The 144179-nt window shown below is 42.5% G+C and overlaps 5 protein-coding genes across 12 annotated transcripts; 3 read left to right on the top strand and 2 right to left on the bottom strand.

Moving 5' to 3' along the window:
• Positions 1–82: 82 nt before the first annotated feature.
• On the top strand, positions 83–765 carry LOC129150160 (ferritin, heavy subunit-like). The gene is made up of 2 exons (XM_054720403.1): positions 83–187; positions 394–765. Exons 1-2 carry the CDS (start codon positions 83–85, stop codon positions 763–765), a joined length of 477 nt encoding a protein of 158 aa, XP_054576378.1.
• A 12162-nt stretch (positions 766–12927) lies between these two features.
• Positions 12928–50466, top strand: GPM6B (glycoprotein M6B). Of its 4 annotated transcripts, none has more exons than XM_008154913.3 (8): positions 12928–13339; positions 21647–21766; positions 35974–36160; positions 38070–38226; positions 40466–40637; positions 42881–42954; positions 44793–44858; positions 48374–50466. In XM_008154913.3, the coding sequence occupies exons 1-8, from the start codon at positions 13279–13281 to the stop codon at positions 48521–48523; spliced, it is 987 nt and encodes a 328-aa protein (XP_008153135.1). In that variant the 5' UTR covers positions 12928–13278; the 3' UTR covers positions 48524–50466. The 4 variants fall into 4 exon arrangements, with proteins under 4 accessions (XP_008153135.1, XP_008153136.1, XP_027986079.1 ...); XM_008154914.3 differs by lacking the exon at positions 48374–50466 and adding an exon at positions 46653–47983; XM_028130278.2 differs by lacking the exon at positions 21647–21766.
• An 8416-nt stretch (positions 50467–58882) lies between these two features.
• OFD1 (OFD1 centriole and centriolar satellite protein) lies at positions 58883–94075 on the bottom strand. Its single transcript, XM_054720384.1, has 23 exons — positions 93959–94075; positions 91964–92062; positions 88298–88498; positions 86153–86221; positions 86035–86065; positions 84480–84587; positions 83039–83175; positions 82307–82480; positions 80040–80146; positions 77947–78066; positions 76123–76196; positions 74548–74639; positions 73386–73575; positions 72230–72360; positions 71590–71701; positions 69508–70077; positions 67815–67941; positions 66139–66239; positions 65033–65152; positions 61110–61261; positions 60107–60262; positions 59304–59371; positions 58883–59025 (listed from the first exon to the last, which is right to left on the bottom strand). Exons 2-23 carry the CDS (start codon positions 92054–92056, stop codon positions 58983–58985), a joined length of 2976 nt encoding a protein of 991 aa, XP_054576359.1. The 5' UTR covers positions 92057–92062; positions 93959–94075; the 3' UTR covers positions 58883–58982.
• Positions 94076–94140: 65 nt separating this feature from the next.
• TRAPPC2 (trafficking protein particle complex subunit 2) lies at positions 94141–106934 on the top strand. Its single transcript, XM_054720385.1, has 5 exons — positions 94141–94298; positions 101041–101152; positions 103857–104005; positions 104358–104439; positions 105873–106934. Exons 2-5 carry the CDS (start codon positions 101060–101062, stop codon positions 105969–105971), a joined length of 423 nt encoding a protein of 140 aa, XP_054576360.1. The 5' UTR covers positions 94141–94298; positions 101041–101059; the 3' UTR covers positions 105972–106934.
• A 4096-nt stretch (positions 106935–111030) lies between these two features.
• Positions 111031–136851, bottom strand: RAB9A (RAB9A, member RAS oncogene family). Of its 5 annotated transcripts, none has more exons than XM_028130274.2 (5): positions 136709–136851; positions 124695–124794; positions 116337–116431; positions 115481–115511; positions 111031–112113 (listed from the first exon to the last, which is right to left on the bottom strand). In XM_028130274.2, the coding sequence occupies exon 5, from the start codon at positions 112080–112082 to the stop codon at positions 111477–111479; it is 606 nt and encodes a 201-aa protein (XP_027986075.1). In that variant the 5' UTR covers positions 112083–112113; positions 115481–115511; positions 116337–116431; positions 124695–124794; positions 136709–136851; the 3' UTR covers positions 111031–111476. The 5 variants fall into 5 exon arrangements, with proteins under 5 accessions (XP_027986075.1, XP_027986076.1, XP_027986074.1 ...); XM_028130275.2 differs by having other exon boundaries at positions 124695–124731; XM_028130273.2 differs by lacking the exon at positions 124695–124794.
• Positions 136852–144179: the final 7328 nt, after the last annotated feature.

Raw genomic sequence — 144179 nt, 5'->3', positions numbered from 1 at the left:
CTAGCACGTTGCCAACCTTACATTATCTTAGTCCAAAAAATATGGGGAGCACTGTTTATGCCTGGTGTTTTCTAAAGCTGAGATGGCAGCCAAGCACCTCCTCTCTGAAGAGTGTAGCATTGCTCTTAATCACATGCATTCTTATGAGCTGCACATCAGTGATGCTTATTTATCTACTAGAGGCCTGGTGCATGAAATTTGTGCATGGGTAGGGTCCCTAGGCCTGGCCAGTGATCAGGGCCGATTGGGGCCTTCCAGCTGTCGGCCAGGGCCTTCCTTTGTTCTGTGCCACCCCCTGGTGGTCAGTGCACGTCATAGTGAGCAATCGAACTCCCAGTCTCCTGGTAGAACTCCTGAGGGGACAATTTGCATATTAGGCTTTTATATAGAGAGATGGCCTGTTATTACATTGAAGGCCCAGGAGAACCTCTTTTTGCCACATTCTTTGAAAACCAAGCTGAGGTGAAGAGGGAACTTGGAAAGCAATTCCTAAAATATCTAAGAGGATGTGAAAGTAAAATCTGCCTTCCAGTGATTAAGAGGCCTGAGATAGATAACTGGGGAACTGGCAGACGAGCTCTAGAGTCTGCCCTGGAATTGGAGAACCACTTAAGTAAGCTCCTGCTAGACCTGGAGACCATAGCTTCTGCCAACAATGAATATGATGTCTTATGCTTCATGGGAAAGTACCTGGAGGAACAGAAGAGTACAAACTACCTGCCATGCCAGCTAAGATATCATAAGGAATTAGAAAATCAGGCCTAGGAGGAGGAAGACCGATAGAAAAAGCCTGGTGAAGTGTTAGATAAATAGACCTAACATCTAAATGTAACAAAGCAAGTCTTCCCATTATAGTAGGTCCAAAAATCAGCTACTTGAGAATCTTAATCTTCTCCATATGACAGAAGACTGCTCTTCTTCACTGGTATGTGTACAAATAAATCTTTTTTACATTATAAAAGAAAAAATATGGGAAGGGTTTTATTAAGAGGCTTGCAAGGTCAGTGTAGATGAAATTCACCTGGATTAGTGATTCTATCTTAAATTATATATATATATATATATATATATATATATATATATATATATATTCATTTTGGCAATACAGTATGCCATTGATGTAAATTTATGAATACTATACAATTTAGAAGAAACTGAAATTACCTGACCCATCTAAAGTTATGAGTCTTGTGAGTGAGTACTTGTCTGCTGGCCAGACCTCAGCATAGACTTTTCAGAAGTGGTGGGTGTCAGACAGCTCAGAAGAAAGCAAAGATAACAGGGTCTGGGAAACTAGACTCCAACTTGAGCTCTAGTGATGACAAAGATTCTGATTGGTTGAATGAACAATGTTGAAGATGCAAGAGAAGAGTTTTAATAAAATTGATTCATAAAATGTCTTTGGGTACAAAGCTATTTTTTCTAATTTACTGTCATTTAAGTATGATAAGTTCACAAATTAAATATTTAAATAGAAAAAATCTAGTTTGGTGTTACTTGTTCCTCAAGAACCTAGGTTGGGTTCTAGATATCACTTTCCTGTTAGTGGTAGTCATGGGTGATCTGTTGAAAATTCTCTTCTAGAAATTTAGAACAGGTGTTGTTTTTTTTTAATATATTTTTATTGATTTCAGAGAGGAAAAGAGAGGGAGAGAGATAGAAACATCACTGATCAGCTGCCTCCTGCATACTCCCAACTGGGGATCGATCCTGCAACCTGAGTATGTGCACTTGACTGGAATTAAACCCAGGAAACCTTCAGTCTGCAGGTTGACACTCTATCTACTGAGCCAAACAGGCTAGGGCCAGAACAGGTTTGGTCTCAGTTCTCAGCATCTCTCCACCTTCACAGTGATTATCTGTAGCAGGTGTGCAGTCACCCCAAAAGTTCTCTCAGGATCCTGATATCCATTATTTGGGTCTAGAGACAAACTTACATCCAGCAAATGTGTCAACTTTCCCATTTAGTCGTGACAAACACAAATTAAGTCACAGATATGGTTGTGTATACCTACAGGCGGTTGGCTTCATTCCCGTGTCCATTGATGAGGACAGAAGTTGTCCCTCAGGTTTTACCTTTTCCTTTGAGATGCTCTGAATCTGTAGATTCCCCAATATGAAGATATCATATGCAAATTAGGGATGTAAAATATTATTGGTATATTTCAGTGAGACTGCCAAGATTTATTCTTCATTGGTTTGCCTTTTCTATGTACTAAGATATTCTGTGTCTGACTTGGCAGGGATGGTTATTTCAAGTTGTCCTAATGGTTTCAATTTTCAAAGCCCACTGACTGTTTTAGTGGAGTAAAGGATCTAAATGACTTCATCCCACTTCTCCTAATTTCCATCCCAGTAAATAAACAGAAGAGGAAATTGAATAAAATATTCCATTTGAGTAAATGTGAATGTATTTAAATGTATGTGGATTTTTTTGTCCTTTTTTAGTGTAAATTCTTATCATCAGTATATTAAATGAAATAGCTCACATTTTTGTGCAATTCATATTTTATACCAACCCTGGCTCACCCAGCAGGTGACCCAACGAGGCACTGGTTTTCTATAGACTTTCATCTGAGGGCTTTTGAATTATGTATCTACAAATCCTGGGGGTTTTCCTGAGCTAACAAGAGCAGGTGTTCTAATGTCAGAAAGTAAATTTCAAATACTCTGTCAAGCTATGTATTGGAAACTCTCAGATATTCTGTCAAGCTAAATGTTGGATAATCATACTCTTCTGTAAATCGATGGTTTTCAGACTTTCGTGTGTTTATCAAGATCATTTGGTGTGAGATTGCTTGTCTGGGATAGCAGTGTCCTTCATCTGAGTAGGTAGTTTTAGGAAGGTAACATCTAGAGTAGAGGAAAAAGAAGGCAACAGCCATGTGCTCACCTGAATTACCTCAATCTACCCTGGCAGTTTGAGGACTGACAAATATCATAGTCCTTCTATCCTAGCCTATCAATAGCCTATTTTTATCATAAAAGGTACATAAATATATTGTTAGAGTTGTACTAAAAATTATACTCCCCAATCCATGAGGAGATCTTAACCAATCCTAAAGCTCTCTTTCTGCCAGATTTCTGTGTGAAACTCAATTTTTGTATATTCTATTGAATAACACTGTTTTATCCATTTAATTTCTAAAATTTATTTCAAAGTGGGTAACGGAGTCTAAATTTTATTATAAAATATTTAGTAATGGTTTTACTGGTTTCCATTTTCTTTGTGCTCTTAGCAATATGAAAATAAGTTTAGTGTAACTGCTTTGAGAGCTTAAAGGACACAGATTAGTAGGATCAAAGCTGAGAAAAAGTCAACTGCACCACATAGTTCCAAAGAAAAAGGTGCTGGCATCTTGCTCTAAAGAATGCCAGGAGCACAGTGGCATCCATCCCAGGGTATTCATACGTCAGTTAGAGCAGATAAAATATATCATTTGAGGAGGAACAAGATGGCAGCATAGGAAAACACCAGCTACTGCCCCCCATAACCACATCAAAATTACAACTAAAATACAGAACAACCATCAGTGTAGATGGCTGCCATTTGGAGATGCTTGCCTTTATAACTGAGTGACTGAGGAGTGGTTAGAATGCGAAGAAGAAAATGGGTACAGTTACCCAAGGAGGTCTTCTAAAGGAGGCAGGCTTTGGGCTGTGCCTTTCAAGAAGGAAAGGGGAGCTGGGGAGGCAGTGTGAGTTCGAGTTTTGGCAGATGAGATAAGGGAAATCCCCTGCACCCCTGGTTCACCCAGCTGTGAGGTTGAGCCACCAACTCTTCCTGACTAAGAGAATACTCTAGCCACTGGGGATTCTTGATGCTCCAAATACATGACTGAGATCCTAGTAGCTGTCTTTTCAATAGCTAACAGGTTTGGAAAACCTGCCTTTGTTCATATTGGCTGATGTGTGCTTAGTGGACAAGTTCATTGGAAGCCCTCACTGATGATGTGCCACTCATAATGAGGGATCTGCTCTCCACACAAGGATGTGATAATCAGGAAGCACATTGTCAGTAGATTGGCTATCTAGCTCCTGAAGCGTGTCTTGTATACACAGAAAGAACAAACGTTCCTTTTTAAATCAAAACCAGTTACAAAAGAAAAACCATCATCTGGACCTTGTTTGTTTTGGCTTTAAGTGTGGGACCATCTAGGGGACCACTTCCCCCCCAAGGTGAGAAGACACAGTGTAAGGAAGGTATTGTTTGTCTTTCTCACTCCACCTCTAGTCTCTAATCCCCTGGGTTTTTGCTCAGCTCTCTGATCCCCTGAAGACTCAGGTCCCCAAGCAATCTAGACTCAAGGCAAGCTGCCTCCCTTACTAAGACCAAGAGCATCATGTCTTCTGTTATGTCACCCAGAAAGTGGGGCTGATAATACCTCCCTCTTAGGGCTGTAATGTGGACTAAATGAGGTAACAGATGTACCCTCTCAACATCAGACAGGTTGCCCCTTTAAGCTCCCTATCACCACCACCTCTTCTAAGATGAACTTCTTAAATCTTGGATCAACTTCTTTTCATTTCCTCTTTCTGCGTTCCCACTTCAGAGGAAGAAGTGTTCCATCCTCCTACCCACAGCTGGCCCTCCACCTCCCCTGTGATCTCTATTTGTCATCAATTCACCTTCACTTATATTTCCTCTATTTCTCTTTCAACTGCTGCTTTCTTTTCAGCATAAAACATTTTAGGACTCTCTTCCTTACTGGGTCCCCCTTTCCCCAATCTGCCTGAATCATTCTCTTACCTCCCCCCCACTGTCAAGTTTCTTTGAAAAGTTCGCTGCCCCTGCTTCCTCTTCTCCACTTCCCAGTCTTTCAGTAGCTACTCTATGAACTGGGTTCCATTCTAATCTTTCTACTGACACTGGTAAGGAAATCGGAATATTCCATTCCAGTGGCCTTTGCCAAGTCCTCGCTTTCTGGCTGCCTTGACTTTGGACCACCTTGTCCTTCTCAAAATTCCTTCCTCCCCTCTGCCAAGGCCCTGTCCTAGATCTCTTCCAATATCTTCTGCATTCTTTGAGAATAATTCTTTCACTAAAGACCCATTGGGTGGCACCAGCACAGCTTTCTCCTCTGTATCAGCTCCCTTGGCACCTCACCCACTCCCATGATTATAATTGGCTCCTCTCTGCTGCTAACACTCAAGTCTTCATTTCCAAACTCTGCCTAGGCTGAGTAGCTGCACAGACATGGCCCACATGGCCTCCAAACTTGATCATCTTTCTCACTAACTCTCCTCACCCGTTGTGAGTTGAATTGTGTCTCCCAGAAAAATATGTTGAAGCCCTAACATCTGGTACCTATGAATGTGCCTTTAATTGTAAATAGTCTTTGTAGATATAAACAAGTTTAGATGAGGCCATACTTAATTAAGGTGGCCCTAGTCTAGTATGACTAGTGTCCTCAGAAGAAGAGTCATGGACGCACAAGGAGAATGATATCTGATGACAGAAGCAGAGGTTGGAATGATGTATCTACAAACCAAGGATTGCAATAACCACAAGAAGCTGAAAGAGGAAAGGAAGGATGCTCCCCTAGAGCCCTCACAGACGGTATGGCCCTGCTGAAACTTTAATTTGGGGCTTCTATCCTCCAGAACTCTGAAAGAATAATTGATGTTTAAAGCCACCCAGTTTGTAGTACTTTGTTATGGGAGCCCTAGGAACTAACACATTGTCTCATCTTCCCAAGTATTTCCTATGGCATTCACCATCCTTATAGGGATCCAAGGTGACATCTTAGAATAAACTCCCATGTGGGAATAAACTCTGAAGCTCCTCTCCCTCACCTTGATGCCCAGTTTTTCATTTCTGCCTCAACTGGGTGTAGTGGCTCCACATCTTTCCCAGTTGAGTATGGTTACCTTGACTCTGGCATCTTTGGTCTCCTATCCATCCATCAAACTGCTCTCTATAATTTTTATAAAATAGCTCTGCTTATGTCTGCATATTGGAATTACCTGGGGAGGTTTTAAAAGTTTTTGTAACCACCACACACCTCTGACTCTCAGATCCAAATCTCTGGGGATAGGGCCCAGGCATCAGTATTTTCAGTTTCCCAAATGATTCCAGTGTGCAACCAGGCTTGAGAACCATTGGCCAATAGAATATTACAATAGCCAGAGGAAAGTTAGGGAAAAAATATAGATTTAAGACAGTAGTTCTCAACTGGAAGTGATATCACCCTCCAGGAGGCATTTGGCAATGTCTGGAGACATTTTTGGTTGGCAGAACTAGGGTGGAGTTACTGGCATCCAGTGAGTAGAGACCAGGGATGCTGCTAAACATCCTACAGTGCCCAGGACAGCCCCCATACCTAAGAATTATCCAGCCCCAAATGTAAGTAGTTCTGAGGTTGAACATCACTAGTTTAAGAGATGGGAGAGAAGCAGCAATGCTGCCCTTGACTTTGGGACTGACAGATGAGGTCCACACCAGTGAGGAAAATGCACACTCTGCCTCATGCCACAGTTCTGCCTGGGCTGTGTGTCCATTTGGCAGCCTGGTATGTTGAGACTTTTCATGCCACACCTGTTTTCATCATATGAAGCCTTAGCGTGCTCCTGCCTAAAGTATCCTTTTGCTCTTTTAAAATTGAGGTTTAGAGGCATTTTTGCCAGAAGAAAAAGGCCAGTAACCCCTCAAGCAGCTTTTGCCAAATCAACAATCACTATTTTGGTGCTTCATGCAGATTCTAATGAGGACACTGCCTGTTGTTAAGTGAATGGCTGATTAGATTGGGAAGAGATTGGCTAACAGGGGTTTCTGTGTGCTCATCATTACAGTTATTGGCCAGTTTCATGACAGTGGCCTGAGAACCACCTCTACCATTAAAGAGAAACACTAACCCTAGCTGGTTTGGCTCAGTAGATAGAGTGTCAGCCTGTGGACTGAAGGGTCCCGGGTTTAATTCCAGTCAAGGGCACATGCCCAGGTTGCAGGCTTGATCCCCCCAGTAGGTGGCATGCAGGAGGCAACTGATCAATGATTCTCTCTCGTCATTGATGTTTCTCTCTCTCCCTCTCCCTTCCTCTCTGAAATCAATAAAAATATATTTTTTAAAAAAAGAAACACTAATGATGATGGCTTATACTTACAGAGCTTTGCAATTTCTAAGAGTTTTCATATACATCATCCAATTTGGTTTGTCATTTTAGCTTTTAGCTTTATGTGATGTCATTTCCTGGAAAGGAAAGCATAACAAATATAAAGGCATTATTGAGGAAATACATCAGGAAAGAGAATAAAGCATTAAAAACCCAAATTGGATGTAAAATTAGAAATTTCAGCCCTGGCCAGGTAGCTCAGTTGGTAGAGCATCATCCCAAAACACCAAGTTTATAGATTTGATCCCCAGTCGGGGTATGTACAAGAATCAACCAATGAATGCAAAAATAAGTGGAACAACAAGTTGATGTTTCCCTCTCTCTCTCTCTCTCTCTCTCTCTCTCTCTCTCTCTCTCTCTCTCTATCTCTCTTTCTCCCTCCCTCCTTCGTCCTCCTCCTCATCATCAATTAAAAAAAGAAATTTCATATTGGTAATGGGAAACAAAGCTTTGCCAAATTGATAAAACTTCAGAAAAATCTAATTATGGAAAGGACCCAATTCTAGACAATCACATTCTAAATTTCTGCCTCTATGCTATATCTCTAGTTTCTGTATTTCTTAATTTATGCAACATTTTTAATATAGCATGGGTCTTAATATTTTGAATATTATTGTTATTTTCAGATATTTGCTGCTAGAAGACATCTTTGATTTCGAATTATGTGAGAATGTAGTCACTTAATAATTTCTTTTAAAACACAATTTATTTAAAATTCGTTCATTCAAGCTGGTGAGGGATTTTCACACTAGAATTGAAACTGAACGCAATGGATCCGAGGCCGCCTGTCACTACGTGAGCCAAATTAAGCAGAGACAAGGTTGAATCACATATGAGCATTTATTCTCATAATGCTGGTAGTATGGGGAGAGCAGTTGGTCACCCTGGAAATTCTGCTCTGACCCTGCTCACCAATGGGCTGATTATGTACACACGAGGGAGAAGATAGCTACGTGCAGCTGTGAGCTGCAAGTGTAACATGGAAAGGGGAGGGAGGGTCTGCAGTCCGGCTTTCAGGAGCTCAAAGTCCGATAACAAGGTGGCTAATCTTCTATGATGTTACAAACAGCTTCCTGGTTCCGGAGAATGGTCAGCCTTCCTGAGAAAACTCCCGAAGGGGGTCAGGGTCTGGACACAGCAACGAAATCAAAGCGTGTTCTTTTCTCGGTCTGTTCTCAAAATATATTTATTTTCTGAGTAATGGACCCATCGAGGCATCTTACTAGTATCTTTTTACAGCCTTGTTTCATCTTCCAGTTTCCCAGGGTCTGTAAGGAAACTTCTCATCTATAGCTAGTAAGGTGAATGATTATTAGACAACTGTGGCTCTATTCTTACTTACTACATGCCCTTCCCCACTATCAGAATGTGAAGTGAGATTGTCTTTGCTTTTGGGGTTGTTACTCTGTGTATTGATTTCCTTTGAGAGGCAAAGAGGAAGGGTTATGCTAGGCATGTGAATTATGCAAAGACATTCGAATGCCTTTATGCCCCAGAAACACTGTGGAAGGGATAGGTCTCAGGGAAACCCACTGGTTCTGAGTTGCCTGTCTTTGTTGGAGGTGGTCACCATGATGTGTTCCACAAATGCAAGCTTAGCTCCTTACTCAGGAGAGAGATGAAGGAGCTTAAGGAATCTGGAGGGCATGCTGGCTCATTGGAAAGGAGGGAATGTCCATCAGCAGGAGGAAAGAAAAAATCCAGAAAGAAAGCAGTCAATGCCAAGAATGATAAATGATGTGAATGGAAAGATGAATGAGGCTCTGTCCTCTGGAACTGTAGGACCACTAGGAGGCTCTGCCCCTGGGTATTGAGTAGGAGGCTGGACTTTGAGGGAAAATGTCCTGTAAAATGTGAACATTTCAGAGGAATTAGTTTGAAGGAATATGGAAACATCCCTTCTTGATCATTAATGACTCCCCACTGAGGAATCATTTGGAAGCCAAAAGAAGCCTAAAATTCTAGAAATTTGGAAGGAGTAGACATTTGACAAACTATATTGATAGCTATGAGACTATGATAAGGAAATGTAAGTAGATGATTGTGCAATTCAATGACTTCCTAGTTGACTGAAAAATCATAATCATATAATGTAGAATAGTGACTTCATTTTCAACATGCATTCAGTGCTTAATGAATCATGGTTGGATGGATGAATGAATGAACGAACTAGTCAACCAACCAGGATGATGTCCATAGTGCATACACAGGATTCTCTGACCTTGGTCTTATTGTGTTTAACAGTTCCATAAATTATTTAGATCACAGGCATATAAGATACATAAAGCAAATTTACAATACTTAGAGATTGTGATGATGTGATTTATATTAAGAATCTTCATCACATTTCTGGCACAGAGCTACTAAAACCCTTGTAATTTCCTGTGATGGAGAGCACAAGGTGTCTTTTGTTATGTTGACAATACTTTTTTCTTTTTGTATGGTTTTTCAGTTTTTCCTGGAACATTTTTTTCCCTTTCCTACATATCCCTTCTTTACTCTACCCTACTCTTACCCACCCTGTTCTTCCTTGCCCTTCCATGCCTTTTCCTATTCTTCCCGTTCCTACTGTTCTTTACCTTTTCCTACTTCGGTTTCTACCTAACTGCAACAGCTAATTCCACTCTGAGAAGGTTTTCCCAACTTCACTCTCTCATCTTCTTTGTTGTGATACCACAGTGCTTGTACCAGGTAGGACCACCCTGGTTTAGGAGGGTCTCTTTAGTCTGTGTGTTACATGAAGACAAGCTCTGTCTCTTGTGCATGTCTGTGATTATTGTAGATATTAGTACTTGAAAGGTTATTCTGTGCACCTTTACTAAATTATTGGCTGGTATTCTACAGAAGACGTGCAAATATACACTGAGTGGCCAGATTATTATGATCTCTGAACGCATAATAATCTGGCCACTCAGTGTATATATATTAGAGGCCCGGTGCATGAAGTTGTGCATGGGTGGGGTCCGGCCAGCCTGGCCAGGGGGAGGGGACATGGGCAGTTGGCTGGCCTGCCTGCTGGTCGAACTCCTGGTTGAGGGGACAATTTGCATATTAGCCTTTTATTATATAGGATATACACTGAGTGGCCAGATGATTTATGCATTCAGAGATCATAATAACCTGGCCACTCAGTGTATAAGTTGAACCGTATGAAACTACTATTCTTAGTATTAGCAGTTTTGTATGGTTCAGTGTAATGCATCTATTTTATGTTAATATTTGTTATTCCTATTTTGGATTTTAGAAGTATTCTTCAGTCAGATTGCCTTAATGTATGGGGCTCAATAAGTTATTTTCAGTTCTGTGAGACATTTCCCATCCTACTCATTCTATGTATCCATTTACTCTGGTCCCAAGTGGGTGCATACCTAAGGAATGTTATAAATATCTACTCTTATTTATTGCTAATAACAATGTCGCTATTATTATTTTTCTGATTCAGATGATTTACTTTAAATATCCGGGAGGTTTTTGAGGCTGTGTATAAAGTTACAATGGTAACTTTTAGAATTGTCATACATTATTGGCCTAATGAAAAGAAAATTATGAAGTTGTGAATAAGGTAAAACTGATACATTTAAAGGTGCTTGGTACATTAAATGATACAAAAATGACACATGGAGTTTTTCAGGGTGAAAGTAGATAAAGGTATCAACTGGGTAATTTGTAAACATTTTGTCCCTGAGTTTGATTTCCATAACTGTGCTACAGAACTAGAGTTGCCCTTAAATTTGGAATGTTTTCCATAATCTGTCTTCCCGCTTTTACCATTTTAAAACAATATTCTTAAGTCATAGCCAAAGAATTATTCTATTCTGCAGTTCTATAATTGAATGATTTTGCTAGATACTTTAAAGATAAAAACCAATAATGTAGCTAATCACAATTGTCCCCTTTTGTGCTGAATTGCATTTTGTTTTGGTTTTAATTCTTGCTTGAACTGCTGAGGGAGAATAAGCCTGTCACGGAGCAACAATTACCATCTCCCTGTCTGAATGCACCTACGTAGTCTTTGCAAAAATGTTTAAGACCATCCTGTTTGGACACATCATCCTCATCAGGTTTTCCCATGGAGGTAGTTCATCACAAATGAATCTGGTTTATTTGTTTGTTTGTTTTTATTTGTCTCTTCTCATTTTTTCATCTTAAAAATTTTTATTGAATTTATTGGGGTGGCATTGGCTAGCATAATTACATAGGTTTCAGGTGTACAATTTTATAATACATCATCTGTGTGTTTTATTGTGCGTTCACCCCTATGTTCAATGTAGCATTGTTTACAATAGCCAAAATTTGGAAGCAGCCCAGGTGGCCATCAGTAGAGCACTGGATAAGAAAGCTGTGGTACATTTACACAATGAATGTTCTTTTGAAAGTCTGAAATTTTAGACTGCCATGCTTGTCAATCCCCTCACCATGAGACATTGTATGGGAAATAGCTGCTTGTGGGTGTGGTCTTCTAAAACAATGGTTAAAGTGAAAAATGAGTTGTAAAATAAAAAGAAAATGTTGGAACAGGCTACACTGGTTTTCAAAATCTTTTGGGGTTTAACGGGTCCTTAGGTATTGAATGCAGAAGGCTTTGGGGATTATCCAGATCTAATGTATTAAAAGATCGGGTTGTTAAAGGATTTTGATTCAGGATCTTATACATTTTTTAAGTGTTGGTCAAGAAACCCTTACAATTTAGGAGAGATATTTTTGGAGAGAGTGGTCTCTAATTTGTCTTTATGTTTATTTTTAAGATGGGTGCTCACCCCAACCAACTACCAGCCTCTGTTCTTGGTCAGAGAACCCTTTGTCATGTGGTTATCAGCATTCATCCCTGTATTTGACTTGAGTTTCTATAAACTTTTTTTGATAGGGAACATTAAATTAAGTGGGTCAACTAAATGCTTAAAACACTGCAAAAATCAGTGATGCCTGGAAACGTGGCTCAACCATGATAATAAGGCTTATATGCTCGGATGGGAATGGGAGAATGCTGGTGCACTGGTACATGGGTATGCAAGGAGGCATGTGAAAGCAGCAATCAAAATCATGATTGGTACAATAGCTTTTATGCTGAACATTTAGAATGCTCTTGAAACTACCCTTTTCACTTTGAGCCAGGGGTTGTAATGAAGAAAGCTCCATATAGAAATAACCACATGCAATAAGAGAAACGCTCTCTTCTGATTTTCATTCCAAGAAGCCACCAAAATGTCAGCTAGATATACTCACAGCATATTATGATTATTTTAAAATAAGGACAGGTATCTCTATGTTAATTGAGCCTGAGCTACAGTTTTTGTTGCCATCATATATGTTAGCTACAGACCAGGAAATAGTTTGTAATTCTAAATTGCCACACTGCTATTATTATGCCCATGATGTTTGGGTTATCTTCCCTCTTATGTACTTTTCATATATGCATATATATGGGTGAGCGGGGAAAAGTGCTTTTGGTGGCTATATATATCTACGTGAAGATTGTGTGAAAGACAAATTTGAAAGAAATCAAATAAAATAGAGACCCTGGGCAAGACCTTTGACTATATTCTGCCAGGGTCAGGGGTAAATGAAATAAAACCAATTGCGATGCCCCATATAGGGGTCCCACAGAAAAGAAGGAATTTGCTTCTGGAAGACGTGCACCCCCCTGAGAGAACATACTTCATGGCCAGCCAGCTGAGTCACGTGGTAGGAGGGGGTTCTTTTCTTCTCCACATGCCCTCCTCTGATGTCAGGAATCACGAATCTCTTCTCTCCTGGGAGAATTAATTAGCATTCATTGGGCGCAGCTGGCAAGGAGAAAGAAGGGCTCCGGGCGGGTAGGAGAGCAGGGAGGAAGGGGCCCTGTGGGGAGCGGGTCCTCCCCCTCCTCGGAGCCGCATTGAGATTGGAGGCACAATCGGACACAGACTAGCTGTTTTATAACTGGGATCCTCGGTGACGTATGGCTGCCGGCTCCTTGGCAGCTGTCTTTATGGACCAGTAGGCAGAGGGAAACTGACGCTGAGGAGACTTCTGCATCTTGGAAGGGACTGTAATCCACTGTAGCGAAGAACAGAGCCGCTCAATCACGCGAGTGTAAATAAGAGACGGAGGGGAGTCCAGAGAAAAGGAAGAGGAGGGGAAAGTGTGTGTTGGGGGAGCGGGGGCAAAGCATTTTTGGTGGATGGTATGAAGCCAGCCATGGAAACTGCAGCGGAGGAAACTACCGAACAAAGCCAAGAGAGAAAAGGTACCCAGCGTTGACAATAGCCTGTTTAGAGCTTCTCACTGGGGGTGCTTCAAAACGGGTAGCCCGGTTTGTGTCTCTTGGAAAATAGCTCAGAAGCAATCCCTACCGCACGGTCTTGCTTTCGGGTGTTTTGTTTTTCTTTTCCGGATGTTAAATGAATAGAGCAGCCTTTTCTGCAATCCATTCGCCCGTTCCCGATCTCCCCCAGCGAACGTGGTGTTTCATAGAAGGGAGGCAGCCGCTGGGCACCTTGAGCTGGATTGGGGGAAACTCTCTTTTTTAATTAACGGAATGTCCTAACTTAGGTTCTGTGTTCTGCATGTTACGGCCCAGGGACATGGGATGCATTGTTTGCTGCTCATGCCGAAGAGGAGCTGGAGGGGCATGCATCTTCAATGCATTTTGGTTCCACTCGTGCTGTAACGATTTGGACATTCTCTCATTTTCTTATTGAATAATGATCGCTGTTTCTATGTATGGGGCCCTGGCTCTGACATGTAGTAGCCGTTTAAGTTGAAGCTGGAGAGAGGGGATGTCAGCTCTGTTGCCTAGTGCTGATGGAAGGGGCAGGGGGTGGGGGGGGGTCTGTTATTTGTGACTTGGAGATTTTGGGGAGGAAATTGATAATGGTCCTGTTCCTGAAAGGGAATCTTAGATCTTATCACAATTTGACATATGGAATGGTGGGGTTTCCTGGGGGGAGGGCGGGGGGCGAGAGAAGAGAAGTGTTTTGTGGTACGAAAGTGGCAGAAAATAGAAGCTAAAATTAATCTTTCCCTAAATAATGACTGATTGCAAGTTTGGGAGAGCCATAGAATCAGCTCAGCTGCTTCGTCCAAGCATCTCCCTGCGCGGTGATTTGTCTCCCTCCCCCAAAGTTCTGGCCCGGACCGGATTCTGTAGCCGCAGTGGCTCCAGCATGGAAAGCCACCGTGCAAAGGAAGGTTCTTTCTCACGGCCCTGCCGGCCGCTGACAGTCACTGAGCAGTAGTAATGCTCCGGGATGGAGGCTTTACTATGACTCTGTAGGTCGAACTGTGAAATTGCTGATAGTCAACCATTTTACATGACAAGAACGGCAGGTCCATGTCTTTGGCTTAACAGCACGCCACGGTTGAGGCTGCGTGTTCTTACATGGGATTTCTTCTGTGCGCAATACTTGGATGACATTGCATCCTCCATAGAGCAATTTCATGTTTTAAATTAATTCTTTTCAACGTGTGATAAAATATACATACATAAAAATGACATTTGAGCCATTTTAAGTGTATAATTCAGTGGCATTAAGTATAATTCAGTGGCAATAGCACTTCAATTTTAAAATTGGTAGTTTACTTCAACACTTGCATTAAACCTACCCCCCCCCCCCCAAAAAAAAAAAAACAACAGCCAGAAGTCCCCAACAACCCTGCCCTTTCTTGTTTGTACAGATTTTATATGTACATGAATGAGCAGATAGCAATAAGAGAATTTATGAAGCTGAGGAACTGAGATGACAGTTGAAAGATTCATATCCAGGATGTTCAGAGATGAAATTTGGGGATGTAATAAGTAATATAGCATTGTTGTGAGGAAGCCTATCCCAGTTGATAGCAGGTTTTTCCTAAAACAGATGACTCTGTTTAGCACACACTTCTTATTAATAGGGTGTCCGCCAGATAAAACCATTTCGGTCTCCGCAAAAACATACCTTTCGTTTTTCTCTCCAAAAGCAGGCAAGGAGCATAGAAGCAATATGAAATCCTCACCGCACAACTGTGTATCTCATCACCACTTAGGCTTGTGGACCACTATTATTTTATGTCAATTAAATATTATTTAATACCAAATCCACAGGCTGCCACTACATGCATTGACTATCTGTGTAGGAAATCTCAACTAGCTATGCTTTTAGAGATAAAATGAGAAGCCAAAGAGAATTCCTGGAGGAACTTTAAAATTTACCAAAATTGATAAACGCTAGCTATTTGTTAAGGAATTAAAAAATGCCATGTTAACACAAGCTCGGATCACATATATAGACATGCTGCAGTAAGAATATGGGCCAGGGAGTGTATTTTCACTGCAGCCACCGGAGTTGCGATTGCTCACTACGTGACCCACCTACCATACTAGCAAATGTTGGTCTGGAGGGTGGCTTCTCTCCTAATCTTAATTTAGACAAGTTCATAACTGCACAAGTCAAAACTCACACAGGTATCATCTTTGTAGTGTCCCCCGTTTGCTCGCCATTGTCATTCCAGGCACAAAACGATCATCACACGCGTGTGCATGTTTGTCACACCAGCATTTCTTCAGATTTCATTTTCAACTTCTCAAATAAATGTTTGCTGCATTGAAATTAACATTGAAAAACTTGACATGGTTCGAGAATGTATTAGATAATTCTTGAGCTGGTGGAGCTGTTCTTTAAAAAACACACAAAACTTTCAACGAGGGATTTAATTTACCAAATTTAATCCTGTGTATTTTCTCACTTCCCACAGGTTTTTATGCACATATATGTTGTCCCTCTGTTCCTTCCTCTTTTTTTAATAGCACTAGAGGCGATATCTGCCTCTTAATTTGGGGTCTTATTGCCCAGTGGCTATTACCCAGTAGCTTCTGAATTAATGGCTTTGGGTAATTATTATGATGTTTATTAAGAATATAAATTAAATTTAGCTTTATAAATAGACCTCTGTTTTTCTAGTTGGTGTCACTTCCTGGGAGTTTTGGCAGGACAAAGAGAGCTATTCCTTTAAACTACATCAAAATGAAGTTGTTCCTATTTTAAACAAAAATAAACCAAGTCTTTTAAAAAGAGAAAGCAAATGTGTTTTGGGAGCAGTCTCATAGCTTCTGTCAGAGAACACTACCGAACCATCAAAATTCACAATAAGTATTTAGTAGTTACTCAGGAATTCTTTAAGGAAAGCAAGCAGGTTTTCTCAGATGTAAGACATGCCAAATTATTACAAATGGCAGTTTTCAAATCGGAAGCATCAAATTAAATCAAATGTGAGCATTGAGTAAGCAGATTCACTGAAATGGAATAAGTGAAGGAAATGAATGAGAATCAAAGGAAATAGATTATGAGACTTAATAATAAAAAATGGAGAGTTAGGTTTCTATTTATTTCTGTGGAGCATTACTTGATGGCAATTCATTTGTGGAAACCAATGCATCTGGAATGGCTGGGAGTACTGAATCACAGGGTAGAAAAACAATTGAATCAATTGCTCTATTGCGTGAAAAAAAAATCTTAAGTATCTGTGATGAAAATTATTTTTATTACATGTAGGAAATTGTGAGCTCCTAAAGCAATTATAGTCAGGCTAGTTAAGCTCCTATGAATCATTGTTGAAATAAATTCCAGAATTCCAGGCTTCAAATTAAGTTCCTAACCACATAAGAAAGAAAATGTAGTAAATTGGAAATAATGTATAATTTAAAATAAATTACAGGACATAGTCACAATAAGAAATGAATTGAAATTATTGACTTGATTAAAAACTTAACACATCTATTTAAATCTTTTAATCAAATAGATAAAAAATTAAATTCTGTTTCTTTCCTTTTTATTTTTTTATTTTTTTTTTATTTTGCAAAATGTGTACACTTTTGGACCCTATCTTCTTTTTTGTTTAGGAAGAAAATCCCTCCTCTAGAATATATGACCTGCATGTTTAAAACCCATTGTGACACACTGAACATGTTACACTATTTCTGGTATTCTATGAATTATTTCATTTTAAGATTTTTATTGATGTTCTCTAACTTGATTTTATGAATATTGTATAGAGAATGTTTTAGATGCAATTTTTCCTTATAAGAATCTTCCAAGGAGGACATTTGAAGAGAGGGTGTCTGGGGGATAGGCTGTAGAGAAAAGCGTGGCCGGCCAGATGGTGCTGGACATATGTGGTAGGTATGATACAGCTTGCTTTCATCTTGTTTTTTTAGAAAACTTAAGTGTGGAGATCTCAATGAGCCATTTGGTACATCTCCCACTTTTATATTATTGTTGCCATTATCATACTTTTCAAGGCTTGGTCTTGCTATTTCACTAGACAAAGAATTCTGACCCAATTCTGCAAATTTAGATTTGCCTACCTTGAAACTGAGTGGAAATCTTGAATTCAAACTGTAACCCTAAAAATTATATTTCTCTGTTATTTGGAAGTAGATGTCAATTTAGAGTAAATAATCTTAACAACATGACTTACTAGCCTTCATGGGTCCAAGAGCATGTGAAATAGCCAGTTATCCTCATGACATAAATTTCCCTTCTCTGGGACTGGTAATGAATTGGATTATTCTAAAGACACTCTCTTGCTTTTCTCTCCTTGGCACCAAATGTACATCCACATGAAATGGTTGGCCAGGAACAGTTTGGCTATGGGAGAGAGGAAGAAGATGACACTCACTGGCTTCGAAGAGAGGGAGGCTACGGTCCCAGTTCACAAATGTACCTGGTTGTTCCTTCACTCATTTGATTATTTATTCATTTAATAATGTTCTACTTTGAACCATTATCCTTCCTCTGACCTCTTAGCTCATGTCATAGGAGTAGAAGGACCCTAACTCATTTTAGGGACCAATATGTGTAGTTTAATCTTGGGTTTGACCATAATTTTGCTGATCGGTGGCAGAGTAAAAAGCAGACAACAATGCCAGATATAATTTTGATCCTTAGCCATCCCAGTGGTATATCTCTTCAGAGAATATGTAACAAAAGAAAATAATTTCCTATTTTGTAGGCTGATTTGATTAATTGCATTAACTTTTTTATATATTCCAGCCTTACTAGCTATATTCAAATCAAGGATCAGCACACCTCATCTATAAAGGACCAGAGAGTCAATATTTTAGGCTTTGTGAGCCCCAAAGTCTCTGTTGTAACTACTCAAGTCTACCATTGTAGCCATAGATAGTATCTAAACAAATGGGTGTGGCCATGTTCCAATAAGACTTTATTTACAAAAGCAGGTGGTCATTGTTCATGACCGCAGCTATATTCTGTAGTGTGATTATGGCTTTCCTTTCATATTTTAAATAATAGCTAAAAATGAAGTATGATAGATATAGCTTTCAAAGACCTTGCTCAGTGAATGTAGTCTTTTTAGGAAGCTCAGTCTTTGTCACTCAGTTGCTTGCTGTGGTAATTTCCTAGATGCTAGAAAGTTTAGCAGTCTGCAGCAGTTATTCAGCCTTGTCACTAAGTCACATTAAGTAAATTTTAAAAAGTATACAAGGCATCATTTTGTTATACTTCCCTCAATTTCCCATTGTTTGTTTCGTACCACCTTTGGTGATGACCAAGTACAGTAGTGTCTATGGCCATCAATCACCACCACTCACCTAAGCCCCAACCATAAATAGTATCTCAGATGTCACAGCCTTTTGTGCTTCTTCAAGAATATAGATCCGTCTCCTCCCCATCTCTCTCTTCTACTCTCTTAGGGGAACATTTGCAGTCTTCTCTCTATAAGGCAGGATCCTGGGTGTACATATTTTCTCATTTCTTGCCAGTTGCCCAGAATTAACATATTAATATACCATTCAAGCTGGGGCTTTTCCTTTACAATCATGTGACTCCCTTCTGAGTGTTGGAACCCTATCCTTTTAAGCAAAATGTATGTGGGGTTCTTTGAAATTTTATAAATAATTTTATATTTAATGTCTTTAAGTTTGGCTCAAACACATGAAATAGACATGATTTTCTTTTCTTTCATATCTTAAGATTCACTATCATAAAAAGGCCTTCCCAGAGATAATGGAAAACCTCCATCCACTTTCCGCTCACACCCCCATATCTGCTGGAGTAGTAGTATTTTTATGCTAAATTAAGCATCTCAGGCATGGCTGCCATGTTGTTCCCAGAAAACACATTAGTGTAGGGCAGTCCATGTTGTTCATTGTCATTTCCTGGCAGACTGTGCCTGATTGCCCAAATGTCTGGAGACTTCCCCACCCTGTGAGGAGAGGAGGACAGAGAATAGATGTATCCCATGCAGAGAGTCCCTGAATTGCATGGTCTGGCCTGGGTGAGGTCACTTCTTGGTCCACAGGGTCTCAGGTAGCTCCTTTACATTCAACCAAATATTTATTCAGCACACTTTTGGGGGCACCTACTGTGTATTTGGACGTAGAGAGAGAAATGTTTTTAAAGGAGGATGAAATTTCTCAGATCAAATGTGTTAGAGCTACATGGAATCCTCTTGCTTGAGGTCAATATGGACAGCTTACAGCCACTTTACCAAGAGGAAATCAGGGCATAGCATGAGGCAACTGGACCTTCTTCTGGTTTCTTCCACCAGCCCCACTGAATCACTTTTTAAAAATATATTTTATTGATTTTTTCACAGAGAGGAAGGGAGAGGGATAGAGTTAGAAACATCAATGAGAGAGAAACATCGATCAGCTGCCTCCTGCACACCCCCTACTGGGGATGTGCCTGCAACCAAGGCACATGCCTTTGACCGGAATCGAACCTGGGACCTTTCAGTCCACAGGCCGACGCTCTATCCACTGAGCCAAACCAGCTAGGGCCCCACTGAATCATTTTGCTTTCAGAAAATATAGCACAACCCATGTCTAAGAGAGAATCTTGTGAATAGTAAAGCAAAAATCTAAATCCAGGAAGGCTGAGAGTTAAGAAGATTTAAGAACCCTGACATAACATCAGAAGCTTGAGACCTGAAACATTTCTTTAGGAGGCACAGAAACATAGCTCACCTGCAGAGGGACTTGAGAAAAACTCTTGTTAAGCTAACCACTGCTTCAGCAAAAGAGTAGAAAATGGAGTAAAAATGCCCAGGTTGATACCTGGGCTCCTCCACCCTTGCTGTGCGGTTGTGGGCAAGTGACTTGCCTTCTCATTACCCTTGGTTTCTTCATTTGTAAAGATAGAAGAATAACAGTACCTGTTTCATTGGGTGCTTGTGACAGATGAGGTACTGGCTGCAATATGCTTTGCATGGTGACCAGCGCACCATAAGCACCCCATAACTTACACAGCTGGCACCATCGTAAACAACAAAAACAGCCATACACTTTCAATGTGCAGTTCTGGTTGTCCTAGCATCTTTCTTTTCAATGTCTTTAAAAGTCTTTAGAAGACATTTTGCTTTATCTTGAAGCAAAAAAAAAAAAAAAAAAGGCTTTCTCTAAAACATCACCTAGAAAAGTATGTGTCCACTCGCAATCGGAAATCCCTGAGAGTTTTCAGAGATCATAGGGAGTGGAGTTGGGATTTTATAAAGTCTTTGTGAGGTTTGAAGGGCACCTGATCAGGGCATTTGCTGTGTTGCCTCGCAATGTAGTTGTTTCCTTGGTTCTTAGGTGCCAAATGGGGCATTATAGCCTGATCTTCTGATGGAATAATTATCTGTGTCAATGCTAGAATTATTTTTTTTTATCCTGGAATATTTGTGGCACTCCAGAGGACATAACCCCTTATTGGGTTTTATGGGATTCTCAAACATAAACTGGCATACTGACCTTATGTTTTCTTAGGGATTTCAAGATTGTAATTTAACTAATAGTTACCAGCAGCCTACTCTGTGTCAGGCAAATTAGTAAATGTTTTTCTCTCCAATCCTAAGAAGTAGGAATTATAGTTATATTACCAAATAGGGACCTGAGTCTCCAGGAGACCAATTGTAACCGTGTGTGTGAGTAAACAGTAATCCACACTCAGCAGCCCTTGGTCTATAAAACACTGGGAGATCATTGAATCAGGGTTTAATCCAGAACATTCTAGGCTCTGAAGTACTGAGTTTAAGATGAGGTGACAGAGAATGTTGCAGATGTCAGTAGGAGGACTGGAGTTTTATCCAAGATTCAGCAGAGCATGGGGTTCTTTGCCAGATTTTCAAGGCTGGGACTGGGTACCATTATGGAAAGTGAGCCTGTAGTCACCTCTGCTTGTGCAGCTGCAATAATTATGATAGTCTGTAGGCCTGGAAGAGAAATAAACAGAGAGAAAAATATTATTGTGAGAAGCCAGATTTTTGCTATAAATAGTGTCTGCTCAAAATGAGTATTCTAAGGTGTACGGTGGGGGAAATGGATTAAATAAGGAAAGAAAAGACAATTTTGATGATTTTTGTAAACTTAAATTTAAAAACAGAGGAGCCGATTCCAACATTCACAATTTATCATGCTGAGTTGATAAGATGGTATTGAAAGATTGCATTCCAATCGCATATTTTTAAACTCCTCCTTTCCTTGAACTATATGGTAAAAGAATTACTAAAAATGCTGATATAGAATCTTTGCTGGAGATAGAGACACTGACTCTTTGCCACCTGAAATTGGCAGTGAACAGCAGAGCTGAAATGGAAATTGGCAGGTACCACTGGATGTACCCAGGCTCAAAGAACCACCAGTACCGTCCCGTGCCAACCCTGGGGGACAGGGCTAGCCCCTTGAGCAGTCCAGGTAAATACAGCCTTGGGGTGAATTCTAATAGCAAGTCAACTGTTATCGTTAATATTATTTGTAATGGTTCTTTCAAATTGGTGATATTTTATGTTTTGCTTGATGCATTCATTTGTTCACAGGGGCATGGGTGGAATTGACCCTTTAAAATTTTTGATCATCTTTCTTTTTCTCTTCTTCTCTCCATTCCACTCCATCTTTCGCCTCTTTCTTCTCCCTCCTCCCCCTTTCCTCACACTCACCTCTTCTTCTCAAAGTGAGTAGTATACAATGAGCTACACCTTAGGGCTAACCACAAAATTTCCAATGTCTGAACTGATAATTGGGGGCGGGGGGGGTGTCACCCATGTCCACCTTAGGACCAAAAACTAGGCCAGGACACTCAAGGAGCCTTGACTCCAAGAGTACTGTGAGTATCCACAAATTTATTCCTGGCCCCACTGTTGTGTACCACTTTGATTTAACGTTAGCCATTGCCTTTGAGATGGGAAAGTCAAAGCTCATGGAATGGTGATGGGATAACTGTACCAGATCCCATCAGGTAGGTCCAGTTTCTGGTTTCCTTGCTCATGAGGAACACTGGTCCCTCAGAACCGCTAGGCACCAGGCCTGGATGAAATGTGAAATGTGTAGGGGATTGAAAAGGGGGAGAATGCTGAGTAATATGAACATCCACCCACCACATTCCCAAAGTCTGCTCGCATCTTAATACTCAGCTCAGTTAGCTAAAATTCAGTGATTTCAAGTTACTTAAAATGTGACTAGAAAGGGATGGTGGTGGGTCAACTAAACACAATAGGTTTGAAGCTTTGCTATAATTTTGCATAAACCCACAAAATCAGGAATACCTCAGAAATACCTGAGATACTATGTAACACACCTATTGAATTACAAAGTCACAACACCTGCAATTATTTTAATAAAACTTTTTATTTTTATTTTAAAACCTAAATTGTAGCTTCAGGTTAATTAACATGAAATCTGACTTGGGATTTACTAGTAGCTCTACATTTGGGATTATGGATTCCTTCATTTGACATGGGGCTGTTAGATGCCAGCTCTGTGTATACCTGAGCAGTGCTGGTTAGAAAAGGTGAGCAAGAAGGGATATCACACATTTGTTCTCATAGATCCTTTAAAGAATGGAGTGTTCTGGGATCTTCATTTTTTAAAAAATTACCATTAGACATGATATGTCCATGCAATTAAAGAATACTCTTCAGCAATTAAAAGGAATGAATTACTGACAAATACTGCAACATGGATGAATCTCAAAAATCATTTTGCTGAGTAAAAGAAGTCAGTCTCAAGAAACAAAATATTGTGTGATTCCATTTATATGACATTTCTAGAATTGACAAATCCATAGAGACAAAGTGTTTGCCACAGGCTGAGGGAAGAGTGATGGGGAGTGACTACTAAGGGTTGGTGTACAAGGGATACTTTTTAGAGTGATGGAAATGCTTTAAAATTAGATTGTGGTGATGGTTAAATAACTGTAAATTTACTCAAAACCATTGAATTGTACATTTAAAACCGGTGAATTTTATATGTAAGCTATATTTCATTAAAGCTGTTTTAACCACCACTCCCCCAAAGCACCATTAAATGTGCACAGTTCAATAGCATAGAGTGAGAGAGAAGGGTATTAGTTAACATAACAAGAAGGTTTCTAAGTTATCAGAAGGTTCTTCATTTTAAGAATGTGTTGGAAGACACCAGGCTAGTTGGAAATCAAGAAAAAGAAAAATAAAAAATATCTTCCTTGGATTGTGTGGTAAAGAGTAAACATCAATATCTTATTAGAGGAAAGCCCTCTAGCAATTGCTCTTGACAAGTTTTGTCCACTGGTTGAACAGTTTCCTGTAAGAACATTGGAAAAATACATGCTTTCAATCCTACAACCAAACACCAGAACACGGACATTCTAAGCAGCAGTGGCCACTGAGGAGAAAAACACAAGGCTCCGATTTCTTTTCTGAAACCTTTGGGGCCAGACTTAATCCAGAATTCAGAAGGGTTTGGGTTTTTGAAAAGTAACACGGCACATACACCTCATGCGGCATGACATCACCAGCGAGGTCTGGGTGCTCCCACTAATCGAACACATTAATCTTTGTAAAGAGCCTACGTCGCATACAGGAAGCCGTAAACAGCCTCTGGTCCAGTCACATTGGGTTTTGCCTTCAAATAAGTTTAGATCAGAATAGGTTTTGTTGCCAGATGAACTATACCAATAAAGAAATAAATAATCCTTGGTTTTAGAGATTTTAGACTTCTGGAATGGTATGCTGAGAAACTGTAGAACTCAGTATCGGGTTGGTGGTGATATTTCATGTGAGAATTACATGAGCAAGCAGGTTCTTGTCTGCAGGGGAGAAATAAAATCACTGAATTTGATTTATAGAATCATCTTCTGAGATCCTGAAATGATCTCTACCCACATGTAGTTTTAACTTTGTCTGTGCAGTGACTGAAATCAGGATCATTTGTGTCTGAAGCCAGCCTCAGAGGCCTTGCATGTAGGAGAGAGAGTATAAAGAATACAGTGCAGCCCTAGCCGGTTTGGCTCAGTGGATAGAGCGTTGGCCTGCAGACCAAAGGGTCCCAAGTTTGATTCCAGTCCAGGGCATGTACCTTGGTTGCAGGCTCCTCCCCGACCTGTGCCCTGGATGGGGCTGGTACAGGAGGCAACCAATCAATGTGTCTCTCTCACATCATGTTTCTCTCTGTCTTTCCCTCTCTCTTCCACTCTCCCTTAAAATCAATGGGAAAATATCCTCGGGTGAGGAGGATTAACAACAACAACAAGAATTAAAAAAGAATACAGTGCAGGCTCCGGAGTGAGGGGACTGAATCCAGCCATGTCTTTGCCTTCCCAGTTGCTTGGAGATTTTGTTGGCTTCTAAATCAATGCAGTTGCCATTCTGTACTTAGATTCCAAACCAGATGGTCTGAGAGAAAAAATAGAGAGAATTCCATATGGCTCTTGTGTCTTTTTTGTTTTTTTTCAGAGTTCTGTTTCTTTCTAGTGGGGGAGGGGAAGAAGAGGTTTTGATACAAGCTGACCAGAAGATCTTTGCCAAAGGAAAATGCCTCTCCCACCTGTGCAGTTATTATAGTCAAGACCACCTACCCCCAACCCCCCAACTTCCTTATTCCCCATTGGAAAAGTCCAGTAGCTCCGGTTTCCTTTGCCTTGATCTTTTCATGTGTGTGTGTTGTTTTTTTTGGTGTAACTTCCCAGTAGAATTATATTTTTAGGATTTGGATAGTTAATCCTTCACCATCTGTTGCTTTTTTCTTATTTTTTTATTTTTTTAACTTCTTTACCCAGGTAATACATCTTCTCTAGGCCTATGGGGAATCAAAGGTTGGATGGCCACATAGGCAATGCTGTGCGATGCTGCCTTAGGGGCCCAGGCCTGAGATGGCCATCTGAGATGGTAGCATTGGTAAAATAAAAAATAAAAATAAAAAGGAATAGTTAATGCACACCTGTGGGGAATACTTCAAGCTACTGTAGATTGTGTTACACAGGCTTCAGAGTATAGCATCAGAGAATTTAGATCCTCTGTTCCAAGTGTGGTCTTTGGACCAGCAGAATTTGCATCACCTGGAATCTTATTACAAAGGCAGACTCTCAGGCCCTGCCCCAATCCTGCAGAATCAGAATCTGCATTTTAACAGGATTTCCAGATGGTTCCTATCAACATTACAGTTTGAGACGCACTAATTTAGATGAAGGTCCAGAGCAAGAAGAGAGAAGACAGAAAGGAACTGAAGTGAATTTACCCTCGAGATCTAGACCTCTCTTTAGCGTTGGAAAAGACAGAATTGCTTAAGGTATTCATTCTGCTTTCCCTCTCTGCTTGTGGAGAGGCATGCATAAGAATCGCCGTCATTAATGCACTGAGTCCTGGTTAGTTTGAAAGATAGTGACCTTTGATTCTCTTGTCTACTTGTCTGAAAGCATGCCTCCTCTTATTCCAGTGGTCGGCAAACTGCGGCTCGTGAGCCACATGAGGCTCTTTGGCCCCTTGAGTGTTCTAACGCCACTTCTTCAAAATAGACTCGCCCAGGCCAAAAACTGACTTCTGCGCATGGGCCACGAAGTTTCAATCGCACTGTATGTGCACGCCCACACGTGGTATTTTGTTGAAGAGCCCCACTCAAGGGGCCAAAGAGCCACATGTGGCTCGCGAGCCGCGGTTTGCCGACCACTGTCTTATTCCTTTGTTTAAAATCTTGGTGAAGGAGAGTGGGGAAGAGCAGTGAAAGTGGGAATGGTTTGTTTCCTTGTGACAAAGAGAGGGTGAGGAGAAAGTAGTGCATGGGAGCTTGGGAGAAATTCTTAAATGTCCCTCATCATGTTCTTTAATATAATCCTATGATGTGCCTTTAATGGATGTAATGGAGCTGTTTTCATCTATTGCTCAATTCAGTGTACTTTATCAAGTTTTATTTTCTGTGATATGTAAAAGGTGATTTCTATTTTATTAACTTTAATATTGGGGGTCATTTCGTTAAGTGATTTTTCAAAATATGGGCTTCTAATGCTCTGAATCAGAATACCCAAGGATGCTGGTTAAACATTCAGATTCCCAGGCCCCACCCACCATCTTTGAGGTGGGCCCCAGGAATTGCTTTTTAAAAAGTTCCCCGGGCGATTCAGATGCACACTAAAGTCTGACCACCACATAGAGGATCATAACCTTGGTTCAGTTCAAAATACTTTTCTGAAGAACAGAAACTTGAAATTCACAGGCAACTTGTATACATAGTTACTATCAAGATATCCAAAGCCAAATCACCACATCCTTAGCAGATGGTGCTGTTGGTTTTTTTTAAATAGATTTTTATTTATTTCAGAGAGGAAGAGAGAGAGAGAGAAAAAACATCAATGATGAGAGAGAATCATTGATCAGCTGCCTCCTGCACGCCCCCTACTGGGGATTAAGCCCGAAACCCAGGCATGTGCCCTGATTGACAATTGAACCATGACCTCCTAGTTCATAGGTGGATGCTCAACCACTGAGCCATGCCAGCTGGGGTTGGTGCTATTGGATCTGAAGGAAACTCCTCTTGATGTTTTTATATGATCATTGCATCTTTGTGTGTCTAAAAAGAATGCAAAACTATTGTATTGTAGAGCTGTAGGCAAACACCAGTGTCTTAGTAATCCATTGTCATTTAACAAATTAATCTTAAACTTGGTGACTAGTCACAACAACATATATTATCTCAGTTTCTGTAGGTGGGAATCTGGGCTCAGATTATATGTCTCTGGGTCTCATCTGAAAGCCCAACCAGGGACTCATCCACTTCCCAGCTCACTCCTGCGGTCGTTGGCAGGGCTCATTTCCTCACAGTCTGTTGTACTGAGGTCTCAGTTCCTCATTAGCTCCTGGCCCAAGACCTCCCTTGATACTTTGCCATGTGAGCTTTCCCACAGCTCCCTCATGACATGGCAACTGGCTTCATCAGAGAGATCAGGTGAGTGGGTAAGAGAGTATGCCAACAAGAAAGAGAATGCTAGAATCAAATCACTAGGTCCAGCCCACACTCGAGGAATGACATCAAGGTGTGAATCTCAGGAAGCGGGATCATTGGGGATGTCTCAGAAGGGTGCCTGGAAATGCATCCTTTGTGCCATAGAGCACTGTCTTCTCTCCTCAGTGACAGTAGCCCCTTCTCTTACCTGTCACTGAGTGGGGTGCTGCAGAATCCATATCCACGTCACCCCATCCCACCCAGGTTAATGTGGATCCTACCTTCTGCAGCCAATCCTTAGTTTCCAAAAGGGATTCACAGCTTTTTAAAATTACTAGTGTCTTTTGTAAAAGCCAAACTTAAAAAGTAGCTTTTTTTCTAACTTTTTTGAAGTATGATTGACACTGCATATATTTAAAATGGCCTAGTTGATAAGTTTTGACATATGTATGTGCCCAAGCAAGATGGTGACGTATTCATGAATCCCAGAGTTTCCCTGATTCCCTCTGTAAGCCCTCCTCTCACCTACCCTCCCCAAGCAACCACTGATTTGCTTTCAGTCTCTCTGGATTAGTTTATGTTTTCTGGAATGACCCTTATGAAGACTTGTTCACATAAATTCTCTCACTGCTTCTTGCCAAACCATTCCCATAAAATGTTGTGCGACGTTGAGTGCTTAGTAGCTCCGAGCTTTGTCTGATTTTCATCCTTCCTGCCTCCATTGAACACGCCCTGTATGCTTTGGAAAAAAAAAAACTCAGAAAGACCCATTCTGCTACCACCTACAGTGGTAGAGTTTCGTTTGCACCCACTCTAATCCAGCCTACACCCCAGTCCCAGATTAACCTCTTAAAAGCATACCTTGGATCATGTCAACTCTCCTGCTCACAAACCTTCTCTCTCTCCTCACTGCTGGCAAAATGAAGCCTGCAAGGGCGCAAGCTGGCTTGGAGGCCCCTGCCACAGGAGAGCCCCACCTGCCTTTCTGGTTCCTACCATGACACTCCCCTGGCATCCTTTATAAACTTGGCCATACCCTGAACTCCCCCCCCCCCATGCATCCGTCACTAGGTCGGCCCTGCTCTCCTTCACATATACTTTTCCATCTGTCCTAACCATGGGATCTTTCTGTTCTTCAAGGCCTGTCCACACTGCTGCCACCATACACCCTTTCCTTAGCTCTCATACTAGACCCAGGAAATCTGTCCCTACCTCACTCCCCATGTCCCTGAGTCATCTCTCTCTTTATTCTGCTTTAATGATTCCTTTTGTGTTTCTGTCCCTCATCCCACTCCAGTGTCGATGCTGGGCGAGCAAAACAGTGCCTGGCATATAGCACCACTTCGACACTCATTGAATTCAGTGGAATCCAGAAAAACATAGATGCTGTCTCCCAGCTGGTCAAGGAGGTTGAGTGCTACCAAAGCTTCATGATGCAGACAGTTCTTATATTTCTTGAATACTCTACAGATCTTTCTTAAAATCTGTGATACCTGAACTTAGAGCTAGCTTCTCCTCCTCACCATTGGTTTCCCTGATTCTTTGCTCCCCCACTTCACTAGGCTAAGACACACACAGTGTTTAGGAAAGCCAAAGCCAGTTTCCACAAAGGCAAAGGAAGAGGCCAGGAAGTGTCTGTTTCTTGAATTTGTTCATTCTCACCATGTGAATATACCTTTACTTTAATGTAATTGCTTATCATCTACTGCTCATGACATATTGCAAATGTTAGAAGTAAATCTATTTTAAGATTTTAATTAATAGCTTTTAGGACAAGCTTTTTAAAAGGATCTGCTGAAAAGCAATTCCCTTTATATTATTAAAAAACAGGTCCCTTTACACACTTAAAAGTAATTGAAGACCCCAAAAACTTTTGCTCATGTGGGTAATATCTATAAATATTTTCTGTATTAGAAATTATAAATGAAAAATTAACTGTGAAATAATGAACTTATAATAATAAACCAATAATAAATCCATTACATGTTAAATAATATTTAGGAAAGGTAACTATTTTCTAAAACTAAATAAAACTTCAGTGAGAAGAATAGTAAGTACTGTTTTACATTTTTGCAAATCTCCACTTTTTATACTGTGTTCTGTTAAAATCTGTTGCACTACCTTAGCTCTGTTTTCAAGAATGATTTCATATCACACATTGGTCATTTGAAAAACATTGGTTCTCTGAGCTGTGTAGATCTTTCGTTATATCAAAAAAGTCACATTTGTTAATATTACCACCAGTTTTATCAAGAAGCCTTGTAAGTATTGGGAATCTGGTACTTTCCCTATGGCAGATGCAAATTCTCCAAAATTGAATGGCTCTGTAATACTTGTTCTCCAACCTGGGTGCTCATTAAAAATCACATGGGAAGCTTTGTTTTTAAAATCACAAAACATCTCATTGCTGAGTCCCACCCCCTGAAATTCTGATTTATTTGGTCTGGGGTGAAGTGTGGGCATCAGGTCTTTCAAATGGTCTCCAGATAATTGTACTATGTAGCAAAACTTGAAAGCCTCTGCTCTATGATATTTTTTTAAGCCAGTAAAGTTTATTAGGCTCTTTTTAAAAATTTTTGTCATTATTATTTTTTTATCCTCACCTGAAGACATTCATTGATTTTTTTATGGCGGAAAGAAAGGAGGGAGTGGGGAGAGAAACAATGATGTGAGTGAAAAACATCAATCAGTTGCCTCCCACACGAGTCCCAATTGGGATCAAACCCGCAACCTTTTGGTGCATGAGAGGATGTGCCAGCCAACTGAGCCACCCTAGCCAGGACTTAAGCTCTTCCTTAAAAAAATTGTAGGTGTCTCAGACCAAGATTGTGCACTATAACCCTAGAGCGGGGTTTCTCACCTGTGGCACTACTAACATTTTGCATCATTCTTTGTTGGGGGAAAGGGATTGTCCTATGCACTGTAGGATGTTTAGCAGCTTCCCTGGCCTCTACCCACTAGATGCCAGCAGTGCCCTCATAGTTGTGATGACCGAAAATGTCTTCTTACACACTGCCCAATGTCCTGGGGAGCCAAAATCGTCCCCAGTTGAAAACCACGGATCTAAACTCATAGATTTTTGTTCATGCCGTCTCAGGGATTTCCCCAACTCAGCACTAGTTGAGTGACATTTGGGATCAGATACTTGGGGAGCTGTCCTGTGCATTGTAAGTTTGGCAGCATCCCAGGCCTTTAGTCACTGGAACCCCTCTCCCCCAATTGTGGGGACCCAAAATATCTCCAGACATTATAGAATGTCCCCTGGGGGCACGGTCACGCCCTGTTGAGAACCACTGCTGACATTCACTTTTGCTTCTATTAAGTAGGATTCTCACCGCTTCCATTTTCCTGATGCTGTTTGTTTGAAAGTTGCAAACCTTGGCTACTGCTACTTTTCTTTTTAATGTCGTGGCTCATTAGGAATCAGTAAAGTAGCAAGGAAGGCCGTGCTTAGAGCATGGTGTGTGTGTGAGTGTGACATTCATTCCCTGGGGAAGAATGTGAGCCCTGTTCCCGCTGGCCCTCCTTCTGAGCCAGCACTAAATCTGCAGCCAGGATTGCAGGCAACTCGGGGCAAATCACTGGGCTGTCATGAACCCACAGCCATGGCAACGGCCATCCGCAAGCCCGAGGACAAAACGTGTTTTATTCTGTTGTTCTGCACAAAAGGTTCTAGAGATACTGGAGACAAACTGGCCACTGAGAGTTAGAGGCATTGATGTGGATTTCTTTCTCCCTACTATGTGGTTTATATTTAAACTCTTAGGCTAACGCACACTGGACTTTTTGTGTAAATCAAAACCGAAAATTCAAAATTCTCTTTAGCCACCAAAACCAGCTAAGTGAAGCCTTACAGCATTATTAACCTAAGAGATTCTGGGGCTTTGGTGAGAGGCATTGAGAATTAGTAGCAAAATGTGCTTGAAGGCCTGGTATTAATTTTTATTTGAGTAGATATAATATTTTTACTTGAGTAGATCATAGTCATGAAAAAAATGCTTTCCTTGCCTTTTCTGGTTCACGTTAACCAATGTTGTCCTTGCTGGTTTGAAGCTTGGGAAAACTTGAGTGTGGATTTATGGAGTATCCAAGAAAAGCATTGACCTTCCTTAGCTAGCATGAACTTGAACAGTGTGGTGCTCTGCTGATGCTTGGCACCACCTCCACATTTCAAAACACCAGTCTTGCCTGTGACTTCTCACAGTGGGGACAGCCTGAATCACAGATCCAGTTCCTTTGTCTGTGTGGGCACTCTCAGCCCCATGGCAGGATAGGGTGAGGGAATAAATCTGTTTTCTCAGACCTCATCTATGGTGTGGCTCTAAAGCATCTTTGTCAGAAATTCTGAGGTTAAGAGGACTTACTTGGCTCAGAAAAAGCACTCTAGTTGCACTCTTTTCAAGACAGCTGAACAACTTGAAACATTTTGTTTTCTTCATTGAAGCCCTTGGAACTTGTTTGATTTGCTAGAGTTTTGGCCAAGTTTAGTGGGCCACCTCTTAAGGGGAAAACACCAAACATGGTTGAACACAACACAGTCACTTCAAACGTGCTCAGGACACCACTCCTGAGACTGGGAAAATGGGACTGTTGACTATAAATGGGCTTCTCAAACTTTCTTGTGCACACAAGTCTCCCGAGGCAGAGGCTTGTTAAAATGAAGGTTCTGATCCAGCTGGTCTGGAGTGAGGCCTGAGATTCTCCATTTCTCCCAAGCTCCCTGCTGAAGCTGATACTGCTGGTCCAAGGACCACACTTTGAAAAAACAAAGGGTCTACTAGTAAAGCACTTTCAACTGATAAATGGTCCACTCATATGTTTTGTTGATGTCTGAAAGTTTTCTTTGCTGTCCAGTAGAAGCTGATGGCATCCATCCTTAGTTCTTCTGAGCTATAGACCTACGTATCCAATTGCCTACGAGAAATCCTCCCTTAAGATGACTTCCAGTCACCTCAAACTCAACACGACTAAAAGGAAACTCAACATCTTTGTCCTCAAAGCCTAGCCCTCTTCTGGCCAACCTAGCTAGGAGTACAATACAGTATCCATCCGGTTATACATGCCAGACATTTAGGAGTCATCTTTGGTGCTCACCAACCCATTCCCAACCCCATGGTCAAATCCACACCAAGTTGTGCCCATTTGACATCTTAATAATCTCTCAGACCCATTAATTTCCTCCACTGCCACCACATTTGCCCTGGTCCAAGCTCCTGTCATCTTTTGTGTGAACCTTTATACTGGGTTCCAACTCATCTCCACTTCCACTTTGTTCCCATCACATCAGCCTCAGTGATCTTTTGCAACCCCAGTCTGTTCCCTGTGGTTACAAGTGCTCAATGGCTTCAAATGATTCTGAGGATAAGTCCAGAATCCTTAAGGTGCCTAAGACCCTAAGTGATCTATCAGAAATAGATCCCTCCTATCTTCTTTACCCCACCCTCTGTGTACTCTGTGTTCTGGCTTCTTTTATGCCCAGGAAAGCGCCCTGTTCTTTTCCACCATAGAGTTTTTGTTTCTTCTGTTCCTGAAACAACCTCCCTAACCCATTCTGCTCTCCTGTTGCCTAAGTAGCAAAAATTCATCCTTCATATTTAAACTCTGGAAGCCATCCATGGCCATCCCTCTGAAACCTAAGTGAGTCCCCACAGTTTGCTCTCCTAGGACTTCTGAGTTTAAAACCATATGGTTAATGTCCATTTCCCCGTAGACTATAAACTCCATTAGAGTGTAGACCACACTATCTTAGTTTACCATTGAGTCCCCAGTGCCCAGCAAAATGCTTGGGACATTGAAGACACTTGGTGAGCATTGAATGGTCACTAATTGAATGAAATGGAACAAGTGAATAGACAGCTGCTCCCTCCTTTTTAATGCTGTCATCTGCACCCATATCTGTTACTCTGCTTAACTGACAGCTTCAATTAAACAAGACCTTTGAGACACTGCAATAACCAAAGTGATGATAACAGCAAGGTTATGGGAAGAGTTTCTCTTGAGTGAGGGCTGAGCTGTGTCTTCAGATGAACCTGCTATGCATCCAGCTGTATTATTTCCTATAAATTCTTCCCATGTTGCATTCCACAAGCTTCTACTCACATTGGCCAGCAAGATCCGTAAGAGTTTTATCTGTGAATGTGGAATGACAACCAATATGGTGACTTCTGTTCTATAGGAGCAAGAGCAAATAAAACCATCTGCAGAGAGACTGATTCATTTATGTGATCCTCCAAATCCTTGAGTCCCTGATTTTCCCCGCTGTTATAAAACCAGACCCACAGCATGGGGTATATGGAGTCCTTGAGAGATTTAAATTGGAGGGAAACTTTAACCTTGATGTAGTGTTGAATTTGGGACTGAACAGCATCGTTCTTCTAACCCCGATTGTCTTTCTGAGTCAGGGAACAGCTGTGATATTTCCTTTGAAAGAAGCAGAATGCTATAACCCTCTAGATGAAAGACCTTTGAAGTGGCAGCTGGATTGCGAAGGATGAGTTATATTGTTAAAGAGCAAGTGTGCTATGCCATAACACCTAACCTAACTCCAAATGATGAGAAAGGATATGGTTTATTTAAATATATAGTATACATATATAAAACAAAAATATTCAGGAATGAATAAGCCTTTTATCAGATTATATGTCAATGCCACCATGTCAACTGTATTCTGCATACGAGGTCTTTCTGTAGAAAGCCTTTCCTAATCCCTCTCCAGTATGAATTATATTCTTTCCTGTCCTTCTCTCTCCTCTTTCCCACCCACCATCCACTGGCTTTCCAGCAGTCTGTATCTTATCATGCTGTACTATAATAACATTATATGTCTGCCTTCAGCATTATTAGACTGATCTCCTTGAAGGCAAAAAAAAGACATCTGATTTCATAGTTGTTTCCCCAGTGCCAAGCACAGTGCTTAGCACCCAGTAGGTCTTCAAAAAATAATGAATTAATGGAACCCAAAGTAAAACTCAGTTAGAACCCAGGTCATGTTATAGAAAATCAAATATGTGACAGATGAAACTCTATCTTCCAAAGCAGTGTTCTGCAATGATAGAATGTTCTCTATCTGCTCTGTCCAATAGGGCAGCTACTAGCATGTGTGGCTACTGAGCATGTGAAATGTGGCTCGTGGAACTGAATTTATTATTTTATTTTAAATAGCCACATGAGCTAGTGGCTACCATGTTGGACAGCACAGCCTCCAGGACACACATCTCTATGCAATATGGACCAGATATCACATTGTTAGCCAGGGAAGCAGGCATGCATGTTGTTACTTATACTGTATAATAGAGATGAGGAGTAGGGAGATTGTGAATGATACAACACACACAGGTCTATTGTTTTATGTACTAGAACACATCGAGGCTGGAGAAATCTGATAATGTGGTGGGGTTAAGCAAATGCTAGTTTAAAATGGGATGCTCATCAAAATGGAAAAGCCTGTCTCCAGTGTTTTATGCTGGGTATTCCCTTCCTGTCTACTGTAAAGACCACTTGGGGAAAAGAAATGTAGCTGGCTTCATGTGCTGCCTTGGAGTAATGAACTGCTCTTGACTGCTGTTAGACCTCATAATGCACTCAGAGTTCGATTTCCCTGACAAGCCATTTACTTAAGGGTCTGGATAATATAAACAGGGACAGGAGGTCAGGGAGGTAGTGACATTATCCTGAGGCCAGCACTGCTCTACCGAAACATAAATGTCTCCAAACTAAAAATGGCAACTGGCTTTGCCCCTTGGGGAGGTCTCCATGGCCATCTCAAGTAAAGGTTTATTTTAAAAACGAATAGAAGACTTATTCTTCTCAAGATGAAGAGTGAATTGTAGCTCTCTCTCCTTCATTTCACTTCATGGTTGCTCATTTTGTCTTTTTTTTTTTCTTCTGTTCCTTTTCCTTCTTGAAGTACTTAAATGTCATCCACCAGTTCTGGGTTCTTATTCTGAACATGTGTGTCGAGGAAGGGGACAGATGGAAGCCGGGGAGGAGGAGGACTATGAATAAACTGCTTGTGCTGCGGGGCTGGGGGACATGTTTATTACAAAGTTAAGGTAATTTCTGATATTGACATGAATGAAACTTGAGGGGATCCACTCAAGTGTGCCTTGGTGACTCTGTACTTCTAGGGACCAAAATACCCATCACCTTTCCAAAATGATCACGTTCATTTTTATTTTTTAATGCAGCAACAGTATGATTACTGTATTTGATTTTTCTGGTTCCCAGGACATAAGGGCTCGGCAAAGCCATTGGCTGCTACAGAAATAGAGGAGGTACTTGGAACCCCAGAAGGTTGAGGTTGAGGGGAACTTGATGGTGGCTTTTCTTTGTAGAACTGTGGCTTCCCTGCTGTCCTCTCTTTTGACTGTTAGGGGAGTGATTGCTCCACATCATCACTTAAGCAGGTCCCCCCACCAACCCGAGTCAGTCGAGAAACTTAGAATTGTGACTTACTACATAATTATTTATCAGTAGCTGCTCTGCCACTCACCCTGAGCAAATTAAGCTACATTCCCTCTTGGAGCCCTAGGGTCTTCACCCACAGAATATGAGATCATGACAACTACCCCACTGGCCCTTGGGATGTTGCACTGTTAACCATAGAGTCTGAGAAGGAAGATGGAAAAGTAGAACCTTCTTTGCTAATGTGTGGTGTTCATGAAGACCAGAGCATCTTGCCCATAACAGATGCATTTTCTCTCCTTTGGGTCCAGGTTGCTTCGAATGCTGCATCAAGTGTCTGGGAGGAGTCCCCTACGCCTCTCTGGTGGCCACCATCCTCTGCTTCTCCGGGGTGGCTTTGTTCTGTGGCTGTGGACATGTGGCTCTTGCAGGCACTGTGGCGATTCTTGAGCAACACTTCTCCACCAACACCAGGGACCATGCTGTGCTGAGTGAGGTGTAAGTACCTGCTTCCCTTTAAAAATGTGTTTAAAGCTCAACTACCCCATGATGTTTTCAGAAAGACTACGGTGTGCTCTCCTGGCAGAAAGCTGATGCTTTTCATGAAAGCTCACTGTATGCAGATAGAAAAAAAGTCCATGAGAGAAAGAAAAAAGAACGAGCAAAGAGGCAGTGGGTGTTTGGGATCTCACCTGGGAATGGCAAGCTGCACACATAGGACATTCCGCACACTGTAGCCTTGGACATGGGGACTATGGCTGGGTGATGCTGTGGATCATCACGCCAGTTATCATGGTTCCCTAGTAAAAGGCGCCCTCCAGTGGTCTCACAGGAAACGACCATCCCTGGAATAATAGGAACCCTGTTGAGGACTACCCTCTAATTCTACAGGAGCAGGACTTTGGACATTAATTCTTCAGGCAGAACAAATCCCAGAACACCTTCCAATGCAGAAAAGGGAAAGTTTGGGTGGGGGGTGAGCCCAAAATCTCTGCCTCCCCATTCTGAAACCATTTTCAGTGGAGTTTCAACAACTGCCTCACAGATTCTCCTAACTGTGCAAGCCCCAAGCAGTGCATTCATGTACTTCATATACTTTCCCTGTTGCCTCCAGTATTTTCTTTTTCCTTCCTTGACTTCCAAAGTCTCACAGTATTTAGGTGTCTTGTGATTATAAAAACTTCTCCACCAGACTGAAAAAGGCACGAATGGATTTTTATGGTTCAATAATGAAGTCATGTTGGGAGAGTCCTTAGGGCAGTGGTCAGCAAACTCATTAGTTAACAGAGCCAAATATCAACAGTACAACGATTGAAATTTCTTTTGAGAGCCAAATTTTTTAAACTTAAACTTCTTCTAACTCCACTTCTTCAAAATAGACTCGCCCAGGCCGTGGTATTTTGTGGAAGAGCCACACTCAAAGGGCCAAAGAGCCGCATGTGGCTCGCAAGGCGAGCCGCGGTTTGCTGACCACGACCTTAGGGAATGTTATTTTTTATCTATTCATGAATGACATCCAAAGTAATGATCAGGGGTAGGGGAGGTTATAAGGAGGATCAAACAGGACAAGGGACTTAATGAATACAACTGTGTGCAAAGAAGACCAAGAATATTTACTGCAACCGACCCTGGGAAAGGTGTGCTGCTTTAATTAGCTAGTGCACTTGATGAGTGGCTCTCAAATTTCCAGGAATCCTTAAAAATTCCCCATGGCCATGATTTGCCCCAGACCAATTAAGTCATAATCTCTGGGGAGAGTACCCAGGTACCAGTATTTCCTAAAGCTCCCCCAGTAGTTCCAAAGGGCAGCCAAAGGTTGAGGAACAGTCATCTGGGTCCCTGTCAGCTTTCACAGGACAAAATTAGTTGTAAATTAACTTTTTGTATCTTAAACCTCTTGACACATTATCACTTATGTAGTGAGAATCTCAATGCAAAAAAAAAAAATCTGCCCAAGTTATTTCTTAAGGAAGCCCTGAGTGCTTACTTAGGGGCCTTATCAGAATAACATTAACCAGTAGGCCTGGTTGGGAGGCATTTGATGTGGCAGAAAGAACATGTTCAATGCCTTTCTTTACCTATTTGCAAAGTGAGGATTCTAACCCCCACGGCACAGGACTTGGGTATTACAAGTTACACCTGGGCCTCTGCCCTTGACCGAAGGAAAAGTCTCCCTTATCTGGGAAGGCTGTACACCTCAACAGTGGTCCCATCTTGGAAAAAAGGCCCAGGATGCAGTGGGGTGGGGAGGGATGCCTGTCGGGAATGCCCATAAGCCCACTGCAACCATGAGACTGGCAGGAGATGCCACAGGAACACCATCCTCATGGCCTCCCTCCAGAGGTTGAAAACGCTGTTTCCCAGGCAGTGGATTTAAATCCTCAGGCTTTCCTCTTCCTTTCTGTAGAATCCAACTGATGCAGTATGTCATCTATGGAATTGCATCCTTTTTCTTCTTGTATGGGATCATCCTGTTGGCAGAGGGCTTTTACACCACGAGTGCAGTGAAAGAACTTCACGGGGAATTTAAAACCACCGCCTGTGGCCGATGCATCAGTGGAATGGTGAGTGTGAATCTCAGATTGTCTGATGCACAGCCAGAGCCACACCTCTCTGTACTGTGTAGCTGAGAAAAGCTATGAGCTGAGGGTGCAGGGAGAGTCCATGACACACATACAGGCACACCTCGGAAATACAGTAGGCTCGCTTCCAGACCACCGCAATGAAGCGCGTCATAATCTTTCTGCTGCTGGAGGGTCTTTGCTTTCAGTTTGTAAAACACACATCTCTGAAGTGCAATAAAACTGAGGTATGCGTGTAGTGTTCTTAATTTAGAGTTCAGAATTTGAAAATACCTTCAACATATTATTGAGAATAAATTAAAACATTTGGGGGTAGTATTACATCAAACATTTCCCTTATCAAGGTGTAGGTAATGAGGGTATTGAAGATTTTTCAAATATAAAGTTCCCACAATGAAAGGAGAGGACTTGCACATTGTCTCAATGCTCTCTTCATGTCTTGAATGTGGATTGTGATCCTGAAGCCTTATACGTACTAGCCACTCAACCCCCTTAGAGTTTCCCTCTGGGATGCAGCTCTTTATAACCTAGTCTTTTTGAAAATATATATTTTTATTGATTTCAGAGAGGGAAAGGTAGAAACATCAGTGATGAATCACTTATCAGCTGCCTCCTGTACACCTCCCACTGGGGATCGAGCCTACAACCGGGGCAGAAGCCCTGACCAGGAATAGAACCCTGACCCCCGGGTTCATGGGTCGACGCTCAACCACTGAGCCACACCAGCCCTATAACCCACTCTTTTAATGAGCTCTTTCTAAGCTCTGTTCTCCTCTAGATCAGAGGTCAACAAACCATGTCTGCCCAGGGCCAGAATGCAATCATTTCAGGCTCTGTGTGCAACTCACAATCTGTCATTAAGGACAGAACTTTGAATGCTAGAGGCCACCAGAACAGGAATGTCCCCACAGGCCCTCTCCACTGGGCACCGGTTATCCTGAGGGCCTTGACCGCTGTGGGAAAGCGAGGCTCACCAAGCAAAGAATCACCAGCCCTTTTCAAGTCTTTGTGGTGTATTAGAAAGAAAGTTTTCTTCTTCGGGGCAAGAAAAGAAAGCCTAGTCTGGAGTGGCCCACCCGTAAGCACTGGAGAGGGAGCCTGTGAAACTGCTGAACTCTGCTGCTTTGAATACTTTTAGAAATGCAAATGCTTCCCAAAGTGTAAATGTCCTTGAGATAAAATGCCTTGTTCCTGCAGTTTCCTGGGATGACCGACAGGAGGTGACCTGTCTGAGCCGACCCCAGGCCAACCTGGCACGACCCAGGTATTTCCTGCAGTGTGGAAAGTTAGATGGAAACTTCACCTCTTCAGCAGCAGCCTGAAAAACTAAAAAGCCAAATTAGGATTCCGAACCTTCACCCACACACTCCGTGGGTGCACATTCTGAAAATATAAATACCCAATGTGTTTGAAACAGCCTTTCAAAGTTCTCTGAAAATTGGTAGTCAAGGCAGGTTAGGAAGAAACTACATCAATGTGATTATATTCTGCGTGGCAATGTGGGGGTGAACACGGTAATTTTGTCCTAAGCCAGGGCTTTGCTTGCAGAGGCGCCGTGAATCTTAAAGATGAAAACAACTCAGGGGAAATGAGAATTTGATCAGATTCACTGTGCATTCAACTTGTGTTCAAGGCTATTTTAAACTTTTAATACAGGTTCAAGATCTAATGCTTTTAGTAATTTCACAGGATCATGAAACTAGTGAGGTTCCTTTTGAGAAAGGACGTCTTATATGACTATTATTCCATCCATCATGTAAAAGTCATTAATTTGGGGTAAATTGATATGAAGTTATAATTCAAGTGGCCTGTGAAACCACCCAGACACTGTCCCGTGGTGAGTACAGAACTGATGTTTCGAAAGAATGCCACATGGGAGGCCCTGTCACTATTTAGCTCTGTGATCTTGGACAAGGGAGATAATCTCTGGTCCTTGTGAGTTAAAAGGACTTTTAGCTAACTGGGCTTCGGTAGTAAACACTTTCCATACTCTATCTCCGGAGAGCGTGACCGCCCTGCCCCAGCAGCCAGCCCTTGGTTCTCCCTGCCCTTGTCACTTTGCCTTGTTGCTACTGTGGCCAGACGGTGCTCTGAATTGAATGCATCCCACAGGTTGGGTATCAAGTCAGAAATGATTGATACAGGTTCGGTATCAATCATTCCTCCCAGGGGATGCGCCTTGGCAGGTTCAGTGACGATTCTTTGTCCTTTTTCGGCTTAGTTTGTCTTCCTCACCTATGTGCTGGGAGTGGCCTGGCTTGGTGTGTTTGGTTTCTCTGCGGTGCCCGTGTTTATGTTCTACAACATATGGTCAACTTGTGAAGTCATCAAGTCACCTCAGACCAACGGGACAGCCAGTGTGGAGCAGATCTGCGTGGATATCCGACAATACGGTACTTCCTTTTAATCCCCCGTTAATGTTTATGATCTTGTGCATAAGTCTGCACCTTTTAATTATTACATGGGCATCTTTTTAATCATCATGATCTCTTTCATATCTTTTCTTTGGAATGGTGTATATACTCTTTCCCTCATTATGCCCCGTTTTCTGAATAGAAAAATCATTAGTGTCTTAGTTGATAAAGGGTGCCATTTAAAATTTTGTTATGTTTTCAAGAAAGTAGCAAAGATTTTTTAATGATAAGCTACTTCATAATGCAATTGAATAAAAAAAAGACGATGTCCACTATGAAAAGTTGACATATTTTTTTTCAATTTTTTATCATCTTACTTTCCATCCAAAACATTGCATGCCCTGTATAATCCAACTAATCTGTATGTCCAACTCTTCAAAGCAGGTCTTTTTAAAATGACCAATTGCTTAAACTTCATCTATACTGAAAAACACAACATAAAATCCAAATGTATTTTAAAGCCATGAGAACATATTCTGTAACAGCCGGCAAGTTCAAACATGTTTTCAAATGAATGGGATTATCCCAATAAGAAGCTACGGTTGGTTCATTTTGACACACCACAGAAGGGGCCATTGCTGTGCCTGTCAATTAATTTGAGACTTGATTTCCCTGCTGAGTGAGAAGGCAACATCCCCTATGTATGGAGTTTAATTAGTGTTTCTAGCCAGGATGGCAGAAATCCTGTTCTTGGCAGAAACAACCAGGGGAAAACAGCTTTTCATTAGCACCGAAGAGGAAGTAACTGTTCTTTCAAGAGCTTTGAGAGAGAGAGATGACTAGCATTTCATTTTTGTTGCTTGTTTTTCCCGTGTGACTTATCCTCAGCCTCTTACCTTACGATATAATAGGAAATTTGTCTTAAATTGCCCATCAGCCTAATAATCTCTTCTCATAAAGACCAAGGCTCAACCACACTGTTCTTTTTGATGGATTGAAAACAGAGCTTTAAAAAAAAAAAGAGCCTAAAGTTGATTTTTAAAGTATTTGTAAATGAATGTCTTAATGTATATCATTTCCTTATTCTTAAATATTTTCACTACACATTTTTGGTCATTGGTAATCATCTCTTTGGTCTATATTTGAAATCACTGGTTCCACTGACAATTTAGGGACTTGTCATTTCCCATTCTTCTGAAGCATGAAGACTTATTCTTGGCCCACAGCAAGGATGGAGGAAATAAGGATTGTTTTAAAATCCTCCTTCCTTACCTCCTGGGGAAGTGTAAATTGAGCTGAGTTCAATATTTAAGCATGCACCTGCTCATTACTGGCAAAAAAGAGCAGCATCCCCCAATGCACAATGTCGCCGCAGGGAGGAGTTCGGGTTAGTGAGAAAGACCACGGACTGTGCTAGCCACACTCTCTGTGATAAAGGTCAGTGTTTTCAATCCCAAAGTATTTCCAAAACATTTGTAAAACACAATAAAAATGGCCCAGCCGGTATGGTTCAGTGCTTGAGAATCAACCTATGAAACCAGGAAGTCACTGTTCCATTTCAGGTCAGGGCACATGCCTGGGGTTGCAGACTCTATCCCCACTAGGGGGTGTGCAGGAGGCAGCCAATCAATGATTCTCTCTTATCATTTATGTTTCTCTCTCTCTCTTCCTTCCTCTCTCTGAAATAAAAACATTTTTTAAAAAACATAATAAAATGAATATAAAAGCAAAGACATACAAGATACAAGTCCGAATTATTTAACAAAAACAAATTACTCTGGCAAACTGCCATGAATCTTTCTGAGCACAGACTCTCAATTTCAGAACGTATCTCATGGCAAACCACTAAAAAAGAGCCTGAGTAACAAGGTCAAAGACCAAGGAAACATGAGGAAATGGACTTGACCTCAGCATGATGAAATGCTTTATGGGGCGGGGGGGTCCTGCTGGAGCTGCTCAACTATAATTCATAGATACATAGGACGGAAAACTTCACTTTGAAAATAAATTTTTACAGATATCAGCTCAAGTAAACAAAGCATAATTTGTAGAAAAATAGTATCAGGTTAAGTCTCTTAGACTAGTTGACTTTACTCATGTACAATTGGGACTTAATAATTATTCCAAAAGCCTGTTTTGCAGAGGGTAGGTGTGTTTATTATTGATGAAGAATATGACCTACAACGGTACTGTGATTGGCTTCCAAAGTGGTAAGGACGGGAGAGCAGGAAGCATTGTAGTTTGCGCCAACACCTAACTCTCTATTGGGACTCACTTCACAGGTATCATTCCTTGGAATGCTTTCCCAGGAAAAATATGCGGCTCCGCCCTAGAGAACATCTGCAACACCAATGAGGTAAACCATTCTCCTGTCAGAGGCTCACAGATGATCACAGCAAAACAGAGTCCATTCTCCTGGGGAGCAAAAGCAGGAGGGATGGCTCAAATGCTGTCAAGGAAAGACCTTTTTGCAGACTTTTAAAGAGTGAACTGTATGTAATCAGTACTCAACCACTTTTGACCTAAAAGATGGCTCTTTCACTCGGTCCACCCTTTCAGTGAGGATCTTAGCAATCAGAAAGCTTTCTCTTTCTGTAACAATTTGGAAGTGACCCCAATCTTGCAAATCTGAAAATATAGACTCTTCTCTTTCACCTTCAGATAGTTTTTCAAATTAGAACATTTGTCACAGAACAAGTGTAAATTAATTTTCAGGGGAAAGTTTCCCTGCATTTGTATGTTAAGTCAAAAGTTTAGAAATCAAGTCACAGTTAAGTCATTTACATTTCCAGAGTGATTGCTGTTAATTCTAGGGCACCCTTAATTGGCACTAAATCCTAACACTCTTCGCTTTAAAACCTCTGCCCCTAGAATATTCTTCAGGCATTGGTTTTAAAACTCTTAAATGCACCAGTAGAAGCTTGCATGTATAAGAGAACCCTAATGTGCTTTTAGAAATCCATCAGTTACCAAAATAATGAGCCCCTGCCGACCTGGCTGGTCGGTGTGCATATCCAGTGTGGAATGGCTCAAGGCAGGGGCTCCCAACCTTGGCTGCATGTTGCAGTCATTGAGCAGCATTATAATATACTGATGGCTGAGCCCCAGCCTCCAGATACTCAGCTTTAATTGGTCTAGGGATGTGGTCGGCAAACTGCGACTCTCGAGCCACATGCGGCTCTTTGGCCCCTTGAGTGTGGCTCTTCCACAAAATACCACGGCCTGGGCGAGTCTATGTTGAAGAAGTGGTGTTAGAAGAAGTTGAAGTTTAAAAAATTTGGCTCTCAAAAGAAATTTCAATTGTTGTACTGTTGATATTTGGCTCTGTGGACTAATGAGTTTGCCGACCACTGGTCTTGGGCAGTGGTTCTCAACCTTTCTAATGCCTCGATCCTTTAATACAGTTCCTCATGTTGTGGTGACCCCCAACCATAAAATTATTTTTGTTGCTACTTCATAACTGTCATTTTGCTACTGTTATGAATCGTAATGTAAATATCTGTGTTTTCCGATGGTCTTAGGCTCTACAGCAGCGGTTCTCAACCTGTGGGTCAACCTGCCTCCCGCACATCCATCCATCCATCCTCCCTCCCTCCCTCCCTCCCTCCCTCCCTCCCTCCCTCCCTCCCTCCCTCCCTCCCTCCCTCCCTGCCATCTATCTATCCTTCCTTCTTTCCTTCCATCCTTCTTTTCTTTCTTTCTTTCTGGAAGGAAGGAAAGAAGGAAGGGTAGATAGATGGCAAGGAAGGAAGGAAGGAAGGAAGGAAGGAAGGAAGGAAGGAAGGAAGGAAGGAAGGAAGGAAGGAAGGAAGGGCAGGAGGCAGGTTGACCCACAGGTTGAGAACCGCTAGCAGGGTCGCTTAAGACCATCGGAAAACACAGATATTTACATTATGATTCATAACAGTAGCAAAATGACAGTTATGAAGTAGCAACGAAAATAATTTTATGGTTGTGGGTCACCACAACATGAGGAACTGTATTAAAGGGTCGCGGCATTAGAAAGGTTGAGAACCTCTGGTCTAGGGCATCAGAAAGTTTAAAAACCTGCCAGGTGGTTCCAACTGGGCTGGACGCGAGTGCACACTTATACCCAGCCTTGTGAAAACAGAAAGATGATGCAGCATGTTGGAACGGGAGTAGGCCACTTAATTAAACACAAAATGCTCATGTTGCTGCCCTCTTCTTTCCTAGTTCTACATGTCCTATCACCTGTTCATTGTGGCCTGTGCCGGAGCTGGTGCCACCGTCATTGCCCTGGTGAGTAAGGGCCTGAGGACTGGCCTGGTCTAGCTCCCCCTCCCAGCAGTCTCTGTAACGACAGGTTTCCCTTCCAGGAAACACTGCTAGGACTCAAGGTGGGTTAAACTTCACCTGTGTAAACCTACCGCATGTCTAGATCACAGGGTGTACTAATTGGCTGTCCTGGCACCAATTGTAGGTAATGTAAATTGTATTCTGTGGGAAGAAGAGAGGGTACCAATACCTGGAATACCTGTTAACTAGGACGGGAACATTGCAATGTGGTTTATTCAGCCCTTACTTTCATGACTTCAAGCATGGATAAATGGTCACATGAGGAAATGTGCATCTATACATACACACTTGCACCATTGATCTTGTTGTGCACAGAAGGTATGCTTAATAAAGTATTCTCAACACAGAATTAACAAACACAGAGCCATTGCTCCTTGGGGAAATACAGGATTAGGTTTCTGCGAGCCTCTGGTCACAACAGTTTTTGTCAGACCAATCGAATACAGAAGCCTGATTTGTATGATCCTGTTCAAAGACATGATTTATTTTTTAATATATTTTATTGATTTTTTTTTTTTTACAGAGAGGAAGGGTGAGGGATAGAGTTGGAAACATCGATGAGAGAGAAACATTGCTCAGCTGCCTCCTACACACCCCCAACTGGGGATGTGCCCACAGCCAAGGTACATGCCCTTGACTGGAATTGAACCTGGGATCCTTCAGTCCGCAGGCCGACGCTCTATCCACTGAGCCAAACCCGTTAGGGCAAAGACATGATTTATTAACATTGAACTCCTGGCCAACAGCACTATGCCTCATACCCAAATGAAACTCATTCAGTACATACATCTTCAGAAGGCACCTCACAACCTTCTTGCACTTAAAAACACTATACAGCACCTGGAACAGGGAACATTTAAAGAGTGAAATCATAAGAATGCAAAGAACATGGCACTAAACAGATTGCAAAAAGGACACTTGTGCTCAGACAGAGCTGGAACAAGAAGGCAGTGTTACCTCGGTTGATCTCCACTGGGAGACGAGACTTTTTCACCACTCTACACATGTCCACGAATACTGTGGAGGTGTTATGAGTGCTGATGTGGGGGTTACAAAGACATTTTAGTATGTAGGCAAATTCGAAAATATGGCATCTGTGAATAATGAGGATTAACTGTATAAACACAAACAGGTGTGTGTGTGTATGTATGTATGTATGTATGTGTACACTGATATGTACTTTGGGAGGGGTTGGTTTGTGATTTCAAGAAATCTAAGATTGGTGAAGCAAGGGGGACATCTCATCAGCTCAGAAATGAGTCATTCCCAAGTTTTCCATCCCTGAAGTCATCCCTTCCCATGACAGCCCATGAAAAGAAAGTGCCTGTTAACTCACAGTGTGACCCATTTTCTGGGCTGCTGCCAGCTCTCTCGGCTTAACAACAGGCAGGAAAGGACCAAGTGCTCCTGAGTAGACCGTTTTGGAAAGATGACGGGAAACAGAGCAGTTAGCTTCATCGAATGCTATTGACCCAGAACTGTATCTTGTCATTCTTTAAACATGCCCTAGTCTTTTTAATAAACATACCGAGGGCCAAGCTGAAGACTGATGTGGTGTAAGTGCAATGAGAAAAGGTTTGTGTGCGCTAGATGTGAGAATCGCCTGTGGTGATTATAAATGGGGAAAAGAAACACCGTAGGCTGAGTTGGCACCCCTCCCCACCCAAGTTTAGAAGTGTCGTGGCACTGGCCCTCACTGCCTATATCTTACTGTCCTGTTTTGTTCTCTTCCACCAGCTGATCTACATGATGGCTACTACATATAACTATGCGGTTTTGAAGTTTAAGAGTCGGGAAGATTGCTGCACTAAATTCTAAGTTGCATGAGGCCCATAAGGAGCGTTAGAGAGCTGTACGATGTAGCAGGAACATCACTGACACCCAGACTAAAGCAGAATCTAGGCTTCTGCAGTTTCGCACCAGTAATTTGTAAATAGCTTTAGTCGACCCATTCTACATGGGAGGTTAATAAGATGACTTACCGTACGTGAATTACAAAATTATGAGATCTGGCTATTTCCACATTTTGAAAAGGATTCAGTTATTTACTGACATTGCTCAGCACCCATTAAAAATTAATTTTCTTGAACTAAAACTTTAAACAATATCGCTAAGTGAAGTATTAAAACTCTGAAATACCTGCATTTTCCGTTATTTTTACTGGCTTGGTAACCAAGTTCAATGGCGAAAATGAACACAGGGCCGAAGATGAAATGGAAGAAAACTGGCTTAGTCTGGATTTTGTTTTGTCAGACGCCTTCTGAAAAATATTTTATAAATATATTTTAAATTTAAAAATGTTTATGGTTCACTATCAAATAAGTCCCCTCAAATAAGTCAGGTGAAAATTTGAAGTAAAATAAAGGCCACCCATTTGTTTTCTCTGAAAAAAAGGATTTATGTGAGTTTTTTGTTTTTTAACATAACACAATCCTTTTCAGAGCCCACAAAATTGATAACCTTAAGTTGTTGTTTGGTAAGTAGTAACTGATTCCTCAAAGCCAGTTCTCAAACTGCACGTGAGATTTTTTTTTTTTAATTTTAGAGAGAGGAAGGGAGGAAGAAATAGAAACATCAATGATGAGAGAGAATCATCTATTGGCTGCCTCCTGCATACCCCCTGTACTGGGGATCAAGCACACAAGCAGGGAATGTGACCTCCTGGTTCATGGGTCGGTGCTTAACCACTGAGCCACACCAGCCGGGCACACGTAAGATTTTAATGGGAAGAGAAATTGTTCCTGGATCTGAAGGTCTCAAGTATGTTGAGAAGGAAATATAAGGAACTTGAGATGTAGATTTTGCAGGAAAGATGAGGAAAATAAATGGGAAAAAAAGTGTTGACCACATCAACTATCAAGAATGCCAATATGGATTTTTACATTTTTGAAATGAAATAATGGCAGTTATAAAATGGAAAATGTAGTTTTACTACTAAAAATTTGTTAACAGCGACTGCATGCTTTGCTTATAGTTCTTAAGTTTGGTTTTGACATTCACTTAATTTTTCTATGTTAAATATGTAGCTTTTTATTACTTACTAAAAATAAACATTGTTCAGACTTTTAGGCCTTTTGGGTAATTGATTTTTGTCCGATAGCAAAGATCTTTGCACCGCACTTACTTAAAAATAACCACATTTCTGAACTTCTGTATCGGTTTTTAAAATTACTCTCAAAATGGTAAAAGCACCCTCTATGTGTTTTATTTTTGCCTTTTCTTAATAACTTTGACTATTTTTTTCAAGTGCATTATGTCTGGATACTAACTTTTCTTCTGCCTTTTAATATTGACTCTGCTAGAACATGCTCTCAGTATCTGATGCCTCTGATTGCAGAATGAGTATTAATATGGAATAACCCTCTCCCTTTCTTACAGTAAAGTCCGTCTAATCTACCTAGCAGCTTGCTTTGCCTCTGACATGCTCACTAGCCATCATGCTCACCCTTCTTTTCCAGATCCACTTCCTCATGATACTGTCTTCTAACTGGGCTTACTTAAAGGATGCCAGCAAAATGCAGGCTTACCAGGATATCAAAGCAAAGGAAGAACAGGAACTGCAAGATATCCAGTCCCGCTCAAAAGAACAACTCAATTCTTATACATAAACGTTTGCCAGAGTGCTTCCGTCGACACATTGACAGCTGTGACAAATCATCAGACAGCTGCTCCGCAGTACAGATGTGTTTCCCACCAAACAAACTCACGTAGAACTACAAACACTTCACTGTCTATCTCAAGCTGCTGGGATGTATTTCTAGGAAAACCCTCCAGTAGGTAAACCTTTTCCTTTAGAACAGATACAGGAGGTTTCATGTTAGCCATTTTAAAAGGCAACACTTTTGACAAAATGATTGTTCATCTTTTTGAAATTTGTGGCATGTTCACATTTATTGCTAGAGCAATCCTACCAAGATAGGAATTGAGAATATGGCATACACCTTGATAGGAGCCCATGATGTGCCAGCACCGAGGGATGGGACCATAAATTCATGTATGTCATCTGTCCCTAAATAGATGTACCTAATAGGGAATAAAATGGAACTGGTGTGAAGTTCCATTTCTGACAGCCAACATTTATTAAACAGTGGCTTCATCAAAGATAATATGATTCTTACAATTGATTAGGACACCTTAACTTTATGATCCAATCAGAAATCTTTTTTCAATAATGCTGAAATGTGCTACTATAATTCTGCTATAACTACCATTAAAGAAGCTGAATTCTGACTCCTTGACAAGCTTTCCAGAATCAATTTTATAAAAGACTTCATTTTAATAAAATGACCCATTTGTCATCATTCTTCTTGGGAAATAAATGTCATCTCAGCCTTAATGAGTATTTGCTGTAAATTTCTAAGAACTTGCATCACAACGGAGATCCAAAATCCTTCATAGAATTTTTTTCCACAAATGTTTTTCTTAATTAAGAAGTGTTACCTTATTAAAATGACCACCATTCTAAACCATTTCTATGTGGTCTGAAAAGTGAGTTTACAGTTTCATACCAACTATCTAAAACCTAATTACAAATAGACCACAGACCTCCTACTTTTATAGACTTGAATACGTAAGTAATTTAAATTAGGGTAGGTATTTCACTTTTTCTTATCTAAATCTTAGTTTCCTGGAATAATCAAAGTTCCATGTTCAGCAAAAAAAAACAACTGCTTGAGTTTAAGCCATTTTCAGAAGAAACTTGCCTTCTAAATCATTGTGTACCAGAACATTAAGTGACTATAGGTATTGGATATTAGTGATGGTAAACTTTGTGTTGTTCTTTATTAAATGATACATATAACTGTTGGGTGCATCCGTGCTTTTTAAAGGGGACTGCATAATATAGGGTTAACTATGTATATTCATGTTAAGAATTAACTTGTGGTTTGGCTATTTTCCTGGATTTTAAAACATATACATGTGCAGAACTGTATTGCAATGAAAGGAAGCATAACTTTATCAATATGCTATTAAAATTGAACATCAAGTATATTTCATTTGGATTCTTTCAGTTGTGGTTGTTAATGCCTAAACATGCCTATTCGGACCTTGACTATTTTTTTTAGTGGGAGCAGCTCTCCCCGTGTAGAACGGCTGTTCCGGACTAGCTTGGTGACGTGCTTTCTGTTGCATGGCAGACTTCGATATTTCCTCCGGCGGTGCAGGTGCCATTAGAGTCCAGTGTTCTGTAGAAGCGGTGTCTAAAGCCTAATTTGACTTTTCTAATTCTGGTGGCTACTACCAAGAATGTTTGAAAGTTTTGTTTAAGTGGTCTAATATTTTTTATGTAAAGAGCATTAAATTTTGCTATGTATAAATTTTTGTAACCTAACAGTGAATCAATATTTTCTATCAGTGCCAAGGGCTTCCTGTAGTTCTATTCCAGTGTTATAATAAATATTTGTAGATAATAGTCAATACTTGTGTATGCTTATTTTAAAGATCTATTTAGGTGGAAATAGTTGTGGATGTACTAAGAGAAATGAAATAAAATTATAGCTTCATTCAGTTGCCTTTTGACATATATAAATATTCTCTTTGTCCGTCTTCAGTATGGTGTCATTTTTAAATAGTATGCATGATCAAGATTTTACATTCATATGAAATCCAGCTTATAAGAGAGTGCTATGTTTCATTTCTGACAAATCTTTTAAGGGGGAACAATTTGAGAAAATGACCTCACCCACTAGGGTGTATTTACATAGAGTACCATTAACACTTTACAGTTCGTTGTGAAAAATATAGACATTTTCTGACTAGCTTCAATAAATGAAAGCAATATACCTATGGGATGAACACAAAACTTAACTTAGAGGCAAGTATAAGAACAACCTGCATAAGGGTCCATATGTCATTGGCTAGTTTACAAACCTGGGGTATAGAAGTCTACTGAAAGAAGATTTATTGGGGAATATTTAAAAATATCTAGTGTTTTTTCTTTCCTTGTTAATCCTCACCCGAGGATATTTTTTCCTTTGGTTTTTACAGAGAGTGGAAGGGAGGGAGAAGGAGAAACATTGATGTGAAACAGATACATTGGTTGCCTCCCACACACGCCCGGATTGGGGCCAGGGATCGAGCATGCAACCCAGGTATGTGCCCTTGACCATGAATGGAACCCCTGAACCTTCAGTCCGAGGGCAATGCTCTAACCACAGAGAATCACCAGCCAGGGCTAGAGCTAACAGTATTTTATAAAGCAGCAGAGCTAAAACTGTTACTTAAGATTTCATTTTATGATGTTTCAAATGACTTCTGTCAGCATGATTATACATTTGGATTTCCTCCCTCTGACTTTTCTTAATACGAATCAGCTTTTTGCCTCCAGATAACTACCCTTCATTCACAATCAGTAGGAGACCAAATCAGGAGCCCAATTAGTTTGCTGTTTGTCACACTATACTTCATATCTTGTTAATGTAGCATTTGTGTAATTATTTCATAAGTTACATGAATCACCTGAATAAATGTGTAAATCATGGCTAGATAAGATCACTTGCAGTCTCTATTATCAACAGTAATCCTGCCACAAATGTGAAAACCTTTAGCGGATGGAGCTGAGATGTTTCCATTTCTCTAGCTATACCTTGTGAAATAACTTTTAAGAGGTGAAAAGAAAGTCAAAATTTTAGGGGAGGGGCCCACTCATTTAAAAACCCAATAAGTGCCTGGCCGGTGGGCTCAATGGTTAGTGTGTTGGCCTGTGCACCAGAGGGTCGCAGGTTTGATTTCCGGTCAAGGGTATGTACCTGGGTTGCAGGTTCAATCCCCAGCCCTGGTCAGGGTGTGTTCAGGAGGCAACTAATCCATGTTGTCTCTCTCACATCAATGTTTTTTTCTTTCTCCCCCTTCACCCCTCCCTTCCACTCTCTTCTAAAAAAAAAAAGCAATGGAAAAAATATCTTTGGGTGTGGATTAACAAAAAAAAAATCATGAAAAAGAAAAATCAGCAAGCAAAAATACTTTGTCTACTAAAAAATGAGGACCAAAATTCCATAATAAAAATTTGGAAAAAAAACTTTTAGAACTTAATGCTATGCTAGCCACAATATTAGAAAATTTAAGAGACAATCCACTTGGCTATTTATATCTTTTCCTAAACAATGGCACCTTTCTCTAGCTAGTGGAAGGCTAATTTGTTCCCAGATGTTTGTAAAAAATTATAGATGTTACTTAAGGTAACTTTTCAAAATAAATATTTAGGATAAATAAAACTACAGAAAGTTTTGAGGAAATAAAAATGCAAATAAAAGTCAGGTTTGACAAAGAACATTCTTTTTCTAAACTGCCCCACTAATCTTCCTCACTGTTTTGATATTTAAACTACTGTGCCCTGACTGATAAGGCTGTTGATTGGAGCATCATCCCATACACCAAAAGATCTCAGGTTCGATCCCCTGGTAAGGACTCATGCAGGAGGCAATTGACTGGTTTCACTCTCACATGGATGTTAAATATGTAATACACACACACACACACACACACACACACACACACACACTAGGGGCCCGATGCACAAAATTCATGCACTGGGGGGGGGGGGGGGTCCCTCAGCCCAACCTGCCCCCTCTCACATACTGGGAGCCCTCAGGGGATGTCTTACTGACGGCTTAGGCCCAATCCCCACGGGAAGCGTACCTAAGCCACAGTCTGGCCTCCCTTTGTGGGAGGCAACCGGGCTGGTCAGGGGAAGGCACCAGCCCCATCACCCTGCTGCTGCAACCACTGCCAGTCACCACAGCCACAAGGTGTTTTCATCAACACGGACTCCAGTCCCTTCACCAAGAAAAAATGACAACTTTCTTTAGGCATTTTCAAGATGTGTCTTTCATAGGATATTCCTTCCTTCCCTCCCTCTCCTCCCTCTCCTCCCTCCCCTCCCTCCCTCCTTCCTTCAATCCTCGCCTAAGGATATGTTTCCATTGACTTTTAGAGAATGTGGAAGAGAAAGGGAAAGACAGAGAGAAACATCCAAGTGAGAGGAACACTTTGATTGGTTGCCTCTTGCATCTGGGCCCTGGCCAGGGAAGAGCCTGCAACTTGGTACATGCCCTTGATCAAAATCAACCCAGACCCTGCTGTGGGCAGGCTGAGGATCTATCCACTGAGTCAAACCAGCTAGGGCAGGATATGACATTTCTTAGCCCTCTAGCAGTGGACCTTCGTTTTTTTCTCCAGAAGTGTGGTGAAAAAACCCTAGATCACCTTTTTGGATTCTTATTACCCAAGTTACTAAGAATATTACCAGTGGCATACAGGAAGCTTAGCCAATGTGCAGTCAGAAAAGGTGTTTCCTCTATAGTTCACACCAATCACAGGCTGTGCCCTGCCCAGGCCTAAAGCCTCTGTCCAAAGCTTTAGGCCTGGGCAGGCCCCTCCAGCTCCCTGTGATCGCAGACACCGCCCATTGGGCAGGGGACCCCAGCTCCCTGCAATCCACCACAGGAGCAGACCCCCTCACACAGGAGCTCCCCACTGGTGCCCAAGGCCAGAAAAGCCTCCAGCGGAGGCTTTCCCGGCCTTGGGCTTGGCCCCACCCCAGCCTCCCTGCGATGGATCGAAGGAGCCGACCCCCAGTTGCCTGTGATCCATCGCAGGCTCCCCGCTGGTGCCCAAGGGGGTCCGCTCCTGTGATCCGTCGCAGGGAGGATAGGGTGTGGTCAAGCCCAAGGCCGGAAAAGCCTCCTGCGGATGTTTTCCTGGTGGGCGTGGCTTGTGGGCGTAGCAAAGGTATGGTCAGTTTGCATATTACTCTTTTATTAGGTAGGATATATATGTAAACATTATTGTACCCACCTGGGGAAGATTTAAACAGAGACTCAGGGGGTCCTGAGGAGGCAGAAGCAGGTGAGGCAGCAGGGGCAGCTGCAGGGGGTCTTGCATCTCAAAATCTGTATTCTTAGGCATTCTAGGTAATGTGCCATCTGAAATGCTACATGAGAAATGACTTACTTTTCTTTAAATAAAACCTGCCTTGAGATAGAGTATTAAAAATGCTTAGAATTTAAGTTGACTGGAAAAAAAATGAAGCTATCAAACCCCAAGCTAGAAAGCCAAGTATACGATGAGTTATTTAAATAAGAGCTTTGAAAATAAAAGACAGGGAGAAAACTGGATAGTGACATAAAGTATTAAGAAGTTGCCTGGGGGTTTTGGTCCAATATGGTGAAAACAGCATTCCTGAACTACTCTCTCCCATGGATACACCGAATGTACCCACTATACACATACGTTTTTCTCAAAGAAATCCAAAAAAAAGCTGAGCTCTTATACATGCAGCGAACAAGAAAATAGGCCCGTCGAAACAGGAAGGACAGTGTGAGACATGGTCTCACCATAAACCCCATCCCCAGCACACCACCATACAATCAGGACGGGACCCCTGACCCCGTGGTTCTCCTGAAGAGCAAAGGATTTGCACCCCATATCTAGTGCCCCAATTTTTAAGACCCACCTGAAATGGGTTCCCAAACACCTCACTCTTAAGGCCAACTGGGCTTATGGCCATAAACACCACAAGAATATAACATACAAAGAAAACAGTTCTAAACCAGCTCTAGACTCACCAAGTCGTGCTTTCCTGGAAACGGGTCTATTTGAATATATTAAAAGTTGCTGCCTGAGAGTCCGGCTTCTTTCTAATTTAGTACACGTCTAGGGGCCAAGTGCTATCCTCCCTAGAGACTACAGAAGCCAAGGATGCCTCCCCACCAGCTCCAAATCACCAGATCTTCCAGAAAGAAGCTTATATACACATCTCTGCCCAGTGTTAGCAGCTGCCACTCAAGGGACAGGTCCCCAGACTGCCTGCCTCTGAGAGCCAGGAGGGATTACATTCACAAGTCCCACAAGACTGTAGCAAACAAAGAAGCAGTTCCTACCAGGCGTAAAACCACACACCCATAGCTATACAACCAGGCCAAATGCAGAGGGAGTAGGCAAAAATATGCATCTCCTGCCAAAACCGGTTTGGCTCAATGGATAGAGCGTCGGTCTGCGGACTGAAGGGTCCCAGGTTCGATTCCGGTCAAGGGCATGTACATTGGCTGCGGGCACATCCCTGGTAGGGGGTGTGCAGGAGGCAGCTGGTCGATGATTCTCTCTCATCGAATGTTTCTAGCTCTCTATCCCTCTCCCTTCCTCTCTGTAAAAAATCAATAAAATATATTTTTAAAAAAAATATGCATCTCCCAGTTTGTTCCAGTTCTACAGAAGTCCAACCTTTTGTGCAGGTGATACATTCCAAGAACCTCAGTGGATGCCTGAAACCACAGATAGTACCAAACGTTATATGTTTTTTCTATACATACATACTGAGGATAAAGCTTAATTTACAAATTAGGCACAATAGATTAACAATCCTATCTAATAAAGAGGGAATATGCTAATTGACCATCACTCCATCACAAAGATGGCTGCACCCACAGCTGAGGCCAAGTTCCCATAAGGAGCCTTAACAAGCAATCAGCAGGTACCTGAGGCTACCCCCGCCCCCGTGCGGCCCGACAGGGGACTTCAGGCCGCATCCCCCACCCGACAGGGCTTGACAGGGGACCTCAGTCCGCACCCCTGGCCCCAGTGCCAGGCCAGGGGACCTGAGGCTGCACCCCCCACCCAGCGGGGCTTGACAGGGGACTTCAAGGTGCACTTCCCGTCCTGGTGCTGGGCTAGGGGAACTCCGGCTGCTCCCCCTGCCCCAGCACCAGGCCTGGGGACCTCAGGCCGTGCCCCCCACCAGGTGGGGCTTGACAGGGGACTTCAGGCCAGGCCGCACCCCCACCCAGTGGGGTTTGACGGGGGACCTCAAGGTGCACCCCCAGTGCTGGGTCAGGGAAACTCAGGCCATGCCCCTGTCCAGCAGGGCTTGACGGGGAACCTGAGGCTGCACCCCCTTCCCGGTGCTAGGCCGGGGGATCTGAGGCTGTGCCCCCCCGCCTGGCGGGGCTTGATGGAGGACCTCAAGGCATGCCCCCCACCCTGGTCTGGGCTGGGGGACCTCAGGCCATGCCCCTGTCCTGGCATCGGGCCAGGGGACCTGAGGCTATGCCCCCTGCCAGGCAGGGCTTGACAAGAGTGGGACTGGCCGGGTCTGGATCTAGCCCAATGGGGGAGGGGGGCCGGCCAGGTCTGGGTCTCACGTGATTTTGAGGTGCATGTGGGTGGGCAGGGACTTGACTCTGGGTCCCATGGTATGCCCCAGACTCTGACAGGAGGAAGGTTTTCATATACATTTTTACTAATTTTCTTTCATCTCTGACACTTCTATTAAACGGGCAAATAGCAATATTAAATTATTTCCTCTAATTAATCCCCTTTTAATGTGCACAAATTTTGTATACCAGGTCACTAGTGATTAATAATAAAGTAGAACAATTATAACAGTACTAGAGGCCTGGTGCACGAAATTCACGCAGGGGGGGGGGTGTCTCTCAGCCCAGCCTGCACCCTCTCCAATCAGGGACTCCTCGGGGGATGTCGGACATTCCTCTCACAATCCAGGACTGCTGGCTCCCAACTGCTCGCCTTCCTGCCTTCCTAATTGCCCCTAACCACTTCTGCATGCCAGCCTTATCACCCCCTAACTGCTCCCCTGCCAGCCTGTTTGCCCCTAACTCTCCTCCACTGCAGGCCTGGTCACCCCTAACTGCCCTCCCCTGAAGGCCTAGTCCCCCCCAACTGCTCTCCACTGCAGGCCTGGGTCCCCCGCAACTGTCCTTCCCTGCAGGCCTGGTCACCCCCAACTTCCCTCCTCTGGTGGCCTGGTCACCCCTAACTGCCCTCCCCTGCAGGCTTGATCGCCTGGTCCCTCTCAACTGCCCTCCCTTGCAGGCCTGGTGCCATCTTGTGTCCACATGGGGGCAGGATCTTTGACCACATGGGGGCAGCCATCTTGTGTTGGAGTGATGGTCAATCTGCATATTACTCTTTTATTAGATAGGATACTGTAATAAAAGTTAATAAACACACACATAAGTAAAATAAGGGTGACTTAAACACATGCACAGTGCTACCTCGGCAGTTGATTTAATAACTGAGATGGCTACTAAGTGACTGATGGGCAGGTAGCACACACAGCAAGGTGATGCTGGACAAAGAGAGGATTCACATCCCAGGCAGGATGGTATGAGATTTCAACACGCTACTCAGAATCACATGTAATTTAAAACTTACAATTTCTAGAATTTCCCATCTAATATTTTTAGACCATGAGCAACAATCTGCCAAAAGGGAAACACTGGATAAAGGGAACTACTGTACACTTTCCCAGTCACCAGAGTCTGGCTTCCAATCAGACCGTATATAGGTGCTGTGATCGTCCCGATTGGAGCACTGACAGTCTAGACACAACCTCAACTACTGGGCAGCACCAAGAACAAAGGCATGGTCAATCACAAAGGTTTGAAAGGCAACCACTTTATTATAGAACTTAAGGGCCAGACAAGTATCACTGGCACAAACAATTCCGCCCAGCTCGTATTTGTAAAGGAAAATGTTCGGCTCTAGGATTTTCCTGGAAGAATTAACCAGACAAATCCTTTCTGTATTAGGAGCTGGGTGGTCATCAGTTAGCCCTGAAAGCCTCATGTCCTAGGAAATGCCCTGCCAGGACTTACCAGCAGATCCTGAGAGAAATGATTATTTTGACACGTTTTTGTGAAAGAGAGGGCTAAGGGACTATGTGGCTAAAGGAACCAGACAGCCTCGTTTGCCTGTCTCCTTAGGCTTTTATTGTAGCAATAGTTTAAATTAAAATTAATATTAACTTTTAGATGTTACTAGTAGGGTATTTTTGAGAAAACATATGTATTTGTAGTTGTCTTTAAAACAAGGATGTTTTGAAATCTAAATATAAAGATTTCAGTAAAACACCCGGGGGGCTTAGACTTGTTTGGGAAGTCAAGGCAGGGTCTGATGCCTTTGGCAAGAATCCCCTAGAGGCCTCCAACCTTTCAGAGAATCCTCCTTACAGAATTTTTAACCAGGTCCTGTTCTTCCCCACAATGCCCTAGTCCAGGCAAACTGGGATGGTTTTTCATCCCCAGAGCACTCCTGAATGCGCTTTTGGTGACCGTAATGGCAGTGTCATTAAAGAACTTTCCCAAGGTGCTCCCACAGCAAGTTGCTGGACTGAGAGCTGCTGGAGTACAAAGATGAAGAAACAGGGGCAGCAGCAAACGGGTCTCCTCTTACCTGTGTGGAAGTTATGCTGGTGCTGCGTTTGAGTGCACTTACCGTGATTTGGGTGAAGTGAAGTTTCTCAAGGTTGTCCTGGAGAGGAGCATCTAGTGGCTGAGCCATCTCAGGTCCTGGGATGTCTTCCATGGGAGCAGTTCCAGCACAGGCCAGGATAGAGGCAGTGCTGGTCTCAACACCTGGGTCCTGGCTGAGTTACAAGACCTTGGTCAAAGTCTCTAACCTCAGTGCCCCACGTTCCCTAATCTGTAAAATGTGGACTCGTGGTATCTACACTTCATATGGCTGATATGAGCATTGAGTGAGTTAATACAGGTACAGGTTTAAAGTGTACCTGGCACACAGTAAGTGCCAGTAAATGATATCTTCTCTTCTTACCATCTCAGGGTTTGGGTTCATTCTCAAGATAAAGATGTCAGAAGCAAAGCCCAGTGTACAATACGATTTCTGGAGCTAGAATGGAAAACCTGTGTCTTTATTTTCAGGTACAAATCAGAAGGATAGTGCTGGGGAAGAGGGCCTCCAGTTTGACAGGCAGTAGCCCAACTCTGGAGAGCAGGAAACACAGAAGAAACTTCCAAAATGCAGGATTAGAATCTGACCAATAAGTTTTCAAAGAAATAAAATCTAACACAAAAACATGGAAAAACCCTAGCAGCTCATTCTAGTTTAATGAAAGGCCTAAGAATTAGAAATTTTGAAAAGGAATTTCCTGACTAGATTATTTTTGGTTTATACACTAGAGTACCACATGAAATAAAAAAGAAACCATGTTGGATTATGGAAACAATTTTTATTGAGAATTCTGTTTATTACAGAGAACATAGGCCTTTTATTGTGTTACATGAGAAAGAAGGTGGGCAACACATGTGTTTACCAAAAGTCATCTGGTTCTTCATGAGACAGGCCTGTGAAACTAAATTAGGGAAAGACAAAAATTTGTTAAATTGTCAGTTCATTCGGGGACCTTTCTAATGTTCCTATTCCTTCCCCGTGGGGTTTCTGCCCTCACTTAGTTTGTATCAGTAGCAATCTCACAACTTCAAAATGTAACAGATTTGTTTTGAAATTAGTAATCTGATTAGTCCAATAATTTATTAGAGGCAGACTACATCTGAATGGTGGTGCCCTTGGCTGACAAAGCCAGAATCTGATAATGGTTTGGGTAAGAACACAATGGTAAGGAAAGCATACCTTTCATCTTTGTCACTAGAGGGCAGCGTGTCCACTTGCGAGCCTTCGCCAACACTCTTGATTGAGCTCTGATCAAGAGAGGGAAGAATAATTTTGAAATTAAGTATGTATTAATGTATTAAGCACTTCTGATATCTCTGTGAGAACTTTTTGAAATATAATTTAAGGGTCCAAAAAGGTGACTTTTAGACATGAAATTCAGCAAGCTCAAACTATCTCATGTGCATTCTCAATAGCCATAGTATTCCAGACTTATCTTAGTACCAATGCATTCGTTATTCACTGATAGCAGTTTAATTAATTTCATTCTTGTTCTGAAAATGAGATATCTCAACCTTTACAAAGCTGGACAAATCAAGACCTGTTCAGTCTTTTACCCAAGCAAAAGTGATAAAATTTTGTCAAGAATATAATACACTTAAGAGACTTGAGGCTACATTTGAACTTTGGATTTTCTCTCCCTTTACCTTTTTGTCTCCAATAGCCAGTTAACTGCCACACGTCCAAAATGGAAATCATCCCCACATACCACGACATTTTGAATTTAAAAAATCAATTTGCAATGAATACTATAAAAATAAATATATTACAATTTGGGTGTTCTTGAATATTTCAAGCTGAAAATTCTCACAAAAAATTATTTTAAAGTTGGTCAGGGCTATCACTTAGGGCTTGGGGTGTCCTTACAGACGCTTATGGGCGTACCATGGGATAGAGAAGGCAGACTCCTATCCCAGTTTTCTAACAAACCACAGAAGCCCTTGCGCCCCCACCTACAGACCTCCGGTTTACAGCATCAGTACCTTATCCACCTTCTTCGAGTCTTGGTCCTCTTGGATAATTTTCATGTATTTCTCCAAAGCGTTTTCACCACAAGCAGATTTGTCTTTCATTTCTTCTTCAACACTCTCTTCTACTTCTTTCTCCATTTCAGTCTTCAAAGACTCTTCAATTATCCGCTGTCAAATTTTGGCCAGCAAAATAGGAAATACACATATACATTTTAAAAACACTTAATATATAACTCTGATCTTTTTTACGTAAAATGTGCATTGAAGTCATTGAAAATTTTTCATTGAAGTCATTGCTACCATCAAAAGGGGACAGGAAGTCATGTAATGAAGGATGGGATTACTTTGTCTAAAGGGTCTTGTGCTCTAGACCAGTGGTCGGCAAACTCATTAGTCAACAGAGCCAAATATCAACAGTACAATGATTGAAATTTCTTTGGAGAGCCAACTTTTTTAAACTTAAACTTCTTCTAACGCCAATTCTTTAAAATAGACTCGCCCAGGCTGTGGTAGAGTGTGGAAGAGCCACACTCAAGGGGCCAAAGAGCCGCAGTTTGCCGACCAAATGAACCAGGAGTTCAAGGAACATGATAAGAAGATTAATCTATGTAAGGTCCAGCAGGTATGGGAAGTGGCTGAGTAGGGACCAGAATCCAGACATAGAAGGGCAAAGACAATCAGGAGGGAGTAGGGCAGGGCAGCCTGAGGAAGCCACCTCCCGAGTTTCCTCTGGTCCCAGCCAGCTGACCTGGAAACCCCACTTACACAGGAAAGATCTACAGCAAAGCAGAGTCCACCCCCTTTCCAGGTGTGTTTTCAGGACCAGTTGAGAATGCATGCCCACAGGCTTGCAAAGCTCCCCTTCTCAGTGCGCATAAGCACAGGAGAGGATCAGGATGCCTGTAGCAGGCTTTTTGAAAGTTACCTACCGCTATGTCTTTAGGGGACACTAAGGACTCACACTAACGGTGTACCATGCAGAAACTAACATGGAGAACTTAGCTTTAGTTATTACCCTTTCTTGATCCAGTTTTTCTAGTTCTTTTCGTTCCTTTTCCAAAGCTTTCTGTTCACTCTGCCTTTTTTCTTCTCTCTGCTTTTCTTCTTTCAGCAGGTTCCAAATTCTTTCTTCTTCACTCTCTTCTCCTACTTCTTTCTCATCTGCGCCTAAAGGGACAGAAAATAAAGGGCAAGTAGCTTCCAGCATCAGTTTTTCCAACAAATGCAGGAATGGCATGCAGGTGCCCTGCTCGATTCTGTTGACTGTGTTGGCCTGCTGATCCAACTTCATGGTCTGGCAGCCCCCAGTCCCACTCCTGGCATGGCACCCGCCTTTTGCTTTACTGAGATGAACACAAGTCACCCTTATCACGAACAACTTCAACTGTCCTCCCCTCCATATCACATTTCTTTATCCTCCTCACCTCTTCTCCTTCCTCCGCCCTCCCCACGCCCTGCATTTCTACCTCCACAATGGGTTGTAATCTCTGTAACGCTCCTTAGGATTCTGAATTAACCAATAGTCCCTGATTTATAACTCTTCCCGACTCCCACAAGGGCACTCAAGCCTCTCCCACCCAGTACAAAACCAGCACCCTACCTCTTCGCCCCCCTAATCAGCTCGCCATCATTCCCCACTTCCCCTGGGCTGATCCTTTCCTAGGGTTTCAGCTATCGGCTCTGCCCTGATCATTCCTACGGCTATTTCTCTAGTCCTGATCTCTCCCCCCAGCCTCACAACATTTCTGACGAATTCCCCGCCATCAACACACGAAAATCCCATGACATCAGCTTCATACCTGAAGTTACCATTCCTGTTCTTTTAATCATGCCTTTCTACACTACATTCACTCAGCCACCAGGGCTTACAGGCTCTAACTCCCCACCTTGCTGCAATTAAGAGTCCCTCTCACCATTTACCTAGACAGCTGCGGCTAAAATAACCTAGTCAGTGTGCTCTCCGACATCAGTCTCTGCCTTCAAAAAACCCACCTTCATCAGCGCCCGTCATTTCCTGAAGAGAAGACCTAGATTTCTGTTCCTATATCTGCTCCAGTGGAGCCCAGACCCACTGTACTCTAGGCACTGACAATCTGCCTTTTTCTTTCTGGACTGACTTGCTATAGCACCCTACTTCTTCACTGGGAACAATGCACCTTAAGCAGCGGACTCACTGCTGGCTGAACCCTTGCTCTGTGCTTTGCTTTCACTCTCTCCCTAACCTGACACTCCCTTCCTCCCACCTCTCCCATAAAACTCTATCCCTGAGGAAGCCCACACTTAAGTGCCTCCTCCTCAGTGAGGTCCTCCTTATTCCTAGTGACAGTTACCTCTCCACCATCACATTCACACAGTATTTTGTACCTGCCTTGTCACAACCATGTGTGTTTGTCCTACATCTATTGTTCTGGGCTTTAATTATTTGTCTATTCCCTGTAGCTCAAAGCACAAGTCCCCACGTGTCACAGGTTTAACTCAATGTCAACCCCACAGAGCATTATGCTTGCCTTTCTCTTCTGGCTAAACTTTCCCCCCAGCAATGCTAAGAGACAAAAACTCACAGGTTCACCAGAGAACATAGGCCTTTTATGTTCTCTGGTGAACAAAAATTCAAAGGTTTTTGCTCTGCCCTGTTCCAAGTCCCTGGCAGGAACTTATTTCATTTTACTAACAGGACAGAAGGAACAGTCTTTTCAGTCTCATACTCCTGGTCATGAAATTCAAATATCAGGGGAATCAGCTGATCATTTCCACAGACAGAAATGCAATCTCCTCCTTGCTGTTGGAAGAATGGTTACTCCTGAATGGCATCACTTTATCACATGGAACAGCAACCTCAAAATAGGAATGCTGTTTGGTTGCTGACTTTAAAAGATAAAGAAAAAAAAGGACTACAACTTTGTTGTGGAGTATACAGTCATGCACTGCATAACAAAATTTCGGTCAACAATGGACCACATATATGATGGTGGTTCCATAAGATTACAATGGAGCAGAAAAATCGCTCTTGCCTAGTGGTGCAGCCATCACCCCATGGTAACTTAACGCAACATATTACTCATGTGTCTGTGGAGATGCTGACACAAACTAATCAACTGTGCTACCAGTCGTATAAAAGTACAGCACATACAACTACGTCTAGAAGCTAATACTTGATAATGATAATAAATGGCCATGTCAATGGTTTATGTATTTACTACACTATACATTTTATCATTATTTTATAGTGGTCTCTTTCTGATAAAAAAAAAAGTTTGCTATAAAACGGCATCCCATGTTGTACAGACAGCATTCTCATATAGCTCATGTTTATTACCATGTCACCTGATGGCATCATTTTCTCTTGTGCTTGATTTAATCTTGCATTTTGTACAGAGTGTGCTATACAGGCTTGTAGCCAAGGGACAATAGGCTAGACCAGTGGTCGGCAAACTCATTAGTCAACAGAGCCGCAGTTTGCCGACCACTGGGCTAGACCACACAGCCTGGGTATACAGGAGGCTGTACCACCTAGGTTTACATACGCGCACTCTGATTTTGGCACTACGATGAACCCCTGAAGGACACATTTCTGATTATTTCCCTGCTGTTGAGTGGCACATGATTGTACTTTGTAGATACAGAAATCTCTTTGGATGTTAGAGCAAAGAAAAGCAGCATTTCCACTGGGCACCTCAAAGATAGCAAGTTTCAGCCTTTTCCATTACCCTTCGTACCCAGATGAAGAGGGGAAATGATGACATAAGAGAATTTTTCAATCATCAATGTAAACACACTAAGAATAATTTTAAAAGCTATTATTATAATTTACATTACATCTCAGAGGCAGAACACCTATCAACTCAGTTGTTTCCCTTCTTGTATTACATTATTTTTATTCCCTATTCACCCAGGTCTCTGCCAAATGCCTACCACATCCACTCTTGGGTGGCCACTGCCCCTACTGGGTACCCATTGTACATCCTCAGTGATGGCTGACTGTCCAACTTCCCCACTAGAAGTTCCATGAAGCAAGGGCTTGGGTTGGCCCACTGCAGTATGCGTAGTGCCCAGCACACAGGAGGTTCTTGATCAAGTCTCGCTGAATGAGTGCTTTCCAGAACGATTTACTCTGGAATCAGCAACAACAACCTTTTCAGAGTCTCTTGCTTCTTTCAGCAATTCCTCATATCCCTGAGTATGCTGACTTAAACCAAGAAACTACTTACAAGAGGCTTTGCACACACAGGTCCTGCCCAAACACTGGGAGGACAAGAGCTGGTTTTACTTAAGAACTTCCTCTCAAGTTTAAGGCTTAAACCATTTGGTTCAAGGAGAAAAGGACCTGGCTGGAATGAACTCTAGTCTCCCCCTACCGCTTTCCTCCCTGTGCATCCACACTGGTGAGGGAAGTGGGTAAGCTGGAAAAGCTAAGAGGAAAGAGAAAGTGGGCCAGACAAGTCTGATGACCAGTTTTTCTCCAGTGTCATCAGTTCTTCTGAAAACTAAAATATAAAGATTTTTCTGCCCTAATTTTTAAAGAAATGAAGGAAGGAAACAAATATTAACATACCGATCACACTGAAGATGTATATGGGTATTAACCACCATTTCATTGTTACACTATAATTTCTCAAGATGGAATGGTTTTTGCAAAAGTGTCTTAAGCAGAAAGGTAACTGCTCTGTCAGACTTTGGACAAGGAAAACATATTAAAAGCCATTGGCCCGGGAAGAATAAATGAGAAACCTTTCTTTCACAGTTTTCTCCTCTTTACATGTTCAGTTTGGGAGCTACTTCAGAAATGTCATTAACATTGCTAACACCCCAACCCTAAAACTTTGAATAACTTAAGCTTACAATAAGTACACTCCCACAATACATGAAATAACTTACAGGGCACAGACTGGCATTCAGTACTCATCATACTACCTGTAGTCACCACCAAGGAAAACTTACTTGGATACTGAGAGGAGAGAGATCTGTCAGGAAGAGCGGCTGCAGCCGCGCCCAAGGGAGACATGTCGCCAGCTGGGTGAAGGCCATTCACTTCAAACTGCATTGGCATGTCCGCAGCATCTACAAAAGGTATAAAGGAATGTCCCATGAGTCCTTAACAATAGCAAGAGAAAGCAGTGCAGCATGGGGGTAACTTATTGCGGAACGCTCAAGTCTCAATCAAAGCGACCAGGCCAGAACTTTCCCTACAGAATTAATCTTAAGACGTTTCAGCATAACCACCTGCCAACGTAATCGCTTCTCAAAGTGTTCTTACACTTAATTAGATTTTTTTCAAAACTAGATTCATAACCCAACAGGAAAGTGACAGAAGAATTCACCTGGCTTGCTGACAATTACTTGAACTCCATTTAAATAGCAAGGCATTAACACAATTGCTAAAGTTAGCTGCAAAGAATTTGCAAGTTTTACTAAGGCCTTTCATTGTTCAAAATATACTTTCAAACTTGGTGATGAAGCTCAATGGCGAAATGATAGGTTACATACAAATATAAAGATTTCCCAAGCTGGAGAAAACGTCAGAGCTGACTGACTCTACATCTCAATTTTGTACTTAAGCAGTAGGCTCCTAGAGAACACTTTAAGGCAGGGGCAGAGCCAGGACTCCAGTTTCCAGACAAGGAAGCTAATATATTTTCACCTCCATTCTTTCACTAAGAATGAGTTTTCTACATCTGAGGCAGTCGACAGAATCTATATAACTTAAAGGAAATAACTTGGCATCTTTATATTCCATAAAAAGGAATAAAAGAAATTTTAAAATCACTTATTTTAAATCTGAGGTAATCCCAAACTTGACAAATTAAGTGAAGGGTTCACTTGTGGGCTTAGCTCCAACTTTGATATTACTGGTTATCCTGAAATTTTTGAAAAATGGAACTCAAATGTACCCCTGAAAATCTTTGTGATATAAAAACGAAGCAATATATCTTTAGGTTTTTATCACAAAATACAAATGTAATTTGTAACTACTTTGATTTTTATAACAATGGCTATGTTTCACCAAGACTTAGCTTTCTACATTTTAAACTTATATTTGAACTTACATTCAAAAGATGATTCAAGTTCCTCATTATCCTTAAAAGATAGTTCATCCACCTTTGAAGATTCATTTCTGTCTTGAACTTCAGTTTGTCTTTGATAAAGACTAGGTTGGAAAAATAAAACTCATAATGAGTGTGAAGCTATAATAGGGTAAAACCAAGAGCACAGGACTATGAAAAGTCTTTGTGACTCAAGAAAAGGCTCTAGAGAATGAACTGTGCTCAGTGAGAATGAGAGCTGCCCTGCACTGGGCGCACTCCATGCACCAGGCATCATTCCAAGTAATCAAGACATTAGCTCAGGCACTCCGCAGAACCACCTTACACTGTGAGGCAGGCACTATTGTTAACGAGGAATAATGCTGCACTCTCAATGCTGTTTATTTCTCCAAGAACCACAAAACATTTTTTGAAAAGAACAAATTCTATACAGAATCAGCATGAGTCAGCTGAATATGCAATACTGCAAGCCTCATGTGCATCCAAGTGCCCTAACTCCCACATGGGTGTGTCCTGTCTCTCCTCTTGGATTTACGAGAGAGCAATATAAATAGATATACATTACATGCATTAGGACCATGATGGGTACATGCGCCAGTTTTCAACTCTGTACACTGAGACTGAATCGATAGCAGACAGATGTCCAGCCTGGAGACCAGAACTAAGGAGCCAGAGTCTCCCTCCATAAGGATCATGCACAGACAGGAGTCCCACATATGACTCAACACCCCCAGCCTAGTTTCTACATACATCTATTCCATTCTGCTTCAACAATCAGACCCTACAACCCACTACCAATTCAGAATTTATCTCAATAGACAAATTAGAATTTTGTTTTTTTGGACTTAAAAAATGTTTTTATTGATTTCAGAGAGTAAGGGAGAGGGAGAGGACAGAAACATCAATGATGAGAATCATTGATCAGCGCTTCCTGCACGCCCCCTACTGCGGATCGAGCCGGCAACCCAGGCATGTGCTCTGACTAGGAATAGAACCGTGACCTCCTGGTTCATGGGTTAATGCTCAAGCCACATCAGCCAGGCCCAAAATATTTTTTTAATGACTTTTTAATGATGTGTGAAACTATTTCAAGTTTAAAAATAAACTGAATTTATTTGCTTTTGCAGATTTTGTATGTTGCTTATTTATCTCTATACACACAGTCTATTCATGGAACTATGAAGATGCTTATTGCTACCATAGTGCATAGTGCACACATCAGGTTTAGCAAATAAAGAAAAATTACTTATTTACTAAAAGGAATTTTCCCCAGGTAATTCAGATGATTCTCAAAGATCACACATCATCTTGCAATCTAACTGCAAATTCTACACTCCATGTGGTCCTGAGCATCACTTTAAAACACACCACACAAGCCCTAGCTGGTTTTGCTCAGTGGATAGAGTGTTGGCCTGCTGACTGAAGGGTCCCGGGTTTGGTTCTGGTCAAGGGCACATGCCCAGGTTACAGGCTCGATCCCCATTAGAGGGCATGCAGGAGGCAGCTGATCAATGATTCTCTCTCATCATTGATGTTTCTATCTCTCTCTCTCCTCCCTTCCTCTCTGAAATCAATAAAAATACAGTATTTTTAAAATAAATAAAAACACCACACAGGTCTGGGCTGAGCCCCATGCAGCTAACCAGACTTGGCTGGGCCAATCATAACATGGGACTTACTCAGCTTTCTGCTCCAGAGGGCTGGAGAGCGAATGGAAGGAATGGCTGTGCCTAGACTCAGTTGATGAAGGCTGGAGCATTCTTTCTGAACAAGAACTGGGAAAAGCAACTTGGGACTGGCACAGACCTAAGGGGCAGAAGATATCAGGGAAAGAATAAATTACATGGAGGAAAAAGCAATGTGGTTTCTAAGTTCTATTAGTTTGAAATGAAATTCTGTTATTCTTGCAAACAGTTGAGTATGATGTATAAATGATCCACAGCATTAATAATTCAAGCACCTAAATGAAAATGCAGTGATTACAATCCTATCCTATCCTATCTAATAAATCTAATAAGAGTAATATGCAAATTGACCACACCTCCGCTACACCAAGACACGCCCTCCAGCCATGCCCACCAGCCAATCAGGAGCAAATATGCAAATAAACCCAACTAAGATGGCTGCAGCCACAAAGAGCAGGAAGGAGGCTTGGGTTTCCCCAGCAGTGGAGGAAGCCAAGCTTTCTGCCTGCCCTTGCCAGCCCAGGCCTCCTACAAAGTTTCAATTATAGATGATAAATAAATCCCAACAGAAATGGCTGCCATCACTGAGTGAGCAGAAGGCTTGGCTCCACTCCAGGCTACAAAGTTTCAATTGTAGAAGGTAAGTAAATCCCAGATACCAGGGCCTCCGCTTGGGTTGCTGGGGGGGGGGGGGGGGGCGTGGCTGGCCTGCAAACCACCACAGGCCCCTCGCCCAGGTTGCCCCACACTCCAAGGGAACCCCCATCCTGATCCGGGACACCCTTCAGGGCAAACCAGCTGGCCCCCACCCATGCACCAGGCCTCTATCCTATCTAATAAAAGAGTATTATGCAGATTGACCATCACTCCAACACACAAGATGGCTGCCCCCATGTGGTCAAAGATCTTGCCCCCATGTGGACACAAGATGGCCACCACAAGATGGCCAGCAGGAGAGGGCAGTTGGGAGGGACCAGGCCGGCAGATGAGGGAAGTTGGGGGCGACCGGGCCTGCAGGCAAGGGCAGTTGGGAGGGACCCAGGCCTGCAGGGGAGAGCAGTTAGGGGTGACCAGGCCTGCAGGGGAGGGCAGTTAGGGGTGACCAGGCCTGCAGGGGAGGGCAGTTAGGGGCAAACACGCTGGCTGGGGAGCAGTTAGGCATCAATCAGGCTGGCAGGGGAGTGGTTAGGGGGTGATCAGGCTGGCAGGCAGAAGCAGTTAGGGGCAATCAGGAAGGTAGGCAGGTGAGCAGTCCTGGATTGTGAGGACTGTGAGAGGGATGTCCCAGATTGGAGAGGGTGCAGGCTGGGCTGAGGGACATCCCCCCTCCCATGAACGAATTTCGTGCACCAGGCCTCTAGTAAACTATATAAAGCTAATCAGTAGTAGGGGAAAAGCCATTGTCATTCTCTGAACACACCTGCATGCCAAGCAAAATGCTGGAACTTGCCACTCTATCCCATTGCTTCCCACACCAATGTTGCGCCATAGGCAAGAAGCCACTGGTAAGTAGGCAACCACGGGTGCAGTAAGGACACAGCTAGAGATTTCTAAGGTCCAGGGCTTTCCCAGGCCCAACTAAGCATGAGCTTTCTGCTCCTTCCTGCTGTCTAGGGCTACCATTTACTCAGATAAAAGGTCCACTGAGGACCATCCAGGTCCTGCAACCCTTTCTGCAAAAGCTTACCTTCCAGATACATTTCACCATCAAGGCTTCGTTTAGCAAGAGGAGTGGAGGAAAGGCGTCTGTTGGAGCCTCTGCAGAGCCATGAGACTGCATTGCCCAGCGCTTGTGCCATGTTGCCTGCAGGCACCTTGGGCACAGCTGCTTCCTCGGCAAAAATACATCTTTCTGAGGAACCTGAAATGACGTTCTCGAGAGTTTCTTGCAAGTGTGCAGGTGGCAGACTCCTGGATGGTACTGGGCTTCTAGCAGCAGAGGACTGACCACTACCAACTCTACCACGGTAATTTAGGAAAGCTTTTTCTAAGCTTTCAGCCTCACGCTCTAGCTCTTTCATTCTTGCCTTGGTGCTTGCTACAAACTCAATGTCAGAATCTGGGGAGCTGCCATCCGTGCTTGCATTTGTATAACTTAAGACCCTTGATGCAATTGTGTCTGCTTTCAGCTTTTCCTGTTTGAGAAGATTTTTCAAGATATTCCTGTTTCTTTCATCCTTAGGAGGCCCCATGAATCCGCTGACAGGACGAGGAAACAGAGATGTCTTTGGATTGCGGTACACTTCATTCTCTAGGGCTGCAGGTTACACAGAGATAATGTGACCAATGAGCACAGATAATTCAAACATATTTAATTATTTTTTTGAAAAATGAAAGGAGGTAGTATTAAGAACATGCACACTAAACAATTTCTGAAGCCATGGTAATACTAATTATTAGCATTTATTAGGAGCTTTTTTATGTACCAGCTTCAGCTTCATAGACCTTCTTTCTTAATACATAATTATTATTTCATGATCCATAATACACAATCTTAATATCCAAAAAGCTCTGAGAACTGAAAACTTATTCATAATTTATCTGGTTGCAAAGCCTAAGCGGACCTGAACTCACTTGGTTGATAAACTTGACCTGAACTGATGAAAACCATTCATAATCTTTATTTATTCTACCCAGCATGGACAGTCACACATTTGACTGTAAGCATGGTTTACTACAGGAACTCCCAGGGCTGTGGCAAAACCACTGTAAGGCCCAAGTTTCAGATAAGGGTGTGAGGACCTGCAGCCACAAGTCTAACAACTCTCCTCCTCCCACATTACAGGTGGGGGGCTGAGGCTGGGTCACACAGGTAGTGAGGTGTACAGATGCTGGGACTCCCTAAGCAAAGCCAGTACATGCACAGCCAGTCTTGTGGCCGCTACTCTCAACCAATGCTTCCAGAGTAATGCATGTGTTTGAAAATGTTCCATCCTCAAACTATTTTTCATCCTTCGAGATCACTGTGAGTTCAGCTGTGGGCAGTTTGGCAAATTGAGAGAAAATAAGGAACAGGAAGGAGTAGAAATGAGTAGAGATAAAAACAAAACTAGTGCGGGAGAAGAGAATAAGAACTGAGGAGGAAAAAGTGCAAACAGGAACTGAGGAAGGCTCAGGACCAGGAAGTGTGGAAACTAGTTCAACTGCTAAACACAGAGAAACTTCCTTTGAGCTTCAAAGCAGCAAAAGAGGTATCTCAGCTTCAGTTATGAAGTAGGAAGGGGCAGACAGCATGCATCCTCACAGAAAACATACAATAGTAACATGATAGCAGTAACCCTTCCAAGTGTCTGTGTCCCAGTTAAATGTGCCCAAGGTCAATCAACTAACCTCAAAATCGGGGTGTAAAAACAATATAATGTTTATGTATGTCAATGTGACAAAAGCCACCCGCTTCTCCCATATGCTTACGCATCTCTCAAGAAACATGTGAAACCACTAGAGTCAGATTCATCTTATTATCAGGGTAACAAATATAAAAGAAAAGCCTAGGTCCACGATAAATTTGAGGTACATCATCATCACACCTTTCTTGTTTGGGATATGAGGCTCTCCCAAGGCACAGGGCATCTAATAAAACCAAGTCACATTAGCTGATGACCGGTTGGTATTCCTGAAATGGACAGGGAGTTTTACTTCTAAGATAGCATATTTTTATGGCTTTTCCCCTACTGAGAATTACTAAAATTTCAGTAATAATCATATTTCCACATACATCAGAAGTTTTACACATACATGTACACATTTATAGGTTAAAAATGTCTCTAACCTGTCTGAGTTTGTTTCAGTTGCAATTTTAAGTCAGCCACTTGCATATTTAAACTCTTTACAGAGGCATCATACTCTAATATCTGGGCCTTCAGCTTTGCAGAATGCTCAATCTGAAAAGATTTAGAGAACGGAAAGAAATCAATGTAAAAAATTCCAGTTCACTTCAAAAGGAGTAAGTCTTTTATCCGGCTTATTCTCTTTTCTGTTTTGCCCATTCTGAGCAGCTTTATGCCTGTATCCCACAGGGCCCTAGAAAACAACAACAGAGCACACAAGTTTCCCGCCTCCATTTTCACTCATCTCAAAGAACAGCTCTACAGGGCATGAGGCAGACACCAGAGTGTCAACAGTTCTAAGTCACAGAGCAAGAACCAAGAGACACACCAGTGGGCACCACTGGGACTTGGACAATTTTGTATTTATATGAATTTGCTTTCCTCGGGATTTTATTACTGTTATGAATATTGTCATATCATCACTCGAGCATTTTCTCAGATGAAAAGGATACCTTAGCATAGTGGGGGAGTAATTTTTGATGTTAAAACCAATCTGATTTACAATGGCCTGCCATATGCCAAGTTTACATGTGTGCACAGTGGACTGGCCTAACACCTGGCCAACCAAAGAACAGTACTCACTTCACTTTGCAGCTGTCTGTGCATAACTTCCTTGTGGTTTTCAAACTCCTTATGCCCTAACAGGATAGTAGCTTCTGCTTTCTTTAACTGTTTCTGCAAATTTACCAGCTCAGGAGATGGCTGAGCTATGCCTAAGAAGGTAAAAAAGCCTAGTGATTATCAACAGCAAGTTTTCTCATTTCACTTAGCAAAAGCAGCTAAGGAGATTTTAAATTGTTTCTTTTTTTTTTTTTTTGCACACATGTAGTTAGCAGTATATTAATTCTTTGGAATGGACTAAGAGCAATCCTGACTCTCAAATTTCAGAATTTAATACATGCAAATAAATGCAAACTTCACTACTCTTCCTACTCCCATTTCAAATTAAAAAAATTCTTTCAAACCCTCAAGTTAACTTGAAAGCCCACCTTTTTCCTCTATCACGCACAGAAGGCATAGGAGGAGCCCTCCATCAGAACCTGTTGATGACTACCCCTGGGTCCAATCTGATCTGTGCATCTATCAGCAGCACTTGGGGTCCAGGCTGACAGCAGACGGAGTTCCCCCATTTCAGTCACTGAAGAACCCTCTGATAAAGGGGAACTCATGTAGGGTAGCCACAAAAGACGGTGTGGTTCCCTGGGCTAGCAATGGGGCCATGCTGTTAACACTCCTTGGGCCTAACAGGTCAGGGAGGGAAGAATTCCCAGAAGTGAAGAAAATGAGCTGGCATAGGCACAGGCACTGGTGAGAGGCCATCCTGCAAGCAATGGGATCTTGCCTGGCTGAGAGGCACAGGGCCAGCCCACAGCCAATGTACACAGATGTCGGGCGGGGGGGGGGGGGGAGAATGGCAAGGAGGGGTAACAACCACCTCACCTCATTCTCATCCCTCTTTCCCAGCAGTGAGGGTGACCCCACTGGCCAAACCTGAACAGCAGAGGGCGAAGGGAAGTTGGTACAATCCAGAGAGGCAGATTTGTACAGTTTAAAAAGATTTCTTCTTAGTGACACTACTAATACAACAGCAAGCAAAAAGGCAGTAACTTCAAATCGAGAGTCTTAAGTGCATAAAATTTTTCTGATTGAAGCCTCCCTTTACAGGTAGTACAAAGCAGTTTTGTAATACTAAGCTAATATGAATTATAAAGACATGCAAATCAGGAAAAAGACATACAGTTTAAGAGATGCACTTTTTCATTTCTGCTCTCTTCTAGTTGTTGCATAAGTAATTTATTTTGAGCCTGACACTCTAGTTTCTCTTCTTTTAGACGTGAATAGTCACTCATCTCTTTCATCTTTTCATTCAGCAGGTGGTTTTGCTTGGTTATTGCCAAGGACTGGGACTTGAGAGACTCGAGCTCAAGCTGGAATTTAAAAAAACTTGCATTTTTCAATGAACAGTGACTGCAGTACTGCTTACTCAAAAGCTGGCAGGCTGCTTTAAGCTGGGCATCACAATACAATTAAGGTCATTGGACAGAAGTCTTATTCCCTGCAGTAAGAAGAGCCTGACTTCGGGGGAAGTTCATCCAACCTTATACTTATGCAGAATCCTGGCCTACAAAGCAAGTGCTTCTGATTAAGTTTATGACCTGTTTTCCAGATGCAACTAAGGTCCCAATAGCAATCAGACTGTAGCAATGTTTTTAAATATGAAAAAGTGAACTATCACAAACATGCTGTGGGTGCTTTCCTTTTCTTTGTACGTCTCATGTTTGTATACAAACGCCTACAAAGTTCTCAAATAAATAAGTCATTACAGCTATAAAAATACATTTTATATGCAGGATATATTCAGGTTACGTCAAGTTCTAGCTCTTTCCTTCAGATAGCACATGTGATGAATGGAAGGAAAATAAAGTGGCATGTGAAAAACACATTTCATTCTGTTTTAACCTGTAAGATCCCGATGTAATGACAGGAATGTTCACCTTCTGGTGATGGGAAGGGAAGAGGCTGAGGCAGAAACTAAAATGCACTGGCCACCTGCTATGGGTTAGGCACGTAAGTCAGCTCACCAAGGAACCTCAAGCACCAAGGAATGTGGGCAGCACCCCAATGTTTAAGGAACTTGTCTGAGCACACAAGCAGGAAGGGAGAGACACAGGATTTAATCAGAACTCCAGGTCCCCAAGGATGTACTTCCCATGCTTCCCTAGGAGACTAAGACTGAAAGGAAGAACTACTGCATTAATTTAAGTTGGGCCATCACCTTCTTAGTCATATAATAGTCCAAATTCATTAAGACAGTAACAAGCTATATTATGTATGACTGACACTAAAATTCCATATACTGCCTAACATCAATTTCAAAAAACAATAGGCTTAGCAATTACCTCAAGTTCTTTCACACGAGTTGCACAATGATAGAGTTCTTCCTTTTTTGAATTAAGAGCCAATAGCTGCTCTTGCAAAAGTATAGCTTTTTCTGAAAGAGAGAGCCAACCAATTAAACAACATGTTTTTCTAGTGGATACAGAACTCATTTTAAGAATTTGTGGCCAATGTCAGAACTAATGACCATTATTTCATCATCTAAAATAGCAGGTGTCTGAGTCCAAAATCAGTAGGGCAAGTGAGAAATAAGCCCTTTTACCCAACAGGTGATGGGAAGTTAGTCCTAACGGTCACTATGTGGTGAGCTTCCTATTACACACACCAACCAGAGTTACACCAGGTGCTTAGAGCCTTCATGCCCAAAGATCTGAATTTCCTTAAACACAAAGATTTGTCTTACGATTTTATAGTCACTATTTTGTCATTTTCACTTCATCTAATACAAGTCTATACAGATATTATCATCAAAAAATAATGATCTGACTACATAATGGTACTAATTGCTAAAGAAGTATTAGTCTCCACAAGTTAGTCACAGAGGAGCAGCCACACGCTGGGTGTCCTTGCAGGTCTCCATCAAGTACCCAGCCCTGGTTTACTCCAAGTCCTTTGAAATTTCCACTGAAGTTCAACTTCTTGTCACAGGCAAGTTCCTAGAAATATACTGAAAGGTAAAATACCTAGAGATTGAAAAATTATTCCACTTTCCTTCATAGTCCTGGGCTAATTATATAACAGTTCAGGGGGTTAGAGTCAAGTGGAAATATCATGAGGCATAAAAATATAAGTTAAAGAAAAAATTAAAATAGAGCTGTCATATGATCCAGCAATTCCCCTTCTTGGCATATAGCCCCAAAAACACTAATTTGAAATGATATATGTATACACCCCTGTGTTTACTGCATCATTACTACTAACAGCCAAGATATGGAAGCAACCTAACGACCACTGATAGATGAATGGATAAAGAATATGTGGTTTATATACACAATGGAGTGTTACTCAGCCACAGAAAATAATGTAATCTTGCCATTTGCAACAAAATAGATGGACCTAGAGGGTATTATGGTAAGTGAAATAAGTCACAGAGAAAAACAAATACCTTATGATTTAACTTATATGTGGAATCTAAAAAAAATTAACAAAACAAAAACAGACCCATAAATATAATTAACAAGCTGATGATTGCCAAAAGGGAGGGAGGGAGGGAGATGGGAGAAAAAAAAATCCTGAAAACCCTACTCTCTCTCAGGTTGTCATTTTTGATATACTACTTTTCTTATTTAAAAAAATATATTTTATATTTTGTCCTGGACTGTGTTGCTCAGTTGGTTGGCAGTGGATCGATGTTTCTAACCCCCTCCCTTCCTCTCTAAAATCAATAAAAACATATTTTAAAAAATAAAAAATGTATATAAAGTTGGGTAAAATCCTGCCAGTAAATAACTGATCTTTGTGAATAAACAAAAGGTTAAACAGGAAGGTTTGCAAAAACATAGTGAAAGACAATGATTATTTTTTAAATTTTGTAAAATTGAAAGGGCAAAAAATGTGTAATTTTGTAGTAACATCACCTTTATTCTTTCTGTCTTCTTCAACCAGTTTGTTAGTTTTGGCAATGTAGTCGTCCTTTAGCTCAAGTTGATACCTGAGAATCAGAATGACTAAAATGAGTTTCTTGTCACTTTCGTGGACAGATTCCTATCAATGTGTGAGCTTCTGTGGCACCCGGGTGCCTAAGGGCATGAACATGGCCATATAGAACTTCAAGGTCTCTCAGTACTAAGGCCAGAGATCTAAATTCTGAATATACAAGGTCCAGTCAGAGCCTGCTGCAATCCTGTAAACTTATGGGTCCCGAAAACTCATGTTATTGTGAGGTTACTGAGAACAATTATTCCAGTGGTCTGGATTGACACAAAAAAGTAAATGAAGTTAAATTTACACTGATACAACTGACTCTATATCCCAAAAGATAAGAGATCAGTCACATCCAATCCATCTGCCTTGCCCCGCCTCCCACCAGAAGAACTTTTGCCTCAGGAGCTGGGCACAGTGTTCTGAGCCAACTACCACCACCTTCAGGTCTGGGTTAGCAATACTAAAAGGCACACTTTCAAGCAGTTTTACTTATCTCCACCAACTGCTCCTAGCAGACTTTTTGGTTCAGAGATGGAGGGGGGCGAGGCAGGGGAAGCACTCCTGTGCTGAGTATCCTGTGAACTCCAACTCTTGTTAAAGTCATAGAGGATACCCAAAGCAGACAAATAACACCAAACAGCTCATGATCTATGTGGCAGTGTAAGTTAATATACACACTTACTCATTTAATCCTAAAAGTTTAACAACTACAGATATGTCAGTGTTTGCTACTATACTCGAGGAGCTCACATAAAAGTATGGAGCGATAACATCCATCATTTCAAACTCAATATATGGAAAGGTACTATATTTTTATCAGAATTCTTTTAAAGAATAAGCCTCAAGATGGTGAAGGCCTTGGGGGGAGGGGCAGTAGCGGGCTAGAAGGGATCAATAGGGGAAAAAAGGGACATATGCAATACTTTCAACAATAAAGATTACAAAAAGAATAAGCTCAAGAAATATTTGCAAGTACTATGTAATGGAATATTAATGACAAATTATGGGCAAGGCAGTAAAAAGGGGCCGATGATTAAGAAATACCAGAGCAGCTCAGTTGAGATATCTCTTCAACAAGAATTTACTCAACGAATATTAAGTGAACAAACACTTATTATGTGCTAGATACTATACTGAGCACTGGTGAGAAAAGTTACCATATGGGCTTAACATCTTTGCATTAAGATATTAGTCACTGTAATATAATAAAACTCAGACGATAGGAAAGCCATAGTAACCAGTTATCTGTATTTTCCTTTCCCTGTATCATTTTTTTCTTCTTCATATAGTTAATTTCAGTTTGTTTCTTTTGATTCTGGCTTTGCAGAATCTTGAAGGAAAAAAGGTACATGTCCCCTGACAAACACTATAACCACTAGGTAGAATATATAAATTGTTAGATACCGCCATCTTAGTGGCAGTATGAGTGGGGTATGGAAAAAGAGATCTAAAGGTGATTATAATTCCACTTTTATAGCTCATCAGCAGTGTGAGCTGAGAAAGTCACAAGGTACCGTAAAAATAAAAGTAAATTACAGGCCCTCAATACATGTTAGAGAAGCTACGAGTAAGAAAGAGCAGAGATGCTATTCTCTGTACTGTAACTCTGTAAAACTATCTTAAATACTCATGGGAAAGGCTTGACTATCAATGAAAACATGAACTTTCACCAGAAAATGTTAGTCTTATCTACTTCACTAGTGTTGCCATCAACTTAATTCAAACATATTACTTATTTAAGAATGCCAAACAATTACTTTAGAATTTCATTCTTGAGCTTCTGGTCAAAGGTCTCTTCCATACTCTTTATATTCAGTTCCCGTCTCTTAAGTGCATCAGCCACACTTTTATGTTTTTCTTGTTGTAGCTTCTGGGCCCTGAAATTAGCGAAAACATAAAAATCAGATAAAAAGCTGTAATATCTGAAATAAAGACTTTAAGAGAAAAAATATGTGATTTTTAGCTCCATGGACTAAAACTGTTATGTGACTGTCACCTCTGGGAAATAAATGGAAATAGCCGGAGTCCTCCATCTATTTTATGAACTGACCGAGTTACGTCAGATCTGAAATAGCAGATGGAGCAGCATGGTGGCACCAGGCTGCAAGGAGTGGGAAAGTGTCCAGACCAAAGTGCTTTTTCACAAAAGACAACCCACATTTAAAAAAGTTACAGATGATAAATGGCTGTAATCAATCCAGAGGTGAAAGAATAATGCTATTACATTAAAGCTACATACCAAACTTTAGTGTACTTTAGTACTTGTTCTTCTGTAAGATTGTTTCTGTGAGATTTAACGGATTAGCCCATAGATATTAAAGACAGATTTGTTTTTGGAATTTAATAATCTAGTGATTGAATATTGAAAAAAAGAGTGCCAAACGAGAGAGAGAAGGTAGATGGATCAATGAGAACTTCCAAATACTGAAGAATGGAATGATCTTCAAGTGAGACCTTAAATCAACCACAAACCAAACCCAGATCCAGGGAATCAGGTTCATAGGTACTTAGGATCAAGCCATGGGAAATGCTAGGGAAAGCTGACCATTCCAAGAAATAAAAGCTCTTTGTGTTAGCTCCCTCTGCTGGCTAATCTGTAAAGCAATGGAGCAGTAAACATTTACTGGCTTATACAGCATCCTTTGAAGCGAGGAAGGGTTAGGGCAGTGGTCAGCAAACTCATTCGTCAACAGAGCCAAATATCAACAGTACAATGAAATTTCTTTTGAGAGCCAAATCTTTAAACTTAAACTTCTTCTAACGCCACTTCTTCAACATAGACTCGCCCAGGCCGTGGTATTTTGTGGAAGAGCCACACTCAAGGGGCCAAAGAGCCGCATGTGGCTCGAGAGCAGCAGTTTGCTGACCACGGGGCTAGGGGAAGTGAAGATAAAGTGATGATATAATCATGAGCCATCTCCATCCAAATTTTGTCACCTTTTCTTTGCTCTCATGATCAATTTATCACTTCACTATTGCATAAAACAGAGTAAGTTAGGCAGAGAGGAAAAATCAAATGAATTGAGCCTATATAAATGAGAGAACATCCCCTAGCTGGTCTGGCTCAGTGGATAGAGCGTCGGCCTGCAGACTGAATGGTCCTAGGTTCGATTCCGGTCAGGGACACAGGCCTGGGTTGCAGGCTCGATCCCCAGTGTAGGGCGTGCAGGAGGCAACCAATCAATGATTCTCTCTCATCATTGATGTTTCTATCTCTCTCTCCCTCTCCCTTCCTCTCTGAAATCAATAAAAATAATTAAATGAGAGAACATTAATGAAGAATAGGGACAAATCCTTTAATGAAATAAGAGTATCTGTGAGTATCAACTAATAGCAGAACCTAATGGGAAAGAAAGCTTATTGCATAAATGAGACTGATGAGCTTGCCATTAATGTCAGGTAAGATGTGAATTAAACATTGGTGAGCACTTTAAAAAAGTACACACACATCAGTTTTGCCCAGTACAAGTCAAGTCAGAGCCACCGCATTTCCTCTGACAGCAAAGCAGTTTGTAATTCAGTTACTTCATGCATATGCAACCGTTAGGTCTGAATGACTGAATGTAAGTGTGCAACATGATTTCTTAAGAGTTGTTAGCTTCTTCCAAGTACTGGTCTGGTTTTACTGTAGCCTGATGATGGTGTCTCACTCTGCTATTCATCCCAATGTCTAATATTTCAAAAGCAAAATCCTAGTCTTTGTTTCTCTCAACTTGTGCCTTTTAAAACCAGGTGATGGCACCTTTACAACCAAGAACTCTACTTGGCAATTAGCATTAGAATAATCATATGTATTTAGTTCTTCTTAAACTCACAGACTCTGAATATTAAAAATGAAAACATTACTTACAAATCAAAAGCTTCAACTCTTTGTGTCAGCTCTGCTTCTCTGCCTCTTACCAAATCAATATCTTTTAGTAGAAGCTGCCTTTGAGCATAAATTTCTTTTGTCTCCATCTGTACAGGAAAGCATTAATTTTTAGCAAGCAAGCTAAAGAAAATAAAACAGATTTGGACTAATGGACTGCTTCTTACATTCCAGAGAACAAAGTACAGACATTTAGAGGAACAATTTCACTTTCAAGAGGTTCCACCTCAAGGTATGCATTTTGCTTGTTCTAGTTACACAAGAACTTACTACTCCCCCCATTACTGTTAAGCTACATTACCCTATATTCCTAACATCCCTGTGTAATTATTCTACTTAACATCTGTTACTTAAAATTTTGATCAATTCAATTAAAAAAAGAAATGAAACATACATTCAACAATAAAACTTAACAAAGCAGAATCCCTATGGTTCAGCAATTGTTGCCTGAAAGTTTCAATTCATAGGGTGTTCTGCCTCAGTCAGCATGAGCAAGCTGGTATGAAGCCCCGAAAAACAGGCCACACTTCCATTTGCGTGTTCACCGAGCAAAGATTTACTGAATATCATGTCAGAAAGCACACTGGGAGCTGGATATGAAAAGATGAATATAGTCCCCATCTTTTAAAAAATTCACGATTAGCCAAAACCGGTTTGGCTCAGTGGACAGTGTCGGCCTGCGAACTGAAAAAATTCACGATTTACTAAGGGAGAAACCATCATACTACAATGTGATGATTTCACAACCAGAGTCCAGTCTCCATGGCAGGAATGACACCTAAATGAGTCCATCAATGGGAATCAAGGAAGGTGTACCAGGAGGCAACATTTAAGCTGGAGTTTGAAGGACAGGACAGTTTTACCAGGGAGAGAAGGGGACAGACTTTCGGGTGGCAGAGTAAAGGCAAGGTGCCTTTTTGAGGATGACAACCTTCTCCAGAGCCTTCAGGGAATCTGTGACTAAATGGAGACAGCGGCTGTCAACTAACTGGTTGATCTAATCTAGTCAGTCAACTACCTTGAAGATGAAAGTGTTAGTCTGAACATAACCCATCATCTCGAAAACCAGTGCTTCCATTTATTTTTATAGCTAAAATGAGTGCAATTCCCAGAAATGCTACACAAAATCAGAGGAGATGCAATCACCATTAATAACTGGGTCTTACTGAGAAGCTCCAAGGAAGGCTGACACTGGGAGGAAGCCTTTTACTCGACCATCTCCTGGTATCAGTAATTCTGGCTGCACATAGGAAACCATGACCCCAATCCCTTGGTTTGACACCCCTTGGGAAAGGAACTGTTTTCCCTAAAGCAGTGGATCCAATCCCTGCTGCTGACACACACTTCCCGCCACTCCTCAATCTCTCCACATCCTGTCCAGTCACTTTCCTGGGTGCCAAGATCAAATGGCCACATGGATGATGCTTACAGCCCCAGGCCCCTCTAACTCCAGGAACCTTCGCCTTTGCTTGGATGGAAGCATAGTGCATATGGTTTCCAACTTCACCTAGAAGCTCAATTGCAACTCTGTTCTCTTGGTCCACCCCTTATTCTCCCATCTGCCAGTATCCCCAGACCTACTCTCTGATGTCTATGAGATGGCCATGTAACTCTCCCTTCTCCCCTGGGTTAGTAGCCATCCACCCTCTGCTCTGGTTCTATTCACCATCATGCTGAACCCCAATGTCTTCAATTAAACAGTCTCAAATCAAATTCAGCTCTATAAAGCCCCACTCCCCAACCACCACCATCTTTCTGCTCTCACTGAGCTTCCAAATCCTCCCAAGAGCTACAAAAGAACAATGACCTACAATTACCTGGTTAGTTCTACTTCAATTCCAGGTTGCCCACTTCAGCAGGAACCCCCAAACAGCTCAAGCAGTCCCATCTGCTTCAGAGAGCTGCTCTGCTCCTTCCCCTCCCCCACTCCAGTAGCCATTCCACACCTCTGATCCTCTCCTCAAGGTCACTACCTAATCCTCACATCTGCCGCTAATTTACTGTGAGTGTCTCACACTTCTGACACGAACATTCACTTCCACTTTTCCTTCCAGCAGTCTCGGAAAAAGAAGTCTACATATCCTTTTCAAGGCTGATTCTTCCACGTGCACTCTTGACCACAGTCCTTACTGGTCCTCTAGGGCCTGGGCTATCAATTGTTCCATCAAATGTCCCATCTCACTCCTGGACCTTGAGCCAATCTAACAGCTGCAGAAAGAGCCACCCATTGAACAATTTTAAAATATTACCTCCTGGTGTTTCTGAATTCTCTCCAGGGATATCTTTTCCCGATTAAGGAGGGCTTCGGATTTTGCTTGACAAGTTCTCTCAACCTCACTCCAGAACTTGGCTATTTCCTTTTCAGACTTTCTTTTCTCTTCCATTTTAATTTTTATTATTTCAGTATTTTTGAAATGCTTCAACTGCCAATTGATCACAAATAATTGTAAGTACCAGTAACAGTACTATAAAAATAGTAACAAATTCTCCATGGTTAGGTTTAACATTCACACTCTAAATATATTTAGTTTAATTCACCTTTACTTCCATCTCATTCACTGTACCTATCAGGATTCATTCAAAAGGCAAAAAGAGCCGAAACCGGTTTGGCTCAGTGGATAGAGCGTCGGCCTGCGGACTGGGGGGTCCCGGGTTCGATTCCGGTCAAGGGCATGTACATTGGTTGCGGGCACATCCCCGGTAGTGGGTGTGCAGGAGGCAGCTGGTCGATGTTTCTCTCTCATCGATGTTTCTAGCTTTCTATCCCTCTCCCTTCCTCTCTGTAATAAATCAACAAAATATATATATAAAAAAAGAAAACAAAAGGCAAAAAGAAATGGCATCAAGTGGAAAGAAAACTATCATGCACAACAGTATAGTATCACATTCATTAATAAAGATTCTAGATATTTTCCTACATACCTAAGATTAAGAAAACAAACAAAAATATCATTTTGTTAATAGCAACAAAATAAACTTACCTTTTCATGCATTTCTGCCTGAAGCTGTTGTTCTATTTCTCTCTTATATTCATTTAACTTCTTTTCTAAAGAGTCTAATTTTGGATGCTGAGGGTAAGCACCTGCAAACTGATCGTCAATATGCTGAAGCTTCTCAGCTATTAAAAAAACACAGGCAGTTAGAATAGAGGAATGAGGTCAGGTGAGCAAGAGGTCTGTTCAAAAGCAGAGTACAGGGATGAGAGCAGGGAGGTCTGCAGTTTACTTTGAAATAATTCAAAAAATTAAGATAGATTACTGAATGGACAGAAAGTGATCAAGCAAGTATAACACAAATTTAATGGTGAACTGTAAAACTTTTAACTTTTTGAATGTTTGAAAATTTTCATCATACAATGTCAGTGAAGAAGAAAGCAAAGTTTAAGTCAGAAAACACTGGCATCTCTTTCCAGTCTCTAAGTGCCAAAGCAGAGTTCTTTTATTGGTCTTTGGTGAAAAGTAGAGTCACATGTTCAAAACACTGACCTTAAAATGAATCAAAGATCATGAATTTCAAGTCTTCCATTTTACAGACGACACAGGTGCCCACACAGTGTAGGTGACTCCCAGAGGGCTAAGCAACTATACAATGGCATAACTGGGATGAAAGCCAGGTCTGCTGATTCTCTTATTCCAGTGCTCTCTCCAGCATACCCACAGCACTCACACCAAATGTGGATCGGAATCAAACGTTAACTAGAGTGCAAACCCACACCAAGAGTGCAATCTCAACCATGTGAATACCAGTGCCCACCAAAAAGTATGCACAGGAAAAAAAAAAGGCTGGCAGAAGCAGATTAAGATATTTGATCTTATTGTCTAACAAGTTATTGCTCCTTATGAGTGAGGAGGAGCCAGGATTAATCACAGCATTTTAGCCAGCTGTTTCTCTTCTGAGCATACAACTAAAGACATGATGGTACTGTATGTAGAAAGGCTGTACCATGGAAAAGGATCTGGATCATGGACCAGAAAACTTGGACTCCAGTTTCAGTTCTGACCCAAACTGGGTGTTTCCAAGTTGCTTTTCCTTTGTCTGGCGACCTTGGTTTCCTCAACTATAAAATGAAGTGATGGGCCACTGACTTCTCTAGTTCTCCGCAATATAAACAGTCTAGCTCTTCTCACATTAGTGGCTAGAAGATAAAGTTAGATAAAACAGGGAAAAGCCTCCCAGTTGAATGTTCAACCCAACAAACAAGAATGTGGGCCTCTGCATCCCCCTGGTGATCATGGAGGGAGGGGCAGCACTGAAGGAAGAACTGGTCCCTTCCAGCAATGACACAAGAGGAAATGAGCATCCCCCCTGCAGTTTACATCCCTCCCAGTCTAGGAACACAGACAACATGGAAAAGGAGGTCATTTCCTTCATTCAAAAAAATTAAACAGAAAACCTGAAATTATAAAAGAAGCCTGCAATTACCAAGAGAGTCTTTGCTAGGCAACATCGGACTTGTCTGAGTATCCATGTCACAAGTCTCTTTAGCCTGAAGATATTGTGCCATTTCTTTTAGAAACTCCAAGAGAAAACCTAAAAAAACACAATGTACGTAAGTTTGGTCTTACAACTTTCATTCAACCATTGCTCAGTCATGGTTTACAAATTTTGGGTTTATCACATTATCCTGTTTTACATTATGTATTTTTAAAGAATAGTTTGAGGGAAGTCCTTCCCAAGCATGACACAAAAATCTAGAAGTGATAAAGAGAAATATTTAACAACATAAAAATTAAGAACTTATATGTGGCATGAAATACAGTCAAAAGACAAATGATAGCTGGAAAAAATAGTTACTATATTTTGGAGACAAAGCACTAATTTTCATATATAAAAGAGATCTTACAAATCAGTAAGAAAATTCTTAAAAGAGCATGGACAAAGTTCAGAGGGAAAATTTTTAATGTCAAATAAATAAAATCATAAACAAATGCAAGTTAATACTACAACAGAGAGATCCTATTTTCCCAATTAGACTGCTAAGATAAACTCTGATCATATGTGAAATGCTGACAAGAGTCGGGAGACTGGCAGGCTCAATCACTCAGGAGGGAAATTTGTCAATATCTGTGTATTCAAAATGAACATGCCCTTTAACCTAGTCTTTCCACCTCTAGGAATTCACACAGCTACACTTCCACAAAGGGTGAACTGTACACAAAGGGTATACACACTGCACACTGCTTCTAATGGAAAAACCCAAATAAGAAAACAACGAAACCTCCATCAGCAGGTGGTTAATTAACAACGTTTTTTAAAAATAGTCTAAATATGGCTATAGAAAGATATGTTGGTGGCCAAAGAAAGCAAATCAGAAAACAGTTATCTATAATATGACCTCATTTGTGAGTGTGTGTTTTCGTAAGACACACAGGTCCCCGTCAGGGGATAGACAACAGTTAGGTGCAAAATATCTTCCTACATGTTTTCTGATGGCCTTACCTTCTTAATTGGAAGTCACCAAGTTTTAAAATCACTTCATTTTAACAGTGGCTATTTTACAGTTAGCCCAAAGTTCTATATAAACTTTGCCACTAGGATTCCTGACATGTCTGCTATTCATAGTTTTTGAGTTTTAGAAATTTTACTAGGATGCTAGATGAAGCTGGGAAGCTCAACTGATGTTTCCTTTCAGCCAGACTAAGCTTTGAACAAAGGAAATTCATCCTAAAATGCTACTGGAAGTTTGAAAACCCAGTTGAAGTACAAACACTACCTCTATAATTATTCAAAGTGTATCTTATTTGAGTATCTAGGAGCTATTTAAAAAGTTGAAGTTTAGAGGAAATGATCTACATTTGTCAAAACAATAGATGGACTCTACTGTTTATTAAAAAGGTCAGTTATTGTCAGCAAAAAAATCCATAATTTAATTCAAATTTGATTCCCTATTCTTCCCTCTAAAAATTGTTTCATACTTTTATAGGAAAAGTACATGACAAAGATGGTACTATATCTCTGTAAAGATGAAAGCTCCTACCTTTTTTGTTTTCTTTATCAAATCCTGAGACCTATTAAAAGAAAACATTTCACTTTTATTCAACTATTCAGATATAATTAACAAACCAAAGCAGGTTATAAAAACTAAATAATCCTACCAGTGATTTGTAGAGACTGGATTCAGGCTTGATTTTAATGAGTTGTAATAGATCCTGCATAGTAAATACCTGAAGGAAAAAATATTAATTAAATAGACATTTTTACATTAATGTTTAAATGATGAATTAAGATGTTTCTGAATATGACTAGAAATCATCTTCAGATTAAATAAAAAAGATAACTGCTAATATAAAATTGAAGCTGTTTCTTATACTACTAAATAAATTACAATAACATATTGAGATATGGATAAAATACTTTTTCTTGATCATATAATTAATTTCCAAATATTTCACAATGAAGATATGCCTAACAAATGACAGAAATGATTAGTGCCTTACAGATGATAAACACTCAAACATTTGATGAACCAATGAAGAGAGTCATGAGTGAATTCCAGGGTCTTTCAACTGCAATGAATTTTTTAAAAAATTATTGCTTCAAAATGTAAATAAATCAAATTTTTACTGTCTTTACAACTATGAATGGCTAAAGTATACTGCAAATAGTTTTAAACAAACATTCTGGGTAGCTATTCTTAATATACACTGAGTGGCCAGATTATTATGATCTCTGAACACATAATAATCAAGCCACTCAGTGAGAGAGTGAGAGAGTGAGTGAGTGAGTGAGAGAGAGAGAGAGAGAGAGAGAGAGAGATTGAGATTATATATATAAAATGAGAGGCCCGGTGCATGAATTCGTGTGCATGGGTGGGGTCCAGCCAACCTGGCCAGGGGGAGGGGACATGGGCAGTTGGCAGACCTGCCTGCTGGTCGAACTCCTGGTCGAGGGGACAATTTGCATATTAGTCTTTTATTATATAGGATATACACTGAGTGGCCAGATTATTATGCGTTCAGAGATCATAATCTGGCCACTCAGTGTATATTCCCAATACAGTATCACTTACTACATCTATGCTGAGAACATTGACATGACTTATTTTCTATTGGTTTTCCTTTAAAGAAAATATTCTGCATGGCATTTTATAGTAGTAAAAACCTTCAAGCATGTGAGGTAGATTAATTACTGCTCTAATCACTATATAATCGACTAATGCTCATGCAAAAATAAAATTGTGAAATGTAATGACAAACTTAGAGACTGATGGACCGAAAAAGAATTCCTAATGTTGATAAGTAAAATTTGGTTGCTTAATGAATAAATACAGCATATGTAAATTTTAAGTTTTTCAAATATTAGAACTGTTCATGATTTCTTAAAACTTCTGAATATAAAACTTTTGGTCAATTACAGATAAGATAAAGATAAAACACAGGGACAACACAGAGAGCACCCTAATGTCAACTATGGATTTCAGGTGATAATGATGCCACAATGTAGGCTCATTGTAAAAATGTTGATAATGAGGGATGCTGTGCATGTATGGGTGGAGAGGGCATAAGGGAACTCTCTCTTTCTGCTCAATTTTGCAGTGAACCTAAACTGCTCTAAAAAGTTAAGTCTACTTAAAAATTATACGGAAAATTTGCTATATCTGCCTTTAAAATACTAATAAAGTATGACTAGTATGTTCAATGGTAATGGTGGAGGAATAGTTAAAATAATTAGAAAAGTGATAAAACGTGTTTTAATATTTGAGAACACTACAGATTTTTAAAAAGTTCATCTATTCCACTTCTGTTATATAATCATAAAGAGAAATATCTAGAAACAGAGACTGTGGCATCATGAAGAACACATTTTAGAGATCTAGATTTACTGCCTTATGTTGCCACCTCAAAATCCTGTGACCTTGAACAAATCACTCACCTCTCCAGACTCTGGTTCCTCATCATCTGGGACATAGGTACACCTGCAGCGTGACTAGCCCAGTGCCAAGCTCACAACAGTCAACATAAATGGCAGTTATGAGTCTGAGTCAACTACATGGGACATAAGATCAATTCTAACTCCGAAACATTTCGTGATTCTATACATCACAATTTAACAAAAGATTAATGAAGATTCCAAGGAACTGATATATCAAACTGAGTACTCCTTTGGTGCATTATATAAAAGATGACTGAGAAATGGACCAAGCCAGCCAAGGAGCACTAGGCTACTGTGCAGCACTTTATTATCATCTGGGGTGGAGAGGCTGTTAATAGAAAATTCGGAAACAGTGAGGAAAACTTTACCTTTTCTTCTGCCAAGCCACTTTCTGGGAAGAAAACTGAAAGTGAATACTCATAGCCACATCTTTGTAAATGATCTGCCACTAGGGAATTAGAAGCGCCTATTAAAAGGGCGCTCCCTTCCACTGAAATGGATGAGGGCCGCATTTCTCCGCTCAATACAGGGTGCATCAATTCTTGAATGAGCTGCTTTCTCAGTTGTGTCTAGTCCAACGACAAAAAAAGAGAAGAGAGACAAGAGGGAAAATACTTTTAGCAGGACTGTTGCACTGGAGATACACAGATTTGCCACATGATTTAGAAACCTTTTATTTCCACAGTGGTTCTAGATCCATGGACAGAAGTTAGAACTTCTTTGTTGCACACTTTGTCTTGCCCTGTAAGACAAGCAGGCCATGGGTTCTGGCCAAAGAAGTCTGCTTTCATCAGTGAAAGCTTTCCAAGTGAACTGGTGGTCAGAACACATGTAGACTCTTTCTTCCCTATAAGCCCATTTCAGCAGCCTTTGGTCAAGACAGCAATCATCAGAGAAAATTCTGCTACTTCCTCAACAGAATTCTGTGGATTGTTGGAGGTTATGAAAACAATATTGGGTGAAACCAGTTTATTGAGCATATTGATAAAAATAAAATTCCCCAAAAGGAAGTAACATATGCAAGAGAGAAATCAGTAAACCTAAAGACGGCTTATTAACATGCAGTTTCATATATAGTATTTACATCTCAACACATTTTATAAATAAGGAAATGTAGGTTCAAGGTGGGTTAATTTTTTAAAGGTTATAACTAGTGTTATTATTCCTTTGGATTTTAAGAAAATCTCTAAATTAACTTAACTACTGGATATTTTTCTAATCTATTGTGCATATAAGCTGGAAACATAATTGGGCTGAGCTTAAGAGTATGCTGCCTATATCCATGGGGTACAAAACTAAGTAATAGCTAATGTATTCATATTAATAGAATACAAGCAAGAAACTAATGGAGTTGCTATACCTCTATCTTCTATCCTTCAGCTAGAGAGAAGTATATAACTACCAGTATAGAACAAGACTCATACATCAAAAATCCTATAGTACAAAAGACATTTACCTTGAGCAGAATATGCATGCTCTGCCTCATCTAATGTCATTCAGTAACAGAAATAATAAAACAAGAGAAACTACAGCATTCTCCACCAGTAAAATTTAGAGATGGTTTAATGAGATTTGTAACATGCTAAAGTAGTAGTATATTTAGATGCAGCTTAATTGATAAAAGTGATTCAGGGTGTCCTACAAACAAGTACTGATACAGGATAAAATTTAAATGAGTGACATAAGCAGGTTAAGAGGAAAATAAGAGAATAAAATGAAATGACATCATAGATGAATTCTCATATTGACAAATACAAAAAGCATGCCATCTAGCACTTGCTAGAAGAAATGGCAAGACTAGCTGGGGGCTTTCCAGCAGCCAATGCAGAGATATATCCATTCATAATTAAACCTTGCAATGTCCCTAAGGTAAAAATAAATACAATTACTGTGGGGGGAGGGGAAGTGGGAGAGAAGAGACTTGGGAATCCTCAGCACATCTCTCTCAGAAATTCAGACTGAGTAGACTCAAAATATGAAAGGGCCTTGATAAACTTTACTAGATATCTGTGACTTTGTACTTAATCATAAATACAAATTATTTTCAAACATCCAAATAGAATGAGTTAGGTCACTAAAAATTTCAGTAAGTGAACTCACCCCAACCACAGTCCTTGAACTGAGAAAATAAAAATTAGCTCGGACTGAGAGAGTAAAACTTTGCCCTGCCATTCATTGATCAAGCTGGAATTCCAGAAACAGCAGCCAGCTGCAAACAGGAAACATTTCTCCCAAGGATATATGGCAGCTATGGAGTGAACAAGGTTAGCATAATCCCGATACCAAAGCCAAAGGAAAGCTAAGAAAGGATTAGTCAATTTTAACTACAGATAGGAAGCCAAACAGGACCAAATCTAATCCAGAAAAAAAAATCCATATTCAGGAATGCAATAACCATCCCACATTAGAAGGTATAGTAATGCATTATTATACACTACAACTAATTCCAGGTGGGTTCAAGTGCTAACTATAAAAACTGAACCTTTTTAAAAAACTTTAAAAAGTGAATATTCATGCTATTAGTAGAGAAAAATTTACTGAGAATCAGAAAAAAAATCAATAGATTTGACCATATGAAAATATAACATCAATATTTTAGAGCCAAATTAAAAGAATTGCCACAAAAATGACAAAAAAGATTAAGTTTCTATTAAAAGAATTCTTACACAATAAGAAAACACATCCTAAAAAAAATGAGCAAGAGTCAAACTACCAATACATGGAAAACAGAGAAATGGCTAGAAACTATGTGCAACCTCATTAACAATCAAAGGGATAAATACTAAAATGAAGGCTGCTTTTTCAATCTTAGATTAGTTTTTAAAATGTCATGATAATAATATTGGAGTGAGACAAGCATTCTCAAACTGCTGGTGTCACAGACATTAATACAATCCTTCTAGAAAAAGAAGCCAAGAGCCTTAAAAAATGCTCATGCCCTTGATTTGATTTTCCAGGATAAAGAGTCATACAAGAACATTAGTAAAGCCACTTAATTAGGCAAAAATGAGAAATGCAATTGAAGGATGTATAGACCTAGGTAAAACCTATTCAACATTTTAAGTGTAAAATATACTTCTGAAATATGTATAGTAATGAAAACACATTTGAACTACTCCTACTCCTTGCTGTTAATTTATATATAAAGTGTATTAATAAATATTTGCTGCCCAAGCTAATTATTAACCAGAGGACTGCTACATAGATTAAACATACATCCAAACATGGGCCTGGTGCCAATGAAAATGAGGATTTCAATGAACGTTTAAGGACACAGGAAAATGCTTACCATATAATATTGAAGAATACACACATACACACACCATTATGCCAATAAGTGGCTGAATCAGAGATGACTTTCCTCCTTTATGTTTTTCTGTATTTTTCACGTGAATCTGAAGTGATGTTGTGATGTGTGTTTTTAAGTTACAAAAACAATAGGAGAGGGAAAAGGAAAAACAAACTCACATTTCCCAAATATCACATTTTCAGTGTAAAATATACTTCAGGAATGTATGTAGTAATGAAAACATGTTTGAGGTAATCCTATCCATTGCTATTAATCCTTCTTCTTGCTGTTAATTCATACTAATAAGTATTTGCTGCCCAAATTAAATATTCAGACCTTTCAATGCATTTTTTAAGTTCTCATTCTCCAAACTATTCTATGGTAAGCAGCACACTTAACGTTTTCTATATGGTGTCAATGTTGTTCATTCAAACATGACTATTACAAAACCATTTATTAACTTAGGAACCTACAAACCAGCTTCATAAAACAAGTCTAACCTTACTAAAATGTGTTCATTTTATAAAGCTACTCGCTCCTATCTGAATATGAATGTCGGTCAATAAATCTATTTGAACATTCAGACCGGGCAAACGCTAAACCGCTTGAGACGACTGTTCGCACTCACCAATACCATCTGCATATCATCCTCTTTTTAAAACCAAGACCCGGGGGTTAAATGTGGGCTGCCTGTTACAGCTTACACTTGCGAAAGTTCTGGAACAGATATGCCTAAAGCGGATACCTTGAGGGCGTCCAGGATACCTCGGTCCTTGAAGGTCTGGTACAGCTTTCTGCGCAGTTCGTCTTGACTCAACACGTCATACTTGGGGGGCATGGTGAGCTGGAAGAGAAGATGCCCACGGTTACTGGGCAGGCGGAGGGGACGGGGATTTCTGAGGACAGAACCGTGGCTGACCTTGGGGAACGCACGAAAGCCAGGTGGTGGGGATGGCGCTTGAACGAAAACAATCAGGAAGCGTCGTCCCTTCACGTGCGCACCCGGTTGGCGCTTAAACCGCAACAAACAGGAAGCGTCGTCCCCTCACGTGCGCATCCGGTTGGCGCTTAAATGAAAACAACAGGAAGCTTCCTCCCCTCACGTGCGCACCCGGTTGGCGCTTAAATGAAAACAACAGGAAGCTTCCTCCCCTCACGTGCACACCCGGTTGGCGCTTTAAAAGAAACTAACAAGAAGCTTCCTCCCCTCACGTGCGCACCCGGCTGGCACTTTAAAGAAACAAACACGAAGCTTGAAGCTTCGTCCCCTCACGCGCACCAGTTGCACCGGTTGGCGCTTGAACGAAAACAGGAAGCTTCGACTCCTCACGAGCACGGGTCAGCACTTGAAGAAAAACACCAAGTTTCGTCCCCTCAAGTGCGCACCGATTGGCGCTTAAAGGAAACAAACATGAGGCCTTGTCCCCTGAGCGCACCCGGTTGGCACTAGCTGGGCGCTTGAACGAAACAAACACGAAGCTTCGTCCCCTCGCACCGGGTCGGCGCTTTGAGGAAAGCAAACACCGAGTTTTGTCCCCTCAACTGTGCACCGGTTGGCGCTTAAACGAAACAAACACGAGGCCTCGTCCCCTCACCACACCAGGTTGGCGCTAGAACGAAAACAGCGTCGTCCCTTCACGTGCGCACCCGGTTGGCGCTTTAAAGAAACAAACACGAAGCTTCGACTCCTCAGGCGCACCCGGTCAGCGCTTTAAGGAAAACAAACACCAAGTTTCGTCCCCTCATGTGCGCACTGATTGGCGCTTAAAGGAAACAAAACACAAAGCTTCGTCCCCTCAGCGCACCCGGTTGGCACGCGGTTAGCGCTTTCACGAAACAAACACGAAGCTCCGTCCCCTCACGCGCACCCGGTCGGCGCTTTAAGGAAACCAACACGAGGCCTCGTCCCCTCAGCGCACCCGGTCGGCGCTTTAACGAAAACAAACACGAAGCTCCGTCCCCTCACGCGCACCCGGTCGGCGCTTTAAGGAAAACAAACACCAAGTTTTGTCCCCTCGAGTGCGCACCGATTGGCGCTTTCACGAAACAAACCGAAGCCTCGTCCCCTCACGCGCACCGGGTCAGCGCTTTATCGAAAACAAACACGAAGCTTCGTCCCCTCACGTGCGCACCGTAGTAGGTGCTTAAAGGAAACCGAAGCCTTTTCCCCTCACGCGCACCCGATCGGCGCAAACACCAAGCCTCGACCCCTCACGCGCACCCGCTGGGCTCTTTCACGAAACAAACCGAAGCCTCGTCCCCTCAGCGCACCCGCTCAGCGCTTTAACGAAAACAAACACGAAGCTTCGTCCCAAGTGCGCACCGTAGGTGCTTAAAGGAAACCGAAGCCTTTTCCCCTCACGCGCACCCGGTGGTCAACGCAAACACCAAGCTTCGTCCCCTCACGCGCACCCAGTCGGCGCTTTAACGAAAACAAACACGAAGCCCCGTCCCCTCACGCGCACCCGGTCGGCGCTTTAACCAAAAAGATGCTTAATCTCCTCACAGGCCCACCCGGTTCTGCCCCCGGCATCGCTTCCCACCAAGCCAGTCCCTCCCTCCCGCCCCGCCCCGCCTCAGGGTAGCAAGGAGGGGAATCCCTACCTTCAGAGCCCAGCCGCGGCTCGGCGGAATCTCTCAAAGCTCTCCCGCCCACTCCGAACTAAGAACCCTGGCGGATAAACGCACTTCCTCCCCTCGGGTTGCCATGGTGGGTGGGGGACGCGAGCGCGACTCTCACCGGTGGCCCAAGAGTAGAGACATCGGGCGCGGAGGCTGGGAAACCCGCGGGCCTGGAAGCCGAGGCACCACGTGGGCCCTCCGCGCCGCTCTCAGCCGGTCCCGCCCTCTCCCGGAGACCCGCCAGGTCGAGCGACCTAACTGCGGAGCGTCAGGAGCGTTACTGCGTCTGCGCTAGCCGAGCCCGCGCGCCAACCACCGGACGCTCCGCCCACTTATCGCGAGAGCCTAGACACCGAGTCTCGCGAGGACTGCCAGGCTTCCTTACTGAAGCTTCGGAGCGCGAGTTGCCGGCGGGAGCTCAGTGGATACTTTCTTACGAAGTCTGCGTCTAGGCGCAGGTAGGGGATAAAGCGAGGATCGGGGGAGGAGGCGGGCGCTTCGGGGGACATCCGGGGCCCGCGTGGTCTGGGTGTTAACGCTGTCTCTCCATCTAGTTGCGGCCTGGGGCGCCGGACCCAACCCGGCTAGCCCCCGGCCGGCCGGCCGGTCCCATCACAGCCCAGGCAGGGCACCCGGCGAGCTCCGCCAGCTCGGGGCTTTGCTTCTTTTGCCTTTTACTGGGTCACTCAGTAACCCAGGGCTTCGTAACCGCGGCACGATTGCCATTTGGGGCCCGAAAACTCTTGGTAGGGGGTGCCGCCTTGTGCACCGCGGGGTGGTTAGCAGCATCCCTGGCCTCTCTGCCCACTAAATGCAGCTCCTCCGCACCAGTTCTGACCTTCGTGAATGTCTCAGACATTGCCAGATGTCCCCGGGGAGGCAAAAGTCACTGGTTGAAAATCAGTGAGCTGTTTTTATTTTGCATGCTGTGAGAAAGAAAGGTGGACTAAGATGTACTGTAGACTTAAGTGGAGTTTAGGGGGAAAAAAGAGTGGAAGATAGAAGCCTGCAGAGACATCTCTGTGGAAAAAATGGGACTTCATCTGGGCTTTAATGGGTATGATTTGGATGGTGGCAAAAAGAATAACTACTTGGCACTCGCGTAGACAACTGCCCTCCCCCACCACCACCCGTGACAGTGGATAATTAATCACAGCAATCTTTCCCGCTGACCACACTTAAGTCTCAGAATCTCAGCACCAGTTCCTGGCAGTCACTACCAGTGATGAGAACTGGCTCAGGAAAGGAAAACCAGTTGCCAATCCTAGTCAGCTCCCTGTTCCATTAGACAGCATATCCTCTCTACAGATGAGATTGTGCTTGTGCTTGGACACTGCTTCCCCCCCCCCCCCACCCCACCCCCCAAAAAAGTAATTTCCCTTCCTCAGTTTAAACATCCTCAGTTCCTTCAGTAGCTTTTGTCCAGAGCATCCCCTAGCCTAGATCCTCCCTCCCCCCCCCCTCCACACACACAGTTCAGTTATTGATTCATTTAAAATGCAATTCCCAGAACTGAGTACTTCCCCAGAGATGATATTATTTGTGAAGAGGACATTGTCTTCTCTTAATGCAGCTTGGTATTGCATTAGCTTTTTGTGACCACTGATTCAGACTGCTGCCTCTTACTGAGTTTGCACTAAATGAAAATGGGTCCTTGTAGATGCACTGCTCTTGAACTAGGTTTCCTCACCCTGTTGTGCAGTTCATTTTTTCACGCCCAAGTACAGGACTTTATTTTGCATCCTATTCAATTCTGCTTTGTTCATTTCACACCTAGTCCTCTTAGCTGTGGAGATACTTTTGAATCTTGACGGTTGCCCTTAGCATGTTATCTTTGAATGTGATAAGTTGGCTTCATCTCACAATTAGTGTTCAAATGTTGAGCTGGACTAGGTTAAGGCCAACCTCAAAGGTTCCCCGGAGACCCCATGCTGTGTACTGACTGGGAGCACTTTAACATTCTAGTCAGCTATGAGTTGTGTCCCTTATTCAACATATAAGGAGTGTTTTCTGGGCCCCGGTAGCTCTGGGGATAGAGCTAAAAAGAGTTGTTTTTAGGTGTATACCAAACTATTTCCCAAAATGACTTCCTGCCTCCTGATTTCCCTTCCAAAACATAACATTTAAGTTTGGCATGACTTGTTCTCAGTATAACCAGGAGTACATGAATGAATAATAACCTACTCTTTTTGTGTAGGGATCCACATTAAATAATGTATAATAAAAACTCCGAGTATGGTGTCTAACCAAAGGCAGCCATTTAATACATATTTCCACTGGTCTTTTCATTTCTTTGAAAGTACCCAATTATAGACTAGGACCGTGGTCGGCAAACTGCGGCTCTTTGGCCCTTTGAGGGTGGCTCTTCCACAAAATACCACGGCCCGGGCGAATCTATTTTGAAGAAGTGGCATTAGAAGAAGTTGAAGTTTAAAAAATTTGGCTCTCAAAAGAAATTTCAATCATTGTACTGTTGATATTCGGCTCTATTGACTAATGAGTTTGCCGACCACTGGACTAGGAGATAAGCCTTTTTGTTTTTGAAAATAGGAATATCACTTACCTATATCTGATGGTGTATGGCTCTTTCCTGTTCCTATGATTTCTCCAATGTCACTGATCACTAGATATATAATCACATTCGTTAATCCAAGATATGTAGTTTGCTGAGAACTGAATACTTGTATTTATTGAAATGCCTAGATTTTTTGATTTTTTTATTTTTTTTCCATTTTATTTTATTTCTTTTTTTTTAATTTCTTTATTGATTAAGGTGTCACATATTTGTCCTCATCCCCCCATTCCCATCCCACACCCCTCCCCACGGATGCCCCCACCCCCCTGTTGTCCTTAACCATTGGTTAGGCTCATATGCATGCACACAAGTCCTTTGGTTGATCTCTCCCCCCGCCTAGATTTTTTTTATTTTTTATATATTTTTTTTGTTTTATATTTTATTGATTTTTTACAGAGAGGAAGGGAGAGGGATAGAGAGCCAGAAACATCGATGAGAGAGAAACATCGACCAGCTGCCTCCTGCACACCTCCCACTGGGGATGTGCCCGCAACCAAGGCACATGCCCTTGACCGGAATCGAACCTGGGACCTCGCAGTCCGAAGACCGACGCTCTATCCACTGAGCCAAACCGGTTTCGGCTAGATTTTTTTTTTTAATTCCCATCTTGAGGTTCATAGCCCGCCTAACCTTATTCTTCCACATTTGCTGTTTGAAAACCATTCTTTTTGAGAAAATTGAAGTTCAGCAGATCTGCATCCTCTGTACTTTGTATGCCAGTTGCTTGAAGCAGTTGACCTTTCTCCCCTGCTTTTTCCTGATTGTAGCCTAAAAAGGCTTTGTTTTTCTTAACACAGTCCACACATTTCAGCTCCTGTGGGCTTTTGCCTTTCTGATGCTAGCCTCACAGGTTTCTGGTCCCAGGTCCCATTTCTGTGTTCATTGCTAGCTAGTGCCCTGCTTCTTACATTACGTACACGTCCTCTTTGAGTGTACGTAAGGGAAGAAGCACTCCTCTGAGCTCCTTGTAGCACCACCTTGATTTCTTGGTCTCTCTCCCAAAAGCGGCTCAGGTCACCCCAGCAACCACAGACTGCTGCTGTCCTCACCCTGGGTGCAGTCCTGCCTCCCCTACCTTCAGGCAACAAGCCCCGCCCCTTGTAATGAGGATTGCTTTCTGTAAGGATCTTCAGCAGCTTCTCACAAAGGTGCTGTTAATAGCTTGAACACAGACTCCAGCTATCAGGCCTCTGAGAACTCCCCTTCCTCCCCACCCCACAGGCCTCAGCTGGGCTAGTTAATCCCACCCTGCCCCTCACTCCAGCAGACCCGCTCCCCTATTCTTAGGGTCACTCACACTGTAAACTATAGCCCCTCCCCTGCAGCTCCCTTCTGCAAACATTGAGCACTTATTATATACTAGGCTCGGTTTCTGGGATTCAGGCTGGAAAAAAACAGTCCCTGTTCTTTTCCATGCTCTTTCCCCATATTGCCCTAAGTAGCTCCATCTTGACGCACCATTGTCCCAGACCAGTGGTCGGCAAACTGCGGCTCACGAGCCACATGCGGCTCTTTGGCCCCTTGAGTTTTGAGCAAAGGCCAGCTTAGGAGTACCCTAATGAAGTTAATAACAATGTACCTACCTTATATAGTTTTAAGTTTTAAAAATTTGGCTCTCAAAAGAAATTTCAATCGTTCGGCTCTGTTGACTAATGAGTTTGCCGACCACTGCCTCAGGCCAACCTTTCCAACAATGCTTTGCTCCCCAGGTGCCACGGTAAATGAACTCCCCTGTCCCCGCTCTCTTTACAGAATGCACTTTTACCTTTTTGCTGACGCTTCCTTGAATATTTCCTTTTTTCCCATACCTGCAAGGGAGTGGTGTTTTTTTCCAGCTCTGACATGTGTTAGTTTCCTACTGCTGCCCTAACAAATCACCACAAATTCAGTGGCTTGAAACAACACAAATGCATTACATTACAGGTCTTAGCATAGCAGTCCGACGTGGGTCTCGCTGGGCTGCAATCCAGGTATCAGGAGGCCGCGTTTCCTTCTGGAGGCTCTTGGGGAGACTGTCCCTTTGTCCTTCCCAGCTTCTGGATGCCTCCCATATGCTGTGACTGGTGACCTCTCCCTCCATCGTTAAAGCCAGGACCTGTAGTCACGTTTCCCCGACTTCCTCTCGTGCCTCCCTCCCCTTTTAAAGCCCCTTGTGCTTGCGTTGGGCCCACCTGGGCAGTCCAGGATCCTGTCCTATCTTAAAGTCAGCTGATGAGCAACCCCAGTTCCATCTGTAGCCTTAATTCCCCTTTACCTGGTAAATATTCATTCACCGGTTCCCAAAATTAGGATGTGGACATATGGGGGCGGGGGGTCAGGAGGGCTATTCTGGCTACCACTCCATGTTCAGAACTGACATGTTTTCATCCCTCTTTCTTCCCTTATTTGTTTTCTCGGTGAATAGCATCGCATCCTGATATTCTGCTTGATCACCTCGGCCAAACATTTGGACACAGCCTCAGTTCTCCCATTTAATCCATTGATTGTCAAGTTCTGTGTAGCTCCCTCCTCCACTGCCCGAGGCCTAGTCTCCCTGGCAGATGCTCGAAGGGCCCCTATTTCAGGTGATGGGAAAGTTGAGCAGGCACACACAACTTACACAAACACACCTGTTGCTTTATTTGTGTTGTTTGTGTTACATATTGGAGTTTAAGTAATACTTCATGGGTGGAGGGAAGGTGGAAGAGATACTGGAATTTAAAAAAAAAAAGGTTTGCAATCATTAGTCTAGAGCAGTGGTCGGCAAACTGCGGCTCGCGAGCCACATGCGGCTCTTTGGCCCCTTGAGTGTGGCTCGTCCACAAAATACCACGGCCTGGGCGAGTCTATTTTGAAGAAGTGGCGTTAGAAGTTGAAGTTTAAAAATTTTGGCTCTCCAAAGAAATTTCCATCATTGTACTGTTGATATTTGGCTCTGTTGACTAAGAAGTTTGACGACCACTGCTAGAGTTTGTAGACTCTAGAGCTACACTGGTCAAATACAGTAGCCATGAACCACGTGTCGCTATTTAATCAGTTAAAATTAAATAAAATTTCAAATTCAGTTCTGCAGACACGAACCACATTTCAAATGCTCCTTAGTCTCCAGTGGCTACTACATGGCACAGCGCAGGTACAGAACATTTCCATTCTCGCAGAAAGTTCCATATATCGGACAGCACAGAGTTCTAGAGAGTGTCTCCCCTTTGCCCACTACCTAGGCATAGCAAGGCCTCTATATTAAATGATTGTAGATATTCCCTTCCCGAGACTGTGGTTGTATGGTTTCTTTTCCTTCCACTTCACCCACCATTCAGTTTTTCCTTGTCATGATTGAATAGAGTTACTTCCCTTCTCCAACTGTTTGTGAGATCAAATTCTTGGCAGCCCAAGTTCTACCCAGCTGTGTAGTTCTGATACAACCTTTATGCGGTATTTCCTTCTGTTTCCTTTTTATCCTCACTTGGTACTTAGCACTATGCTTCTCTCCCAGTCATGGATTTCCATATGGGAGGGAAGTATTTAGCGGTGGTTATCTTCCTTTATACATATACTCGTAGCCCTGCGCACCAATCCGTGCTCGAGTAGCTTGCTGTCGCTTGCCTCTGGGCCGAGGGGCCCACAGCAGCTCGTAGCTCTCTGCCACGCTTAGCTCACTGCCCCGCCCTCCTGTAGCTCTCCGCCCACTGCCCCGCCCTCCTGTAGCTCTCCACAGCTGTAGGCTGGTAGCGCTCTGCCCCGCCCCACCCTCTTGTAGCTCTCCGTGGCTCGTAGCTTGGTGCCCAACCTCCTGCTGTTTGGTCATTATGCATCACGGTGTAACGACCATTTGCATATTACCTCTTTATTGTATAGGATTGTCGTCTGCTGCCGCTTAAATGTGCATTGGGGGAGGTGTCTGCCTTCTTTTCTCTCTCTGCTGCTCAAATGTTTGTGCTGAAGAAAGTAAGCCCTGCCCTTGGCAAACTCCAGCTAGGAAACCTACTCCAGCAAAAATGAATATCATTGCTGACTTGGTTAAACTTGCAAGCTGCCATCCCTCTCCCCCTCACTTTCTCTTGAGAAGTCTGGCCAATTCTATTTTGCACAGCTTTTGTATCATTCCTGATTGTCTTGGTTATCCAGTTTTACTGTTTGGGCCGCCTTCTCGTTTCCCCTAAAACAGGGACCATTTCTTTCTGTAAAGCACAGGTGATCTCTGTCACAACTGCTCAACTCTGCCATTGTAGGGCAAAAGCAGCCGTTGACTATAGTAAGACAGGTGAGGCCAGATTTGGCCTGCGGGCTGCAGTGTAACAACCCCTGCCCCAAATAATATTTTAAATCCTACTTACTTCACCATGCCAAGAGTCTCCTGTCTGCCCTTTTTTTCCAGACATGGCCTCCCAATTCCAGGGTGACATGTGCCAGCTGTAGCCCGATTTCCTTTACAAAAAGCATTGCATTTGTTAGGAAATGCATTTTGGATTTTTTTTGTCTTTTGTTGCATGTTCTGAGTCAATCAGCAGGAGTCCCTGTAAGGCTTGATGCATCCCGGGCTCTGGCACACCTCGGTTGTACTTTCCCCAGGACTGTACACTCCCAGTTAACCATTTTTGGTTGTCAGTATTGAGTACTAAAAATGGGTCTTCTTTTCATTTCATTAGGAGCCATCTATTGGAGACAATGTCTGGAAGCTTCTACTTCGTGATTGTTGGCCACCATGATAATCCAGTTTTTGAAATGGAGTTTCTGCCACCTGGAAAAGCAGAATCCAAAGTGCGTATGGAACCTTAACAGACCCCATGAGAATTGTCATGCTGTTGTAATGATAATGGTGTAATGTGCTTTTTAGAGCCGGAGATATGGATAGATGAGATAACAATTAAACGAGGCTTACTCTGGAGTCCCATGGGCTGGTAGAAGCCAGTCCGGGAAGGTCCGATGAATTGCTTCATCCTTTATCGGCACACACTTAGCGTGTACTGGGAGGATGCTCTGGGCCTCTTTTCCTGGTCTTCAGTCCACTGTGCCACCCAACTAGGAAAAGCTACTCCTTAAGCGCATAGAAACATGGCCCACCCATAGTGGGTCTGAAAGAACAGTTGTTGCTGCCTTGAAATGCCATGAAAGCCCATTCTGCCCCAAGCAAGTCCCATTTTTCATCAGGACGTACATAGTAGATCCATTCACACCTGGGAGGGTTAAAAGGGACCCTTACTTGCATGTCTTCCTGCTGCCCAAGACGATGGCGGTTTCCAGTGACCTTCTACCTTATCTACTGGCTGGTGCCCACATGCTCTCCTCCCCAGTGACACACCCAGCTCTCTTATCAAGAATGGTTGTCGAAAAACACACTGGGTTGGCGAACGTCTCCATTCCGAGTGAACAGAGCCATAGAGTCTTGAGATGAGAATAGCTGGGTCCCTTCCATCTTTCTGTGCCAGTCCACGTTCCTAATTGCCTACAAGTTGTGCTGTGTCTCCCAACCTCCAGAAATAAGCTTTAATGTTCTTTAAGACAGGAGTTGATTTTTCAAATTAATTGTAATGCATAATGCCCAGTCTAGTGTAGGATGCTTGTCAACTATTCAGATCTTGCCACTAAAATATGATAGAGATGTAAGTAATTATCCTACCAGGTGTTGTTGCTACATTATTTTCCCACATCCCTATGAGCACGCTGCTCATTAAAACTTTGGTTTCAGGCATCTCTGTAGCAGGGGTTGCTTTGTGTTATACCGCTACTCAAATCTAGTTCCTGTGCACTCGGGGGCCTGGTGGTACATAAAGCAGTGCATATAACAGTACTTTGTCGCAAGATGCTACCACTTACCTTCTGAAAGCATTTCTATAGTTTTCTCCTAATCTCTCAAGATTGATCATCCCTGTAAAGTAATGGAAAATGCTGCTCTAAGCCAGACACGAAATACATCCCTTTCTCTAAGGATTAAATTACTAGTAGCTTCGTCATGGCAACGGGAGTGAAGTAAACATGCTTTAGCTGTGCGAGCGATCCCAGGGTTACTGTCAGCCTTCCTCCAGCCCAGTCACAGGAGCAGCCTCCTCAGCAAAGGGTCTGTATCAGTTTCCCAGGGCCGCCGTTACAGAGCACCAAACCTGGGTGGCTCAGCACAATGGGAATGTTCGGTCTCGGTTCTGGAGGTCAGAAGTCCGAGCTCAAGGGTGGGGAGGGCCGTGCCCCCTCGGCAGGGAAGGTGCTGGGGAAGGATCTGTCCCGGCCTCTCTCCTAGTTCCTGGTAGTTCCTTGCCTGGTGGCAGCACAACTCCAGTCTCCACCTGGCGTTCTCCCTGGGTGTGTCTGTGTCCAGGGGTCCCCTTTTTTATAAATACGTCAGTCACATTGGAGCCCACTCTGCTCTAGCATGAACTCATGTTAACTAGTTACATCTGCAACAACCCTCTTTCCAAATAAGGCTGCATTCTAAGGTACCGGGGTTGGGGATTGCAACACAGGAATGAGTGGGGGGGGTACAATTCAACCCATAACAGAGGTGTTCTTTGAGAATGCATTTTGAAAGTAAGAATGCCACAGGCGTAAGACCATTTCAGATAGTGAACTCCCCCTCCACATTATGGTGGGACATACCACCTTCTCCAGTGAAGCTCTTTCAGCCCATGAAAAGGACGCTCCCAGCTCTGACAGGGACTCCTGCTATCACACAGGGGACCGACTGCTCACAAGGGTTAAGCATGGCCTCCTGCCACTCCCGGGGCCCCCTGCCATGTAAACTCCTTACACCTGAAAGAGTCATGCCAACATTTTAGGAGTGCCACCCCCTCGCCTGTCTTCACTGCTCACCAGGTGTCACTGCACAAGTCCCCCTCACCCCACCTTGAGGCCTGTGCCAGTGTCACCTCTCTGTAGCTCTCCCTCCCCACCACCTTAGCCCCAGCTTACCTATGCTGCTGTCCTTTATCCACAACCTCTTAGGTATTTTTTCCTGGCTTCCTCTAAAAGGATACATGCTTCTTGAAAGGAGGATCTGTTCGTTTTCCAACAGAGTAGTTTCCCCACATGCTTAAAAGGTTACAGAAACTGGTAACTTACTTCTTGCAAAATCAAAATCTTTTTAGTTTCTTGAACACATTTTATTAATATTATATTATAATTAATGTATTACAATTGGCTATTTCTATTTATTGAGTTTTAGATACCAAATTTAAAAGTAGCCCAGTTGGCATGGCTCAGTGGTTGAGCGTCAACCTATGAACCAGAAAGTCACGGTTTGATTCCCGGTCAGGGCACATGCCTGGTTGCAGCCAATCAGTGATTCTCTCTCATCATTGATGTTTCTCTCTTTCTCTCCCTTCCTCTCTGAAATCAATAAAAATATATTTTTTTAGAAAAAGAAAGAGTCCCCCCTCAAGAAGAACTATGTATAGGATTTACAGAGAGCAATGTTGGCTTTCTTGATGCTGTATGGAAATGTTAACCTGGTGCTGCTCACACTGTCATCTAGGACGACCATCGTCATCTGAACCAGTTCATAGCTCACGCTGCCCTTGACCTGGTGGATGAGAATATGTGGCTGTCAAACAACATGTACTTGAAAACTGTGGACAAGTTCAATGAGTGGTTTGTTTCAGCGTTTGTTACTGCAGGCCATATCCTTACCTTCTTAATAAAGATACCTGACTAAAGGTTGGGGTGACAAACTAGAACATGGGACACACAGACGCCAGGATAAGTGGATGGACTTGAAAGTGTCAGGTGAAAATTGCCATTTACGTAGCTGCTTTTCTTTTTTTCAGGGAAAAAATACATTTTATTTAACAGCATTTAAAACCAAGTCTTGTATATAAAACTAAGGTTTATCTGAACCCTATCAAGGGTGGTTTTACTTTATTTTTTAACTTTAAAAGATTATGTTCTCTTTAAGGTAAAAACTAACCTAACTTTTAACTGATTGCTTTACATTTTACATTTCTAAGAAAGATTACACCTTAATTATTGCACATATGAGATTTATTATGCTTCATGACGTAAGACAAGAAGATGGAATAAAGAACTTCTTTACTGATGTCTATGAACTATACATAAAGGTATGTATGTTCTATAACTCCTTGAATCTGATAAACGGGATTCAAACCCTGGCAGGGAACTGGCCTGGTAATAGTTTTCATCTAAGAGCAGCTCTCCCTCAGTCAGACCCTCCCTCGCAGCTCCCTCATCAGGCCAGTCTTCACCAGGTTAACAACTATTTAGGAAAAGAACTCATGGTTATTTTGTTGTTGTTAATCCTAACGCAAAGATATTTTTCCCATTGATTTTCTTTTTTAGAGAGAGTGGAAGGGAGGGAGAGACAGAGACACATCAATTGGTTGCCTCCCACACACGCCCCAACCGGGGCTGGGAATGGAGCCTGCAATCCAGTCACATGCCCGTGACCGGAATCGAACCCATGCTCCTTCAGTCCATAGGCTGATGCTCTAACCAATGAGAAACACCGGCCAGGGCTTGTGGTTATTTTAAAATCTACTTCATTCTCCCCCTTTTGGTGCATATGGTTGATTTTATTAGGGAACCCTAAAGAGAGGGAAGGAAGTATTCTCCATAAGAGAAATTGCTTTATAATTTCAATCTAAAATGCTTTCCATCTACTTTAGAAATAAGTTACAGTGCAATGAATACCGATCATAAGCCAGCAGGAAGTGATTCATATATTATCAAATAGTCACCCAGGGAGATTGGTGCCACCCGCATTTCCTGATACTTAATTGGAAAAAAATAAAATAATAGGACATCAGTAAACTGCAGTACTGACAACAGTATTTCTTAATAATTTAAATGTTCTGTATTTGAACAAGATTTTTGCATATTGCCACAGCTAACAATATTCCTAGTCAGCACTAGCAAGTAAGACTATCTAGTCCTTTTATAAAGGTAGACAAAGTGATTAAGGTGTAAAAATTGCTCACTCCTTTGCTCATTAGTGATTCCATTTGTCATTAATAATTTTCTCTGACATGTTATGATACATTCGTTGCATTATCTGAGAGACTGGTCACTTAGCCTTGTGTTAAAGGAGAGTATTAAAATCTGATTATTAAAAAATTACCACACAAGAATAATTTTTAGTCAGTGTGGTATAACTTTTTCTTAACTTAGAGACCCATGATATGGCACATTTTTCATTTGTATTTTATGTAAGTCTTACAGTTTAATTCATATGCTTACAATGAATGTAAGGAGGTTAGTAATTCACACACACGGTGACTCCTGAGTTAATGTTGCTTACATAGGCAACACTTATCGTTTCACCACAAGTACTGCTCAAAACTAAAACACCAAGAAATTTCCTTAAGGGGAAGTTACTATTTAACCATAGAACATTTTTATGGAAACTTAAAAACGTGATCTTCTGACTTTCGTTTTGAATGTCTTTAATGATTTCTTTTAATTTAAAACTCAAAATAATGTAGAGACCCATGCCTTTTTACTCTGACAAACTCACTAATACTTTCTTCTTTCCTAGTTTGCAATGAATCCATTTTATGAACCAAATTCTCCTATTCGATCCAGTGCATTTGACAGGAAAGTTCAGTTTCTTGGGAAGAAACACCTCTTAAGCTAAACAAAAAAATTTGGAAATAAACAGTGTCGCCACAATGGAATATACTCAGGAATGTGTACATTGTAAGTTACTTGATTAAATAGCCTGGGAAAGTTTTACTTGTTGTATCAATCTATCTAAACCTAGTAAAATTCCTTATAGTTAAAAATAGTACATTTAGTTTCTTAGAATTACCAATAGATTAATATTTGCTTCTGAACAGTTATTTATAAGGATTTCTTTATCAATATCCTTGAAATATCTTTGAAAATTTGAGAATAGGCTTTTGACTTTCCTCATTCATATAGCTTGATCTTGATGTAACAATCCAGAACCAAATGTCATTGTCAAGATTTGGTAGTCAGATTTAAAACTAAAGCATCTGCAGTGAGGAATAAAGTTGGTAGGACATACATGGGCTTACCCATACATCTAGAGATGATATAAAAATGTATACAGTGCCCAGTGCCACGTACCTGCCCCTGTCCGAGACGGGACAGTGATCCTGCTGTCATTCTGAAATCCGGGATCCATGTCTGTAAAATGGGAGACTGGGCCCAAAGGGCCAGGTTGTGTTCTTTTATTGCCTTTCCCTTAGACAGTATGCTAAAGATTTAACGAACCTGTTGATACCTGTTAGTAAAAAGCTGGAAGACGATTTTAGAGTTGTAAACACAGAAAAGCTTGTATTACATTAGCATGTGCACTCCTAGTCTTTTAAGCTGTGCATTGGAGGGGGCAGGAGGGGGCTTTTTTACTGTAAGGCGTGTGGGACCTTACTGTAAACGAGTAGATGTCAATCGAAAAGCAAGTAATATAAAGACATACTTTCCATGCTACTTGTGAGCACTTGAAGACTTTTGTTCCATTCTGAATAACTTGAGCAAGTAATTCTAAGTGTGATCTTGTATCTTTGTGTGAAGTTACTACTATGATTTTTTTTACCCTATTTATTTTATTTACTAAATAAAGATGTTTGTCCAAGATTGTGGGAATTTAATACCGAATTTTTTAAGTGCTGCTCACCCTGCCACCAATACCATTTTAGTTTTATTTCGAAAGTCTGCAAACTAATATATATATATTAACCCATTTTACAGAACCTGGATCGTCTCAAGTTAGGTGCCAGAGCTTTGGGAGCAGAAAAAGATATTCAGCTAGAAATCTAGGAGTCATTTCAGCCATGCTCATTGGAGAGACCCAAACACGTCTTATGTAGTTTGCCCTGCCCTCAATGACCATGTAGCACAGAGGGCTGCGACGCAAGCGGCCAGGAGCAGCAGCAGGGAGTTCTAGGGTAGAGATGGATGGGTCCTGGCTGGGCCACACAGCAGTGCCCTGCAAACAGCGACCCTTTTCTCTGGGCTCGTGAGGGAGAGATGGGAACAAGTAACAAGAGCCCTGCGTGAGTACCGTATTTTCCAGCATATAAGATGACTTTTTAACCCAGGAAAATCTTCTATATGCCCAGTCGTCTTATACGCCGGAAAATACATTACTGTAATTACCAAATTTCATGTATGCCTGCATCTTTGAAGGAGCTCCAAGGCAAGTCCAATGATGAGCAGAGGAGCTGGTGGGTGGGCTGCACAGGGAAAGCATGCTGGGCACGAAGGTGTGGGTAAAAGCAGGACTAGGCATGGGGATTGGACAGCTGATGGGACAGAACCGGGACTGGCGAGTTGATAAAGCATAGATCTGGTAGTAGGTGATGTTACTGAAGGTTCTGGAATACAAGAGCTGTGGAGGGACATCAGTAGCACCCTGGGCATTTGCCGGGGCTCATGCTTTCCCACAGGCTTCAGGCTCCACTGAGCACAGGTATTAAATTTGTAATCATTAGCACTTCCAAAGAGATCCAAATTAAATGCACCAATCTGATTTTGTCCTTTGTTTCCTAGAAGGCTGCACTGTTGCCCCACTGTCCACGAATGCAGAGACCACCGATCTATGCTCTGCCCGATAGACCCATGTTCTTTTTCTTCACTCACAATACCTCACTGTTGACAGGCCACAGTGGTGACTTCTCAGAACCCACAGGTCCATTTTTCTACTTAACACGGCACTGCCCCACAAGCCACTGGTATTGTGTGAGAACTGGCATCAGTGTCATAGGACAGTGAAAGCTTACACAAGATTTTATAGAAACGTAAAGCAAGGTTTTCTGTAAGACATGTTTTAACTTCAACTAGGGAATTTTTCACCAGAGTGAAGGAGGTGACAAAACTGGAAGTAGCCCATTGATGAAGTACCTTTCCATTTTCCACACAGCTTCCTGAAATTGTTCTCGTTGGCCAAAAGTACATTTGTCCATTCTCTGAGGTCAGCAGTTGGTCTTTAACACTGAACTTGGGTCTATACATTCACACTCTCTCAGATGGCCCAAACGCTGAGTGGCAAACACAGCGCTGTAACAGGCCCCTCATCCCCAAACCACAGTTCTGCTTTCTTTGGGGGCTCCAAAGCTGTTGCCATCATTTCTGCACCACCTGCTTTGATCCCCAACTCTTGTTTTTCCCATACTTTTCATCTTTGTATAGGTAAGACCAGCCCATTAAAGCATCTTTTTTTCTTCAAAAGAATCAGATTTTCAGCTACCTTTTGCTGCTGGTTCAAGAGCTTTTCCATCAGTTAGTTGTAGTTACATTGAAGGACAAAGCTATGTAGTCAGGTTTTGTTCTTAATTACATCTCAGTACCATGTTTGATATATTAGCCCTTGTTCCCCAGATTCCCTTTAAATTGTGGTGTGTAGGATTACTCTCCTGTCAGCCTGTCTACACATATGAAGACCTGTTCCTTTGATCATTTTAGCTGCTCAACACTAGACCTCTAGAATGCCAACTAATCTAATCCTTAAATATTTATCTGAAAATACAGTATTTGAAAAGATGCTTAAAAGCTTAAAAATACACTAAGGTATTAGTTAAATCTATACAAGTACCTAAATTAAACGTTTTGTAAATATCTATACACGTTATGGGCCAAACTGTTCCCCTACCCCCCAAATTCATGTTGAAGTCCTAGGCCCCATGCACACACTCAGAATGTGGCTGTATTTGGAGATGGGGCCCTCAAAGAAGTGATTTAAGTTAAAATGAGCCTGTTTGGGTGGGCCTAATCCAATCTGGTATCCTTATAAGAGGAAATTTGGATATAGATGGGAGGGGGGGTGGTAACAACACAGGGAAAGGTCATCGGCAAGCCATGGGGAGAGTCCTCAGGAGAAACTAAACCTACCCACACCCTGACCTGGGACTTCTAGCTCCAGCATTGTGAGAAAAGAAATTCCCATTGCCCAAGCCACACAATCTGCATTTTATTATGACAGCCTAGCAAACTAATATATATATAAAGGCCTAAGCGACCATTACAACCAGTCACTATGACACGCACTGACCACCAGGGGACAGACACTCAACACAGGAGCTGCCCCCTGGTGGTAAGTGTGCTCCAACAGCCAACCTGTGGCCAGCCAGGCATCCCTGATCGGCCCCCATCACTGGCTGGGCCTAGAGACCCTACCTGTGCATGAATTCATGCACTGGGCCTCTAGTACAATATACTTTCCTTATGTACTAAATATCTAGATCAGGAGTAGGGTACTCTGGCCCATGGGCCATAGCGAAACCATTTGGTCTGGCCCTACCAAGGCATTAGGGATGAGTTAATGAAATGTTTGACCAAATATAGCAAGCTAATTTTTAAGTTGATAATTGTGTATGGCCCACGAATGATGTTATACTTAAATGGCCCTTGACAGAAAAAAAGGTTCCCCATCCCTGATCTAGATGGACACCCAAAAACACATGTGGCTTCCACCAGGCACAGGAACTAGGTGGCAAAGGTAAAGATATGTCCCTTGTCCCTAGGATTTGAACCATGTGATTCCTAGAATGCTTCACTGTTGCCCCTACTTTTCATGTAAGCAGAGAAATTGACCAAGGTGAGGGAAACTAGCACTTTCATGCTCCATATCTTTCATAAGAGAAGGGTTTGAATAGTTGTTAGATATCCATACAGCAAATAAATGAGAGGGGTCTACTATAATGTAAATATGTCCAGACATATTAAGAGAAAAAGGGCAACTCACAAAACAATGGGTACACTTGATTTAAAAAACAAAAAACAAGCCCAGCTGGTGTGGCTCAGTGGTTGAGCATCAACCTATGAACCAGAAGGTCATGGTTTGATTCCTGGTCAGAGCACATGCCCGGGTTGCAAGGTCGATCCCGAGTGTGGGGTATGCAGGAGGCAGCTGATCCATGATTCTCTCTCATCATTGATGTTTCTATCTCTCTTTTCTTCTCTGAAATCAATAAAAAATTTGTTTTTTGGGTGGAGGATTTGTGTGTTTTTTCTGGGGGGAGTGATTACAAATAATAAAATCTAGAGCTTTCTCCAACCTGAGAATATGAAGAGATTTAATTTCCCCAAATTAAAAATGTGAAACATTTTCCTTACATCCAAATTGTTATGTTAGGAAATAAGACTTTCAAAAGCTTAGCTTACTGTAATGATACTCTTTTTCAGTGGTTTCCAATGAGTGGAGCCAGGGAAAGAAATATATCTATTTAATTTCTCAAAATGTACCCCTGCCCCAAGCATGTCCTTTGATAACTCACTGCTCCACAGCCAGGGTCCCGTCTTCTCTGACACAGGGTCTAGGCATTGGTTTGTCTCTGGAGGATGGAATCGGCATGAAGGTGCAGCATATGAGCTTTATCCACGAAAGATCACAATTTGTTTTATCAGTAAGTCTGGTCATTGCAGCAAGAAGAGAAATCTTCGAGAGCAAATCACTAGACAATGTTCAGTGAAGGAGAAGGCACTAAATAAATACACGACCAAATAAAGATGTCTTCTCTTACCCTCATACAAAGTATAATCCTTCACATTTCTTCTAAGAATAATGATCAAGTTGGCTTCTGGGGTTGAGGGGGTAGCGAACGTGTGGCGCACAAATGACGAGCGATTACTGGGGAGATCAAGAGATCAATTCCATTATGTAGAATGAAAATGTGAACACTTCAATAATTTTAAAGAGAATATAGAAATAAATCACTGCAGCACAGATGCACTCAATTTTAATCTTTAATAACTAACATTATTGCCGTAGGAAATTTCCCCCTGAACCAGGAATAGATGCTAATTACATAAAAATATACATATATAAAAAGTCGTTCTCCATTTTCCCAGGAAAAGAACAATTTCTAGAATATTCAAGTGTTTTGTTTTAATCACAAAGTCAAAGTCTTGGTCATCTCATTTATTAGCTCTGTAACTTACATATTTAAATTAAATGTTATTAGACAACCGTTACAACTTATAAATGTAAGATGCCATTACTGAGTAAATAAGATTCTTCTGAGTGAATGTGTCCCTTCTCCCACCCACGTATGGAGCAGCAATATGGTTAGTTTAATTTTATGAGTATATGATCTATTGCTGCAAATGCTAGTTCTCCTCTCCCCATGTTTATTCGTGTGTGTGTGTGTGTGAGTTGGTTAAACCTCTCTCATCAGGATCAACAGCAAGAGGAGCTGGGCTTGGGCTTCCGGTGCAGACTGACGGTGTCTGTCTGAATCAAGTGATCCGACCTATCCTCGGTGGCAAGCACTCTTCGAACTGCTTCCTCAAAGGCCGCTGCCACGTTGGTGGCATCTTTTGCACTTGTTTCGAAGTAAGGGTAGTCGCCGTTGTCCCTGCACCAGGCTTGGGCTTCTTCTGCAGACACCTGCCGTTCGTTTATGTCGATCTTGTTCCCCAAAATGACAAAAGGAAAGCTTTCGGGCTCTTTAACATCAGCGTAATATATGAATTCTTTCTTCCAGTTACTCAAGTTCTGGAAGCTTTGAGAATCATCGACACTGAAAGTGAGCAGGCAACAGTCAGAACCTCTGTAAAAGGGCGTCCTCAGGCTTCGGAATCTCTCCTGACCGGCCGTGTCCCAGATCTGCATGGTCACAAAGTGTCCATCTACCTCCAGCTCTTTATTTAAAAATTCCACACCTATGGTATGGAAGAGCTGGGTATCAAACTTATTAGTCACATATCTGTTCATGAGAGAACTCTTCCCAACTCCACCATCTCCAAGGAGAATTACTTTAAAAAGTGATGATTTTCCTGCCATTATTAGTCTCAAGATCTCTGACTTCAGAACCCTGTAAAATAAGAAGGTACCATTACATCCCTTCAGACCTGTACACTGCTCTACACGATTCTAGAAATATCAGCGTTTAAGGGAAATAAACGCAGAGGCCCAATTCCTTTCTGCACAGAGAATACCTAACAGGAAGAGCTGCCATTTGCAAAGCACTCACCCATGCGCCAGGCACTACCCTGCCATTACTCCCTGGGACAGCTGGCGAGGGCCCAGTCTTGCCCTTCCTTGGGTCTCAGCTGACTGAAGCTGGCACTCAAGGCCAAGTGTGACCCCAAACACCTTGCTCTCAACCATTTCTCTCTACTCTCAATAAGCCCGGCCACCATTTGTTAGAGATGTAGTAGGAGACTGAAGTAGGCAAGTCTGGGTGACAACCTCAAACAGCCCTTTGGTGACACCGTGACAAACACTGCTCACCAACGGCTTTGCTCTCCTGCCTGTGGTTTTCTCCATGACAACCTGCTTCTTCCAGTGCTATCACCACAGGAGCTGGTAACCAGGAAACCAGACACAGAAGCTGACTGATTTGGCAGGGAACAAAAATAAGCCAACCGCTGAGTAAATGAACTCTATTCTCTTCATCGGGAACACTACTTTTGAGTCTGCCAAAATTAACGTCAGCAGCAATGGAATTTTAAACATAATGTAATCTAGCACATTCTACCCACAAGACTCATTCTGCCCACAAGTAGCGCGAGCCAGTGCTGCTACTTGTGTGTTTCGAGGGGGAGTGAAGTAACCCTTAAATAAAAACAAGGCGCTCTGTGTACCCCCTTAGGGGAAGCCCTGGGGCAGGATTAAAAACCCTCCTACACCACAGGCACCAGCCAGTCAGGGTGGGATTTCAGATGCTCATTTATAGATGGCTGCCTCTAAGTGCTGTTCCTGTTTAAACTTCTAATTCTTTATTATGGAAAATTTCAAACATACACAAAATTTCTAAAGGAGAATAATATAATGATACCCAATGGACCCTAAACCTAACTTCACCAATTATCAACTTATGGCAAATCCTACTTCCTCCGTAAGTCCCCATTCTCCCTTCTCCCCAGTTATTTTGAATCACACTCTATCACTTCATCTGGAAGTATTTTATTAAGTGGCTGTTAGTATATTAAAATGTGTAAAAGAAGACAACCTTTAGAGTAGCACTAAGAACCTTCTGCAGCGGTGGAGATGTCTCCATCTGCGGCGTCCCATATGGCAGCCACTCGCCACAGGTAAGCTACTGAGCACTTGGCATATGGTTGGGGGGAGTGAGGAAATGAATTTTAAACTGTATTTATTTTGAACTAATTTGAATAACCATATTTAGAGAGCCAACAGCTATAATGGACAGCACAGCTCTAGAATAAAAATGGAAATGTAACATGAGAGGAGATATTGGGAATCCCTCAATGGGAAGATAATTAACACATGAACAATAATTGTGAAATTACTAGGATGAATTTGCAAAATCACTGCAGTAAACGTTATCTGGCTAACTCCTATTTATATGCAAATGTGACCCAGGGTAATGTAACTGAACACTTCCTATAACGTGCAAGAATTCTGTATTTCCAGCTACATACTATTCTGGTAAAAGCTGTAGCAACTTGTCCCTAACTCCAACTGGCTCTTTTAAATTACTCCTATAGTAATTACTGCTATAATTAATACAATTTAAATTGGCCAACAAAAGTCTGAGGCAATCAAGGTACAGACCTCTTGGAGACTTTTTTTATTTTTTATTGATTTCAGAGAGGGAGGGAGGGAGAGACAGAAACATCAATGATGAGAGTGAATCATGGATCAGCTGCCTCCTGCATGCCCCACATTTGGGATTGAGCCTGCAACCCGGGCATGTGCCCCAACCAGGAATTGAACTGTGACCTCCTGGTTCATAGGTCAGCATTCAACCACTGAACCACGCCAGCCGGGCCCTCTTGGAGACTTTTGACTGCCAATGGATCACTCTGCCCAACGCCCAGACTAAATGAATGTTAAAGAGGAAATTCAAACATTCTCAAGCCTTACTTCCCTGGCATATGTAAAGATGTGCTAAATCGGTTCCTTTGTTTAAATCTTTGCAGTCTTGCTTAAACAACTTCAACTTCCAGAAAAAAAAAAAGAAACAAAACCGCAAAAGCACACCAAATATTCTGATTTCGGGAAAGTATCTGTCGAATACCCCTCCTTAACATTCTTCAGCAGTTCTCCACAGATTCAAGTCTGAGTCCAACTTCTAAGGCAAGACACTTGGCCCTGCTCCCCATTCTCGGCTTCAGTCCTTTGGAAAAGCAGTCAGATGGAACTGAAATTCAATTCCACTTGCCCAGCTTGGCACACACTGTTCCTTCTGATGGTGATCCCACCCCGCTTCACCTACCACACTGCTAACCAACCGCTGGGCCCTCAGAACCACTTGGCATGGTCATCAACACTGAATACCTTCCCCAGCAGCTCCCGTCCCAAGGTTGTTCCTTTCACACGTTTAAGCTATGTGAACACAAAAGTCCCCAGTTGTGTTAGGAGGGTGGAACAGATGGGCGTAATTGTAGTCTATCATTTACCCCAGTATTTGAATAGGTCTCTAACTGCCTTACCCGACACAAAGTTTTCTTGCTCAGCACTGATTGTTAGAATCTCTACATCAAATTATAACCCAGATTATGCAACCTAACAACCTCACTCAGATGACTGGCTGTATACATGTACAAAATTAAAGTCTTAGAAGTTCCTTGGGACTTGTCATTTATAATTTTATCAGGACATGCCGACAGTTCTTTTTTCGTAATAACGTGGGATTTCCTAGTTTGTGCCATTATTCTGATGAAACAAATGTGGGGAATGCTAGACCCACACACCAGGCAATAGGGTACAATGTTTACATTACCCATCCGTAATTTTTGGGGCCTCCCAGATATACTATTTGGGAGTATGTTGGCGTTTGCTAAAGCAACTAATAACACACACATCTCTCTAATTCTAACTGTAGCGTTGTATATAAACATACATGGTGATATAGGTAATTGTATAAACCATCTCATTTCCCAATGATATCTAACAAAAAGTAGATTCAAGGAATCTATACATTAACATAACCATAATCAACTTACAGATATTAAAAATGTTTCCTTTTCTAAATAAACAGTAAAATCCTTTGAAACTTCTTTAGTTTAAGCTGAATGAATACTGTATCCTGCCATGTTATTGTCAGAACTTACCTTAAAATGTAATGTCAAGTCTTTCATAATCCACAGTTTGGAATGATTGCCCAAAGACAACAATCTTCACCAAAGTTAAAATAAAACTTTAGCCATTCAGCTAAAGTCTGTAAGGAAATCTGCATAAGAAAAGCATACTACCTAGGTCATAAATCTCACCTTAGTTGTTCAGTTCAAGCATCATCATTATCTGCAAAAAAAAACATTAGAAAGCTCAGCTTAGCAATGTACAGTTTTTTTCATAATTGTACGAGTAAACACAAGAATTAAAATGTGAAAAGAAATACTTGACTTCTAGTAGCAGCTAAATTCTTAATTGAAAAGGAAAATCACACCTGAAAGCTGCCCAGGACCTTTCTCAGCAAAAAAAAAGTCCTAGAACCGTGGTCGGCAAACGGCGGCTCGCGAGCCACATGGGGCTCTTTGGCCCCTTGAGTGTGGCTCTTCAACAAAATACCACGGCCTGGGCGAGTCTATTTTGAAGAAGTGGCGTTAGAAGAAGTTGAAGTTTAAAAAATTTGGCTCTCAAAAGAAATTTCAATCGTTGTACTGCTGATATTTGGCTCTGTTGACTAAGGAGTCTGCCGACCACTGTCCTAGAATTAAATACTACACCTTAACCATTGTAGAAGTCTTTCACCTGCTAACACTGCTTCTTTAAGTTTCACACTCGGGCAGCTATAAAACGTTGTTAAAATGAAATAAATGTAAAATATACCATTCATTTTTCAACAGTTGCCCAAATTTTGAGTAGCTTAGAATAACCATATTCCAGAGAATAACATAAAAGTAATATAAACCAGGAAAAAAGGGCCACGCGAGGAAGGAGCCCCAATGGGACACAGGAAAGGTCAGTCTAAGGCAGCAAGGAGTGCTGTGAAGCTTCTTTCTGGGCAGCCAAGGCCAAGGTGAAAACCTGGGAGGAGAACTGGTTCCTGGTGTCAAAGGCCAACGCAGACCAACTGGCAAGCTAGACACCCTGAAGCTCACCGGACAATGTGACATCAGTACCTACCTCTCAGACTCTTGGGAAAATTCACTTAGACGTGGACAACAGGGGGAAAGCGATTCACCACTGCACCAGGCTCCTCACAGGAATGCAGGAAGTTTCTGCGGAAGGAACATAAGAAGTCTTTACTGGCAGTATCACAGAAAGGCTTCTGTGACGGCCATTTCTCCAGTGCACTTTCAGTAAGTTATGGGCAGAAGAGTGAGAGAATTATACAGGCAGACAATAGGAAGCCAAAGGATCCTAGCCTTAAAGATCAAATTCAACGTGAAGGTTTCCCAGTGACGAATGCGGAGCTGTGCTAAGGTACTCTGTCTAAACCAATGGTTTCAAGCCATTCTCTGTATAAACCAATGGTTTCAAACCCCCTACCCCCCTTAAAGCGAAGGGATTTGTGTGGGACTTACATATAGTAGTCCTTAACTTATAAATTCAATCGATGAAAAAAGTGACTCTTCAAAACCTTGACATTTCAGAGTTAAGGATACAATAGTATAATACAGGCATACCTCAGAGATATTGGGGGTTCGGTTCCAGACCACAGCAATAAAGCAAATATCACAACAGATCACGCCACATGAATTTTTTTGTTTTCCCAGTGCATATAAGTTAGGTTTACACTATACTATAGTCTATTAAGTATGCAATAGCATATATCTAAAAAAAAACAAACAACAATGTACAGCCCTAGCTGGTTTGGCTCAGTGGATAGAGCATCAGCCTGAGGACTGAAGGGTCCCGGGTCCGATTCCAGTTAAGGGCACATGCCCGGGTTGCAGGCTTGATCCCCCATAGGGGGCGTGCAGGAGGCAGCCAATCAATGATTCCCTCTCATCACTGATGTTTCTATCTCTTTCCCTCTCCCTTCCTCTCTGAAGTCAATAAAAATATTTTTCTTAAAAAAATAAAAAATCAATGTATATACCTTAAGTTAAAAATACTTTATTGCTAACTATTTTCTGAGCCTTCCGTGAGTCATCATCTTTTTGCTAGTGGTTGCCACAAACCTTCAATTTGCAAAAAAAAAAACTGCAACATCTTCAAAGTGCAACAGAGTGAGGTATGACTAATAGCAACAACGCCAACTCTGTTAGCCCTTATTCTGCTTCACTGCATTCACTCCTCACAAGTCTCTATCCCTAGACTGCAATGAGGACACTGACTCAGAGAGCTTACAGACCTTGGTCAAGGTCACACAGCTAGCAAAAGGTGTAGAAATGAGGTAAGAATGTGGCAGGCTGCTCTACACCCCAGCACTTAACCCAGGAGGCTCAGCTGCCTTGCACTTAAGTCTGAGGGTTTTCCTGTTGCTGCCGTGGGTATAATGAAAAATCGCAGTTGCAATGGTAAGAGTCTTTCAACTGCTCACTTTATTTCAAGATCTGCTCAAAACCAAGTTCACTCGACAGAACTAGCAGTCGCAAACCATTGCCATGTAGTATAAAGCACATCTGAGTGTGCCGGAGTTTTATTAGTTTCAGTAGCTTAAACGTGTCTTACACGAAATGTCAAGCAAGTGTTTGCAGAGCTCGAAAGCACCGCCCCAGAAGCCTAGCATTTGGCGGAGTGGGTGGGAAAGTAGTTTTTCAACAAGCACATAGGGACTGCCTACTGTGTGCCTGATGCTGAGGATGTAAGCGACACCCAGTCTCAAGGAGCTGGAGGTTGGGGAAGATGACAAACCACACAAATCCAACTGTGGAAAGTCCTGCAAACGAGAATCTGGACTTGGTATAGAATACAACTATTTGCACTCAACCAAAAACCAAGGAACCACTCAAACAGTGCAGCGTCTGCCCTGGTGAGAGATGCGACGTGTAAACCTTCGGCTCCCTCAGGCAGACCCAGGCCCCCTGTGTGAGCATCTCAGGAGTAGCTTGGAGCTGTGTGTGATTCCAGCCATCAGGGGGCCGTCCATTTCATACACCGTGACTCTGTAACACGGCCAGCTGTTTCACCTGCCACTCGGTTAAAGAAAAAGTGGCAACTCCCAGCGCCAGAGGAAAACTGGCTGTGCCAACAGTGCCAGTGACAGACTATACACCGGTGTCCAGCGTGGGCTGTTCCAAAGCAATGTCTCAGTGATCACTTCAGCCGCACGCTGCTCTGAGAACACAGCCTCACCAAGGTCAGCTTCCACTACAGGTGGACTTGACCCAGGGCAAGTGGGTTTGACCACAAGCTAAGCTCAGCAGGAGAAAACTGAGGAGAGAGGAGGGAGCCAGGAACCAGGGAGAGGGACCAGCCCAGGCCAAGGCCCTGCCAACGCAGGCTGGCATGTACTGGGCGAGTCCAAGGTAGGCCTGAGCACCTGGAGTCCAGAGAGAGGAGAGTTCTCTGCGGATGGGACTGGGGGGAGAGGCCTGGAGCAGGCAGGGCCTTAGCTGCCAAGGAAGGATTTCTGGAAATGACCTAAATGCCTAACTGCAGACACAGAACTGTAGAAGTATATTGCCAAGCGATACACCCAAATACTAGGCACACGGTGATCACACTCTAAAAAGGCTTACAGATTTATATTAAAGTCTGCAAGAAAACATAGAATAATCAATACTGAGTTCAATCTTGAAAATAGTGATTTGGTTGCAAAGTCATACTTTTTTTAAATATCAAAAGTATATAAAAATGAATCAAAAGCTTCATTTTCACTTACAGTCTAGCTTGACTGAATGCTGCAATTAAGTGAAATGGAAATAATCTTTGAAATTTTCCTTAAATACTGCTATCCACCATACCTCAAGGACAATTGCTCCCAAAATTTTTCTATAACTCTGCTTTGAAAATAACTCAATATGACACCAAGATTACAAGCAACAAAACAAAAAGTAAACTAAACTTCATCAAAATTAAAACTTTTGTGCTTAAAAGGACACTATCAAGAAAGTGAAAAGACAACAAACAGAATGGGAGAAAATATTTGGAAACCAAATATGTGATAAGGGACTTGTACCCAGAATATATAAAGAACTCTTACAAGTCGCCAATTTAAAAAAATAGCCCAACTTAAAAATAAGTGAAAATGGTCAACATCAATAGCCAGTGGAGAAATGCAAATGAAAACTTCATACCCACTAGGACAGCTAGAGTAAAACAGACAGACCTTAACAAGTGTTGAAGAGGCTGTGGAGAAACTGTAACCCTCATACACTGCTGATGGGAATGTAAACTGGTGCAATGATAATGAATAACAGCCTAGTGGTTCCTCAAAAAGTTAAACACAGCCCTAGCCAGTTTGGCTCAGTGGATAGAGCGTTGGCCTGCAGACCAAAGGGTCCCGGGTTTGATTCCGGTCAAGGACACATACCTTAGTTGCAGGCTCCTCCCTGGCCTGGTCAGGGCTCGTGCAGGAGGCAACCAATCAATGTGTTTCTCTCACATGGATGTTTCTCTCTCTTTCCCTCTCTCTTTCCGTCTCCCTAAAAATTAATGGACAAATATCCTTGGGTGAGGATTAACAAAAACAAACAAACAAAAAAGTTAAACACAGTTACCATACGACCCAGCAATTCCTCTCTTAGGCATATACCTAAGAGAAATTAAGACATGCATCCACATAAATACTTGTACGTGTACATTTATAGCAGCATTATTCCTAACAGCCATAAAGCAGAAACAACCCAAATGTCCATCAACTGATGAATGGATAAACCCCAAATACATTATGCTCAGTGAAAGAAGCCAGACACAAAAGGCCACATATGGTATGATTCCATTGATATGAAATGTTCAGAACAGGCAAATCCATAGATAGAAAATAGATCTGTGGTTTCAGGGAATGAGGGGAGAGGTAACTGAGCAGTGACTGCTAATGGACTACAGGGTATCTTTTGTGGGAGGGTGAAGATATTCTGGAATTAGAGAGTGGTGATAGTTGCTCAACTTTGTGATTATACTAAAAACCACTGTACTGTACATATTAGAAGGATGAATTTTATGGTGAATTATATAAAGAAGATGATAGATAGATAGATAGATAGATAGATAGATAGATAGATAGAGATATACACATACAGCCTAAGGTCTTATTAGCAACTGTGGGGAGCCGGCACGGCCATGGCATAGGCAGCCCCAGGGCGCCTTATGTGCCACGCCAGCTCAGCCAGGTTCAGTGACCCTGAGTGGGGGCGGCTGAAAGGCTTAGAAAAGACAGACAAGAGAAGGAAAGCTGGGTCTCAGTGGGACACTGCTTCCTGAGAGCCGAGTCTTTATTTTGTAGCCAGATACCAGGAGGCAAAGTAAGGGCGTGGTCAAGATGTTTACAACATTCTCGTGGGTTTTGATCCTACTCAATTACATGCACCTGATCAAGCTCTGTTTCCTTGCAGCCTGTATCACTTAGGCACATGGGGCCATGTGTTCGGACCATAGGTTCAAGCTTACAACTACAGCTGTTGGCTATCACTGTGCTGGGAGGGCTCTGCCCTCCAAGCTGGGACTTGCACGTGCCCATGAGAGGACTGTGCCCTCTCGTCAGTCCAAGGCTTGAACCTGTCCAAACACTGTAGCCGCGCCCCACAAGCAACAAGACCCTAAAATTAGATTTACAGAGCCACAAACAATCTCCTTGTCCCTGCAGCAGTGTCCTTTTAAATAAACCAGTTATAAGCACAACCGATACTATTTTAGGATTACAATACCATGTGCTAGCGCCAACACACGTATACGGCACACACTAATCTCAAAGGGAAGCAGATACCTCAAAACTAAAGATAAAAAGACAGCACTGTATGTCAACACTTTCCTTTTTATACCACTACTAGAGGCCCGGTGCACGAAATTCATGCACGGAGGGGCGTTGTCCCTCAGCCCAGCCTGTACCCTCTCCAATATGGGACCCCTCAAGGGATGTCCGACTGCCCGTTTAGGCCCGATCCTTGGGCAGTCGGACATCCATCTCACAATCCAGGACTGCTGGCTCCCAACTGCTTGCCTGCCTGCCTTCCTGATTGCCCCTAACCACTTCTGCCTGCAAGCCTGATCACCCCCTAACCACTCTGCTGCCAGCCTGTTTGCCCCCAACTTCCCTCCTCTGCCAGTCTGGTTACCCCTAACTGCCCTCTCCTGCAGGGTTGATCACCTCCAACTGCCCTCCCTTGCAGGCCAGGTACCTCCCAACTGCCCTCTCCTGCTGGCCATCTTGTGTCCACATGGGGGTAGGATCTTTGACCACATGGGGGCAGCTATATTGTGTGTTGAAGTGATGATCAATCTGCATAGTACTCTTTATTAGATAGGATAGAGGCCTGGTACATGGGTGGGGGCCAGCTGGTTTGCCCTGAAGGGTGTCCCAGATCAGGGTGGGGTTCCCTTGGGGCGTGGGGCAGCCTGAGCGAGGGGCCTGTGGTGGTTTGCAGGCGGGCCACGCCCCCTGGCAACCCAAGTGGAGGCCCTGGTATCTGGAATTTATTTTCCTTCTACAACTGAAACTTTGTAGCCTGGAGCAGAGCCAAGCCTGAGGCTCCCTCCGAGGCCAGCAGCCATTTGTGTTGGGGTTATAATTGAAACTTTGTTGCCTTAAGCGGGTAGGCCCGGCCAGGGTGTGCTGAAAGCTTTGCTTCCCCTGTTGTCAGCGGCAACCCTGGCCTGCTCTCTCAAGCTCCATTCTGCCGCCATTTGTTTGAATTTGTTTACCTTCTATAATTGAAACTTTGTAGCTTGAGTGGAGGCTTAGGCCTGCAACGGCTGGCAGAAAGCTTGGCTTCCTCTGTTACCTGGGAAACCTTGCTCTCTGTGGCTGTAGCCATCTTCGTTTGGGTTAATTTGCATACTCGCTCTGATTGGATGGTGGGCGTGGCTTGTGGGTGTATCAGAGGTATGGTCAATTTGCATATTTGTCTATTATTAGATAGGATTTTCCAACTCTTCCACTGTGGACTTTTATCTTGCACTATCACTTGCTTATGGGTAGTTCATCAGTAGCACCCTTTTCTCTGGCCTTCTCCAACCCGTTGCTGGTTCCCAAAACCAGAGACCACAACAGACCAAGAGGGATTCAGACCGAGGCATGGAGAATATAAATCTCTTAACAGGAATGTTTAATTAAAGGTGGACATTTTTATTGGTCATGGATCTAACTGTCTCCAAACTAAACCCACTTATTTCTTTATTATTTTTATTATACAGGATTTTGAACATGGCATTCAAAGAGCTATCCAAACTCGCTTACAAGCCTGTCCTGATTATAACCCTACAAGTCACCATCCCCAAACCTATCACAGGTATTTACTGTCCAGCCTTTGCTCAGGCCCTTATCTTGGCCTGGGAGGCCCCTCCCTATACCTGGACGGCTATGAATATTCCAGTCATCCAAAGGCCTAGTTCAGATCCTTCATCCAAGAAACCTTCTATGCCTCCCCTGCCTAATCTTTCTCTTCCCTCTAATCCTTTCCACCTCTATCGAAGCTCTCACTCACTTAGGCTCTAAACAGTCTGTTGTGTCTGAGTCTGTCCAACTCCCTGGGAGAGACACACAACACCTAATGCCACCATTCATTTGCCCTTTTTTTTTCTGCAACATCATATACAAAACTTTACATATGGTGAGGTACCAAAGAAGTGTTAAAACTGAGACCAAAGTAATTACTTCCTCCTTTATTCTTGTTATTATTCTATCCTTATTTTTCTTTTGTTTTGTTTTATTAATCCTCACCAGAGGATATTTTTCCATTGATTTTGAGAGAGAGTGTGGAAGGGAGGAGACAGAGAGAGAAACATCAATGTGAGAGACACATCAATTGGTTGCCTCCCACACAAGCCCCAACCAGGGCCAGAGCCTGCAACCAAAGTATGCGCCTTTGACCGGAATCGAACCCAGAACCCTGCAGTCCACTGGCTGATGCTCTATCCACTGACCCAAACTGGCTAGGGCTAGTCTTCTTTTTCTATTTGTACTTTCTGTACTTACAGTTGTTTCTCCAGTCAATCAGTTCTTCCCCCATTTTACTTTTGAGGTCCATTAAAATGCATGGGAAAGGACAAAAAAAATTGATTCTTACTTGCAAGTCTAATGAGAAAACCACTTTAAAATTAGTATTACTGACTGCAAAAAGTACAAGGTTGCAACAAAACAACATTCCTCTAACAAGCAGCCAAAGGGAGAGTAGGCTGGGTCTGTACACTGCTTTTCTCAAAATTTCAGAGTTTGAAGCACATACTCTGTGACCCCTTGACCAGTTCTCATTTCCAAACACTTAAGTTGAATTTATCACTCTTGGTTTAAATTTAGAAACAATTTTTTCCCAAAAAAATACACATACCTTTTGCATTCACCCTAAATGTCCTAGTTAAAGGCATATCATTTATTTCATTTCATAGCTTGAGAAACTGAGGCTCAAAGAAACTAACCAAGGAAATAAAGGCATGGATAATCTCTAAATTATTTCCATTTTTACTGGAGCCATCTTTGTTTCCTTATAGCATCTTAATGTAGGTGTGTGGCAGCCATTCCACTCTTTTGTTTCTGGTCTTCCTGGTTGCCTTGCTGAAATGTATAAGCAAGAAGCAAGTCAACGAAGTAATTAAGTCGATCTCTACCGCAAGAGGTGGGCCAGGGAAAAGGAATTAGGCAAAAGTACCATAGGAATAGATCAACATGGAGGCACAACGTGCCAGATGAAATAAATGATCCTAGTCGATCACTGAGCATCACCTCACAGAGACAGCTAGAGAGGAAAAACACTGAAGTCAAACCACACTATCACATCCGAGCAGCTCAACCTGTCTAAAGAACTCATTTCAATAAGTCTCTTTTCTGAAGATGAGTCATCTCATTAAACTTTTAGGAAATACATACTTATAATTTTGCTTAAAACAAGGCAGGGCTGTAGGTATACTAATCATTAACAATCGTGGAGAGAGTGGCAAAGGGGAAGAGGAGAGAAGAGATTTGGTTAAGGAACTAAATCTTCTTAAACCATCCTGAAAATGTAGAGCAGCAATATCTGACAGATCTTTTTCTGCAATGATGGGAACATTCTATATCTGCGCTGTCGGATACGGTAGTTACTAACCATGCATGGCTACTGAGCACTTGAAATGTGGCTGATCCAACTGAGGAACTGAATTTTTAAATGTTTTTACTGATTTCAGAGAGGAAGGGGGAGGGAGAGAGAGAAACATCAATGATGAGAGAGAATCATCAAATGGCTGCCTACTGCATACCCCACACTGGGGATCAAGCCCAAAATCCAGGCATTTGCCCTGACCGGGAATCAAACCTTGACCTCCTGGTTCATGGGTCGATGCTCAACCACTGCCTCATAGCAGCCGGGCTTAAATTTTTAATTTTATTTCATTTCGGTTAGTTTACATTTAAATTGCTACATGAGTACTGCATTGGACAGTGTGCATAGGGAGTGCGCTTACCTGGGAGTCCATGACGGAGCTGCAGGGGGATATGCACCTAGAATCACATGTGAAATAAGGATGAGTGCAGGGATGGAAGCATGTGAGCTGGAGCTTTTCTCTGGAGAGAGTCAAAAAAGGTTTCATCAGATTCTTTATTTTCAAATATATTTTTATTGATTTCAGAAGGGAGAGGGAGAGAAACATCAATGATGAGAGTGAGTCATTGATCGGCTACCTCTTGCATGCCCCCTACTGGAGATCGAGCCCACAACCCTGGCATGTGCCCTTGACCAGAATCGAACCTGAGACCCTTCAGTCCACAGGCCAACGCTCTATCCACTGAGCCAAACCAGCTAGGGCTCATCAGATTCTTAAAAGATTCTGGACCTCAAGAAATGATCCATATGTGTCTGCATCATTCATATATTATGTGTGACCCATTTGTGTAGCTCATGACACTCTCACTTTCGTCTTTACTTGGCATCACTGTTTCCTATTCTTCTCTCCCTCACTAATGAGATGTTATTAATATTATGACCATGAACTGTGATGGTTCAGTGAACAGACTTACAGGAAACTGCTAATCCTGGAAGTGACGATAATGTTTGTTGTGCTTAATGAGTCCTTAAGAGAAACAAGCATAAATGTATCTCCCTGCATTAAGACACTTACAGGAAAAGGCACTTACAGTGCTTGACAATAAGGAAAAGAGTGGAGCAGTTTAAGGTTTCATTTGGGGAGACAGAATTAAAATGCAAAGGAACAGATACAGATCAAAAGGCAGAGATACAGTACTGGGAATTAGACTGGCTATTTCAGGAAGAATGCATTATAAAAGAAATAAATTTGAATATGCATGTTAGAACAATACATTAGAGCAGCTAAACACAAATTAAGCATGATCTGCAATAGCTTAAGGAAATGTTGGTTCTGACTCCTCTCAAATTAGATAAGAAACCAGATGTCTTTAATTTAAAGCAGAAAAGTGTCAGAGCTGGAGGACTTCCAAATCTACCAAGGCCGTGGTCGGCAAACTGCGGCTCTTTGGCCCCTTGAGTGTGGCTCTTCCACAAAATACCACGGCCTGGGCGAGTCTATTTTGAAGAAGTGGCATTAGAAGAAGTTTAAAAAATGTGGCTCTCAAAAGAAATTTCAATTGTTGTACTGTTGATATTTGGCTCTTTTGACTAATGAGTTTGCCGACCACTGTACTAAGGGAAGAGTTCATACACAAACACTGTCCACGAGGGATGAAGCCACAGCAAAGTGGAACTTCTTGGCTGTTAGAGAAATTAAGTAAGGGAAGTGGAAATTTCCCAAGCAGATATATTTCAGGAGGACAGTTTTATGTCTGGCACATAGGACTTTGCTAGATTAAAGGCCCCCAGTCTGCAGTGAAGTTGTCACCAGGTCAAAATGAGAAGGCTGGATGAGTGGTTGAGCGTTGACCTATGAACCAGGAGGTCACCATTCCATTCCCGGTTGGAGCACATGCCCAGATTGTGGGCCTGATCCCCAGTGCGGGGCGTGCAGGAGGCAGTCGATCAGTGATTCTCTCTCATCATTGATGTTTCTCTCTTTCCCTCTCCCTTACTCTCTAAAATCAATAAAAATATATATTTTTAAAAAAGAAAATGAGAAGAATGTAAGAGTGCTGCAGGTAGCTTTCCAGAAAGTTCACTTCATCCTACTTCTCCATCAACGATGCCTGCTTGTCCCCACCAAGGTAATGAAGCTGACTTTACTTACAAAAACCTTTCCACGCCTAACCTTACTGTGCAATCACTACCCATTTCACGACTGTGCCTGATCAACCCTCCACTCTGCTCACTACACATAGGCTCCCAACTTCATCCCCCGACTCCTATATATGCAGAAGTCCCCAGACGACTCCCAGTGGCCAGTCCAAAGGCTTTTCCTTAGTCTTTATCTAAACAGCCCACGGCATACGCACTCCTAAAGCAAATAAAAAGAAAAGTGCTTCTCTTAGGGCTTCAAAGTGTATGATTCTAGAAAAGACCCTGAGGCCCACCTGGTAGTGAATTCTCTCAGATGTAGCCATGTGTCTGGATGTACATGACATAAAATCTTGAAAGGGTATGCAGGCATTTTTTGTTAGATTTTTACAAAGTAAACTATGATTTTTATTGTGAATTATCATAGATGGAAAATTAAATCGAATATTTATTCTGTCCATTTCATTTTACAATAATCTTACCTTTTTTTGTACCATGTATTTCAATTTGCCTGTTTAATAAAAAAATAAAAAAAAATAAAGAAATCTATCATTTTTGGCTTGTTTTAATTTAACTTTTATCATTGAATTCAAGACCCCACCATAAAATGCATTGCCAACAACCACATCCTAAGCCCCTAAGTAAGCATTTTTTTTTAAACAAATAAGGCAATGGAAGCTCAACTGGGAAAGAATCTTGCAAAGTAGCATACCTCTAGCTGGAGACAGAAGGCCTTCCAGTCTTAGCCAGGACTCAGCCACAGCCTGGCAATGACTTTGAAAATGCTTCCTACTTAATGGTCCATAAAACTATCCTTGACAAGTTTCCACCTTCTCTGGCTTTCACCACCCCCTTCGCTTTTAGCAACCTAGACGGCTCCCTTTTCTAACAAGCTCTTAACATTGGTGTATGGCAAGGTTGAAGCCCTTACCTCTTCCCAAACCATATCTTCCTGGGACATAAAACCCAGTGATTTCTAAACTAAAGTTCACCTCCAACCTCCCACCCCTTGGGGGCCAGACAAGAATTCCAACCCCTTTTATAATATACTAGAAGCCCAATGCATGAAGAGTCGTGCCAGAATGGGCCTTCCTTTCCCTGGCTGTGGGCACCGCTTTCGCTCTGGCCAGAACTGCCTTTCCACCTTCCTACGCTGCTCAGAGGCCCAGAGCTGCCCATGGTGGGGCAGACGCCTGCATCGTCGCCATGGCGACAACGCAAGCGTCCTGCCCCCTGACCCCCCTCCCTACTGCTTGGTGGTCACGTATGCAAATTAACCACCATCTTTGTTGGATTAATTTGCATACTCACTCCTGATTGGCTGTGGGCGTCTTGGAGGTATGGCCAATTAGCATGTTTGTCTATTATTAAGTAAGAAGATTCATCTGGTACCCTGCTGGCAGTTCAAATTCAACATAACTAAAATCAAGCTCATTATTTCCCCCATTTCCAAAATCTCTGTCTTACCCCCTTCATTCACCAACACAAGAAACATGTCCACTTCTCTACCTATTGCTATTGTCGTTTGCTCAAATAACAAATGCTATGACTGGAATAATATTAGCCGCCACTGTGTACCAAATACAGTCAAACCTCAATCTCCAATGTCCCCCATCTCCAACATTTTGGTTCTCTACTCAGTTTTTCATGGAAAAAAAATGTCTGGGTTGTGGACCTGACAACTCTTTCATGCTGATACGCCAGCATGACAAAACAAAGGCCACAAGCAAAGGAGAGAATGCCCCAGTATGAGTTAGTTTACAGTTAAACCTCACCTTGTTAACATCTCAGGAAATCGAGCTGTGACTATTTTCGTGTGTGTGTGTGTGTGTGTGTGTGTGTGTGTGTGTGTGTGTGTTTGCTTTTGTTGGCAAAATGGATGATTAGCACAATTTTAAAACATAAAGAGGCCATCAAGAGTGCTAATGTCCCATTATTCACAGTGACCAAGACATGGAAGCAACCCAAGTGCCCTGCGATAGAGGCCTGAATAGAGAAGATGTGGCACATATACACAATGGAGTATAAGAAGGGATGAAACACTGCCATTTGCAGCAACATGGATGGACCTTGAGAACATTATGCTAAGCCAGCGGTCGGCAAACTCATTAGAAACACAGAGCCAAATATCAACAGTACAACGATTGAAATTTCTTTTGAGAGCCACATTTTTTAAACTTAAACTTCTAACGCCACTTCTTCCAAATAGACTCGCCCAGGCCGTGGTATTTTGTGGAAGAGCCACACTCAAGGGGCCAAAGAGCCGCAGTTTGCCGACCACTGTGCTAAGTGAAATAAGTCAGTCAGAAACAGCTAAGAACCATATGATTTCACTCGTATGTGGGACATAAAACTGAACACAAACAGCAGTGTGGCGGTTGCCAGAGGGAAGGGGGTGGGGAAACATGAGGGTCCCAATATAAGGCAACAGGAGAAGATTTGACTTTGGGTGGTGGGCACACGGTGCAACATGCAGATCTTGTAACATAGAAACTGACACCTGAAACCTATATGTTCATGTTCACCAATGTCACCCCAATAAATTTAATAAATAAATAAATAATTGTAAAGGGTGCTAATGTCGCTAAGGGTGTAAAAGAAACAATGATCACAGGCAACTGAAGAGGTAGGAAAACGGTTGTTGATTTAGATAAATGAAAAGCAGTTAGCTGGGGACAGCATTTTGGAGGCAGCAATATGTGAAAAAGCGAAGATGCTGTGTACTGACCTCCTGAAAGATACCTCTGGAGCTGGTGCTAAAAGTGATTTGGTTAAGGCCAGGAGGGGGTGGTTCAATAAGTTTAAGAAAAGAATGTGTGTTTATAGATTAAACAGTACATTAGACATGTACTGTATATAAGAAAGGTTAAAACAGGGAGTTATTTGGGGATCTGGAACGAATTAATTCCATTTGCATTCTTTCTAATGGGAAAAAAAATGATTTGGTTTTCAAACAAATTGCTTCTTGAACAGCCTTCCGGAACAAATTTAGTTCAAGAACTGACGTTGCACTATATCTGGTAGGCATATAGCACCTTCAAATCACCTGCAAGTTGGACACTATCTCCCGTGTTTTATAGTTCAATAAATGCAAGTTCACAGAGAGTAAACAACTTCCCCCAGTCTAACCAAACAGGGCAAGTCAAGCATGTGTTACCTTCACTCCCATCAAATGGCAGAAAGGACTAAAAATGTACAAACCCTAAAAGGACAACAAGAGGGAACTAGAGATGAGAGACAGCAACAAAATTGAGAAGATGGAAAACAAATGGTCCACCAGTGACAAACTAAAGAGATGAGGAGCGCGGCTGGCGTGGCTCAGTGATTGAGCGTCGACCTATGAACCAGGAGGACATGGTTCGACTCTGGATCGGGGCACATGCCTGGGTTGCAGGCTCCATCCCCAGTGTGGGGCGTGCGGAGGCAGCTGATGATGATTCTCTCTCATCATTGATGTTTCTATCTCTCTGTCCCTCTCCCTGCCTCTCTGAAATCAATAATATATTAAAAAGAGAGAGAGAGAGGAGCCCTGGCTGGTTTGGCTCAGTAGACAGAGCGTCGGCCTGGGGACTGAAGGGTCCTGGGTCCAATTCCAGTCAGGGCACATGCCCAGGTTGCAGGCTCGATCCCCAGTGGGTAGTGTACAGGAGGCAGCTGATCAATGATTATCTCTTATCATTGATGTTTCTTTCTCTCCTTCGGCCTTCCTCTCTGAAATCAATAAAAATATATTTTAAGAGCGAGAGCGAGAGTGAGAGCGAGAGAGAGAGAGAGAGAGATGAGGAAACCTAACTCACTGTTGACACTTACTCAGACAGGCCAGCGGAAGCACCAGGAATTCTCTGAAAGGCAGGAGACCCCATGACCACCCTCTGCACCCAGAGTCCCCTTTCTCCACCAGAAGATCTATTTCCTAAGGAAGTGTGAGCAGCAGCAAATGGGAATGGAACACTATGGACAATGAGGGAGAGGAGATCAAGGGACAGGCTTCATGGGAAATGGGCAGGGCGGGCCGCTGTACATTCTTGAGGGAACCAGAGGGGTAGTGGACATGTGCAGGACACCATGCAAACCGGCACCCACGGGAGTTCCCAGTTTCAGCATTACATCATAGCACATTCCTTTTGATGACATCATATCTGGGCAAATCGGGTCGGCCAGGGGTGGTGTGATAAAAACTCAAGTACTGCTCACATGACTGTGGAACAGGATATGAGAGTGGCAGCTGTTTGCTCCAAAACAACTATTTATGAAGTTTTATTTAAGAAGACTGGAACTCATTCGAGAATGCTCTGCATTTACTAACGCATGGATCTCAAGCAGTTCTTCTGTTCTGACTTGTAACTAAACAATGTATGTATTTTTAGGCATTTTCATCTAATCACTGCTCTGACGACACAAGCCCGAAGCTGCAAAGACTAGCGCAGTCACCTCATAGCATGCATAGCCCAGTAGGTTCGACCTTTTTTGAGCCTGTTATAGCATTTAAACCCATGGTCGGCAAGCTGCGGCTCGCGAGCCACATGCAAGCTCTTTGGCCCCTGGAATGTGGCTCTTCCACAAAATACCACGGCCTGGGCGAGTCTATTTTGAAGAAGTGGCGTTAGAAGAAGGTGAAGTTTAAAAAATTTGGCTCTCCAAAGAAATTTCAATCGTTGTACTGTTGCTATTTGGCTCTGTTGACTGATGAGTTTGCCGACCACTGATTTAAACATTCTTCTATTAGAGTTTTACATAGAAAGTTCTAAAAACAGAACTCTCTAAGGTTTTTTCCAGGCTTCTCTCACACGGGTAACACAACCACTCTTATGAAAACTAACCTTCTAAAAACTACCTTAGCCTCTGGACCCGAAAGCCTAATACAATGCATAAGAATTTGGAACTTAAGCGGTTAGTTCAATTTACACTGAACAGCTCAGTTTCTCAGTTTACACTGCTCTGCTACCCTTCACACCTGGATAATGAATGTGGCCCTGGGATGAATGACTCAGGTTGTGCCCTACTGTTCCTCCATCCCTTGTCAAACAATAACTTACATTTATAAGGCATCACGCCTGGGACAAAAGTGAAGTCTGTGTCCAGACTCCTCACGATGGAATGAGCCGGGGTCAGAGAAGCCTCCACTGTTTGCTCCACTTACACACTGCTTCCAAACCATACAGCTGTCTCTCTCCAGCCCACGCTGATCTGTTACCTTCCTTACATTCATTTACAACTAATCAGCCTCTCCGCGTTCATGATAAACAGCAGCATTCAAACCCTGGACCCATCACGGTCAGAAAGAAACAAAAAAAAGTAATGGAATAATCCAGAATGTGGAAATACACGGAGCTCAACTTGACAACATGTACAATATCAAGATGCACTTTGGAAAACAGATTTCTCCTCCGGGTTGTGGAAGGGGCCCAGGCAGGCCCGGGCTCCCTGGTCAACACCGCCTGGGACTGCCTCCAGCCCCGCCTCCCCAGCGCAAGGCAGCCAGGCTTCCTCCACCCACACACCTGTCTCCCATGACTCCTCCCTCGGGTATTCTGGCCTTTCCTTTGCATCACAGCTTTCCAAGCTCCAGGAGGCATTTGGTGAGTACACCCCTCACCACTCAAAATCCTTCATAAATAGTCTCTGTTGATGACCTGCTTAATCACAAGCCCGATTTTCTTGTCCTTGGTTTTGACTAACAAATTTATTACCTAGCTAGCTTTCAAGTGAGACGGATTTCAATCTCTCTCTCTCTCTCTCTCTCTCTCTCTCTCTCTCTCTCTCTCACACACACACACACACACACACACACACACACACACAATTCCACTTGGCTTATTTCCTCCTGCCGATTTAACCAACAAATTGCCTGGGGAAGAACTACTTGGAAACCAATAATCTGATGTCTCTACTTAGTCATGTAACCTCATAAAAAGATATGTGGCCCGCCAGTGTGGCTCAGTTGATTGAGCGTGGTCCCGTGCACCAGGGAGTCGCAGGTTCAATTCCCGGTCAGCACATGCCTCACATGCCTGGGTTTCTGTGCCCAGGTTTCAGGCTCAATCCTCAGGAGGGGGTGTGCAGAAGGCAGCCCACTGATGTTTCTCTCTCACGTGGATGTTTCTCTCTCTCTCCCTCTCCCTTCCTCTCACAAAATCAATGAAAACTTTTTTTTTTAAAGAAATGCGGTGACCTAATTTGGCCAGAGCAGCAAGCCAACTACAGATCAAGCAAGACTCCTCAGGGGCCAAAGGATGTTCTTCCTGCACCAATTCCCCTTCCCAGAATAAAACCCCTCCAGAAAGAACAGAATGCACATTCCTCTGTTAGATCCATGAAAGCAATCCACGTTAGGTGTATAATTTAGTGTCCCCACAGCACGCAATTCCTGATGAGAAATCTACTCATTAACAAAGAACACGATGTCCATGAGCATGAGTCAAAAAACAAAGCTACCCACAAAAGATGCCATGTTCACTGCATGAAGAACATTTTCACAGAAGCCTAAAATAAGAGCCAGCCCTTCTTGATTCCTCACTCACTCACTCCCAGAGTTCACCTAAAAGTTACACCTGCCGCCAGAATGAAGCAGTACATACATTGAAGGGCCTAGTCTTAGACAGGCATGATGAAAACCGGCTGGAAGATGCAAAAGAAAATGATGCCAAGGTCATTTAAAAATATTTTCATCATTTACTTCTTGATTTCCATGATAAAATGCATGCATGACTATTGTCTACTGAGGCTAAAGTTAAGAAATTTTATGCTCAACTATAATGGCCACTCAATTTGTTTCTTGTAAATATTCACGTGTGGTCAACCTACAAAGCTACCAAAAGTGTATCTACTTTTCCTAATTTCACCTAAGTCTTCGCACAGTAAATACTATGATACAGGTACCTGTGTGTAGGTATGCACCCATTGATTTTTTTTTTAAATCCTCACCAGAGCCGAAACCGGTTTGGCTCAGTGGATAGAGCGTGTCTGCCTGCGGACTGAAGGGACCCAGGTTCGATTCCGGTCAAGGGCATGTACCTTGGTTGTGGGCACATCCCCAGTAGGGGGTGTGCAAGAGGCAGCTGATCGAAGTTTCTAACTCTCTATCCCTCTCTCTTCCTCTCTGTAAAAAATCAATAAAATATATTTAAAATAAATAAATAAATAAATCCTCACCAGAGGATATGTTTTCACAGATTTCTTTCTTTCTTTTTTTTTTTTTTTTTTTTTTTTTTTTTTTGAGAGAGAGAGAAACATCAATTGGTTGCCTCCAGTACATGCCCCAACAGGGGATCGAACCTGCAACCTAGGTATGTGCCCTGACCAGGAACCAAACCAGCAACTTTTTTGGTTGTACAGGATGACTCTCCAACCAATTGAGCCACCCAGCTAGAGTGTGTGTTTTTTTAATATGTTTTTATTGATTTCAGAGAGAAAGGGAAAGGGAGAGAGAGAGGGAGAGAGATAGACACATCCACGATAAGACAGAATCATTGATCGGCTGCCTCCTGCACGCCCCACACCGGGGATCCAGCCCACAACCCTGGCATGTGCCCTGACTAGGAATCAAAAGATGACCTCCTGGTTCATAGAAACATCAGTGGGCTGCCTTCTGCACACCCCCTCCTGGGGATTGAGCCTGAAACCTGGGCACAGAAACCCAGGCATGTGAGGCATGTGCTGACCGGGAATTGAACCTGCGACTCCCTGGTGCACGGGACCACGCTCAATCACTGAGCCACTCCCAGCTGGGCTAGGGGAGGGGTAGGGGTGTGTGTGTGTGTGTGTGTGTGTGTGTGTGTGTGTTTAAATGACACCTGGCCCCCGACCTTGAGCAGCCCACACAATAAATTTGGTTCTAGGACAAGTCAGAACTTGATCTTATGACTATGATTAGACTGTATGCTCCCCTTCATATCAGCAGCACCTATCAGTGCATGACAGGCGACTCAGAAAATGCTTGTTGACAACTGGAATAATACAGCAACCAAACTCCCTAAGTCTACTTCCATGGATCTGAATGGCTCCTCGAGTTCCTTTTGTCACTTCTGCCTTAAAAATTGGATTCTGTTATCAGAAATTATTTGTTCACTCCATCTTTCAAATGAATGTACACTGAGTGGCCAGATTATTATGATCTCTGAACGCATAATAATCTGGCCACTCAGTGTCTATCCTATATAATAAAAGGCTAATACGTAAATTGTCCCCTCGACCAGGAGTTCGACCAGCAGGCAGGCCGGCCAACCGCCCATGTCCCCTCCCCCTGGCCAGGCTGGCCGGACCCCACCCATGCACGAATTCATGCACTGGGCCTCTAAACACACACACACACACACACACACACACACACACACACACACTGAGTGGCCAGATGCCAGATTATTATGCGTTCAGAGATCATAATAATCTGGCCACTCAGTGTATATGCCTCTTAGTCAAGGGAAATCTCTTCAAGTTCTCAAATTTCCCTGCTGCTCTTTATTAAAATGAGGAGCTCTCCTAAATAGGAAAAGGCCGTTGCATTTGAAAAACTACAGACGTGCTGAAACCTGAGCTCTGAGGTTACACAGACTGCTGTAAAGCAGGCTTTCTGGGCCCTGCACGAGTGACATTTTGGGGCCAGACAACTCCGCTGCGGGGCCTGCCCTGCGCACTGGAGGGAACTGAGCAGCATCCCCGGCCTCTACCCGCCAGAAGCCAGCAGCACTCCTTCTCAGGAGTGAATCCAAAATGCCTGGAGACATCACCAAAGCCCCCAGTTGAGAACTACCCCTCTCAACTCACACAGGCCTGCTTTGAATCCTGCCTCCGCCCTGTGCGACGGCGGGACACAGACCTAACCCTCCAATATGCCAGCAAATTCCTCATCTGTAAAATGGAGCTAATAACACAGAAACGCTGTGACAATTAAACTAAATGATGTAGGTACAGGATTTACACCCAGAGCGCTACCTAATAAAGGAGGGGAGGTTAGAATGTAACTTCGAAAACCAAAGGAACTTATCTTCAGGCCTCCAGAGTAGTGGATTCTGGATGGAAGAAGCTGCTGAAATGGAAAGAAATGGAAAAAGAAAAAAGAGGTTGGAAAAGAGAGAGCAGCACTAACGTATTTTCCTAATCTCCAAGAACCCGGCTTGGAATCAAGGCCAGAAAATGTTCTATTCTACTTCGTTCCATTGGTCCACTTGAACCTCACAAATGCTAAACCAAAAATATCCCCACACCACAAAACTCTGGAGAATAATAAATCACTAAGCCAGAAACATGCTAGCATAAGCAGGAGGAATTGACTAAAATTTCTACACAGAAATACTGCAAGCACCAGACCGCCACACCACTGTCTCGGATTTGTAAATATAAATAAGACACTGAGAGATCAAGCCAAGAACCTAAGAGCAGTCTTCTTAAAAGTCCCAGACTGAGGAGTTGTGGGTTTCCTTCACGTCTACAAGTTTAGCTCCAAGAACCGGTGTTTTGAGATTACAGGCAATTTAGGAATTTTCCATTACCACCGTGGCAGAAACTGAAGGACGGACAAGTTACAAATTCTTTGTTTAATTTTCAAAAAGCAATCAAATTCGGCCTATTGGTTTCATCAGGGTTCGGAAAGCCTATAAAAAGCCTGGCCACGTGACAATTTGGAAACCAGCAACAACAACAACAAAAAAAGTCATTCCTCAAAAGAACCTAGGTCACGGGATGTGTCATCACTAGAAACGACAAAAGCCAATCCCTCCACCGCGATTTGGGCAGCACTCACAATTCTCACCTTGCCTCTTTACCTACTAAGCTGGAAGAAATAAGGAACCCCATTCAGAAACCTTAGCCAGCCTGCATCAGATAACACCCCAAACCGCCTCCAGCCCCAGCCCCGGCTTCACATTCCCAATTTCTCGCCTAGGGAGCGCGTCACAAGTCGCCAACATCAGATCGTGCGAGCGCCTTGGCTTTCTCCACGCGAGCCATTCGGGGGCCCGTCTGGATTGGGTGGGCTGGGGGGGGTGGAGGGTGTGTGCCCCCCAAGGGGTTGGGGGAAAGGCTGGGGTACGCGTGTGTCCCTCGGGTTGTGTGTGTGCCTCCCTCCCGGGGGGTGTGGGAATGGGAACCCGTCTTCCCTGCTGTGTCAGTCGGGAGGAGGCAGGGGCAACCCGCAGGCCCCCACCCCAGGCGCCAGTGCCCCGCACAGGCCCGGAGCGCCCACTCCAGCCGCTGGAGACCCAGACGGCGCCGGCGGCCCGCGGGCTCACACCCCGATCGCACGCCCGGGCCCCGGCCCCCGACCCCAGCCAGCCCCGAGGGAGTCCGCGCACCGCTCACCTCGCCGCCACACCCAGGACGCCGGGGAACTCCGACCTGGCCCGGCCAGGGCACCTACGAAAGCCAGACAGTGGAACGCGGCTGCAAAGGCGCTGCCCGAGCCCGACTCCGGCTGCTCCCGCCCAGTGCGGAGGGAACAACATGGCGACAGGCAGGGGCGGGGCCAGGGGAGGGCGGGGCTACGCCTCGGGGAATAGGGGCGGGGCCTGAAACCCAAGGCCTCTGATTCGCGCCTCGGGGAATAGGGGCGGGGCCTGGAAGCCAAGGTCTCTGAGTCGCGCTTCGGTCCGCTGTGCCCATCGTCCACTCCGGGACTGCCAGCTAAATCAAGGTTTTACTTCTTCCGATGGGCTGCTCCTCTCGTCCTCCCGCTGTGTCCCGGCGGGACAGGGCACGACCTCGGAGTTACCTCTGAAAGTTTACGTAATGTGGGAATAAACAGATCCCCGTCACGGGATGTGAATTCGATGAGAAAGCGAATGGGCCCAGAACAAACGGGGAGATGAAACATGAAAACAGCTGCGCCCAGTTGATTGGCGCGTTGGCGGTACACCAAAAGGTTGCGGGTTCCATTTCTGGTCAGGGCACATGCCTAGATTGCGGTTTGGTCCCCAGTAGGGGCCCGTTGGGGTGCAGTTGGTCGCCAGCCAGGTGAGATATTGCCTTATTTTAAAACACATAATAATGAAAACTACACAATAAAACAGAAAAGAACATTGCAGTTCATTTTTTCAAAAGAAACAAACATGTCATGTTCTTTGGACTAAATTGCAACAAGCAATGCACAGGGTCACTAGGGAAATGGTACCTGAAAGTCGTACGTCAGAATCATAACCAAGGAGTGATGGCATAGATGGCATAGGAGTTTATCTCTGCTGCCGCTAATACCAACCAGCTATTAACAAGTGTTCTTCCGGAATTATTGTATCTTGGCTTAAAGTAAGTCTTGAGAAACCCAAGAGTTTTCAAAAAATGGTCCTAAGTAGGTCCTACAAGGGATTCTTAGGCTTTTCCAAAATGTAAGTCGAGCATGCAACATTATCTGAGTGTAATTTATAGTCAACACCTGAAGAAAGAATAAGGAAAGTTACTTTTTCTGGAATAACTATTACTTGGACACTAGCCAACTGACAATATTACTTGGTGGTTTGTTTTATGTTTGTTTGTTTGCCCCGCTGGCATGGCTCAGTGGTTGAGTGTTGATCTATGAACCAGGAGGTCATAGTTCGATACCTTGGCACATGCCCGGGTTGCGGGCTAAGTCCCCAGTGTGGGGCGTGCCGGAGGCAGCAGATCAATGATTCTCTCTCATCATTGATGTCTCTCTCTCGCCCTCTCTCTCTCTCCCTTCCTCTCTGAAATCAATAAAAATATATTTAAAATAATAATAATACTCGTTTTTTACTAGGCCCCTGGCTTGGGACACCATCCTTCCCATGGCGGGGACACCTGGTTTCTGACTTTGCCTTCTTGCCCACACCAGGCGGTGGAGGCAGTGGGCCAGGAGGGCCAGACCAGGCTGGATTGACCGTCTTGACCTGGCTGGGCTTCCAGGGCCCTCTTGGTGGGTCAGGAATCAGAAATCTGGTGTGGGGGATTCCCCGTGCCCCCCATCATTTGAATTCTGCTGGGGGGGGGCGTGAGGGGGAGGCCTACTGCGGACCTCAGGCTGGAGTGGGGCAGCCTGGAGATCCCTGAGCCCGAGTGTAAGGCAGGAGCCCGGGTGGAGAGCAACTCCAAGGGGGCCTCCACTGAGCCCTGCGCTGCCCCCCACCCCCGGGGCAGTTATATTAAATCATCTAAGAACATCCAGGAAAGGACTCTTAGCCAATGTCATCGATAGTCTGCTTCAGATGACAGTGGACTCTAAATCCTCGCAGCCTTTCCTGGAAGCCTGGAGCAACACTTTTTTCCGTACTTGCTCTGTGCTGCTTCGAACCCCTAAGCTTGATCTTCGAACACTAGGAAAGCTCAGTGTTATTCTACAGAAATTTTCTAAAATCAAGAGCAATAAGAAGCTCTTTGAGTTTTTTACAACTCAGCTGATGAGTCAGGAAATACAAAGGACGACACATCCAGCACATGCCTTGCTTTCTCTGTATTAAACTAAATTCAACTCTGTTCAGCTTGGGTTTAATGAAATGCAACTCCTTGTCCAACGCAAGCTTTGGAGACTGGCTTATTATTTTATATGTTACACATGTGTTGCCTATTTGTAAGATTGCAAAGATCATCAAAGTAACTAAAAGTCTACCAAGTAAAGTTTTCAGTAGCATCATTTATCATGAAAAATAAAATAGAATTCTTTAAACTTTTTTTTAGTTCTTTTTTTTTTTTTAATTGATTTCAGGGAGAAAGGGAGAGGGAGAGACAGAAACATCAATGATGAGAGAGAATCATTGACCGGCTGCCTCCTGCACGCCCCCCACTGGGGATCAAGCCTGCAACCTGGGCAGGTGCCCCTACCTGGAGCCCAACCGTGATCTCCTGGTTCATATTTCAATGCTCAACCACTGAGCCACGCCGGCTGGGCGAATTTTTTTTAACTTTAAAAATGAGGCTGGTCCGAGTGCAGTGGTGCCTACAATTAATTAATCACAGCCAGTTACAGATTTCTTTGTTCCTTCTCCACTCCCACTGCTTCACTTGACTAGCCAAAAAAAAAATAAAATAAAAAAAATAAAATAAAATAAAATAAAATAATAAAATAAATAAAAATGAAATCTATAGAAGCTCTGGAGTTCTTGGAATGTTACAGTTCAACTAAGGTAGTACTAATGTGCAAAACAGAATTTCCAGAATTAATGACACTGGGGTTATTTTTTTTAATTACTTTAGAAAAAATTTTTAAATGATATGATTATTTAGAATAGAACTGGTGTTTATGTGGGTAAAAAGAATTCTCATATATTATCTTCCACAATTCACTTCTTTTTTAAAATATATTTTTATTGATTTCAGAGAGGAAGGAAGAGGGATAGAGAGATAGAAACATCAATGATGAGAGAGAATCATCGATGGGCTGCCTCCTGTATGCCCCCTACTGGGGACTGAGCCTGCAACCCGGGCATGTGCTCTTGACTGGAATCGAACCCAGAACCCTTCAGTCTGCAGGCCGACGCTCTATCCACTGAGCCAAACCAGCCAGGGCCCACTCACTTCTTGAGCTAATTGATCTAACCGTGCAAGAGTAGAGGGTGGGTCAAAGATTTTTCCCTGGAGGACAAGTTTGGGGGATTTGTGTGCTGGAATTTGTATGGTTGGCTGGCAGAATAAAAGTAAGTAGATGGTCTGTATCTCTCCCACTCCATGAACTTGTTTACTGAAGGAAAGCATTTAAGAACTGACCTTGTTTGACTCCATCTAAGTAGTATTTTTCATCTTTATATCCTGTAAACATCTAATGCATCACTCAAGGAGGAAAAAGATCAAGGTTGTTAGGCATTAATGATTCCCTTCCTTAAATGACACCTACTCATTACTATATGAGCGCTGGGAGTTAATACCCATTTCAAGCTGGAGTCCGAAAGAAATCACCTCTGGTATCTCTGATGAAAAGCTATAAGCAGGCCCCAGATTCAGGTATAATAAATACTTATAATTGAAATGATTACAGGCATACCTCGTTTTATTGAGCTTCACATTATTGCACTTCACAAATGTTACGTGTTTTACAAATTGAAGGCAAGACCCTCTACCAGCCAGATTACTATTTCCGGTACCCATCTGGCAACAAGTGGAACTTTTTTAATGAAGCAACTTTTTTAGATAATTTTTATGAGTTTATTTGGGTCAAACTGACAACATATGCCAGGAAGCAAGATCTCAAGTGCTCAGTAATGGAGCAGTTTTAAGCAATCTTTAGAAATACTTTACATGACATCTAAATGTAGTAATCCTTGCCTTAGGCTGCAAAGGTTAGGGCAAGACAAAAAGCCATTTATCTTGGCAACTCTTTCCTGCAGACAAAGCCCTCCCGAACCCACACAGATTCATCCCAAACTTCCTGCTGCTACTAGTGTTGGAGAGTGGGAATTTTTGAGCATGCTTCCAGAGAGGCCGTGGACTATGCCCCAGATAGAGCTGTCAGTGCTGACACCAGGCCAGGCCTTGAGATACGGTCTCATGGCCCCTTCCCAGCACGTAGGCCTTCTTTCACAGAACACTGTCAGCTTTCTGAGGAACAGGATGACCCTGTGAACAACATGGTCATCAATGGCATGATCCTGACGTAGCTTGGGAAAAACTGTTTTGTCTTGGGTTACTTGTTCTGCAAAAACAGGATGTGGTTAATGTGCTTAAAAGTGGTCCCGCACAAAGGGTCGGGGCTGCTCTCTGGACTCCCTGCATGGAGAAAGGCAGAGCAGTCGCTGGTTGGCTGGCCAGCTGGCCGGCTGGCTAATAAAGGCTCCCTAAATTTTAATTTGGTCTGGACTCCAGTGGTCTTTACTCGCGTTTGCTCCACAACACTAGAACTGTGGTCGGCAAACTGCGGCTCGTGAGCCACATGCAGCTCTTTGGCCCCTTGAGTGTAGCTCTTCCACAAAATACCACAGCCTGGTTGAGTCTATTTTGAAGAAGTGGCGTTAGAAGAAGTTTAAGTTTAAAAAATTTGGCTCTCAAAAGAAATTTCAATCATTGTACTGTTGATATTTGGCTCTGTTGACTAATGAGTTTGCCGAGCACTGTCCTAGAACTTAGGACAGGAATGCTCAAGTGCTGCTCATCTCGCCTCCTGGTTGCTATGTGTCTGAACACTTAGTGCCCATAAACAGCTAGCTTGACCTTTTGTGTAAAAGCTGGAACCACTACGGTGCCCACATAACCAATTTCTCGTCCTCTCCTCTCCTCCCATCACTACCACCCACGTAGGCATAAATAATCCAAGCTGGCCCTGTCGATGTGGCTGAGCGGTTGAGCGTCAACCTATGAACCAGGAGGTCATGGTTGGATTCCACTCAGGGCACATGTCTGGGTTATGGGCTCGATCCCCAGAAGGGGGCGTGCAGGAGGCAGCCAATCAATGATTCTGTCGCATTATTGATGTTTCTATCTCTCTTTCTCTCCCTTTCTCTCTAAAATCAGTACAGAAATATCTATATTTTAAAATTGAACTGTTTTTTAAAAAAGCTACTACAAATCTATACCAAACATCATTGTTAATAAAATCTGTAAGTATGCATTTTAAAACAAGAAAATAAATGTCTGCTGTGATCACTCTTTTCAACATTGGAGGTTCTACCACACAGAAGTAAAAGAAAAAACAAGTATGAGGATTGCAAAGGGAGAAATAAAACTATTAAACACAGACACTATGCTTGGAAAATTCCAAGGACTCTATAGAAAACATATTTCTTGTTTAACAAGATGGCTTGCTGTGTAAACTGATTGTGTCCCCCACCAAATTATAATGTTGAAATCCTAACCCATAATGTGATGGTATCAGGAGGTGGGAGCCTTTGGGGCTGATTAGTCATGAGGGTGGAGCCTTCATGATGGGGTTAGTGCCCTTATGAAAGAGACCTCACAGAGATCCCTCACCCTCCCACCCCTCCACCCACTGCCTTCCATCACCTGAGGACACAGCGGAAAGCCTGGAAGTGTGCCCTCTCCAGACACTGAATCTGCTGACGCCTTGATCTTGGACTTCCAGCATCCAGAACAGTGAGAAATAAGTTTTGTGCTTGTTTGTTTATAAGCCACCCAGTATATGGTATTTTGTTATAGCAGCCCGAATAGACTAAGCAGTGGATAGATTAAAAAATGGTTGACAAAAATAAATTACAACCAATGAGCACGGGGAATATAAATAAAAATATACCAATTTCAATAACAAAATTATAAAATATTTAGGAACAAACCTAACACAAAAAATGTGAAGACTTTTGTGGGGAAAATGAGGTGTGGTGCCTGAAAGGACCAGGACTGAGCTGTCTAATGTAGCTGCTAGCTACATGTGCTTACTGCAATTGAAATATAAATCAATTAAAATTAAACAGCATTCAGGATTCAGTTCCTTAATCGTATTAGCCCAATTTCCAGTGCTCATTAGCCACATGTGGCTACCCCACTGGACAGTGTAGATATAGACTATTTCCACCATCACAGAAAACCCTATTGGACAGCACTGGACTAGAATATGTCCCTCCATCTCATAAATTTTCAATTGGAATGTGATCATTTAACATGGCTTATGTTCTACCCCCATAAAGGGAAGCATGACTTAGTAAGAAATACAGATTAGGAGTTATAAAGTTTTCTTTCCTTTTTTAAATATTTCTTTATTGATTTCAGAGAGGAAGGGAGAGGGAGAGCTAGAAACATCAATGATGATAGAGAATCATTGATCAGCTGCCTCCTGCACACCCCCTACTGGAGATCAAGCCCACAACCTGGGCATGTGCCCTTGACCGGAATCGAACCTGGGACCTCTCAGTCCACAGGCTGATGCTCTATCCACTGAGCCAAACCAGCTAGGGCATAAAGCTTTCTGAACTTCTAAGAGTTTTGGGGGTTGTCTATTGGAGGGGGGTGGGGGTCTTGCTTAGCATCTGAAGGCACCTCTCACAGTTAGGGAACCAACTATTTTGTGAGTCTTCATTATCAAAGCCCCAAAGTCCAGATTATTTTGATATTTGCTCTTCCATAACCCTGGCAGTAAGGATACAGGCATGGAACCCACGGTTGGCCAATCAGATACTCTCTTTGAAGATCCAAGTCTTGGGCAAGCAACACAGAGATGCTGGAACAGCTTAGAGTTCATGGGTAGTGGTGGCCTCTGGTACCTGGTGACCACGGATGGCGCCAGTGGTGATGATGCCAGTGGCAATATTTAGTACCTAGCAGTGACAGCATTTTAATCAGGCCAGTCATGTTCTGGGTTCCTGTTGTTCCCGCCACTGAACAAACTCAATTCACCAGCCTTGCCTCTAAGAACTACCCATAATCTCCCCCCAAGAAATCCCTTTTCTAAGTCACAAGGAGTTGCTGTCTTTATTTGCAACTACAGACTCTGAATGGTATGAAGTTCAAATGTCTCATAGATTATCTAGTGCAAGCTTACTGTGATTCATAATGTAAATGCAGGCAAATGGCATTACATCTCTCTTCATATCAGTCAGCTTAGGCTAAGCCATGCTGTGGGAAAAAAAGAAAATAACCCCTACCCCTGAAATCTCAGTGGCTTAAAACAAAACAAAGATTTATTTCTCACCTTAATGTCCATATGGGTCAGCTGTGGTTCCGGTTCCATGTCATCTTCCCACTGGACCCAGACTGATGAACCTAACCTAATGGAACAAACCCTGTCTGATATATTGCAGGTCTCAGGGACTGAGAGAAACAGACCAAAATAATATCCCCGCTGGCTCTTAAAGTGTCCATCCATATGTCATTGGCCAAAGCAAGTTCTACATTTTGATGTACAAGCCTTCTAAAGGGAGGGGCCAGCTGATCTGAATGCTGTGGTGGT

Source organism: Eptesicus fuscus, chromosome 1 (assembly GCF_027574615.1).
Source record: "Eptesicus fuscus isolate TK198812 chromosome 1, DD_ASM_mEF_20220401, whole genome shotgun sequence".
NCBI classification, from domain to species: Eukaryota; Metazoa; Chordata; class Mammalia; order Chiroptera; family Vespertilionidae; genus Eptesicus; species Eptesicus fuscus.
The sequence above is the reverse complement of the archived record's forward strand: the minus strand, read 5'-3'. Positions and strand labels throughout refer to the sequence as shown.

Coding starts and splice junctions, on each gene's coding strand:
- LOC129150160 (XM_054720403.1), top strand. CDS start 83: ATGGCAGCCAAGCACCTCCTCTCTGAAGAGTGTAGCATTGCTCTTAAT. Junction 188..393: donor ATTTATCTACTAGAGGCCTG/GTGCATGAAATT, acceptor TTATATAGAGAG/ATGGCCTGTTATTACATTGA.
- GPM6B (XM_008154913.3), top strand. CDS start 13,279: ATGAAGCCAGCCATGGAAACTGCAGCGGAGGAAACTACCGAACAAAGC. Junction 13,340..21,646: donor ACAAAGCCAAGAGAGAAAAG/GTACCCAGCGTT, acceptor TGAAATTGGCAG/TGAACAGCAGAGCTGAAATG. Junction 38,227..40,465: donor GCCGATGCATCAGTGGAATG/GTGAGTGTGAAT, acceptor TTTTCGGCTTAG/TTTGTCTTCCTCACCTATGT.
- OFD1 (XM_054720384.1), bottom strand. CDS start 92,056: ATGCCCCCCAAGTATGACGTGTTGAGTCAAGACGAACTGCGCAGAAAG. Junction 71,702..72,229: donor ACAGACAGCTGCAAAGTGAA/GTGAGTACTGTT, acceptor AAATCTTTTCAG/ATTGAGCATTCTGCAAAGCT. Junction 66,240..67,814: donor CCTCTGGAGCAGAAAGCTGA/GTAAGTCCCATG, acceptor TTTCCAACCTAG/TCTTTATCAAAGACAAACTG.
- TRAPPC2 (XM_054720385.1), top strand. CDS start 101,060: ATGTCTGGAAGCTTCTACTTCGTGATTGTTGGCCACCATGATAATCCA. Junction 101,153..103,856: donor CTGGAAAAGCAGAATCCAAA/GTGCGTATGGAA, acceptor ACTGTCATCTAG/GACGACCATCGTCATCTGAA. Junction 104,440..105,872: donor TCTATGAACTATACATAAAG/GTATGTATGTTC, acceptor CTTCTTTCCTAG/TTTGCAATGAATCCATTTTA.
- RAB9A (XM_028130274.2), bottom strand. CDS start 112,082: ATGGCAGGAAAATCATCACTTTTTAAAGTAATTCTCCTTGGAGATGGT.